We start from the raw sequence: 144,179 nt of genomic DNA on the forward strand, positions 1-144,179 counted from the left end.
AATTATGATAAGATGTATTAATGCTCAAAATACAAAGTTAAACATGTAGCCATGTGCTCAGCAAATAAATAAAACTAACTGTAGTCAGGACAGGTCTTACAGACGAAACAGACAATGTGGTGTAGAAAAGAAAGTGCTGAGATGTAGAAACAAATGCTGAGAGTTGGTCAATGAGTATAATATATTGAAAAGGTCGGACAATAGTATGATAATCACAGAAATATGGAACATTAAAAAATCTTCTAAAATCGGCAATAAAAAAAATATACCAACCATCCCCTTGTTTTTTGTCTTTTTATCTACAAACAAAACAAATGTATCAATGATTTAAGTGCAAGGCAGCATTTTACTCTTCATAGCACTAGACAAAATGGTGACTGGGGCAATATCCCAAAATGCCAACCAGCATGATGACGAACGTCATTTACAATTTCACAGACTTTGCCAGCAGACAGTTGAGTTACGATTATCTGAGTAAAATCTATCTATACCAGTTCTCAGCAGATGGATCGGTTGTGAATACAAATTCAACATCACTTTTTAGAATACTTACAGAGGTACTACAGAATACAAATCTAAAGAACAAAGCATTATTTTCAGATATCAGATTCTGTCAACCAAAAATAAAAGTAACATATAGCCTAACCATTCTCTTTCTGTTAACTGATGCAAGATGAAATAAATTCTAAATGTAAAACACATTGTAACATACAGTTTATAGCCTACCAACAAAATCAGTTTTACAAAAATGTAAGACATTATCGATGCAGTTCCCCCTACATTTGATATCTAAAAAAGGTTAATTGACCTGCTATCCAAAACTGCATGTTGAGGCTGCATCTTATAAATGCATCACAATTACAATCTAATACCATCATAATAGTGTACTAGCACAGAGACTGCAGTAAACAGCTTTCTGTAAAGAAAGTCATTAAAAAATACTAAAGGCTACATACAACTTTTGACAGAGTGAAAAGACCATGTAGTTTAGCTACCAATGTGTAATAAATGTGATTTGTGTAGCCTAATGCTGGGCTGAGCAAATGCAAGGTATACTCAGGCCTGAACATGAAAGATTGCATGGGAGAGTCTGTATTGTGATGACTGTTCACAAGATAACGCAGCATGATAGAACAGCACAGGCTTCCTTATCCATTGCAACACAAATTCTAAGGCTTGTACATCACATTGAAATACAATAGCTTATCAATCAAAACAGCATATTTGCAATGTGTGATAACGGTAACAGACAATCATTCAATTTTCGGTGATGTAAACGTACTAGATGGTGTGTCTTTGGTGGCACATAGTTTGAAAACGTGGGATACAGGCCTATATGCTAACTGTAGAAGAGGTTTCATCCCATTTTTAGGGATTTGCTCCAGATGTGTGTTTGCTACATCCAACAGGGCGCATCATTTCCACTGCTTTTCTTCCTTTACTGGTGAAGTCTGGCTGCTGCTCATAGTCCACTGGGCTTACAGGACTCCCAGACTCAGAGTAAAGATGAGGCATTCCATGGGTGATCCCCACTGGCCTCATCTTACTGTGTTGATTGTAAGGATGAGAGCCAACGGTCGATGTGTAAAAAAGGGCCTCACCCCCACCATCTGATGCCTTATCTGATCTCCCATAGCGGGCATGAGGCCGACCAGGGGCCTGATGCCGACAGGATTCTGACTGCAAAGGAAGATGAGATGGCCTATGCAACGGTCCTGTATTCTCAGGTATAGAATTACAGGATACTCTGTCAGTCATTTTGCTAGCTGAGATCTGTTGAGGTTTACAGTTTGGGATTCGACTGACAGGCTGACTGAATGATACAATGCGTCCGTCTTGGGTTTGATAGAGACTGTGCATCTGCTCTGTTATTTTCCCATCTGCTCCTGGGTGGGTTACAGTCCCCTCAGTCTTTGGTTGCCATGACTGCAACATGTTTCTATTGTCCCGGTTCTCTGAAGTGGAAATGTGTCCGTTCTTTTTGCGGTGAAGTGAGGACGCCCTCTTTGAGTCTCTTTCAGTTCTAGGGCAAGACGCTAGTGCTGCCCCACTCCCTAAATACATGTCAGTCATCTCTAACTCCAAGCTCTCTGTGTCCAGGGATCTACTCCTCCTATTTAAGGCCAGAGGACTTGGCAGAGGAGCCAGTGGACTCGACTGATTGACTCGTGTAAGGCTAAGGTGACGTGGCAGGCTGGCGATTCCCCAAGTATTACTGAGGAGACTCTGTTCATAGAGGTCAAACATTTGTAAGTCACATTCAGCAAACGCATCCTTTTGCAGGTAGCTTTCTTCAAACACTTCGTAAGGCGACGTGATGTCTTCCTCCTCCATTACCATATCCATCTGCTGGTCATATTCCCCCTCATTATCCATGTCCACGACATCAAATGTGACAATGGCAGGGAGGGCTTGCATGTTTTGGGCAAAGGGAGAGCCTGACTCAGAGCCTCCCTTACTTTCAGTTGAATTACTATAAAATTGTGACTGTTTTGTAAAGTCCACTAGGGCTTGGGAGAAGCAAATTGTCTGGTCATCCTCCAAGTCATTATTTTTTTCTTTAGAAATATCATGATTTCCTCTTAAGTGGGGTGACTGTGGCTTGTTTTGCTCAGGGTACATTTCTTGTGATTGACATGTTTTTGAGGCAAGGGAGCTAAAAGCTGCATCTGACATTTTCTCACTATTCCCACCATTACAGGCTTTGAAACATCTCTGCTCTAAGGCATGCGATCCATGTGGCATGATGTTTTCTTTTTTATTCAAAGCCTCTGGGTTGACCTGGTCCTCTTTCATAGAGGCTTGAGTTTTTGCGTTCACTTTAGAAATGCTTTCCTGAAAGCTATTATCTTGGTGGATCCTCCCTTTGGTGAACAGAGCCTGATGTTTGGAAGGTTTACACATGCCTTGCAGCTCCGCACAGAGAAGGTCCTGCTGGATCAAAGTTAGCCTGTCCTCTTCCATTAGACCTGTTTCAGGAGTGAACATAGCATTTACATCACTACACTGAGCTGGTATTTCTAAAAACTCAAGTGGATCAGGAACGGGCAGCTTAGATTTTTCAAGAGGTGGACTGATAAGAATGTCATCAGGCTCAAAAAGCTCATACAGAGCATCGCCACTGTAACTGTCCCTTGGTAGTCTATCCGTCCTGATCTTGTCAACTTTGTCACGTCCGTCTTCATCTTGTCCTGGGGTGGTAGAGTCATAGTAACCCTCATCGCTGTTAGGAACTGACTCTTGATGGTCGCTCTGAGGGGTCATGACATCCGCAGATGTAAGGGTGGTCTCTGTAACTTCAAGATCACCATTGCTGTTGCTGCTGATGTCCATATTATAGGAGCTAGATGGCTCTTCAGGTGTCATCCTAGGACTTTCACTGTGCTCTAGAAAATCTTGTTCCTGGCTGTCTGTATAGCAAACGTCCTCTGCAGCATCATTTTCCCAGAGGTCGTGGAGATAGTCTCCGGCCACCTCATCAGGGGTGGCCATTTCTTCTCCTCCACCCTGGTAGGTAACATAACAGGAACTCCGTTTGCCTGCATTTCGACTCCTTTCACCAGAGACTGTGCTCTCTGCAATACTGTCGTCATCTTGATCAGCTATTATGTCACCACAGCCAGTGAGTGAGTCAAAACTCTTCAGAGACGCAACATCACCAAAAATCAAGCTCATCTGAGATGAGCCAGTTGGCAGCTGGACGTTCACTGTAGACTCTATGTTTGTGTTCAGGAGAGAAGCAGGTTCAGTAGTTTCATGGAGTGTCTCTTCGTGTTTATTTGGGTTATCATTCTTTGCTACCATGTCCTCGCCTTTCATCAGTTCCCCTACCAGAGAATCCACACTCTCTTGTTTCACCATGTCGTTCCCAGACACTATGACATCAACATTAATACATTCAGGAGCAATAGTCAAACAATCGTCGACATTTGCAGAAACAGGCACATTGGATTCAGAAAAACTGCTCAGGCACTCAGTGTCATTTTGGTCAATGTTCGTCTGGGCAATAGGCACCTCTTTGTTGCAGACATGAGACATTGCAACCATTTCATTTTTTTCTAAATCACAATTTCTATTCTTTCTATGACGCCTGATGCTGTTAAAAAGTCCCCTCAAACCCTTTTTCTGCCGGGGGAGGGAGAAGGATTTATGATCACCAGTAGAGTGACCAGATTCACTACAACAAGTGCTAGGAGTCTGGCTGTGGTACTCAAAATCTCCTGCTGGAACATATCCACTACCCGGACTGTCCTCCCAGCCTGCCTTGCTAAGTCCATCATGAGTTTTACTCTTGCTTACTACCTTTTTAGAGGAACACTTGTTCTGATTTTTGTTCCTCCCTCCAAAGAAGTTGGGCAAAACACAAATGCTTTTACGTCCTCCAAAGAATCTTAAGGCAGTCCTCTTAAGTTTCCCTGATGGCGGAGGCTCTGGGGATCCAGCATCAAATGTGTCAGATGGAGGCTTTACCTCAGTCTGTGAATCCTGGCCACCTATGGCCGTCTGCTCACAGCCAGCATACAAATGCTTTGTATAACTTGCTGGCTCATTTCCTCCGCAGGGCTCCATGGCAACGCAATCTATAGGAAGGTGAAATTAACAGAGAGCATGACAGTCATCACCATCAGGTGCAAAGAAGACTGCTGCCAAGCCATCCTCCAAAACCATTTGCTGCCATTTTTTCTGAAATGTAGGACAAATAAAGGATTAAGCATAGAAGGATTAGATTATGTTTTATACACTGGTGGGCCTACATCAAGCATGTTGGCTTTCTTTACATTAGAGGAAATAACACGCTTATAGTTAATTATCTATCTGGCAAACCTTTCACAACAGCAGTGTCATGCTATCTGTATAAAAAGTGTAAAGCAAGTTATCCATTATCTAGGTGCAACAGTAGGCACAGATAAATAAACAACAGGACATGCCAAAACTGTTTTAACTTGGCATCGCTATCATCACAACCTGTTTTGGAAGCAAAATCATTAGCTATGTAGGCCTAAATTAAGCTATGCTACACACTACGCGAGAAAACAGAGAAGCGTGACGTTTGTCACCGAGGCAGTCGTCCGGGTAGGACCACAACAAAGCTTAGCTAGCAAGCTAGCTATGTGTAGCTAATGCCTAACGTTAGCTTGTGTGTGGCCTGCAAAGCTGAAGGACGTAAACTACCTGCAAGTTATCATCTACCAAGCTAATATTCAGAAAGGGAGGTGATTGTATTAATCTAGCTAGCTGCTTCCAATAAATACAATTTTACTTTCTTGCTACAGTAACAACCATTGTTGGAAAATATACACACAGAGGCAGCAGAGTTGATAAGCTACGTTAGCTAACTAGCTAGCCTAGAAGACAATAATTGGATGATGAGTGAAACGTTCGCCATTTTCAAACCACATTTCCAATAAATTTAGGCGATGGGGAGATATATCAATTAACCAACCTTGTTGTTGGGCGGCTACACGCCACGACAATATACACAATAAATCCGATTAACTTTGTTCAATCGCGTAACCAGTGCAACTAGCTAAATATCGAGCCTCTTGTTCATGTGCGCATTGAATTCTGGTAGTTGTAGTGAGGGCGAGGTGTGTCTTTCAATTTAGTTCTCGTCTATATAAAAAAATACAATAATAATACGTTTCAAGTTTTAATGTCACATGCACAAGTACAGTCAAATGCCTTTCTTGCAAACTCAAAACCCAACAATGCAATAATCAAAAAACAATGTAATACTAGAAGAAGAAAAAAACACGAGAAATAGAGAAGCTTGTCAGTTGTAAGAAATAATAGCAGATGCATTTCGTGAAAAAAAAAAAAAAAAAAATGAGTAAATAATCACAAAATAGAAAAGTTGGGTCGGAGCTTGCAAAACAGTGGTCATCCAGTAGGGCGCCATCTTCTTGGCCTCAGGATTCTCAAGCTAGGATCATTTTGCCTACAAGACATTCATTCAATAAGTTGATGGACAATTTATCTTTCATTTCCTAGTTACATAGTATCTACCTCAAATACTCCAGTATCCCTGCATATTGTACATTTGCAGTCGGCGATTTTAGCATGTAAATCTTGGTGGGGCAAAAAAACAAACGTGGGATGCATGCCAGCAAAGCCACTACACAACACAACACTAAACTATACATGAATTGCACTATAACGGTGACTAACGGTGCCCACAAACTGTTAGGGCCTACATAAAGCTGTCCCAACAGCAGTCCCAAAACCTTACTACTGCTACACCTGGCTATCAGCGGAGCCTTGTCTGGCAGCAAAACAGTTAATTCAGCCTCATTTGCTGGCTTTTAAAAAAACATAGCTTATATGGCTGACTTGTTTAAACAAATGAGGTTTCTACTGACAATTGAGATATACAAACTATGGCATAAGGGGACGACAAGCGGATAAGAGGCAATCCGTAATTTCGATTAAGACATTAAGGAGCGAGCTAGGACGGACGTAGTCAATATAACTATTTGTTCAGCACTTTTGAAATGTACAGAGACAGAATTCAGAACATGAGCCGTTCTTACAGTGTTCTCCCTGTACATCAAGTCAGAACCATAAGATAAATAAAGCAGACAATGAAAGCTCTTACAATATTAGATGATTACGTTTCTCAAAAACAGGTTATAGGCTACATGTGCACCACCAAGTCAGAACAGTAGCCGCCGGAGGGGATGGCTGCCGTTTTATGGGCTCTTAACCAACCGTGCTATTTTGTTTGTTTTATCACATTGTTTGTAACTTATTTTGTACATAATGTTGCTGCTACGGTCTCTTATGACCGAAAAGAGCTTCTGGACATCAGAACTGCGATTACACACCTTGAACTGGATGAATAATTTTTCTTTAATGAGTCGGACGATAGGGATTTGCTCCAGACACCCGACAGGGCCCTCATCCCTGTCATTCGCAGTAGAAAGAGACAGAGATATCGTGGAAGGAGATCGGGGTGCCTGGTAAGGAGCCGGCAACGAGTGGCTAATCTGCCTTTGCCATCGGTACTATTGGCTAACGTACAATCGCTTGATAATAAAGTAGACGAACTACAAGGACATATATCCTACCAACGGGACATTAAAAACTGTAATATCTTATGTTTCACCAAGTCGTGGCTGAACGACGACATGAATAACATACAGCTGGCGGATCATACACTGTATCGGCAGGATAGAACAGCAGCCTCTGGTAAGACAAGGGGTGGCGGTCTATGTATATTTGTAAACAACAGCTGGTGTACGATATCTAAGGAAGTCTCGAGGTTTTGTTCGCTTGAGGTAGAGTATCTCATGATAAGCTGTAGACCACACTATCTACCGAGAGAGTTTTCATCTATATTCTTCGTAGCTGTCTATTTACCACCACACACCGATGCTGGCACTAAGACCGCACTCAATGAGCTGTATACGGCCATAAGCAAACAGGAAAACGCTCATCCAAATCTGACCATAATTCTATCCTCCTGATTCCTACTTACAGTGAGGGAAAATAGTATTTGATCCCCTGCTGATTTTGTACGTTTGCCCACTGACAAAGACATGATCAGTCTATAATTTTAATGGTAGGTTTATTTGAACAGTGAGAGACAGAATAACAACAACAAAATCCAGAAAAACGCATGTCAAAAATGTTATAAATTGATTTGCATTTTAATGAGGGAAATAAGTATTTGACCCCTCTGCAAAACATGACTTAGTACTTGGTGGCAAAACCCTTGTTGGCAATCACAGAGGTCAGACGTTTCTTGTAGTTGGCCACCAGGTTTGCACACATCTCAGGAGGGATTTTGTTCCACTCCTCTTTGCAGACCTTCTCCAAGTCATTACGGTTTCGAGGCTGACGTTTGGCAACTCCCCCAAAGCATAATGTTTTCACCTCCATGTTTGACCGTGGGGATGGTGTTCTTGGGTTCATAGGCAGCATTCCTCCTCCTCCAAACACAGCGAGTTGAGTTGATGCCAAAGAGGTCAATTTTGGTCTCATCTGACCACAACACTTTCACCCAGTTCTCCTCTGAATCATTCAGATGTTCATTGGCAAACGTCAGACGGCCCTGTATACAGTGGGGGAAAAAAGTATTTAGTCAGCCACCAATTGTGCAAGTTCTCCCACTTAAAAAGATGAGAGAGGCCTGTAATTTTCACCATAGGTACACGTCAACTATGACAGACAAATTGAGAAAAAAATATCCAGAAAATCACATTGTAGGATTTTTAATGAATTATTTGCAAATTATGGTGGAAAATAAGTATTTGGTCACCTACAAACAAGCAAGATTTCTGGCTCTCACAGACCTGTAACTTCTTCTTTAAGAGGCTCCTCTGTCCTCCACTCATTACCTGTATTAATGGCACCTGTTTGAACTTGTTATCAGTATAAAAGACACCTGTCCACAACCTCAAACAGTCACACTCCAAACTCCACTTTGGCCAAGACCAAAGAGCTGTCAAAGGACACCGGAAACACAATTGTAGACCTGCACCAGGCTGGGAAGACTGCATCTGCAATAGGTAAGCAGCTTGGTTTGAAGAAATCAACTGTGGGAGCAATTATTAGGAAATGGAAGACATACAAGACCACTGATAATATCCCTCGATCTGGGGCTCCACGCAAGATCTCACCCCGTGGGGTCAAAATGATCACAAGAACGGTGAGCAAAAATCCCAGAACCACACGGGGGGACCTAGTGAATGACCTGCAGAGAGCTGGGACCAAAGTAACAAAGCCTACCATCAGTAACACACTACGCCGCCAGGGACTCAAATCCTGCAGTGCCAGACATGTCCCCCTGCTTAAGCCAGTACATGTCCAGGCCCGTCTGAAGTTTGCTAGAGTGCATTTGGATGATCCAGAAGAGGATTGGGAGAATGTCATATGGTCAGATGAAACCAAAATATAACTTTTTGGTAAAAACTCAACTCGTCGTGTTTGGAGGACAAAGAATGCTGAGTTGCATCCAAAGAACACCATACCTACTGTGAAGCATGGGGGTGGAAACATCATTCTTTGGGGCTGTTTTTCTGCAAAGGGACCAGGACGACTGATCCATGTAAAGGAAAGAATGAATGGGGCCATGTATCGTGAGATTTTGAGTGAAAACCTCCTTCCATCAGCAAGGGCATTGAAGATGAAACGTGGCTGGGTCTTTCAGCATGACAATGATCCCAAACACACCGCCCGGGCAACGAAGGAGTGGCTTCGTAAGAAGCATTTCAAGGTCCTGGAGTGGCCTAGCCAGTCTCCAGATCTCAACCCCATAGAAAATCTTTGGAGGGAGTTGAAAGTCCGTGTTGCCCAGCGACAGCCCCAAAACATCACTGCTCTAGAGGAGATCTGCATGGATGAATGGGCCAAAATACTAGCAACAGTGTGTGAAAACCTTGTGAAGACTTACAGAAAATGTTTGACCTGTGTCATTGCCAGCAAAGGGTATATAACAAAGTATTGAGAAACTTTTGTTATTGACCAAATACTTATTTTCCACCATAATTTGCAAATAAATTCATTAAAAATCCTACAATGTGATTTTCTGGATTTTTTTTCTCATTTTGTCTGTCATAGTTGACGTGTACCTATGATGAAAATTACAGGCCTCTCTCATCTTTTTAAGTGGGAGAACTTGCACAATTGGTGGCTGACTAAATACTTTTTATCCCCACTGTATGTGCTTTCTTGAGCAGGGGGACCTTGCGGGCGCTGCAGGATTTCAGTCCTTCACGGCGTAGTGTGTTACCAATTGTTTTCTTGGTGACTATGGACCCAGCTGCCTTGAGATCATTGACAAGATCCTCCCGTGTAGTTCTGGGCTGATTCCTCCACGAGGTAAGATCTTGCATGGAGCCCCAGGCCAAGGGAGATTGACAGTTATTTTGTGTTTCTTCCATTTGCGAATAATCGCACCAACTGTTGTCACCTTCTCACCAAGCTGCTTGGCGATGGTCTTGTAGCCCATTCCAGCCTTGTGTAGGTCTACAATCTTGTCCCTGACATCCTTGGAGAGCTCTTTGGTCTTGGCCATGGTGGAGCGTTTGGAATCTGATTGATTGATTGCTTCTGTGGACAGGTGTCTTTTATACAGGTAACAAGCTGAGATTAGGAGCACTCCCATTAAGAGTGTGCTCCTAATCTCAGCTCGTTATCTGTATAAAAGACACCTGGGAGCCAGAAATCTTTCTGATTGAGAGGGGGTAAAATACTTATTTCCCTCATTAAAATGCTAATCAATTTATAACATTTTTTACATGCGTTTTTCTGGATTTTGTTGTTGGTATTCTGTCTCTCACTGTTCAAATAAACCTACCATTAAAATTATAGACTGATCATTTCTTTGTCAGTGGGCAAACGTACAGAATCAGCAGGGGATCAAATACTTTTTCCCCTCACTGTACAAGCAAAAACTAAAGCAGGAAGCACCAGTGACTCGGTCAATAACAAAGTGGTCAGATGTAGCAGATGCCCAGAACTAATACAGACTACAAAGGGAAGCACAGCCGCAAGCTGCCCAGTGACACGAGCCTACCAGACGAGCTAAATAACTTATATGCTCGCTTCGAGGCAAGTAACACTGAAACATGCATGAGAGCATCAGCTGTTGTGGACGACTGTGTGATCACGCTCTCCGTAGCCGATGTGAGTAAGACCTTAGAATAGGTCTACATTCACAAGAACTCAGGGCCAGACGGATTACCAGGACATGTACTCCGAGCATGCGCTGACCAACTGGCAAGTGTCTTCACTGACATTTTCAACCTCTCCCTGTCTGAGTCTGTAATGCCAACATGTTTCAAGCAGACCACCATAGTCCCTGTGCCCAAGAACACTAAGGTAACCTGCCTAAATGACTACTGACCCATAGTACTCACGTCTGTAGCCATGAAGTTCTTTGAAAGGCTGGTCATGGCTCACATCAACACCATTATCCCAGAAACCCTAGACCCACTCCAATTTGCATACCGCCCCAACAGATACACAGATGATGCAATCTCTATTGTGCTCCACACTGCTCGTTCACACCTGGACAAAACGAACACCTAAGTGAGAATGCTATTCATTGTCTACAGCTCAGCGTTCAACACCATAGTGCCCTCAAAGCTCATCACTAAGCTAAGGACCCTGGGACTAAACACCTCCCTCTGCAACTGGATCCTGGACTACAGGTGGTAAGGGTAGGTAACAACACATCTGCCACGCTGATCCTCAACACGGGGGCCCCTCAGGGGTGCGTGCTCAGTCCCCTCCTGTACTCCCTGTTCACTCATGACTGCATGGCCAGGCACGACTCCAACACCATAATTAAGTTTGCCGATGACACAACAGTGGTAGGCCTGATCACCGACAATGACGAGACAGCCTATAGGGAGGATGTCAGAGACCTGGCCATGTTGTGCCAGGACAACAATCTCTCCCTCAACGTGATCAAGACAAAGGAGATGATTGTGGACTACAGGAAAAAGAAGAGGACCGAGCACGCCCCCATTCTCGTCGACGGGGCTGTAGTGGAGCAGGTTGAGAGCTTCAAGTTCCTTGGTGTCCACATCACCAACAAACTATCATGGTCCAAGCACACCAAGACAGTCGTGAAGAGGGCACGACAAAACCTATTCCCCCTAAGGAGACTGAAAAGATTTGGCATGGGTCCTCAGATCCTCAAAAGGTTCTACAGCTGCACCATCGAGAGCATTCTGACTGGTTGCATCACTGCCTGGTATGGCAACTGCTCGGCCTCCGACCGCAAGGCACTACAGAGGGTAGTGCGTACAGCCCAGTACATCACTGGGGCCAAGCTTCCTGCCATCCAGGACCTCTATACCAGGCAGTGTCAGAGGAAGGCCCTAAAAATAGTCAAAGACTCCATTGCCCCCCCCCCCCCCCCCCCCCCCCCCCGCTGCTACTCTCTGGTTATTATCCATGCATAGTCACTTTAATAACTCTACCTACATGTATCTATTACCTCAATTACCTTGACTAACCGGTGCCCCGCACATTGACTTGGTACATTGATTTGATTTGATTTGAAATTAAGAGCTGAAAATATACCAAATTATTAGGGTGAGGCACATGGGCTACTAACAGCTTACTACACAACATACACTTAGTATTACTTTCTTAGCTACAGTATACATATCTCCCTGGAATATTACATCATTTATGCAGCAGCATACAATACATTTTTGGACTCACCTTGTTGTGCTGTGCTCATTTGAACAGGAAGGTGGCGCGGCGGTCCTTCGTGGGCAAATTTTGTCATCAAACTTTGTCATCAAAGTCTGGCATTCTCTGGATTTATGGTGCTTTCAAGACAACTGGGAACTCTGAAAAAAAAAGGTTGAATCATGATGACGTCAGTGACCTTCAGGTCGTAGCTCTAGAAAGAGACACGAGTTCCGAATTTACAATTCCGAGTTGGATGAAAGTTCAAAACGTATTTTCCTGGTTGTAGCTTGTTTTTCCCGAGTTCCCAGTTGTCTTGAACTCACTAAAGTCCAATTTTGCAGTTACGAGTTAACAATTGTTTTGAGCGCGGCACAAATCATGCTTCATTGACAGCATGGCCAATGTTGAATGTTTATAATTCTAAACTAGGAAAAGAGACCCTTAATCTTAGACTTGGGACCACACAGCCACTCCACTGAATAGCAGGCTAATGATTGCTTTGCAATACTTGCAGTTGGCCACTGATTCCTTCCAAACCACTCATTGTTGAATTTGCAATTTCCAACTTGTTGTGTAATGTTTATGTCCAATGGTCGATGAGCACCGATACGTTTTATCTATAATTTCTCTTCATTATTTCTCTTCATATGACAAGGATTAAAAAGGATTTGCCAGTAGATTGTTGACTTAATTCATGATGATGACTTCTTGCTAAGATTTTGAAAGTATGATGTTGACATGATCAGTCCAATCAAAGCTACTGTCGATATGTGATTTGACGTCATTTTATCTGTGGCCAATGACCTTGAGACTTCTTGGATGGGCACTTCTAATGTAACTCTATGGCAGCACCCAAGGGGCTTGAATTTTCTAGCTCTACCCTTAGACTTGGCAGTGACATGACTGACAGAACACTGAGCCAATCACGGCGCAACGCTCCGTATTTTCTGCTGGCTGGCCCCACCACCACAGAAAGCACTGAGCTAGGTTGAAACACCTGCATTTTGGAGCTGCCTTACTCAAGAAAACAAAAAAGAGACCATGTTTGTATGCGGCTTTATTACCTCAATTATATATATCTATTTTTTTACATTGTTTGCAAACTGATATGTGACACGTATTGATGCCAAAATAACATGCAAAACAGGCAATTAAAAAATATATATAATTCTTTTTGGCTAAAGATTTAGGGCTCAGCCCCACCTGCCATGAATGACGGGTCTTATTTACAATGACGGCCTACACCGGCCAAACCCGGACGACATTGGGCCAATTGTGCACCGCCCTATGGGACTCCCAATCACGGCCGGTTGTGATCCAGCCTGGAATCGAACCAGGGAGTCTGTAGTGGAAATTGCATCGTTAGTAGGCTATTGGAACTTCAGCTACACCATCAGTGTAATGTCAATTATGTATATTTTTACTTGCATGTGTCAGAGACGGGCGTAGGTGTGGTGTGGAATCAAATGCAGGATGCAGATGCAAGTCCAAAATACTTTAATAAAGTCCACAGAATGAACGGCTACAAACAGAGCCGGAGGCACAAGGAAAATAACGCACTCAGCGTAAAAATACAACAAACGCACAACAGTGCGGACTCTCTATAAAAATAGAGCACAAACTGACTGGCAACACCTGCTGACATGGAACAACTACACACAACCACACGACAGAAACAACGAGAACTTAAAGGACACATAATCAAGACAAAATGAGAAACAGGTGTACCAAAACAGACCAAACCAAACGAACACAGAAACAACGAACGGTGGCAGCTAGTACTCCGGGGACGACGACCGCCGAAGCCTGCCCGAACAAGGAGAAGGAGCAGCCTCGGCAGAAACCGTGACAGTACCCCCCCCTTGACGCGCGGCTCCAGCCGTGCGCCGACCCCGGCCTCGGGGACGACCAGGAGAACGCGGAGCAGGGCGCGTGGGATGACCACGATGGAACTCAGTCAGAAGAGACGGGTCTAAGATATCTCTCCTCGGCACCCAGCACCGCTCCTCCGGACCGTACCCCTCCCACTCCACAAGATATTGGAGACCCCCCATCCGGCATCTCGAATCCAGGATGGACCGAACTGTGTACGCCAGTGCCCCCTCGATGTCCAGCGGGGGCGGAGGAGTCTCTGCTATCTCACAGTCCTGGAGTGGACCAGCTACCACCGGCCTGAGGAGAGACACATGGAATGAGGGGTTAATATTCTTATAATCAATAGGAAGTTGTAATCTGTAACACACCTCGTTCAACCTCCTCAGGACTTTAAAAGGCCCCACAAACCGCCGACCCAGCTTCCGGCAGGGCAGGCGGAGGGGCAGGTTTCTGGTCGAGAGCCAGACTCGATCTCCCGGTGCGTACACCGGTCCCTCACTGCGGTGGAGATCGGCGCTCGCCTTGTGTCGACGGATGGCCCGCTGCAGATGTACGTGAGCAGCGTTCCATGTCTCCTCCGAGCGCCGCACCCACTCATCCACCGCAGGAGCCTCGATCTGGCTCTGATGCCAAGGTGCCAGAACCGGCTGGTACCCTAGTACACATTGGAAAGGAGTGAGTCTGGTGGAGGAGTGGCGAAGGGAGTTCTGGGCCATCTCGGCCCAGGGAACATACCTCGCCCACTCCTCCGGCCGGCCCTGGCAATACGACCTCAGAAACCTACCCACATCCTGGTTTACCCGTTCAACCTGCCCATTGCTCTCCGGGTGGTAGCCCGAGGTAAGGCTCACCGAGACCCCCAAGCGCTCCATGAACGCTCTCCAGACTCGAGAGGTAAACTGGGGGCCTCGATCAGACACTATATCCTCGGGTACCCCGTAATGCCGGAAGACGTGAGTGAATAGGGCCTCAGCGGTCTGTAGGGCAGTGGGGTGACCTGGCATGGGAAGGAGACGACAGGCCTTCGAGAACCGATCCACAACGACCAGGATGGTGGTATTTCCCTGGGAGGGGGGAAGGTCAGTAACGAAATCCACCGAGAGGTGAGACCAGGGTCGTTGTGGAACGGGCAGGGGTTGTAACTTACCCCGGGGCAGGTGTCTGGGTGCCTTACACTGGGCACACACCGAGCAGGAGGAAACATAAACCCTCACATCCCTGGCTAACGTTGGCCACCAGTACTTAGTGCTAAGGCAGTGCACCGTCCGGCCAATCCCTGGATGTCCAGAGGAGGGTGACGTGTGAGCCCAATATATAAGTCGATCCCGAACCTCGAGCAGAACGTACGTCCGACCCACAGGACACTGTGGAGGGCTAGGATCGGTACGCAACGCCCGCTCGATTTCGGAATCGACCTCCCACACCACCGGTGCCACCAGGCAAGACGGCGGGAGTATGGGCGTGGGCTCAACGGACCTCTCCTCCGTGTCATACCGCCGGGACAGGGCATCTGCCTTACCGTTCTGGGACCCAGGGATGTACGTGATCTTAAAAACGAACCGGGCCAGAAACATGTTCCACCTAGCCTGGCGAGGGTTCAGTCTCCTAGCTGCCCGGATGTACTCCAGGTTTCGGTGGTCAGTCAAAATGAGGAAAGGGTGTTGAGCCCCCTCAAGCCAATGCCTCCACACCTTTAGGGCCTGGACCACGGCTAGCAGCTCCCTGTCCCCCACGTCATAATTTCGCTCCGCCGGACTGAGCTTTTTAGAGTAAAAGGCACAGGGGCGGAGTTTCAGGGGCGTGCCAGACCGTTGCGAGAGCACGGCCCCTATACCGGCTTCAGACGCGTCTACCTCGACCTGGAATGGTAGCGCGGGATCCGGATGAGCCAGCACCGGCGCCGAGGTAAACAGGTCCTTCAGTCTCCCAAAAGCCCTATCAGCCTCAGCAGACCACTGCAGGCGCACCGGACCTCCCTTTAGAAGAGACGTTATGGGAGCTGCCACCTGTCCAAAACCCCGGATAAACCTCCTGTAGTAATTCGCAAAGCCCAAGAACCGCTGCACCTCTTTAACAGTGGTTGGAGTTTGCCAATTACGCACGGCCGACACACGGTCAACCTCCATCTTTACCCCTGACGCAGACAACTGATAACCCAAAAAGGAGACGGACTCCTGGAAAAACAGACATTTCTCTGCCTTGACATATACAGTGGGGAAAAAAAGTATTTAGTCAGCCACCAATTGTGCAAGTTCTCCCACTTAAAAAGATGAGAGAGGCCTGTAATTTTCATCATATGTACACGTCAACTATGACAGACAAATTGAGGAAAAAAAATCCAGAAAATCACATTGTAGGATTTTTTATGAATTTATTTGCAAATTATGGTGGAAAATAAGTATTTGGTCACTTACAAACAAGCAAGATTTCTGGCTCTCACAGACCTGTAACTTCTTCTTTAAGAGGTTCCTCTGTCCTCCACTCATTACCTGTATAAATGGCACCTGTTTGAACTTGTTATCAGTATAAAAGACACCTGTCCACAACCTCAGTCACACTCCAAACTCCACTATGGCCAAGACCAAAGAGCTGTCAAAGGACACCAGAAACAAAATTGTAGACCTGCACCAGGCTGGGAAGACTGCATCTGCAATAGGTAAGCAGCTTGGTTTGAAGAAATCAACTGTGGGAGCAATTATTAGGAAATGGAAGACATACAAGACCACTGATAATCTCCCTCGATCTGGGGCTCCACGCAAGATCTCACCCTGTGGGGTCAAAATGATCACAAGAACGGTGAGCAAAAATCCCAGAACCACACGGGGGGACCTAGTGAATGACCTGCAGAGAGCTGGGACCAAAGTAACAAAGCCTACCATCAGTAACACACTACGCCGCCAGGGACTCAAATCCTGCAGTGCTAGACGTGTCCCCCTGCTCAAGCCAGTACATGTCCAGACCCATCTGAAGTTTGCTAGAGTGCATTTGGATGATCCAGAAGAGGATTGGGAGAATGTCATATGGTCAGATGAAACCAAAATAGAACTTTTTGGTCAAAACTCAACTCGTCGTGTTTGGAGGACAAAGAATGCTGAGTTGCATCCAAAGAACACCATACCTACTGTGAATCATGGGGGTGGAAACATCATGCTTTGGGGCTGTTTTTCTGCAAAGGGACCAGGACGACTGATCCGTGTAAAGGAAAGAATGAATGGGGCCATGTATCGTGAGATTTTGAGTGAAAACCTACTTCCATCAGCAAGGGCATTGAAGATGAAACGTGGCTGGGTCTTTCAGCATGACAATGATCCCAAACAAACCACCCGGGCAACGAAGGAGTGGCTTCGTAAGAAGCATTTCAAGGTCCTGGAGTGGCCTAGCCAGTCTCCAGATCTCAACCCCATAGAAAATCTTTGGAGGGAGTTGAAAGTCTGTGTTGCCCAGCGACAGCCCCAAAACATCACTGCTCTAGAGGAGATCTGCATGGAGGAATGGGCCAAAATACCAGCAACAGTGTGTGAAAACCTTGTGAAGACTTACAGAAAACGTTTGACCTGTGTCATTGCCCACAAAGGGTATATAACAAATTATTGAGAAACTTTTGTTATTGACCAAATACTTATTTTCCACCATAATTTGCAAATAAATTCATTAAAAATCCTACAATGTGATTTTCTGAAATTTTTTTCCTCATTTTGTCTGTCATAGTTGACGTGTACCTATGATGAAAATTACAGGCCTCTCTCATCTTTTTAAGTGGGAGAACTTGCACAATAGGTGGCTGACTAAATACTTTTTTTCCCCACTGTAGGTCATGCTCCAACAATCTCCTCAACACTCGGCGCACCAGGGCTACATGCTCGGCTCGGGTAGAAGAATACACCAGAATGTCGTCTATGTACACGACCACTCCTTGCCCCTGCATATCCCGGAAGATCTCATCTACGAAGGATTGGAAGACTGAAGGAGCATTCATTAACCCGTATGGCATGACGAGATACTCGTAATGACCCGAGGTGGTACTAAATGCTGTCTTCCATTCGTCTCCCTCCCTAATACGCACCAAGTTGTATGCGCTCCTGAGGTCCAATTTTGTGAAGAACCGCGCCCCGTGTAAAGACTCCGTCATAGTCGCAATCAGAGGGAGTGGATAACTGTATTTCACAGTAATCTGATTGAGACTGCGGTAATCAATACACGGGCGCAAACCTCCATCCTTTTTCTTCACAAAAAAGAAACTCGAGGACGCAGGGGAAGTGGAGGGCCGTATGTATCCCTGTCTCAGAGACTCGGCTATGTAAGTCTCCATAGCTCTCTTCTCCTCTTGAGACAAAGGATACACATGGCTCCGCGGAAGCGCAGCTCCTACCTGGAGGTCTATCGCACAATCCCCCTGTCTATGTGGTGGCAAAAGGTCTATCACCTTACTAAACACAAGTGCTAAATCCTCATACTCGGGGGGAATGTGCAATGCGGGCACTTGGTTTGGACTCTCCACCGAGGTCGCCCCTATGGAAACGCCCAGACATCGCCCTACACACTGGGCAGACCACTCCTTAAGAGCCCTCTGTTGCCACGAAATAGAGGGATTATGGATAATCAACCAGGGAAGCCCCAGCACCACCGGATACGCAGGAGAGTCAATAAGATATAGCTGTATAGTCTCCTCATGACCCTCCTGCGTCCCCATCCTAAGTGGAGCTGTGACCTCCCTAATCAACCCCGATCCCAACGGACGGCTATCTAGAGCATGTACAGGGAAAGGATTGTTGACAGGAAGGAGGGGAATCCCTAACTCTGCACAAAATCTCAGATCTATAAAATTCCCAGCTGCGCCTGAATCTACTAGCGCCTTATGCTGGGAACGAAGTGCAACCTGTGGGAAGCAAACAGGTATGGTTAGGTGCACAACAGAGAGCTCTGGGTAAGTGGGGCGCCTACTCACCTGGAAGGACTCCCCAGTGCGTGGCCTGCCGTCTCGTCCCCTAGGAGACCCCCCCAGCACCTGGCCGCAGTGTGTCCTCCACGGCCACAGTTGGTACAGGGGTTGGTTCCCCTGGGGCTCCTTTTCCTCTCCTCTCTAGCGCCAGCACCCCCGAGCTCCATAGGACTAGGCTCGGAGGTGCTGGAGGGTGGAATGGACGACCCCCACTCAGGACGTCCGCGGGTGGCCAGCAGGGTGTCTAGGCGAATGGCCATATCCACCAACTGGTCAAACGTGAGGGTGGTGTCCCTGCAGGCCAACTCACGACGGACGTCCTCCCGTAGGCTGCAGCGGAAGTGGTCTATGAGGGCCCGCTCATTCCACCCTGCATCTGCCGCTAGAGTCCGGAACTCCAGTGCGAACTCCTGGGCGCTCCTCTTCCCCTGTCGGAGGTAGAATAGACGTTCTCCCGCCGCCTTCCCCTCAGGTGGATGGTCGAATACAGCCCTGAAGCGACGGAAGAACTCCGCATAGGTGATCGTCGCGGGGTCTATTCTCCTCCATTCGGCGTTGGCCCACTCCAACGCCTTGCCGGTGAGACAGGAGATGAGGGCGGAAACGCTCTCGTGTCCCGAGGGCACCGGGTGTACGGTGGCGAGGTAGAGTTCAACTTGTAGGAGGAAACCTTGACACCCGGCAGCTGTACCATCATACGCCCTCGGGAGCGAGAGCCGAATCCCACTGGGTTCCGGAGCGTGGACAAAGGGACTGACCGGTGCTGGTGGTAATGTGGGAGGAGGCGTGGGTGCCCAACTGGTCTCCAGGCGATGCAGGGTATTCATAACTCCCTGCAGAGCGTTGGTGATTTGAGCTATCCTGTCATCCTGTCCGCGGACGCGCTCCTCCCATGACTCGGTCGCTGCTGCTGCTCCTGCTGATTCCATGAGTGGTGTGTAGTTCTGTCAGAGACGGGCGTAGGTGTGGTGTGGAATCAAATGCAGGATGCAGATGCAAGTCCAAAATACTTTAATAAAGTCCACTGAATGAACGGCTACAAACAGAGCCGGAGGCACAAGGAAAATAACGCACTCAGCGTAAAAATACAACAAACGCACAACAGTGCGGACTCTCTATAAAAATAGAGCACAAACTGACTGGCAACACCTGCTGACATGGAACAACTACACACAACCACACGACAGAAACAACGAGAACTTAAAGGACACATAATCAAGACAAAATGAGAAACAGGTGTACCAAAACAGACCAAACCAAACGAACACAGAAACAACGAACGGTGGCAGCTAGTACTCCGGGGACGACGACCGCCGAAGCCTGCCCGAACAAGGAGAAGGAGCAGCCTCGGCAGAAACCGTGACAGCATGGTGCACTCCACCAATGAGATATGTATCTATAAATATGTATCTCATTGGTGGAATGCATTGTGGAGGTAATACTATACAGGGCCTTCAGGAAGTATTCATACCCCTTGACTTATTCTACATTTTGTTGTTACAGCTTGAATTAAAAATTGATTTGTTTCTCAACCATCTACACACAATACCCCATAATGACAAACTAAAAACATGTTTTTAGAAAATTGTTCAAATGTATTGAAAATTAAATACAAAAATATATAATTTATATAAGTGTTCACTCCCCTGAGTCAATACTTCGTAGAAGCATCTTTGGCAGCAATTACAGCTATGAATCTTTCTGGGTAAGTCTCTAATTATGCACTCACTAACTGTAAGTCGCTCTGGATAAGATCGTCTGCTAAATCACTAAAATGTAAAATGTAAGAGCTTTCCACACCTGGATTGTGCAACATTTGCCCATTATTCTTTTCAAAATTCTTCAAGCTCTGTCAAATGGGTTGTTGTTCATTGCTAGACAACCATTTTCGGGTCTTGCCATAGATTTTCAAGTAGATTTAAGTCAAACTGTAACTCGGCCACTCAGTAACATTCACTGTCTTCTTATTAAGCAACTCCAGTGTAGATTTGGCCTTGTGTTTTAGGTTATTGTCCTGCTGACAGGTGAATTAATCTCCCAGTGTCTGGTGGAAAGCAGACTGAACCAGGTTTTCCTCTAGGATTGCCTGTGCATAGTTCCATTCCATTTCTTTTTTATCATGAAAAACTCCCCAGTCCTTAACGATTACAAGCATAACCATAACATGATGTAGCCATCATTATGCTTGAAAGTATGTAGAGTGGTATTCAGTAATGTGTTGTATTGGATTTATCCCGAACATAACAGTTAGTATTCAGATATTGTTTTTGCTGCCGTTTTACTTTAGTGCCTTATTGCAAACAGGATGCATGTTTTGGAATATTTTTATTCTGTACAGGCTTCCTTCTTTTCACTCTGTCAATTAGGTTAGTATTCATGGCTGTGTTCTTAGGCAAAAATGTGAGTGAGTCTACTCCCTTGGCTGAGAAGCAACCCCACACATGAATGGTCTCAGGATGCTTTACTGTTGGCATGACACAGGACTGATGGTAGCGCTCACATTGTCTTCTCCAGACAAGGTGTTTTCCGGATGCCCCAAACAATCGGAAAGGGGATTCATCAGAGAAAATTACTTTACCCCAGTCCTCAGAAGTCCAATCCCTGTACCTTTTACAGAATATCAGTCTGTCCCTGATGTTTTTCCTGGAGAGAAGTGGCTTCCTCGCTGCCCTTCTTGACACCAGGCCATCCTCCAAAAGTCTTCGCCTCACTGTGCGTGCAGATGCACTCACACCTGCCTGAGCTTGCACTGGTGGTGCCCTGATCCCGCAGCTGAATCAAATTTAGGAGACGGTCCTGGCGCTTGCTGGACTTTCTTGGGCGCCCTGACGGCTTCTTCACAACAATTGAACCTCTCTCCTTGACGTTCTTGATGATCCGATAAATGGTTGATTTAGGTGCAATCTTACTAGCAGCAATATCCTTGGCTGTGAAGCCCTTTTTGTGCAAAGCAATGATGACGGCACGTGTTTCCTTGCAGGTAACCATGGTTAACAGAGGAAGAACAATGATTTCAAGCACCACCCTCCTTTTAAAGCTTCCAGTCTGTTATTCTATCTCAATCAGCATGACAGAGTGATCTCCAGCCTTGTCCTCGTCAACACTCTCACCGGTGTTAACGAGAGAATCACTGACATGATGGCAGCTGGTCCTTTTGTGGCAGGGCTGAAATGCAGTGGAAATGTTTTTTGGGGATTAAGTTCATTTTCATGGCAAAGAGGGACTTTGCAATTAATTGCAAATCATCTGATCACTCTTCATGACATTCTGGAGTATATGCAAATTGCCATCATCAAAACTGAGGCAGCAGACTTTGTGAAAATTAGTATTTGTGTCATTCTCAAAACTTTTGATCACGACTGTACAATGTTGTTGATCCATTCTCAGTTTTCTCCTATCACAGCCATTGGCCTCATGGTGAAATCCCTGAGTGGTTTCCTTCCTCTCCGGCAACTGAGTTAGGAAGGACCACCTGTAACTTTGTAGTGACTGGGTGTATTGATACACCTTCCAAAGTGTAATGAATAACTTCACCATGCTCAAAGGGATATTCAATGACTGTTTTTTTATTTATTTGTACCCATCTACCAATAGGTGCCCTTCTTTGCAAGGCATTGGAAAATCTACCTGGTTTTTGTGGTTGAATCTGTGTTGGAAATTCAATGCTCAACTGAGTGACCTTACAGATAATTGTATGTGTGGGCTACAGAGATGAGGGAGTCATTCAAAAATCATGTTAAACACTATTATTGCGCACAGAGTAGGTTTATGCAACTTATGTGACTTGTTAAGCACATTTCTACTCCTGAACGTATTTATGTTTGCCATAACAAAGGGGTTGAATACTTATTGACTCAAGACATTTAAGCTTTTATTTTTAATTAATTTGTAAACATTTCAACAACAAAAAAATCCACTTTGACATTATGGGGTATTTTTTGTGTGTAGGCCAGTTACAAAAAATCTAAATGTAATCAATTTTAAATTCAGGTTGCAACACAACACAATGTGGAAAACATTAAAGGGGTGTGAATACTTTCTGAAGGCACTGTAAGACTACATCATACACATTGTGTATGCACATAAAATGAACTCCTGAGTGGCGCAGTGGTCTAAGGCACTGCATCGCAGTGCTAACTGTGCCACTAGAGATCCTGGTTAGAATCCAGGCTCTGTCGCAGCCGGCCGCGACCGGGAGACTCATGGGCGGCGCACAATTGGCCCAGCGTCGTCTAGGGTAGGGGAGGGAATGGCCGGCAGGGATGTAGCTCAGTTGATAGAGCATGGCGTTTGCAACGCCAGGGTTGTGGGTTCGATTCCCACGGGGGGCCAGCATAAAACAAATATGTAATCACTAACTGTAAGTCGCTCTGGATAAGAGCGTCTGCTAAATGACGTAAATGTAATGTGTAAAAATAAAATGCACATTTGTTCAAGACATTTTAATGGCTGTCATTTCTACTGCGCATTATATTTTATACTTACATTGCAGTCTTTCAAAATACACATAAATTCAAAACAGATGTATTATGGAAGAAAATAAAAAATAATAAACAACGTGATCAAATAATTGATTGAAAAACCATATTCAATGAGAATAAACATATTACACAAACATTCTCTAAAACAGACAAAAAATTGCAACATCACTATGAAATGTTTTGCAAAAAGTAAGCATTATATTTCATGTCGCAAAAGCATAGTGACAATATATGCTTTCAACAGAGATATATAGCAGTTTTTGGGACTGATTTGTATTGCAAGATGTTTATCATGCTTGATGGCATTTCCAAATGGTCAATGGACTGGACTTTGTTGATCTTCCTGAGGTATCCTCGGATGGCAAGTCGGCACTGTGATACGAGGGACTTGGGACAACCTAGCAAAGAGAACAATTGAATTTGAGTTAGTTAATTAAAAATACCTGATTATTACACATTCACAGATTCAAGAGTTTATTCACATAGCCAAATGCTAATCTGTCAGCAAAGCAGTACAGTCCTGTATTGTCAAGTAGCAATTCAATTAAAAAACAATAACCCTAGATGTTTGTCTAATGTCAATAAAAACATTAACAGAAATCACTGGGAGAATACTAAGGTTTATCAACAGCATAACTCCATCACCTCTTTCTTGCAGCAGCAGCTCCACAGCCTCATTCTGCTTTGTGGATTTCTCTATGATGAGAGTGGGGAAGTAGACATTTGCACCAAAGTCAATCAAGAGTTGGATGTACTCCACCCCACAGCCCTGTCTGAGGCACATTTCAAAAAGCACGGTCGTGGGCTGATTGATTTTACTACGAAGCTTTGCATCTGTGCAGTTGTAATTTGGATCAGCCCCATAGAGAAGCAATACTTTAAAGCAGTCTAAGTGTCCATACACAGCAGACATATAGAGGGGGCCACTAGAAACACTGGCAATTGAAGTAAACAGCAAGACTTTGGACCTGGAGTTGACGTCAGTACCATGTTTAAGTAGTTGCTTCAGAATCTCAACATCCCCTTCTCTAGCTGCAGTCAGGACAGGGGAGCAGTTGTTATACAAGCTGCCATTGGGTTAGCACCTGCCCTGAGGAGGGATAAAACACAGTTCAAGTATTTCCCCCAGACAGCTGTGAAGAGTGGCGTCTGAGCCTTCACGTCTAGACAGTCCACCTCCGCTCCGTGGGCCAGTAGAACCTGCAGACACCTGAGATGACCTTTAGATGCTGCCATTCGTAAAGGTGTTCCTGGGATACCCCAGCCGCTCCTACAGTTGATTAACTTCCTGTACTTTTCTTGAGAGACCAGCTCATCAAGGAGTCTGTCATAATTGTTGGACACTACCTGATGGAACAGTTGACTATCACCCGTTGTTCTTTTCTTCTTCAACAATTTTTAACTGAATCTAAATAAGAACGAAAAACACCATAAATAAGGCTCATCAAATTATGAGCATTTAAAGGCCTTTTTTTAAAAGACTGTTGATGGCTAGCTAGTTAACGTTAGCTAGCTATTTCTCTATGAGGGAGGACGAGGTAGACATTTTCACCAATTCAAAGCTAGATATGCTAAGCACACAACAATAAATGGACGAATCTTTGACAATAACTTAATATCTGTTTGCTCGCAAATAGCTTCTTTAGCAATTTCGAGTTATGTTTATAGCTAGCTAGTAGTTGACATCCTGACTAACAATCCATATTGGATTATTTCTGTGTGCATACGCAGCGTTCAAAACAACTGAGAACTCCAACATTTTCGACTTCATGCCGCGGTCACCTGCTAGTCGGAACTAGGAAACTCTGAAATGTCCGACTTGCTAACTGTTTGTTGTTATACACATGCCACGTTCAACAAATCAGCAAGTCGGACATTTTTTGCTTCCTCCTTCCAACTAGCATGTGAAAGCGGCATCAGTGCGTTCAAGACAACTCGGGAAAAAAACTAGCTCCCACTGGGGAAAATCATTTTGAAGGGTCATCCAACTCGGAAACTCGATCATATTTCTAGAGCTCCGACTTACGTCATGATTTGACCTTTTTGAGTTCCCACTTGTCTTGTGCCACTTCAAAACAACTGGGAAATCTCAGACTTCCGTGCTTTCAAGACAACTAGGGCCTCGAAAAAAACGAGCTACGACTGGTAAAATTAGTTTTGAACGGTCATCCAACTCGGAATTCCAAGTCGGGAACTCGGGACTCTTTCTAGAGCTACGACTTTCCGACCTGAAAATCACTGACGTCATGATTCGACCTCGGTTTTTTTCCCCGAGTTCACAGTTGTCTTGAAAGCACCAATAGAGACGTCCACCATCACCAAGCACTTAGCTAACTAGGCTAGCTAATATCTATGCTAATCGATACAAAAGCTGTTATCTAGTTAGCTAGGGACAAGTCAACAACACAGAGGACCTCATATAGACTTCGTCAATACTGACGAGACGAGACGACATTTTCAGACACTGAAATGACTAGCTAACAGGCCAACATTTATGTTACCTTGACGGATCAACAGTCAGTTATTGTGCTGGGCTGGGCGGTGAGTACGTAGAGCGGTGCAGTGACGTCAGTGCAGTGTGCGCGCAAATCCAACGCTATTGTTTGAGTCGTGATGGCTCCTGTCCAAATGATTGGGAAACACTTTTCACGGCACTTCCATACCGAAGTGACTTTTTACATTTACATTTTAGTCATTTAGCAGACGCTCTTATCCAGAGCGACTTACAGTTAGTGAATGCATATGTTATAAAAAATAAAAAAAATCATACTGGGAAACGAACCCACATACCTGCCGGCCAAACCCTCCCCTACCTTGGACGACGCTGGACCAATTGTGCGCCGCCCATGGGTCTCCCGGTTGCGGCCGGCTGCGACAGAGCCTGGACTCGAACCAGGATCTCTAGTGGCAGAGCTAGCACTGCGATGCAGTGCCTTAGACCACTGCGCCACTCGGGAGAATGTACACAGCAGGTTAGGAGACTGAGGTTAAAGTTAGTAAAGGAGTTAGGGAAAATGCTCTCCTAATTTGCTACGAAAATCACTTTGTATCGACGTGCCATGAAAAGAGTGTCTGTCCGTCCCGCCACCAATTAATGCCGAGTTCATAAGAACTAGGAACTCTGGAATCTCCGACTTACGAGCGTTCACGACAACTGGGAACTCGGGAATAAAACGAGTTCCGACTACTAAAAATCGTTTTTAACCGTCATCCAACTCGGGCCTCTTTCTAGAGCTCTGACTTTCCGACCTGAAGATCACTTATGTCATGATTTGACCTCGTATTTTTCAGAGTTCCTAATTGTCTTGAAAGCACCATTATTGGTCCTGTCCACCATTTGTCAATTGTGTCAGCTGAGGGTATATGGGCTACTTATGCCGCGTTCAAAACAACTGGGAACTCGGAAAAATACGAGGTGAAATCATGACGTCAGTGATATTCAGTTCGGAATGTCGGAGCTCTAGAAAGAGGCCAGAGTTCCGAGTTGGATAACCGTTCAAATGAAGTTTCTTTCCGAGTTCCCAGTTGTTTTGAACACACTGAAGTCAGAGATTTCCGAGTTCCCAGTTGTTTTGAATGCGGCATAGGCTTTGTTTACACAGGCAGCCCAATTCTTATATTTTTCTTCACCAATTGCTCTTTTGACCAATTAGATCAGTACTGTGAAAAGATCTGATGTGATTGGTCAAAAGACCAAATTAGTCAAAAAAATTATCAGAATTCCGAAGGGGCGGCAGGTAGCTTAGTGGGTAAGAGCGTTGTGCCAGTAACTGAAAGGTCGCTGGTTCTAATCCCCGAGCCGACTAGGTGAAAAATCTGTCGATGTGCCCTTAAGCAAGGCACTTAACCCTAATTGCTCCTGTAAGTCGCTCTGGATAAGAGCGTCTGCTAAATGACTAAAATGTAATGTAAATGTATTCAGACCCCTAGACTTTTTCCACATTGTTACCTTACAGCCTTATTCTAAAATGGATTCAAATGTTTTTCCCCCGCCTCATCAATCTACACACAATACCATAATGACAAAGCAAAAACTGTTTTTCATAACATTTTGTAAATTGATTAAACAAAACAAAAACTGAAATATCATGTTTACATAAGCGTTCAGAGCCTTTACTCAGTACTTTGTTGAAGCACTTTTGGAAGAGATTACAGCTTCAAGTCTTCTTGAACATGACTCTACAAGTGGCGTAGCGGTCTAAAACACTGCATCTCAGTGTTAGAGGCGTCAGTACATACCCTGGTTCGTTTCCAGGCTGTATCACAATCCGGCCGTGATTGGGAGTTTCATAGGGCGGCGCACAATTGGCCCAGCATCTTCCGGGTTTGGCCGCGGAAGACGTAAATAACAATCTGTTCTTAACTGACTTGCCTGGTAAAAGACAAGCTTGGCACACCTGTATTTGGAGTCCAATCAAGTTGTAGAAACATCTCAAGGATGAGCAATGTAAACAGGATGCAGCTGAGCTCAATTTCGAGTCTCATAGCAAAACGTTTCTGTTTTTTATTTTTCATAAATTTGCACACATTTCTAAAAAACTGTTTGCACTTTGTCATTATGGGTTATTGTGTGTAGATATTTTAAATATTTAATCAATTTTGGAACAAAGGCTGTAATGTAACTAAATGTGGAAAAAGTCAAGGGGTCTGAATACTTTCCGAATGCACTGTACTAGCAACACATCAACATGGCATAAACTCCAAAGCATATTGATGATCCCTGGTAAATATTGCATAGTCTGCAGGAAATGTCTGATTCCATTTGTAACTGCTACCCCAACTACAAAACTGGAACTACAAGGCTAATTATTACTTGTTAGATATTACGGCAGAGCTAGAAGCATAAGCATTTCGCTACACCTGCTATAATATCTGCTAAACATGTGTATGTGACAAATACAATTTTATTTTATTTGAATTAAAACAACCATGGGAATCAAATATTTCTGATTATTTACAAAAGGGTCAAACGGAAGAGAGGACAAAATGCATAATTGAGCTAAGGGATCAATCTAGGAGTTGATTATCTACAGTGAGGGAAAAAAGTATTTGATCTCCTGCTGATTTTGTACGTTTGCCTACTGACAAAGACATGAAAAGTCTATAATTTTAATGGTAGGTTTCTTTGAACAGTGAGAGACAGAATAACAACAACAAAATCCAGAAAAATGCATGTCAAAAATGTTATAAATTGATTTGCATTTTAATGAGGGAAATAAGTATTTGACCCCTCTGCAAAACATGACTTAGTACTTGGTGGCAAAACCCTTGTTGGCAATCACAGAGGTCAGACGTTTCTTGTAGTTGGCCACCAGGTTTGCACACATCTCAGGAGGGATTTTGTCCCACTCCTCTTTGCAGATCTTCTCCAAGTCATTAAGGTTTCGAGGCTGACGTTTGGCAACTCGAACCTTCAGCTCCCTCCACAGATTTTCTATGGGATTACGGTCTGGAGACTGGCTAGGCCACTCCAGGACCTTAATGTGCTTCTTCTTGAGCCACTCCTTTGTTGCCTTGGTCGTGTGTTTTGGGCCATTGTCATGCTGGAATACCCATCCACGACCCATTTTCAATGCTCTGGCTGAGGGAAGGAGGTTCTCACCCAAGATTTGACGGTACATGGCCCCGTGCATCGTCCCTTTGATGCGGTGGAGTTGTCCTGTCCCCTTAGCAGAAAAACACCCCCAAAACATAATGTTTCCACCTCCAAGTGTGACGGTGGGCATGGTGTTTTTGGGGTCACAGGCAGCATTCCTCCTCCTCCAAACACGGCGAGTTGAGTTGATGCCAAAGAGCTCCATTTTGGTCTCATCTGACCACAACACTTTCACCCAGTTCTCCTCTGAATCATTCAGATGTTCATTGGCAAACTTCAGACAGGCCTGTATATGTGCTTTCTAGAGCAGGGGGACCTTACGGGCGCTGCAGGATTTCAGTCCTTCACGGCGTAGTGTGTTACCAATTGTTTTCTTGGTGACTATGGTCCCAGCTGCCTTGAGATCATTGACAAGATCATCCCGTGTAGTTCTGGGCTGATTCCTCACCGTTCTCATGATCATTGCAACTCCACAAGGTGAGATCTTGCATGGAGCCCCAGGCCGAGGGAGATTGACAGTTCTTTTGTGTTTCTTCCATTTGCGAATAATCGCACCAACTGTTGTCACCTCACCAAGCTGCTTGGCGATGGTCTTGTAGCCCATTCCAGCCTTGTGTAGGTACAATCTTGTCCCCGACATCCTTGGAGAGCTCTTTGGTCTTGGCCATGGTGGAGCGTTTGGAATCTGATTGATTGATTGCTTCTGTGGACAGGTGTCTTTTATACAGGTAACAAGCTGAGATTAGGAGCACTCCCTTTAAGAGTGTGCTCCTAATCTCAGCTCGTTACCTGTATAAAATACACCTGGGAGCCAGAAATCTTTCTGATTGAGAGGGGGTCAAATACTTATTTCCCTCATTAAAATGCAAATCAATTTATAACATTTTTGACATGCGTTTTTCTGGATTTTTGTTGTTGGTATTCTGTCTCTCACTGTTCAAATAAACCTACCATTAAAATTATAGACTGATCGTGTCTTTGTCAGTGGGCAAACGTACAAAATCAGCAGGGGATCAAATACTTTTTTCCCTCACTGTACCTCAAAACAAAAATTACCATCACACACATTTTGGGTATACATTTCTTAATATTCTCTGAATGATATTGTCCAAAGATTGTGAAATTGTTCCCCTCAGCATTCAGTGTTTATTGCTTATCCTCGTGAATTAAAACAAGTATTGCTCTTCCTGCACACAGTGACATTAAAGTATATCACATTCCCATTACATTATATCAATTTAACCTGTTACAAATTCCCTTTAACCGTGAACTCCTGAGACTCTCAAAGCCCCCTGAAATAATAGAAACGGTTGTGCTCTGTGGCTGGTGTTTTTTCCTGCTGTATCTCACAGGGCACAACTGAGCAAGAGGACAAATACAACATCCACAGTGAAGTACACAGCGTTGTACGAGATCTTCAGTTTCTTGGCAATTTCTCGCATGGAATAGCCTTCATTTCGCCGAACAAGAATAGACTGACGAGTTTAAGAAGAAAGTTCTTTGTTTCTGGCCATTTTGAGCCTGTAATCGAACCCACAATTGCGGATGCTCCAGATACTCAACTAGTCTCAAGAAGGCCAGTTTTATTGCTTCTTTAAATCAGCACAACAATTTTCAGCTGTGCTAACATAATTGCAAAATGGTTTTCTAATGATCAATTAGCCTTTTAAAACGATAAACTTGGATTAGCAAACACAACGTCCATTGGAACACAGGACTGATGGTTGCTGATAATGGGCCTCTGTACGCCTATGTAGATATTCCATAAAAAAAATAAAAAAAATACTTCTCAGCAGTTTCCAGCCACAATAGCCATTTATAACATTAACAATGTCTACACTGATCAATTTGATGCTATTTTAATGGACAAAAAAAATAAATGCTTTTCTTTCGAAAACAAGGACATTTCTAAGTGACCCCAAACTTTTGAACGGTAGTGTATGTAGAAATTATAATGGACATATATACACTGCTCAAAAAAATAAAAGGGAACACTAAAATAACACATCCTAGATCTGAATGAATGAAATAATCTTATTAAATACTTTTTTCTTTACATAGTTGAATGTGCTGACAAGAAAATCACACAAAAATGATCAATGGAAATCAAATTTATCAACCCATGGAGGTCTGGATTTGGAGTCACCCTCAAAATTAAAGTGGAAAACCACATTACAGGCTGATCCAACTTTGATGTAATGTCCTTAAAACAAGTCAAAATGAGGCTCAGTAGTGTGTGTGGCCTCCACGTGCCTGTATGACCTCCCTACAACGCCTGGGCATGCTCCTGATTAGGTGGCGGATGGTCTCCTGAGGGATCTCCTCCCAGACCTGGACTAAAGCATCCGCCAACTCCTGAACAGTCTGTGGTGCAACGTGGCGTTGGTGGATGGAGCGAGACATGATGTCCCAGATGTGCTCAATCGGATTCAGGTCTGGGGAACGGGCGGGCCAGTCCATAGCATCAATGCCTTCCTCTTGCAGGAACTGCTGACACACTCCAGCCACATGAGGTCTAGCATTGTCTTGCATTAGGAGGAACCCAGGGCCAACCGCACCAACATATGGTCTCACAAGGGGTCTGAGGATCTCATCTCGGTACCTAATGGCAGTCAGGCTACCTCTGGCGAGCACATGGAGGGCTGTGCGGCCCCCCAAAGAAATGCCACCCCACACCATGACTGACCCACCGCCAAACCGGTCATGCTGGAGGATGTTGCAGGCAGCAGAACGTTCTCCACGGCGTCTCCAGACTCTGTCACGTCTGTCACGTGCTCAGTGTGAACCTGCTTTCATCTGTGAAGAGCACAGGGCACCAGTGGCGAATTTGCCAATCTTGGTGTTCTCTGGCAAATGCCAAACGTCCTGCACGGTGTTGGGCTGTAAGCACAACCCCCACCTGTGGACGTCGGGCCCTCATACCACCCTCATGGAGTCTGTTTCTGACCGTTTGAGCAGACACATGCACATTTGTGGCCTGCTGGAGGTCATTTTGCAGGGCTCTGGCAGTGCTCCTCCTGCTCCTCCTTGCACAAAGGCGGAGGTAGCAGTCTTGCTGCTGGGTTGTTGCCCTCCTACGGCCTCCTCCACGTCTCCTGATGTACTGGCCTGTCTCCTGGTAGCGCCTCCATGCTCTGGACACTACGCTGACAGACACAGCAAACCTTCTTGCCACAGCTCGCATTGATGTGCAATCCTGGATGAGCTGCACTACCTGAGCTATTTGTGTGGGTTGTAGACTCCGTCTCATGCTACCACTAGAGTGAAAGCACCGCCAGCATTCAAAAGTGACCAAAACATCAGCCAGGAAGCATAGGAACTGAGAAGTGGTCTGTGGTCACCACCTGCAAAACCAGTCCTTTATTGGGGGTGTCTTGCTAATTGCCTATAATTTCCACCTGTTGTCTATTCCATTTGCACAACAGCATGTGAAATGTATTGTCAATCAGTGTTGCTTCCTAAGAGGACAGTTTGATTTCACAGAAGTGTGATTGACTTGGAGTTACATTGTGTTGTTTAAGTGTTCCCTTTATTTTTTTGAGCAGTGTATTTTAAAATGACTGTGCTTTTTCTGATCTGCAAATTGATTGACAAACAAAAATCAGTCCAAAAACAATATAGAAAAATCTGTGCAGCCCTCCGTTGAATCTTGAAAACCCTTGAGCCAAAAAGTGTGCCTACCCCGATTAAGTTGGTCCCTTTTTACAAAAAATTGCCTTTTGAAGAAAATAAAAAAAAGTGATAGAAAAGGCAGATATCAATTCATTAAAACTGTTGCAATAAAAATGAAAGTACATTGTAAAATGTATAAAAAATGATTTGATTCAATGATTCTCTTGCTCATTAACAATCAGTAAATCGCAAAATAAAATCAAACTTTGGTCTATACTTTTACATCGCATTCCCTTTGTTAGGGGAGTATTTCAATAGCCTTGAGTCATAAAGCCTCAACATTTATGTAATTGAATTGGCTTAATACCGATACTTATTGCCGATTTTGAATAAATCCTAAATATATATTACCCCCAAAAAAGGTTTCATGAGGGCTTCCAAAACTCAAAAAAATGTTCAACTTATATGGCTGCTAAAGAATTGGATCATTGTAACATCAGAAAAAATTTATCCAATACACTCTGGTTTCATCATTAAGGCTGTAATTTGCTCAGTCAAATCTCCTTGGAGATGATATCCCATTTTTAAGGTGTCCATCAGGACTCAATCTTAATTGCTTCAGTGGTTATTTCAGAGGAACCTTGTCACTCCTCTTTGACATTTGGAGTCTCTATGGCAACAACTCCGCCCTTTGTGGCAGTAACTCCATTTGCTGTGGCTGCTGGTTTCACCTGCTCGCTCCCTGCAGTAGGCGCCAACTCTATTCCAGCCTCTACTGCAGCAGCATCATTCATCAGTGGTTTAGCATCTTCGGTTGTGTGGCCAACCGATACAGGAGACAACGAGATTTGTTCAGGTGATGTACCTTTTGGACTGCCCTGATCTGCTAGAACCCGATCCATGACTGCCAACTGCTACAGAGGAATATAAACATTGGGAAAACGTATTCAAGCCACCCAAGAAAGCTTTTACATGAGCCATTAAAAAAAAAATATATATATATATATACACAGTGGGGAGAACAAGTATTTGATACACTGCCGATTTTGCAGGTTTTCCTACTTACAAAGCATGTAGAGGTCTGTAATTTTTATCATAGGTACACTTCAACTGTGAGAGACGGAATCTAAAACAAAAATCCAGAAAATCACATTGTATGATTTTTAAGTAATTAATTTGCATTTTATTGCATGACATAAGTATTTGATACATCAGAAAAGCAGAACTTAATATTTGGTACAGAAACCTTTGTTTGCAATTACAGAGATCATATGTTTCCTGTAGGTCTTGACCAGGTTTGCACACACTGCAGCAGGGATTTTGGCCCACTCCTCCATACAGACCTTCTCCAGATCCTTCAGGTTTCGGGGCTGTCGCTGGGCAATACGGACTTTCAGCTCCCTCCAAAGATTTTCTATTGGGTTCAGGTCTGGAGACTGGCTAGGCCACTCCAGGACCTTGAGATGCTTCTTACGGAGCCACTCCTTAGTTGCCCTGGCTGTGTGTTTCGGGTCGTTGTCATGTTGGAAGACCCAGCCACGACCCATCTTCAATGCTCTTACTGAGGGAAGGAGGTTGTTGGCCAAGATCTCGCGATACATGGCCCCATCCATCCTCCCCCCAATACGGTGCAGTCGTCCTGTCCCCTTTGCAGAAAAGCATCCCCAAAGAATGATGTTTCCACATCCATGCTTCACGGTTGGGATGGTGTTCTTGGGGTTGTACTCATCCTTCTTCTTCCTCCAAACACGGCGAGTGGAGTTTAGACCAAAAAGCTCTATTTTTGTCTCATCAGACCACATGACCTTCTCCCATTCCTCCTCTGGATCATCCAGATGGTCATTGGCAAACTTCAGACGGGCCTGGACATGCGCTGGCTTGAGCAGGGGGACCTTGCGTGCGCTGCAGGATTTTAATCCATGACGGCGTAGTGTGTTACTAATGGTTTTCTTTGAGACTGTGGTCCCAGCTCTCTTCAGGTCATTGACCAGGTCCTGCCGTGTAGTTCTGGGCTGATCCCTCACCTTCCTCATGATCATTGATGCTCCACGAGGTGAGATCTTGCATGGAGCCCCAGACCGAGGGTGATTGACCGTCATCTTGAACTTCTTCCATTTTCTAATAATTGCGCCAACAGTTGTTGCCTTCTCACCAAGCTGCTTGCCTATTGTCCTGTAGCCCATCCCAGCCTTGTGCAGGTCTACAATTTTATCCCTGATGTCCTTACACAGCTCTCTGGTCTTGGCCATTGTGGAGAGGTTGGAGTCTGTTTGATTGAGTGTGTGGACAGGTGTCTTTTATACAGGTAACTAGTTCAAACAGGTGCAGTTAATACAGGTAGTGAGTGGAGAACAGGAGGGCTTCTTAAAGAAAAACTAACAGGTCTGTGAGAGCCGGAATTCTTACTGGTTGGTAGGTGATCAAATACTTATGTCATGCAATAAAATGCAAATTAATTACTTAAAAAATCATACAATGTGATTTTCTGGATTTTTGTTTTAGATTCCGTCTCTCACAGTTGAAGTGTACCTATGATAAAAATTACAGACCTCTACATGCTTTGTAGGTAGGAAAACCTGCAAAATCGGCAGTGTATCAAATACTTGTTCTCCCCACTGTACATACACACACACAGTACAGTCGTGGTCAAAAGTTTTGAGAATGACACAAGTATTGGTATTCACATAGTTTGCTGCTTCAGTGTTTTTAGATATTTTTGTCAGATGTTACTATGGTATACTGAAGTATAATTACAAGAATTCCATAAGTGTCAAAGGCTTTTATTGACAATTATATTAAGTTTATGCAAAGTCAATATTTGCAGTGTTGACCCTTCTTTTTCAAGACCTCTGCAATCCGCCCTGGCATGCTGTCAATTAACTTCTGGGCCACATCCTGACTGATGGCAGGATAATCAATGCTTGGAGTTTGTCAGAATTTGTGGGTTTTTGTTTGTCCATCCGCCTCTTGAGGATTGACCACAAGTTCTCAATGGGATTAAAGTCTGGGGAGTTTCCTGGCCACGGACCCAAAATGTCGATGTTTTGTTCCCCGAGCCACTTAGTTATCACTTTTGCCTTATGGCAAGGTGCTCCATCATGCTGGAAAAGGTATTGTTCGTCACCAAACTGTTCTTGGATGGTTGGGAGAAGTTGCTCTCGGAGGATGTGTTGGTACCATTCTTTATTCATGGCTGTGTTCTTAGGCAAAATTGTGAGTGAGCCCACTCCCTTGGCTGAGAAGCAACCCCACACATTAATAATATAATATGCCATTTAGCAGATACATTTTTACGTATGGGTGGTCCTGGGGATCGAACCCACTACCCTGGCATTACAAGCGCCATGCTCTACCAATTGAGCTACAGAGGACCCCGGTCTCAGGATGCTTTACTGTTGGCATGACACAGGACTGACGGTAGCGCTCACTTTGTCTTCTCCGGACAAGCTTTTTTCCGGATGCCCCAAACAATCGGAAAGGGGATTCATCAGACAAAATGACTTTACCCCAGTCCTCAGAAGTCCAATCCCTGTACCTTTTGCAGAATATCAGTCTGTCCCTGATGTTTTTCCTGGAGAGAAGTGGCTTCCTCACTGCGCTTCTTGACACCAGGCCATCCTCCAAAAGTCTTCGCCTCACAGTGCATGCAGATGCACTCACACCTGCCTGCTGCCATTCCTGAGCAAGCTCTGCACTGGTGGTGCCCCGATCCCGCAGCTGAATCAAATTTAGGAGACGGTCCTGGCGCTTGCTGGACTTTCTTGGGCGCCCTGAAGCCTTCTTCACAACAATTGAACCTCTCTCCTTGAAGTTCTTGATGATCCGATAAATGGTTGATTTAGGTGCAATCTTACTAGCAGCAATATCCTTGCCTGTGAAGCCCTTTTTGTGCAAAGCAATGATGATGGCACGTGTTTCCTTGCAGGTAACCATGGTTAACAGGGGAAGAACAATGATTTCAAGCACCACCCTCCTTTTAAAGCTTCCAGTCTGTTATTCTAACTCAACTCCAGCCTTGTGCTCGTCAACACTCTCACCTGTGTTAACGAGAGAATCACTGACATGATGTCAGCTGGTCCTTTTGTGGCAGGGCTGAAATGCAGTTGAAATGTTTTTTGGGGGGGATTAAGTTCATTTTCATGGCAAAGAGGGACTTTGCAATTAATTGCAATTCATCTGATCACTCTTCATAACATTCTGGAGTATATGCAAATTGCCATCATAAAAACTGAGGCAGCAGACTTTGTGAAAATTAATATGTGTCATTCTCAAAACTTTGACCACGACTGTATATCCACTTACTCTCTGGAGATCTGTCATTTTCTTCTCACCCTCTGCCTTTTTCTGTGTTATTGTCAAGAGTGGAGTGTAGTGGGATGTGGAATCACACGCAGGACACAGAGATATAAATCCAAAGGTCTTTAGTGAAGTCTGTAGAAACATGCCAACAACGGCCACAGGCCACAGGCGAAATAAACGCACACTAAACTGAACAAAGTAAGTGTGCACAAAGTGCATGACTCTCTAAATCAAACGAAATAAAGAGAGAACAAAATACACCAGACCAAAACTACCACACGACAGTCAAACAATTACACACAACAGCTAAACTAACACAAGGAACTAAATAGGGTGCCTAATGAGACTAAACACTAAACAGGTGTGACAAACAGACAAAACCAATCAAACATGAACCATCGAACGGTGGCAGCTAGTACTCCGGAGACGACGACCGCCGAAGCCTGCCCGAACAAGGAGGAGGGGCCGCCTCGGCCGAAACCGTGACAGTACCCCCCCCCTTGACGCGCGGCTCCAGCCGTGCGCCGCCCCCGGCCTCGGGGACGACCAGGAGGACGCGGAGCAGGGCGCGTAGGATGACCACGATGGAATTCGGTCAGAAGGGACGGGTCCAGGATGTCCCTCCTCGGCACCCAGCACCGCTCCTCCGGGCCGTACCCCTCCCACTCCACGAGATATTGGAGACCCCCCATCCGGCGTCTCGAATCTAGGATGGCCCGAACAGTGTACGCCGGAGCCCCCTCGATGTCCAACGGGGGCGGAGGAGTCTCTTCTATCTCAAAGTCCTGGAGTGGACCAGCTACCACCGGCCTGAGGAGAGACACATGGAACAAGGGGTTAATATTTTTGTAATCAATGGGCAGTTGTAACCTGTAACACACCTCGTTCAATCTCCTCAGGACTTTAAAAGTCCCCACAAACCGCCAACCCAGCTTCCGGCAGGGCAGGCGGAGGGGCAGGTTTCTGGTTGAGAGCTAGACTCGATCTCCAGGTGCGTACACTGGCCCCTCACTGCGGTGGAGGTCGGCGCTCGTCTTCTGTCGACGGATGGCTCGCTGCAGATGGACGTGTGCAGCGTTCCACGTCTCCTCTGAGTGCCGCACCCACTCATCCACAGCAGGGGCCTCGATCTGGCTCTCATGCCAAGGTGCCAGAACCGGCTGGTACCCTAACACACACTGGAAAGGGGTTAGTTTAGTGGAGGAGTGGCGGAGAGAGTTCTGTGCCATCTCGGCCCAGGGCACATATCTCGCCCACTCCTCCGGCCGGCCCTGACAATATGACCTCAGAAACCTACCCACATCCTGGTTGACACGTTCGACCTGCCCATTACTCTCCGGGTGGTAACCCGAGGTAAGGCTCACCGAAACCCCCAACCGTTCCATAAACGCTCTCCAGACTCTGGAGGTAAACTGGGGGCCTCGATCAGACACTATATCCTCGGGTACCCCGTAATGCCGGAAGACGTGAGTAAATAGAGCCTCAGCGGTCTGTAGGGCAGTAGGAAGACCCGGCATGGGAAGGAGACGACAGGCCTTCGAGAACCGATCCACAACGACCAGGATGGTGGTATTCCCCTGTGAGGAGGGAAGGTCGGTAACAAAATCCACCGAGAGGTGAGACCAGGGTCGTTGTGGAACGGGCAGGGGTTGTAATTTACCCCTGGGCAAGTGTCTGGGCGCCTTACACTGGGCACACACTGAGCAGGAGGAGACATAAATCCTCACATCCCTGGCTAACGTTGGCCACCAGTACTTTGTACTAAGGCAGTGCACTGTCCGGCCAATACCTGGATGTCCAGAGGAGGGTGACGTGTGAGCCCAATAAATAAGCCGATCCCGGACCTCGAGCGGGACGTACGTCCGACCCACCGGACACTGTGGAGGGCTAGGGTCGGTGCGTAATGCCCGCTCGATCTCCGCATCGACCTCCCATACCACCGGTGCAACCAGACAAGACTCAGGTAGTATGGGAGTGGGTTCCACGCACCTCTCCTCTGTGTCATACCGCCGAGACAGGGCATCTGCCTTCCCGTTCTGGGACCCAGGGATGTAAGTGATCTTAAACACAAACCGGGCGAGAAACATAGTCCATCGAGCCTGGCGAGGATTCAGTCTCCTAGCTGCCCGAATGTATTCCAGGTTACGGTGGTCAGTCAGAATGAGAAAAGGGTGTTGAGCCCCCTCAAGCCAATGCCTCCACACCTTTAGGGCCTGTACTACGGCTAACAGCTCCCTGTCCCCTACGTCATAATTCCGCTCCGCCGGACTGAGCTTCTTAGAATAAAAAGCACAGGGGCGGAGTTTAGGTGGTGTGCCGGACCGTTGTGAAAGAACAGCCCCGATACCGGCTTCAGACGCGTCTACCTCTACTTGGAATGGTAAAGTGGGATCCGGGTGCGCCAGCACTGGAGCCGAGGTAAACAGGTCCTTCAGTCTCCCAAAAGCCCTGTCCGCCTCAGCTGACCATCGCAAGCGCACAGGACCCCCCTTCAGAAGGGACGTTATGGGAGCTGCCACCTGTCCAAAACCCCGGATAAACCTTCGGTAGTAATTCGCAAAACCCAAGAACTGCTGCACCTCTTTAACCGTAGTTGGGGTTTGCCAATTACGCACGGCAGACACACGGTCAACCTCCATTCTCACCCCTGACGCAGACAACTGATAACCCAAAAAGGAGACTGACTCCTGAAAGAACAGACATTTCTCGGCTTTGACATACAGGTCATGCTCCAACAATCTCCTCAATACCCTGCGCACCAGGGCTACATGCTCGGCCCGAGTAGAACTGTACACCAGAATATCGTCTATGTACACCACCACTCCCTGCGCCTGCATGTCCCGGAAAATCTCATCTACAAAAGATTGGAAGACTGATGGAGCATTCATTAACCCGTATGGCATGACGAGATACTCGTAATGACCGGAGGTAGTACTAAATGCTGTCTTCCACTCATCGCCCTCTCTAATGCGCACCAAGTTATATGCGCTCCTGAGGTCCAATTTTGTGAAGAACCGTGCCCCGTGTAAGGACTCCGTCATGGTCGCAATCAGCGGGAGTGGATAACTATATTTCACAGTCACCTGATTGAGACCGCGGTAATCAATACACGGACGCAAACCTCCATCCTTTTTCTTCACAAAATAGAAGCTTGAGGACGCGGGAGAAGTGGAGGGCCGTATGTATCCCTGTCTCAGAGACTCGGCAATGTACGTCTCAATTGCCCTCTTCTCCTCCTGTGACAAAGGATACACACGGCTCCGCGGGAGCGCAGCTCCTGCCTGGAGGTCTATCGCACAATCCCCCTGTCTATGAGGCAGCAACCGTGCCGCTCTTGCCTTGCTAAACACGAGTGCCAAATCCTCATACTCAGGTGGAATGTGCAGTGCTGGCATCTGGTTCGGACTCTCCACCGAGGTCGCCCCTACGGAAACACCCAGACATAGCCCCTCACACTGAGCAGACCACCCTTTAAGAGCCTTCTCTCACCACGAAATCGTAGGATCATGGGTAATCAACCAGGGAAGCCCCAGCACCACCGGATACGCAGGAGAGTCGATCAGATAGAGTTGAATCGTCTCCTCATGACCCCCCTGCGTCTTCATCCTAAGTGGCGCAGTGACCTCCCTAATCAACCCAGATCCTAACGGACGACTATCTAGGGCATGTACAGGGAAAGGATTATCAACCGGAAGGAGGGGAATCCCTAACTCAACACAGAATTTACGATCTACAAAATTCCCAGCTGCACCTGAATCTACTAGCGCCTTATGCTGGGAACGAGGTGCAACCTGTGGAAAACAAACAGGTATAGTTATGTGTACGACAGAAAGCTCTGGGTAAGTGGGGCGCCTACTCACCTGGGAGGACTCCCCAATGTGTGACCTGCCGTCTCCCCCACCAGGGGACCCTCCCCAGCACCTAGCCGCGGTGTGCCCTCCACGGCCACAGTTGGTGCAGGGGACAGCCCCCCTCGGGCTCCTTCTTCTTCCCCCTCTAGCGCCAGCACCTCCGAGCTCCATCGGGCTCGGCTCGGAGGCGCTGGAGGGTGGAATGGGCGACCCCCACCTGGGACGTCCGCGGGTAGCGAGCAGGGTGTCCAGCCGAATGGCCATGTCCACCAACTGGTCAAATGAGAGTGTAGTATCCCTGCACGCCAACTCTCTGCGGACGTCCTCCCGGAGGCTGCAACGAAAGTGGTCTATGAGGGCCCGCTCATTCCACCCTGCATCTGCCGCTAGAGTCCGGAAATCCAGCGCAAACTCTTGAGCGCTCCTCATCCCCTGCCGGAGGTAGAATAGACGCTCCCCCGCCGCCTTCCCCTCCGGTGGATGGTCGAAGACCGCACGGAAGCGGCGGGAGAACTCCGCATAGGTGATAGTGGCGGCGTCTATTCTCCTCCATTCGGCGTTGGCCCACTCCAACGCCTTGCCGGTGAGACAGGAGATGAGGGCGGAAACGCTCTCGTGTCCCGAGGGCGCCGGGTGTACGGTGGCAAGGTAGAGTTCCACTTGTAACAGGAACCCCTGACACCCGGCAGCGGTGCCGTCGTACGCCCTCGGGAGCGAGAGCCGAATCCCACTGGGTTCCGGTTGTTGGACGGGCGGGCTGACCGATGGTGATGGTGCGGTAGGTGGAGGTGTGGGTACATCGCTGATCTCCCATCGATGGAGAATGTTCATCACCCGGTCCAGGGCGTGCCCGATTTGGTTGATCCGATCTTCTTGACCACGAAAGCGCTCCTCCATGATGTCGGTGGGTGTGGGTGCTCCTGCTGATTCCATGAGATGGTGTGTAATTCTGTCAAGAGTGGAGTGTAGTGGGATGTGGAATCACACGCAGGACACAGAGATATAAATCCAAAGGTCTTTAGTGAAGTCCGTAGAAACACGCCAACAACGGCCACAGGCCACAGGCGAAATAAACGCACACTAAACTGAACAAAGTAAGTGTGCACAAAGTGCAGGACTCTCTAAATCAAACGAAATAAAGAGAGAACAAAATACAGCGGACCAAAACTACCACACGACAGTCAAACAATTACACACAACACCTAAACTAACACAAGGAACTAAATAGGGTGCCTAATGAGACTAAACACTAAACAGGTGTGACAAACAGACAAAACCAATCAAACATGAAACATCGAACGGTGGCAGCTAGTACTCCGGAGACGACGACCGCCGAAGCCTGCCCGAACAAGGAGGAGGGGCCGCCTCGGCCGAAACCGTGACAGTTATGGTTAGCAGGTGATCCAGAATGGATTGCTTTGGCTGCATGCCCTTGTCAAAATGATTATACATGCCACACCAAAACCTGCCAAATAAATCCATGCCATTCCATATATTTTAACGCAATTCAAATGTTTGCAAAAATATACTATACACCTATTGAGCCATGTACATTGGCAATAAATTGCTTATAGTTGAAAACTCTGGATAGAAACCAATGAGAACATACTTGAAATTCAATGGTAATGTGCTTGGCCTCAGAACGTCACTCCCTAATGAGCGCTTGTACAGAGGATTTCTGTACTGAGGCCAGTTCTCCCAGAGAAATGGCCAAACGGAGAAGGTCCTCTCCTTAAGTCTGAAAGTGAACAATTCATATTTTCAATTAAAACAGATTAAAATCCCAAAATAGTTTTACTCCAGGAAATTCTGTCATGGAAATGACTATTACAGAAAAGTAAAATCAGATGTCTGCATAGAAACTGCAGTTTATTTCAGGGACTCCTCACCGCATCTCCTCTCGCTCTCTTTGGCAGTTGCCAATGAAGTTTCCAAACTGGCAGGAGTAAACATGGTTGTGGATTTCCAAAAGGTACTTCTCGTTGTACTCAAAGCCACAGGGGTACTGCTCCATGAGATTCCAAAGACATTCAATGAACTGGGTGAATACAGGGGACACCTCCTTGGGATCCCCATCCACATGCCCACACCTACAAATCAATATTACATCCGTTATCTTATTATCTCCTAGGTGCACCATGAAGATCTTAAGTTATGACATCCTGGTTTTATCTTGTCCGATAGTTCAACTGTTTTAGTCTCAAAGTTAACTAATTTAGCAGACACTAACGATTGGACACTAAAATATTGTTCAAAATATATTCTAAGTTATTACCTTTGCGTGAATTTATGACCCATACATATCCATTATTTTTCTATCAAAATCTAAAAGAAACAGATTGAGGTTAAAATGTATAGATAAAAGAAAATCATTATACTAAATCTAATTCCTAGATTTAATAGACAATAACTGTCTCATATTATCAAGATACTGTTAGTAAACCAGACTGTTCTCACTATGAGTCCCTTGATGGTCCGATAGAAGGGGTCCAAGAGGATGCTGGCCAGAGAGCACACCTGGGCTGTGCGATCCCAGCCATCTGAGCAGTGCACAAGCACACTAGCCTTCTCCTCAGCCACAGCCTTAGCAGAGACAAGGGATAGCTCAGAACCACATCATACATGCTAGATTAAAAAGTAGATGCAAACAAAGCAAAAGTGATGATTTGGGGGTTTTAATAAATGTCTTACACAGGCTATAGGTACCTAATAAGAATGTTTTGCTGCGTTTTAATTAAACAAAGGAGATGGCTACATGGAAGGATGTCTATTACCTTAGTCAGAAACACTCCAGCATCCATCACAGCCTTGATGTGACGCAGCCAACCAGAATTATCCAGTCCCGTCAAGTAGTCACTCATTGTTGGAGACTTCATAGCACACACTGAAAACAGACGACAACTAGGCACCTTATAAACTGGAGGCTTTGTTGAGCATGAACTTTGCCTTGTCTATATTCATTTCATGCTGCAAAATGACTTGAGTTTTACACATAGGTAAAATATTAATAAATATAAACCACTACACCCAAAGATTATGTTTCATCCCTTTTTATGTGAGAGCAATGATAGTAACCTTCTAGAAGCTTTTGCAGACTGTTTCTCATGACATGGATATTCTCGATGCCCACAAACTGAAAGCGGATGTTTGAGTAGTTGTCCTCATTCTCGTATCCCTTCCCTGCTGCTCTATTGGCCATGGCATTCAACTGGAAATAAAACAATGGCAGGACAGTTTGGGTTAGGGTTGAGCAAAATGCAACGTAGAGGAGAAATGAGCAATATAATTATCTGAAAGCGTGGTTCTTACCTTAGGTCTGGTATCCCCCACATACATGAAGGTGCTTTTGGGATTAGCCCGGCTGATTGCCTGTAGCATCTCCTCATCTTCTACACATCGAGCACTTAACCCGGACAGGGGCTGGCTACAACGGCAAATGGCTGCCTGGTATGTGAGGGGAAAACCAGAACAGCTTCACCATGAAGTGCATTTGGAATGCCATTGTAATCATTAACACATACAGTAAGTATAGCATGAGCAGAGATGAGTCACTGACCCTTGCATTAAATAAAGGAGAGTCTGAACTTACATTACTTTGCTTGTGGAAGTAGGAGAGAGTAGGAATGCGCCCCCTGCTCCTGAATTTGGCACTCCCCAAGACTGTGCCCTTGCTTGCAGTTTTAGGAATGCCCAGTTCTGAGTGATATGTGTTGCAAAGCTAAGCAATCCATCAGAGGGAACAAAAAATGTATGACTATAACAATAGCCATGAAAACATGTGCATGCATTAGTGCAGTAGTTGCAGGCATTGGTGCAGTGGTTGCAAATGGCTTTGTCTGATCAAAAAGCTGATGCAAAACTAAAGTAAAGAATTGCCTGGGAAGGCAAGACAGCATTTGTTTGACAAGAAAGAATGTTTGACAAAAACAAAATCAGATAAAGAGAGTGAAAAGCATAGGATTGGTTAACTTACCTTATAGTTCTTGTTGAGGTCTGTCATTTCCCAAAACTCGTTGGGCAATCCCATTCTTTTGAAATCCATGGCTGAGTCAATAAAGCCCCAACCATGTCTTCTCTCATCTTCATCTTGTTTTGGGTTGTAAAGAAAAGCATACAAATCTTCCACTTTCCCTATAAAAAAGACCAATGTTACTGTAGGTAAGAATTTTATGAATATTCACAATGATCACAATCTTGTTTTCTTTAAAGTGTAATGTTAAAGGAGTGGACGTCTACTGTAAGTACCTGGTTGGGAGAGTCTGAGCAGGGACTGATACACATTTTGGCAGTCCCTCTCGCTGGGAATGACAAAATGAGCCACATGGAAATTCTTGCAGGAAATGTGAAGCGGGCATCCTGTGGCTGTAAGAGGGAGTTTCTCTACTGTAGCTATGAGGTGGTGTAAAATCTGGTGATGAGTGAAACAAAAACTATTAATCTTGAGTCCTGGCTTTTAAGTCTCTTACCCCTACCACTTCAAAGTTGTCAGAAACCTGGATAGGTGTAGGCGTAATCAGTGTGGCACCACTCCTCCTACCAAGGGCCATATAGTTGCTTACACCAACTAAGCCTACATCTATCCAGTGCCTTCATAGCTGTGAACATCAAAGGGGTACATGGTTTGGGAAAGGGCCAGGGGTTGTTTTCATAGCAGGTACTTACACCCCTTTGGCACTCAACCCTCACCATGATCTCTGAACAAATGTCATACCCAGGTTTCCTTGCAAGTGTTACAGGATGTCTCCACAAAGATGATATGGGTTGCTGTGAGATAGAGAGTGCCAGTGACTGGCTTCTTTGCAGTGTATCGCTCTAACAATTTCACTTCTTCCACCTATCATTTCAAATAAAAATACATATTAGGTCAGATTGAGGTCCACAGTCAGTTCTCTGAAAAACAAATATCAGCAGGTGAATGAATGGCTGAGAAATCCTGGAGACCTAGAGGTTCCAACACAGGGATCACAGATAGAACAATGAACCAGATATTTCACCGGATGTATAAGTGTGAAGCGTCCATGTTACCACTCACTACCAAATATGGTGATGAGAGGAAGCCCAGTGGCTGGCAGTAGGAGAAGATGGCGCAAGATTAATTTTGGCCGACATTATGCTTAATTTTCTCATTGATGAAACATTTGATCTCAACACTGTACTTTTCTGTTCCCAAAACTAGAATCTGTTATGAACATAGTGGACAAAGTTTTGTAGATTTTACCCCTTGGCAAAAAAATTTTTTAAATAGTGTTGTTTAGAAGGAAGGAATTGAGTTATTGCTCACGTCACACAGTAGGCGTTCCCTAACTGAAATATGCAAACTCATGCTAGAACGCCCCCAATAGGATCTCGCCAGCTCATGTTTGGCTCTGTCCCCTTGCTGGTTCTTCCCACTAGGACTAATTTGTTCTCATTGGAAACGACAGGCTGTGGTCTATCTCGAGTTCGTTATAAAATCTTTGCAGGGATGCTGACATGCAGGAATGTAATTTGGTTAACTAACTTGTTGTTGCTTGTAGTGACTGTGTTAGTCTCATGAAACCCAGACCCATGTATTTATAATACATTTCTCTGATGACACATACCTAGCAAGCTATTAACTTAAACCAATGCCCAAATGGCTATTACAGACTTCTATAGCTAGCTAAGTTAGAGAACAAGTAGACAAGTCAGTTTTAAAACTATCCTAGGAAACTTAACAAGTTAAGCTAACTAGCTATTTAAGGTAATGTTCGCGTAGTTGCTAGCTAGTGGTCACTTACCTTTGGCGTTGAAATGGATGCTGGTCTAAACCGACTTTTTTCTTATGTCTTTTGCCATTTCCCGAGGAAACGATTTAGCACATTATGCAATTCTGTGTCGCTGCCTAGCAATAAACAGTGGGTGCGTTCCAGGTCGCCTTATTTGTGGGGAACTGTAGACGAGCAATTAAGGCTGCGTTTACACAGGCAGCCCAATTCTGATATTTTTTCCACTAATTGGTATTTTGACCAAACACATCAGATCTTTTCACATCAGCGCTGATCTGATTGGTCAAAAGACAAATTAGTGGAAAAATATCAGAATTGGGCTGGCTGTGTAAACGCAGCCAAAGTTAGTAAAATTTTACAAGGTTGCCGTTTTCAAATCCATGTAGACATATTTATTTTGCTGCGGTAGGAAAATGTGTACAGGAAAATATAGCCAACCACACACACCGGCATTATTTGGTGTGCCTTTATACAGCATGTGTACAGCATGTCTGGACATCAATTGCACGCACTTGCTCAGACTGCTTGTTCAAACACCCTCAACACATTATTCAGTTTTTGTGTCTGTTTGCTCTGATTTTAGCAAGGTTAAAATACCAACACTGTGCTGATTTGAGATATTATTGTACGGGTGCAAGATTGGTCATTTCAATTATATGAAATACAACACTTGATTAAACCATAAGAACCTTTTACTCTTGTTTATGCTTTTGTTGTCATCTAGATTTTGTTCACAAAGAACATAGCCTAAAGCTTTAATTAACAATGTTTAGAAAAGGTTACGAATGCTTTCATGGAATATCACTTACTGTATTAGAACTTCAAGATGGACATTCTTATTATAATAATAATATTCCATTTAGCAGATGCTTTTATCCAAAGCAATTTACAGTCATGTGTGCATACATTTTTACATATGGGTGGTCCCGGGGATCGAACCCACAACCCTGGCGTTACAAGCACCATGCTCTACCAATTGAGCTACAGAGGACCACATTATCATGGGGAGGGCCTTTTTCCTAACCATAACCTAATTCTCCTAACCTGCTATGTTAATTATCCTAACCTGTTGCGTAAATTCTCCTAACCTTCTACAAAAATGTTCTCCAAACCTGCTACGAAAAGGCAATTTTGACATAAGCTGTACTCTTATCTAGTCAAAACCGTTAGGGTGAGGTGTTGCAGGGTGGGCCATGATTTGCCTAATTACTTGGGAGGACCCCCATTGATAGCCCTATTATCATCTGAACAACTCTTTACTTACCTCCAGATTTCTAACCTGATAACTGAGAAAATGTAATTGCTGAATGTAGAACCATTTTAATAAAATGTAGGGCATTGATTGTCCTTTTGTCAAGATAATCACAAATAAAACAACCTGTTGAATGAGTGAATATGAGTAAATTCACCTTTGGGAGCTCTGTTGACAATTTATTCCACCAGATTTTTTATATTCTCATAATATATTTGAGTGAAAGAGTTACGCGAATGCTAGTACATGCTTTAAAGTCTAAATGATTCTCCATAGTCCTCAATTGCTTTTATTTCAATTGAATTTACTATTTATAATACTGACCTAACTCAAACTCTAAACCTGAGCGGCTGGAGAATTCTGGTCATGTCAACATGTTATTAGCAGAGATTAGGTATAGCACAAAGAGAGTAAATTGCCATTGTCTAAAGTGCCTTCCAATTAGCATTCAACAAACAATGCCAGCCAGCTTAGGGTTTGTGATGCTAATTCAGCAAGTTTGTTTCACGGAGGCTGACTTGCTAGTAATGGCCCTTAACATTGCAATGGATAAAGGCATATAGGAGATGTCTTTTTTTCCCTTGCTCTTGTCTGATAAATGTACATTTACATTTACATTTTAGTCATTTAGCAGACGCTCTTATCCAGAGTGACTTACAGTTAGTGTAGAGGTTAGTGCTTATATAAGGGCATATAAAATATATTGTATCTTGACTGCTATCAATAAGAAACATCTCACTTTATTATTGCAATAAAGCAACAACATTTGATTAGGTTTGCTAGGTGTTTGATGTCAAAGTTTGGTATTATTCAATTGATCTTACTCCTGTTTATTATTTAGAAAGCATATACAAAACAACATCACTTGACTACAGCTCATTAGGTAAATGGTAATGCAGCACTTCTCCAGGTGTGGTACAGATAGTGTTTGACCTCCTAAACCTAGACTGAAAAATGTGTGGTAAGATAAACAGACTCATTATCACCACCCCAGTCGGCTCCAAGCTCTGACAAGCGTGCTGTTTGCACAGTTTGTTTACTCTACCCTGTTGGTTGGGGGTTGGAGGGTTAAATGACTAAATGTAATCAGTATTTCTCCTGCCTAGTGATTAAACTCCTGTATCTTATGCTATCCAGTTAGTCTAATAATCAGACAGACCAGGCCTAGGCCTACATTGACATAGCCTGTACATGAAACCCTAAACGGTAAAAGCAACCACAACGGTAAATTAGAACAATATTAAAGAATAACAATGCATCACCCCGCCAATACATATATATGGATGCAAGAACTAAAGTTTTAACCATGTTTTAAGGCTTTATTGTGTTTGTTTACAATTACATTGTTAACAAACAATTGAGTAAAACAAGGTCACTCTGCTACCATCTAGCAGAAAGAGACAGTACAGGTGCATCAAAGCCGGTACCGAAAGACTGAAAAACAGCTTCTATCTCCAGGCCATCAGATTATTGAACAGCCACCACGCCATCTCCTATAGTGAGTGAGAGTAGTAAGTAGTACTTCTGTAGTAAGTAAGAGACAAAGATAGACTCACTCACACGTAACATAAACACAAACACACACAGTCAACGCTGCTGACCCATGTATATATAGACATTAAACACTGGACCGTTTATTTTATATTGTTGTTCACACTGCATATTCATATACACTACCAGTGTTTTAGAACACCTACTCATTCAAGGGTTTTTCTTTATTTTTACTATTTTCTACATTGGAATCATGTAGTAACCAAAAACGTGTTAAACCAAAAACGTGTTAAACAAATCAAAATATATCTTATATTTGAGATTCTTCAAATAGCCACCATTTGCCTTGATGACAGATTTGCACAGTCTTGGCATTCTCTCAGCCAGCTTCATGAGGTAGTCACCTGGAATGCATATTTTTTTTTATTTCACCTTTATTTAACCAGGTAAGCCAGTTGAGAACAAGTTCTCATTTACAACTGCGACCTGGCCAAGATAAAGCAAAGCAGTGCGATAAAAACAACACAGAGTTACATATGGGGTAAAAAACATAAAGTCAAAAATACAACAGAAAATATATATACAGTGTGTGCAAATGTAGCAAGTTATGGAGGTAAGGCAATAAATAGGCTATAGTGCAAAATAATTACAATAGTATTAACACTGGAATGCTAGATGTGCAAGAGATTATGTGCAAATAGAGATACTGGGGTGCAAAAGAGCAAAATAAATAACAATATAGGGATGAGGTAGTTGGGTGGGCTAATTTCAGATGGGCTGTGTACAGGTGCAGTGATCGGTAAGGTGCTCTGACAACTGATGCTTAAAGTTAGTGAGGGAGATAAGAGTCTCCAGCTTCAGAGATTTTTGCAATTCGTTCCAGTCATTGGCAGCAGAGAACTGGAAGGAATGGCGGCCAAAGGAGGTGTTGGCTTTGGGAATGACCAGTGAGATATACCTGCTGGAGCGCAGACTACGGGTGGGTGCTGCTATGGTGACCAATGAGCTAAGATAAGGCGGGGATTTGCCTAGCAGTGATTTATAGATGGCCTGGAGCCAGTGGGTTTGACGACGAACATGTAGTGAGGACCAGCCAACAAGAGCGTACAGGTCACAGTGGTGGGTAGCGTATGGGGCTTTGGAGACAAAACGGATGGCACTGTGATAGACTACATCCAATTTGCTGAGTAGAGTGTTGGAGGCTATTTTGTAAATGACATCGCCGAAGTCAAGGATCGGTAGGATAGTCAGTTTTACGAGGGCATGTTTGGCAGCATGAGTGAAGGAGGCTTTGTTGCGAAATAGGAAGCCGATTCTAGATTTAACTTTGGATTGGAGATTCTTTATGTGAGTCTGGAAGGAGAGTTTACAGTCTAACCAGACACCTAGGTATTTGTAGTTGTCCACATACTCTAGGTCAGACCCGTCAAGAGTGGTGATTCTAGTCGGGTGGGCGGGTGCCAGCAGCGTTCGATTGAAAAGCATGCATTTAGTTTTACTAGTGTTTAAGAGCAGTTGGAGGCTACTGAAGGAGTGTTGTATGGCATTGAAGCTCGTTTGGAGGTTTGTTAACACAGTGTCCAATGAAGGGCCAGATGTATACAAAATGGTGTCGTCTGCGTAGAGGTGGATCTGAGAGTCACCAGCAGCAAGAGCGACATCATTGATATACACGGAGAAAAGTGTCGGCCCAAGAATTGAACCCTGTGGCACCCCCATAGAGACTGCCATAGGTCCAGACAACAGGCCCTCCGATTTGACACACTGAACTCTATCTGAGAAGTAGTTGGTGAACCAGGCGAGGCAGTCATTTGAGAAACCAAGGCTATTTAGTCTGCCAATAAGAATGCGGTGGTTGACAGAGTCGAAAGCCTTGGCCAGGTCGATGAAGACGGCTGCACAGTACTGTCTATTATCAATCGCGGTTATAATATCGTTTAGGACCTTGAGCGTGGCTGAAGTGCACCCATGACCAGCTCGGAAACCAGATTGCATAGCGGAGAAGGTACGGTGGTATTCGAAATGGTCGGTGATCTGTTTGTTAACTTGGCTTTCAAATACTTTCGAAAGGCAGGGCAGGATGGATATAGGTCTGTAGCAGTTTGGATCTAGAGTGTCACCCCCTTTGAAGAGGGGGATGACCGCGGCAGCTTTCCAATCTCTGGGGATCTCAGACGTTATGAAAGAGAGGTTGAACAGACTAGTAATAGGGGTTGCGACAATTTCGGCAGCTAGTTTTAGAAAGAAAGGGTCCAGATTGTCTAGCCCAGCTGATTTGTAGGGGTCCAGATTTTGCAGCTCTTTCAAAATGTCAGCTGTCTGAATTTGTGTGAAGGAGAAGCGGGGGGGGGGCATGGGCAAGTTTCAGCGGAGGGTGCAGAGTTGGTGGCCGGGGTAGTGGTAGCCAGATGGAAAGCATGGCCAGCTGTAGCAAAATGCTTGTTGAAATTCTCGATTATTGTAGATTTATCGGTGGTGATAGTGTTTCCTAGCCTCAGTGCAGTGGGCAACTGGGAGGAAGTGCTCTTATTCTCCATGGACTTTACAGTGTCCCAAAACTTTTTGGAGTTAGTGCTACAGGATGCAAATTTCTGTTTGAAAAAGTTTGCCTTTGCTTTCCTGACTGCTTGTGTATATTGGTTCCTAACTTCCCTGAAAAGTTGCATATCGCGGGGGCTATTTGATGCTAATGCAGTACGCCACAGGATGTTTTTGTGCTGGTCAAGGGCAGTCAAGTCTGAGGAGAACCAGGGGCTATATCGGTTCTTAGTTCTGTATTTTTTGAATGGGGCATGTTTATTTAAGATTGAGAGGAAATTACTTTTAAGGAACAACCAGGCATCCTCTACTGACGGAATGAGATCTATATCCATCCAGGATACCTGGGCCAGGTCAATTAGGAAGGCCTGCTCGCTATAGTGTTTTAGGGAGCGTTTGACAGTGATGAGGGGTGGTCGTTTGACCGCGGACCCGTTACGGACGCAGGCAATAAGGCAGTGATCGCTGAGATCCTGGTTGAAGACAGCTGAGGTGTATTTAGAGGGTATGTTAGTCAGGATGATATCTATGAGGGTACCCATGTTTACGGATTTAGGGTTGTACCTGGTAGGTTCGTTGATAATTTGCGTGAGGTTGAGGGCATCTAGTTTGGATTGTAGGATGGCCGGGGTATTAAGCATATCCCAATTTAGGTCACCAAGCAGTACGAACTCTGAGGATAAATGGGGGGCAATCAATTCACATATGGTGTCCAGGGCACATCTGGGGGCTGAGGGGGGTCTGTAGCAAGCGGCAACAGTGAGAGACTTATTTCTGGAAAGGTGGATTTTTAGAAGTAGAAGCTCAAACTGTTTGGGCACAGACCTGGATAGTATGATAGAGCTCTGCAGGCTATCTCTACAGTAGATTGCAACTCCACCCCCTTTGGCAGTTCTATCTAGACGGAAAATGTTATAGTTGGGGATGGACATTTCAGAATTTTTGGTGGCCTTCCTGAGCCAGGATTCAGACACTGCTAGAACATCAGGGTTGGCGGAGTGTGCTAACGCAGTGAATAACTCAAACTTAGGAAGTAGACTTCTGATGTTTACGTGCAAGAAACCAAGACTTTTGCGATTACAGAAGTCAGCAAATGATAGCGCCTGGGGAGTAGGAGTGATACTGAGGGCTGCAGGGCCTGGGTTAGCCTCTACATCACCAGAGGAACAGAGGAGGACTAGAATAAGGATACGGCTAAAGGCTTTAAGAACTGGTCTTCTAGTGCGTTGGGTACATAGAATAAAGGGGGCAGATTTCCGGGTGTTGTAGAAAAGATTCAGGGCATTATGTACAGACAAGGATATGGAAGGATATGAGTAAAGTGGGGGTAAACCTAAGCGTTGGGTAACAATGAAAGAGATAGTATCACTAGAGGCATCAATTGAGTCGGTCTCTGCGTGTATGGGGGGAGGGACAAAGGAGCTATCTAAGGCAGGTTTAGCTGGGCTGGGGGATCTACAGTGAAATAGTACAATTAGAAATAACCGAAACAACAATAAGCTAACCATGTTTGGGCTGAGGCTAAACATAAACAGGATGTAGTACCGTAAAAAGGAACAGTCCAGCAGACATCAGCTGTATAGCTGAGTTATCATAAGGTCCGGTGAACAGCAATAGGATAGTTCGGAGGCTGCTAAAGCACTAGCAGGTAAAAGGCCACGGCTAGCGTGTGCTAGCGGGCCGGGGCTAGCAGATGGAATCTTCGTGGTCGACGTCGTCGTAACCACATCAGACGATTTCGTCGGCAGACCAGTCGTGTAGGATCGGCGGGGCTCCGTGTCAACACTAGGTGGTCCCGTCCGGTTGACAGAGAGGTAGATAGCCGGGAGATGGGCCTAGCTCAGGATGATTAGCCAGACCACAGCGTCCATTTAGTTGAAGCTAGCTGGTAGCGATGAATCCGGAGTTAAAGGTCCAGTGATTCAGTGATTCCGGCAGAAAAACTGATATGTTCTGGGTCGATAACGCGCTGTGCAGACTGGCCGAATATCCGGTGATTAATATCCAGTGATTAAATTAATCCCGCAGAAAAAAAAATCAAATGTTCTGGGTGAAATACTGCTAACTGTGGCTAATAGCAAGTAGCTAGTTAGCTGGCTAGCTAGTTTCAACTGGAGATTCTATATAAAAGGTAAGTCAATAATAGAATCCGTTCCACATTGAGTGAGGCGGGTTGCAGGAAAGTATATTTTGTAGATGGATGAAAAGTCTGATAGGGAAATATGTACGAAAAATACAAAAAAACAGGGTATTTACAGGCTATTTACAGACACACGACAAAAACAGAACTGCACTGTCAGCTTCCTGCCTCCTGTTTGTCTCCGGGCCTCTAGAGGTCATCTGTGTTCCCCTCTGCCTTAGTTCTTCCTCGTGTGTCCTTATTAGCTTTATCCAGGTCACCTGTGCCTTGTTTCCCCTAGAGTATTTTAGCTGTGTTTTTTCCCCTTGTTCCTCACTTGGTTTTTGAGTCCTGGCTATGTGTCTCCTGCTGTGTCCCACAGAGTCTTTCCGAGTAAGCTTTTCTAAGTTATCTTTATTTTGTTTTTCTCCCCTCGTGGAGTTATTTTGTTTTGTCCTCCTGTTTTGTTTACTGTACCTCTGTTAGTATACCTCTTTCTGAGAATAACTTTTGTTGGATTATTTTTGAAGTGCAAAGAAATACCTTTTTTTTATATTAAATCTACTTTGCCTGGAGTATTGCCTTGGGTGTTTCGTTTGGGTCCTACTATACCTCCTCTGTGGCTAAGGGGTAGAACACCCAACTCTCCACATCTGAGACCTGAGTTAAAGCCCAGCTTGTGACAGAAAAACCAAGTCAATCATGGACTCAGAAACACTCAGTTCCAAGGACCTGTTGGCGGTGATCGCTCGACATGAGGCATCTTTCCAGCGCCATGAAGCCGTTCTCAGCCGACAGGAAGAGCTGATGGCTAGTCATTCTCAACTCCTGGCCGATATGATGAGTTCCCTCCGCCAGCTCTTTGAACGCCTCCCTGGTCCTTCCCCTTACTCCAGGTCACCCCCCAGTGACGACAGGCCTTCTCCATTGGCGGAGCCCCGACTACCACCTCCCAAGCCCTTTTCTGGGGATCCAAGCTCTTGCCAGGGTTTCCTCACCCAATGCTCCCTCACCTTCGAGCTCCAACCCTCAAGTTTTCCCACAGACCGTTCCAAGATTGCCTACATCATTACCCTTCTTTCAGACAAGGCGCTCTCCTGGGCCTCTGCGGTGTGGCAGTCCCAGGAGGCCTGTTGTGACTCCTACGCTGCATTTGTAGAAGAGTTCAAGCGGGTGTTCGATCATCCTGTCAGTGGGCGGGAAGCTTCCAAGCGCCTACTGTCTCTCCGTCAGGGTCCCCAAAGCACGGCAGATTTTGCCATTGAATTCCGGACCATAGCAGCAAGGAGCGGATGGAATGATGAAGCGCTGAGGGTCTGTTTTCAGGGAGGGTTATCTGAGCCCCTTCAAGATGAGTTAGCCACCCGAGAACCAGCTGGGGATCTCGAGTCCCTCATAGCCTTGGCCATCCGCCTGGACAATCGTCTAAGAGAGCGGAGAACGGCTCGCCGCCAGGTGTCTCAGTCCCAAGTTCCTCTGAGCAGCTCTGTTTCTCCTGTTTGGGCTCCGTCATTCAGAGCTTCCCCGGCTCCTGAACTGCTCCAGGATTCCCCGGAGAACATGCAGTTAGGCCGTTCCAGGCTTTCTCCCAACGAAAGGGAACGTCGCATGAGGGAGCGTCGGTGCCTCTACTGCGGGGTTGCCGGCCACTTCCGCTCCACTTGCCCCGAGCTTTCGGGAAACGCCTGTCCCCGCCTAGCTACAGGAGGGCTGTGATGGGGAAAATTAGAGCTCCTCCTACTAACGCTGTCTTAGCTATTCCAGCCACTCTGTCCTGGAAGGGCCACCAGCATCGGGTCCAGGCTATGATCGATTCCGGTGCCGCAGGTGATTTCCTGGATTTAACCTTGGCTAAGGAACTTAAGATCCCTACCCAACTACTTCCTCAACCCCAGGCAGTTACAGCCTTAGATGGCAGACCTCTGGAACCAGGGAAGGTTACAGAGGCGACTCAGTCCCTGCGACTTACCATCTTTCAACACCAGCAGGAGGAGACCTTCTATCTCATTGACTCCCCCGAGTATCCTATTATCCTGGGTCACCCTTGGCTATGCAGACATAATCCCCAGATCGACTGGCCTACTGGCACCATTCTAAGCTGGGGTCCCACTTGCCAACTCACCTGCATGCTTCAGAGTCCCTCAGCCCCTAGTACCCAGTTTCAAGAGTCTGTTGACGTCTCCCGAGTCCCCAGTGTTTACCATCGGTTCAAGGCAGTGTTCAGCAAGTCCCGGGCTACTTCCTTACCGCCTCACCGCACGTATGACTGTGCCATTGATCTACTCCCTGGTTGCTGCCCTCCTAGAGGTCGGATCTTTTCCTTATCCTCCCTCGAGCGCTCAGCTATGGACACCTACATTAAGGAGTCCTTGGCAGCCGGCATCATCTGTGCCTCTACTTCCCCGGCTGGGGCGGGCTTCTTTTTTGTTGAAAAGAAAGACGGGGGTCTTAGGCCTTGTATTGATTACCGGGGACTCAACAAGATCACGGTTCGGAATCGATACCCCCTTCCTCTCATGGCCACTGCTTTTGAGCTGCTTCAAGGGGCTTCCAGTTTTACTAAACTGGATCTCCGCAATGCTTACCATCTCGTGCGGATCCGGCCAGGAGACGAATGGAAGACGGCATTCAACACGCCCACGGGGCACTATGAATATCGGGTGATGCCGTTCGGGCTCACCAATGCCCCCGCAGTATTCCAAGCCCTGATTAATGATGTTCTCCGGGATATGCTTAATCTGTTCGTCTTCGTGTACCTGGACGATATCCTCATCTTCTCGAGGTCACTGAAGGAGCATGAGGGGCATGTTAGCAGGGTTCTCCAGAGGCTCCTTGACAATCACCTCTACGTTAAACCTGAGAAGTGTGAATTTCATGTTTCCCAGACTCAGTTTCTCAGGTTTATTGTCACTCCCGGCCACCTAGAGATGGATCCCAAGAAGGTCAAAGCGGTCCACAGCTGGCCCACACCTGCCACGGTCAAGGAGGTTCAACGGTTCATTGGCTTTTCTAACTTCTATCGGAAGTTCATTAAGAATTTCAGCTCTGTGGTAGCCCCCTTGACGACGCTTACCAAGGGAGGAGGGACCAAGATTCACTGGGGTCCGGAAGCAGCAGGGGCCTTCGAGGATCTCAAGCGCCGCTTCACTTCTGCTCCGATTCTGGTGATCCCTGACCCAGAAAGACCTTTCGTGGTGGAGGTGGACGCCTCAGAGGTGGGGGTGGGAGCCGTCCTGTCACAGAGGGGTGAGGATGGGAGATTACACCCTTGTGCCTTCATGTCTCGCCGCCTGTCTGAGGCCGAGCGCAACTACCACGTGGGGGATCGAGAGTTGCTTGCGGTAAAACTGGCCTTGGAAGAGTGGCGCCATTGGCTTGAGGGGGCTCAGCATCCTTTCCAGGTTCTCACAGACCACAAGAACCTGGAATATCTCCAACAGGCAAAGCGGATGAACCCTCGGCAAGCACGATGGTCCCTTTTTTTTAATCGATTCCAGTTTCTCCTGTCTTACAGACCTGGCACCAAGAACGTCAAGCCGGATGCCCTGTCTCGAGCCTATTCTCCCGAGATACAAGAGAAGCCCTTGGCATCGATTATTCCGAGGTCTAGGATCGTCGCACCTCTTCAGTGGGAACTAGAAAGAGGGGTACGAGAGGCTCTTGTCCATGAGCCCGATCCAGGCGGTGGTCCTGCCGGACGCCTGTACGTTCCTCTCTCTGTTCGGGCCCGCGTCTTGCAGTGGGGTCATGAGTCGCCCTTGACATGCCATCCGGGTAGTGCTCGCACACTGGAATTCCTCCAGCGGCGGTTTTGGTGGCCGTCCATCAAGAAGGACGTGCAGGTCTATGTTGAGGCCTGCCCTGTGTGCAACCAGGGAAAGTCGACACGTCAGCGACCCCAGGGACTGCTCCATCCCTTACCTGTTCCTCGCAGGCCATGGTCACACCTTTCTCTGGACTTTGTTACGGGACTTCCTCCATCCCAGGGCAACACAGTCATCCTAGTGGTTGTAGACCGGTTCTCTAAGGCTGCCCGGTTTATTCCCCTGCCCAAGCTGCCCTCGGCCAAGGAGACTGCTGAGCTCCTCATGAACCATGTCTTCCGGATATTTGGAATTCCCCTGGACGTTGTCTCCGACCGAGGTCCCCAATTCTCGTCCCGGTTTTGGGGGGCCTTCTGCAGGCTTATTGGGGCCACAGCCAGCCTATCGTCTGGGTTCCATCCAGAGTCTAATGGCCAAACGGAACGGATTAATCAGGATCTGGAGACCACCCTGCGGTGTATGGCGGCCAGTAATCCCACGTCTTGGGCCACCTATATCATTTGGGCGGAATATGCCCACAACACCCTCCAGTCCTCAGCCACCGGATTGTCCCCCTTCGAATGCCAGTTCGGATACACCCCTCCATTATTTCCAGAGGAAGAGGCGCAAGTTGGTGTTCCCTCTGCCCAGCGCTTTGTCCAACGCTGTAGGCGGACCTGGAGGAAGGCCAGGCGTACCCTCCTTCGGACCTCCCAGAGATACCAAAGTCAGGCTAATCGCCGCCGCCGGACGGCCCCTAGTTTCCGAGCTGGTCAGAGAGTTTGGTTGGCCACCAAGAACCTGCCCCTCCGGGTCGAATCCAAGAAGCTTTCCCAGAAATACATCGGCCCTTTCCGCATAGCAAGGAAAGTTAACCCTGTTTCTTATCGTTTGGTTCTCCCTCGCTCCCTTAGAATTAACCCCACTTTCCATGTTTCACTACTAAAACCTGTCTTGTCTTCTCCCTTTGCCCCCCCACGCAGACCCCCGCCACCTCCCAGGATCATTGACGGCCAGCCAGCCTACACAGTGCGCCGGATACTGGACTCCCGGAGGGTCCAGAACTCTCTGCAGTATCTGGTGGACTGGGAGGGCTACGGGCCAGAGGAGCGCTCCTGGGTTCCAGCCAAGGACATCCTGGACCCAGGTTTGATCCGAGAGTTTCGCACCCTGAGGCCAGGGTGTTCTGGAAGGAACGTCAGGAGTCGTTCCTAGAGGAGGGGGTCCTGTCAGCTTCCTGCCTCCTGTTTGTCTCCGGGCCTCTAGAGGTCATCTGTGTTCCCCTCTGCCTTAGTTCTTCCTCGTGTGTCCTTATTAGCTTTATCCAGGTCACCTGTGCCTTGTTTCCCCTAGAGTATTTTAGCTGTGTTTTTTCCCCTTGTTCCTCACTTGGTTTTTGAGTCCTGGCTATGTGTCTCCTGCTGTGTCCCACAGAGTCTTTCCGAGTAAGCTTTTCTAAGTTATCTTTATTTTGTTTTTCTCCCCTCGTGGAGTTATTTTGTTTTGTCCTCCTGTTTTGTTTACTGTACCTCTGTTAGTATACCTCTTTCTGAGAATAACTTTTGTTGGATTATTTTTGAAGTGCAAAGAAATACCTTTTTTTTATATTAAATCTACTTTGCCTGGAGTATTGCCTTGGGTGTTTCGTTTGGGTCCTACTATACCTCCTCTGTGGCTAAGGGGTAGAACACCCAACTCTCCACATCTGAGACCTGAGTTCAAGCCCAGCTTGTGACATGCACTACTTCGCCATCTTGGCTAACAATTAACAGGTGTGCCTTCTTAAAAGTTAATTTGTGGAATTTCTTTCCTTCTTAATGTGTTTGAGCCAATCAGTTGTGTTGTGACAAGGTAGGGAGGGTATACAGAAGATAGCCCTATTTGGTAAAAGACCAAGTCCATATTATGGCAAGAACAGCTCAAATAAGCAAAGAGAAATGACAGTCCATCATTACTTTAAGGCATGAAGGTCAGTCAATACGGAAAATGTTAAGAACTTTGAAAGTTTCTTCAAGTGCAGTCGCAAAAACCATCAAGCGCTATGATGAAACTGGCTCTCATGAGGACCGCCACAGGAATGGAAGACCCAGAGTTACCTCTGCTGCAGAGGATAAGTTCATTAGAGTTACCAGCCTCAGAAATTGCAGCCCAAATAAATGCTTCACAGAGTTCAAGAATCAGGCCTTCATGGTCGAATTGCTGCAAAGAAATCACTACTAAAGTACACCAATAAGAAGAAGAGACTTGCTTGGGCCAAGAAACACAATCAATGGACATTAGACCGGTGGAAATTCCAACCGCCGTGTCTTTGTGAGACGCGGTGTGGGTGAACGGATGATCTCTGCATGTGTATTTCCCACCGTAAAGCATGGAGGAGGAGGTGTAATGGTGTGGGGGTGCTTTGCTGGTGACACTGTCTGTGATTTATTTAGAATTCAAGGCACACTTAACCAGCATGGCTACCACAGCATTCTGCAGCGATACGCCATCCCATCTGGTTTGGGCTTAGTGGGACTATCATTTGTTTTTCAACAGGACAATGACCCAACACACCTCCAGGCTGTGTAAGGACTATTTTACCAAGAAGGAGAGTGATGGGGTGCTGCATCAGATGATCTGGCCTCCACAATCCCCCGATCTCAACCAAATTGAGATGGTTTGGGATGAGTCGGACCACAGAGTGAAGGAAAAGCAGCCAACAAGTGCCCAGCATATGTGGGAATTCCTTCAAGAGTGTTGGAAAAGCATTCCAGGTGCAGCTGGTTGAGAGAATGCCAAGAGTGTGCAAAGCTGTCATCAAGTCAAAGGGTGGCTATTTGAAGAATCTCAAATATAAAATATATTTTGATTTGTTTAACACTTTTTTGGTTACTACATGATTCCATATGTGTTATTTCATAGTTTTGAAGTCTTCACTATTATTCTAGTGAAAATAAAGAAAAACCCTTGAATGAGTAGGTGTTCTAAAAATTTTGACCGGTAGTGTAGCTCATTCTAATATATCTACTACTGTACATTGCATTTTTGTTACACTGTTTATACACACCGGGTATTTATACATCGGATTCTTATTTATATACTGGATTATATACCGGATTCTCATTCATTTACTGTATTCTTCACATAGCTCATATTTACTTCACACGCCTATATTTATATACTAGATTCTTAACATAGCTCACTGTAATATACTGTATCTACTGCTGTACATATCATTCTTAGTATATCTTTCTGGTGTATATACTAGATAGTACTATGCAGCCGTCTTCATCGACCTGGCCAAGGCTTTCGACTCTGTCAACCACCGCATTCTTATTGGCAGACTAAATAGCCTTGGTTTCTCAAATGACTGCCTCGCCTGGTTCACCAACTACTTCTCAGATAGAGTTCAATGTGTCAAATCGGAGGGCCTGTTGTCTGGACCTATGGTAGTCTCTATGGAGGTGCCACAGGGTTCAATTCTCGGGCCGACTCTTTTCTCTGTGTATATCAATGATGTCGCTCTTGCTGCTGGTGACTCTCAGATCCACCTCTACGCAGACGACACCATTTTGTATACATCTGGCCCTTCATTGGACACTGTGTTAACAAACCTCCAAACGAGCTTCAATGCCATACAACACTCCTTCTGTAGCCTCCAACTGCTCTTAAACACTAGTAAAACTAAATGCATGCTCTTCAATCGAACGCTGCTGGCACCCGCCCACCTGACTAGAATCACTACTCTCCGCTGGTCTGACCTAGAGTATGTGGACAACTACAAATACCTAGGTGTCTGGTTAGACTGTAAACTATCCTTCCAGACTCACATTAAGCATCTTCAATCCAAAGTTAAATCTAGAATCAGCTTCCTATTTCGCAACAAAGCCTCCTTCACTCATGCTGCCAAACATGCCCTCGTTAAACTGACTATCCTACCGATCCTTGACTTCGGCGATGTCATTTACAAAATAGCCTCCAACACTCTACTCAGCAAATTGGATGTAGTTTATCACAGTGTCATCCGTTTAGTCACCAAAGCACCATATACTACCCACCACTGTGACCTGTACGCTCTTGTTGGCTGGTCCTCACTACATATTCGTCGCCAAACCCATTGGCTCCAGGTCATCTATAAATCACTGCTAGGCAAATCCCCGCCTTATCTTAGCTCATTGGTCACCATAGCAACACCCACCCGTAGTATGCGCTCCAGCAGGTATATCTCACTGGTCATCCCCAAAGCCAACACCTCCTTTGGCCGCCATTCCTTCCAGGTCTCTGCTGCCAATGACTGGAACGAACTGCAAAAATCTCTGAAGCTGGAGACTCTTATCTCCCTCACTAACTTTAAGCATCAGTTGTCAGAGCACCTTACCGATCACTGCACCTGTACACAGCCCATCTGAAATTAGCCCACCCAACTACCTCATCCCTATATTGTTATTTATTTTGCTCATTTGCACCCCAGTATCTCTATTTGCACATTCTTCTCTTGCACATCTATCATTCCAGTGTTAATACTAAATTGTAATTATTTTGCACTATGGCCTATTTATTGCCTTACCTCCATAACTTGCTACATTTGCACACACTGTATATATATTTTCTGTTGTATTTTTGACTTTATGTTTTGTTTTACCCCATATGTAACTCTGTGTTGTTGTTTTTTATCGCACTGCTTTGCTTTATCTTGGCTAGGTCGCAGTTGTAAATGAGAACTTGTTCTCAACTGCTTTACCTGGTTAAATAAAGGTTAAATAAAAAATAAATAAAATAAATAGAATGCATTTGGATTACCGATACAGTGTTATTTGGGTTGTTAACTGGATTTGTCCTGACATTCCTGATTTCTTTTATTTTATTTTTTACTAGCTCCTAACAACGTAGTGAAAAATGTACACAAATAATAATAATAATCTATTATTATTTGTGTACATTTTCACTACGTTGTTAGGAGCTAGTAACACAAGCATTTAGCTGCACCCGCTATAACATCTGCTAAACTGTGTACGCTACCAATAACCTTTGATTTGAGGTTATATTTTGGGTTCTAATGGTGTTGACGCCTTGATAAGTTCCTTTCCTGAGGATGGCTCACCCCTCACAGTTCTGGGGGACTTCAACCTCCCTACGTCTACCTTTGACTCATTTCTCTCTGCCTCCTTCTTTCCACTCCTCTCCTCTTTTGACCTCACCCTCTCACCGTCCCCCCCAACTCACAAGGCAGGCAATACGCTTGACCTCATCTTTACTAGATGCTGTTCTTCTAGTAATCTCACTGCAACTCCCCTCCATGTCTCTGACCACTACTTTGTATCCTTTTCTCTCTCGCTCTCCTCCAACACTACTCACTCTGCCCCTACTCAGATGGTAATGTGCCGTCGCAACCTTCACTCTCTCTCTCCCGCTACTCTCTCCTCTTCCATCCTATAATCTCTTCCCTCTGCTCAAGCCTTCTCCCTCCAATCTCCTGATTATGCCTCCTCAACCCTCCTCTCCTCCCTTTCTGCATCCTTTGACTCTCTATGTCCCCTATCCTCCCGGCCGGCTCGGTCCTCCCCTCCAGCTCCGTGGCTTGATGACTCATTGCGAGCTCACAGAACAGGGCTCCGGGCAGCCGAGCGGAAATTGAGGAAAACTAGACTCCCTGCGGACCTGGCATCTTTTCACTCCCTCCTCTCTACATTTTCTTCATCTGTTTCTGCTGCTAAGGCCACTTTCTACCACTCTAAATTCCAAGCATCTGCCTCTAACCCTAGGAAGCTCTTTGCCACCTTCTCCTCCCTGCTGAATCCTCCTCCCCCTCCCCCCCCTCCTCCCTCTCTGTGGATGACTTCGTCAACCATTTTGAAAAGAAGGTTGACGACATCCGATCCTCGTTTGTTAAGTCAAATGACACTGCTGGTCCTGCTCACACTGCCCTACCCTATGCTTTGACTTCTTTCTCCCCTCTCTCTCCAGATAAAATATTGCGACTTGTGACGGCCGGCCGCCCAACAACCTGCCCGCTTGACCCTATCCCCTCCTCTCTTCTCCAGACCATCTCCGGTGACCTTCTCCCTTACCTCACCTCGCTGATCAACTCATCCTTGACCGCTGGCTATGTCCCTTCCGTCTTCAAGAGAGCGAGAGTTGCACCCCTTCTCAAAAAACCAACACTCGATCCCTCTGATGTCAACAACTACAGACCAGTATCCCTTCTTTCTTTTCTCTCCAAAACTATTGAGCGTGCCGTCTTTAGCCAACTCTCTTGCTATCTCTCTCAGAATGACCTTCTTGATCCAAACCAGTCAGGTTTCAAGACTGGTCATTCAACTGAGACTGCTCTTCTCTGTGTCACGGAGGCTCTCCACACTGCTAAAGCTAACTCTCTCTCCTCTGCTCTTGTCCTTCTAGACCTGTCTGCTGCCTTTGATACTGTGAACCATCAGATCCTCCTCTCCACCCTCTCCGAGCTGGCCATCTCCGGCGCGGCTCACTCTTGGATTGCGTCCTACCTGACCGGTCGCTCCTACCAAGTGGCGTGGCGAGAAGCTGTTTCCGCACCACGTGCTCTCACCACTGGTGTCCTCCAGGGCTCAGTTCTAGGCCCTCTCCTATTCTCGCTATACACCAAGTCACTTGGCTCTGTCATATCCTCACATGGCCTCTCCTATCATTGCTACGCAGACAACACACAACTAAGCTTCTCCTTTCCCCCTTCTGATAACCAGGTGGCGAATCGCATCTCTGCATGTCTGGCAGACATATCAGTATGGATGACGGATCACCACCTCAAGCTGAACCTTGGCAAGACGGAGCTGCTCTTCCTCCCGGGGAAGGACTGCCCGTTCCATGATCTCGCCATCACGGTTGACAACTCCGTTGTGTCCTCCTCCCAGAGTGCGAAGAGCCTTGGCGTGACCCTGGACAACACCCTGTCGTTCTCCGCTAACATCAAGGCGGTGACCCGATCCTGTAGGTTCATGCTCTACAACATTCGGAGAGTACGACCCTGCCTTACACAGGAAGGGGCACAGGTCCTAATCCAGGCACTTGTCATCTCCCGTCTGGATTACTGCAACTCGCTGTTGGCTGGGCTCCCTGCCTGTGCCATTAAACCCCTAAAACTCATCCAGAATGCCGCAGCCCGTCTGGTGTTCAATCTTCCCAAGTTCTCTCACGTCACCGCGCTCCTCCGCACACTCCACTGGCTTCCAGTTGAAGCTCACATCTGCTACAAGACCATGGTGCTTGCCTGCGGAGCTGTGAGGGGAACGGCACCTCCGTACCTTCAGGCTCTGATCAGTCCCTACACCCAAACGAGGGCATTGCGTTCATCCACCTCTGGCCTGTTGGGTCCCCTACCTCTGCGGAAGCACAGTTCCCGCTCAGCCCAGTCAAAACTGTTCGCTGCTCTGGCACCCCAATGGTGGAACAAGCTCCCTCACGACGCCAGGACAGCGGAGTCACTCACCACCTTCCGGAGACATTTGAAACCCCACCTCTTTAAGGAATACCTGGGATAGGATAAAGTAATCCTTCTACCCCCCCTTAACCCCCCCCCCCCCCCCCCCCCCCCCCCAATTTGTATGTCGCTCTGGAAAAGAGCGTCTGCTAAATGACGTAAATGTGTATGACAGTTGATCTAAGGTCATGAGGCATTTATAAGTTATATTCTTCAAGAATCAAAGGGTATATATCATTAATTAAACAAATTGATGTAGCAATCGCAGATTGAAAGAAAGAAAGTCTACATTGTAGTATCAAACACAGCCTCCCTCAACTCCTCACTTTATTTTTGTTTGCACTGATTGCAGACTTCACATTGCTATTTTGAATATCTAATTGAGTAAGGCTGGTTGAATTTTTATTAACATTGCACAAAAAAGATCTCCAGAAGCCTATTAGCTCATATAGTATTGTCTTCTTATCCAAAGGTGCAGACAGGTCTTGGCCTGGGGCAGGCCTACATGAAATTAGCAGTAATGGATCAAGCCCCTCCCATATTAGGCACACAATAGGAGTAAGGGAGGGGAGCAGAGGATAAAACAGAGGTGAAATAGCCACATACTCACATTAAGCTCACAGATTTGCCTTGCTTCACCACTTGACCATCGACTGGATAACATCACTTTTTCATTCATTGAATCGTTGTTGATATTTCATTGACCATTTTCTTCCCAATTGTGAGCATGTCATTGGGCTTTTGATTTGAACTTTTTGAAGCTCCAAACAACTGTTTCACTAATTGGGTGTGAGGTTTTTCCTGTGATCCAAGATGCGTTTTTTAGTTGCTTTATATTTATTTTTCTCTTTGATGCACGGACATATTGTGGCCAGCTCAGGAGAGTATTGCCATGGCTGGTCCGACTCTTACAAGATCTGGCACAAGGGCTTCCAGTGTCCAGAGCAGTATGATGGCCAGGACGCAAAATACTGCTGTGGGACCTGTGCGCTCCGCTACTGTTGCACGGCTGCGGAGGCGAGGCTGGATCAGAGCTCCTGTGACCTGGAAGAATTTTTAGAATTCGAAAACGATAACACAATCAACATGACACCAACAGGTAAGATTTTGTGTCGACATTTTCTGTTTTTGGTTTATTCAACATTTAAACTGTAATGGCTAAATGCTCTCTCCCTTGGAAAGTCCCGTGTGGCTCAGTTGGTAGAGCATGGCGTTTGCAACGCCAGGGTTGTGGGTTCGATTCCCATGGGGGGCCAGTATGAAGAAAGAAAAAAAAAGAGCGTCTGCTAAAGGTTAAAGCATTTCTGTTAGAAGTAAATAGCAGGCATAGTAATTTTGGTTCAATGTATACAATTCATTGATCCTGGTTTGTGGTCCAGCACTTACATTTTGTTCTGTCTTTTTCCCCCTCCAGTACCCACCTACTTGCCATTTGTGATAGTTGTGAGCACATTTCTGTCCTTTGTGCTACTTGGCACCGTTGTGTCCATATGTTGCTGCCAGTGCCTAAAGTCAAAGGCACAGGATCGTCAAAATGCATCAGCCCCCTTCCAGACCAGCCTGTTGGAATCTGGAGGGCCATCCCCAGAGAGCATGACTCCATCTCGCCAGTCTAGTTCCAGCTCAACCGGAAGATCAACCTTGGCACCCCCAAGACAACCAACCACCTCCACTCTTGGCACTGAGGTCAATGTAAACATGTATGTTGCACCTTTGAATAATGGATACCCTGTTTCAAGCACACAGTCTAACCAGTATGTGCCTCACCCGCAGCCCCCTGGTCCATTCTATCAGCCATATCTAAACTATGGGATGCCCCCAGAGCACACTATGCTAATTGCTCCATTCTTAGATAACCGCTCAATGTACGGACACCAACTGGTCCATTCCATTCCTCAGGCTCCGATGCACACAGAACAGTTGTACACAGGTGTCACAATATGAGGCGATTACACTATGGACAACTTTTTGCCACATGACAGTCATTTGTGAGTGCCCACTTGCTGTGTCTAAGAGTTATTTATGGAATGTTTATTATCCACTGATTTCAGTGTATATTTATGAGTGTAAATACAAATTATTTTTAACTTTTTTTGTCTTAAGTCCTAACTCTGATCCTGTAATAAGGATTCCAAACAGTCTGAAATCCCACTGTAATATAGTGACTAATACATAGCATGACATTTACATTTACATTTTAGTCATTTAGCAGACGCTCTTATCCAGAGCGACTTACAGTTAGTGAATACATATATATATATTTTTATGATGACAATCATCCCATAGGCCTATATTGTCAAAAGTAGGCCTACTCATGACATTGTAAAGTTAATAATAATATGCCATTTCGCAGATGCTTTTTACGTAAGGGCACCATGATAGAATGATAGAACAATAGCGTTCCAATCTATTGGGCTTCAAACAAGCTTTGTCTTCAGGATGGCCAGAAGATTTGGAGTTGAAGTCTTTTGTGATGTATCCCAGATATTTTAAAAAGAGTGTACTTACTGGTGGGAGGGAAGGACAATGGAGGGAGGCTGCAATCGCTGAATAAACCCAGGTAAAGAGGGGATTGTGGTAATCTCTTGAAAATGCGTTGGGGGAAGTGAGGGATAAGTACATAGGGGGACACAGCTTGGGGTTCAAAAGATGCGCACAGATAATCAACTACCTTATGACAGTCATTAGTGTTGAGGCTAAAAATACTTTTACATATGACATTGTGATACAGTAGCCTAGATAATAAGGGCGGGGGGTAGTATTTAGTAAGACATGCACATTTCAGTTCAACATGCACATCTCAACTGATAACAGCCTGTAGATGCAATGCCCACCAAACTCAGAGTTATTATGGTATTTGAGGCCACATATGAGTCAGCCAATACCCTTTTCAGTTTGCTTAAAATAAATAACCAAATTGAATATGCAGTTAAAACAGTCTGTGTTGATTAAAGTAGCATGGCTTTATGAGGCGGTAATTCCTTCTGCATGCATTGTAAAATATGATCATCTACGCAGCGCGATTGCAAAAAGACGACCTGGAACGGCCCCAGAATGTTTCTTTTTAGTTTAGCAGGCCTTGCACGGAGTCCGCGACAGAGGGCGTCCTACTTGTTGCTAAGAGACAGTCGTGTGGGAGGCTGTCAGAAATGATGAAGTGAGGGGATGATTCATGATATTTAGCTAGCTGTGTTTATTTGCTGTAATGTTCGTGAATAGACTAATAGCTAGCTAGCTATTTAACTTAAATATATCTTATACTTTACTAAATTCTGAACAGAACATCACAGCTAAGCAATTCGTTAGACAGCTGAGTGCGTTGTATTCGTGGGTCGTTGATTTATCATAATAAATGGTTTTGGAGCTGGCAGTGCCCGCAAATGCAGGCCCATTGCTTCACCGCTCCATCCAGCACATTGAGCGTATTTTCCGGGTGAGGGTCAGCTACGGATCCGCTGAGTCAAACTGCGACAGCACACATGTCAGCACCAGCAATATAATCATAGTTCGTGTCGCAGAGGGCGAGGAAGATGACTGCACCAAGGCAAAAGTAAGTAACTTTTCTGCGACGTTAACATTTGCTTCGTGTTTAACAGCCTAGCTAGCTAGCTATCTGTACTGGAGAGTAACGTTCGCTAGCTAGCTAGCCTATTAGGCTAATCTCTCTTGTTGTGGTGGAGTTGAGAACGTCTGACTAGAGCTACATGTTTACATGTACTTTTTGTTTTCATAGTCTTATGTTGCTAACGTTAGCTAGCTAGTGTACGTTAACTAACGTTACCGCTACATTGTTAGCTAACTAACTTAGTAGCTAACGTTAGCTACTTCATGAGGGGCACAAGCTAACTGTTTAGCTAACGTACCTAGCTAGTGCTATACAACTTGTTTGAGTATTTTTTTTGCTTTTAATAAATGCAATTTTTACAGTGCTGAAATTAAGCTAAATTGTGTGGTTCGTTTCTGTTGGACGCTTTTTAGCTAATGTGTTAGCTAGCTAGTGTCCGTCTCATCTAGCCAACGACGTTAACGTTACCAGTAATGTTTGGGAAAATATGATCACAGATAAAAATATGTGATCATATGCCAAATGTGCTAAATAAACTCTTAGCTATCTATCTAATCAATATTAGTTCACCTTAGAACGGATTCATTGGTGTCTAATTCTGTAAGCAGCACCAGCTACGAACATCTCGCACAAATGTTGCAAACCTCATCATAGTTACTTAAATGACCCCTTATTTGACATTGTTTGAGTTTTCACTTCCAGGACTTACTCATGGTGTTGTGTGCTTCAGAACACAGTGTTCTGGTGTGTAACTACCTCCATTACTGCAGCATATCTGTACTTTGCAGCTTTCGCTGTGGGGTCTCAGCCATCATTTACATTTCAGCTTGGGCAACCATCTAGTGCTTCTCAAGGCACATGTTCCACTTGTTGCTATGAGACTGTGCTGCACAACACTGGCTATCATAAATGTAATGCACCAATTTGTAAGTTGCTCTGGATAAGAGCGTCTGCTAAATGATGTAAATGTAACACATCAGTATTGTTGTGTGAGGTAGCTACTGGGTTTTCTACATATACACAAATGTCTTTGTGTTGATGTTGTGAGGTCATCTGAAAATAATCTGCCACTTTGGTTATTGAATGTGCTTGCCTCTTCCCAATAGGTTATTGTTCATATCTTGTATAGCCTAGCTATATTTGTTCTAAGGATGAAGTACAGTAGTATCATTCCACTTTCTCAGGCCAGATCTACTCCATTATCTTATGTTTTCTATAGTGTCCTGACTCTCACTTTCTTTGATAAGAGGTGGGGAAATAAGTAGGCTATCTAAATAAGTAAGTAAATAAAACCTTTAGGCTCATCATCAGCATAAGGCTCATCATATTACTAAATCCAGCATTTTCATAGAAGAGCACTAAATAAAATAACATGTTTTAAGTCATGTTAGCCTATTTCCTTCCCATAGAAAGACTACTAGAGATGGACATTTTCTGTTTTTATGTGATTATCAAATGTCTATTTTTCGCTTTGGCTCTTCACAATGTGGCAGTTAGGATGCAATCTGTATAAAACTGGGGAAAAGATGTAGCAATGTACTGAATTAATGCTTTTGTTGTGTTTGTTTCTTACATGGATTTATACTCAGCCTCTTATATTATCTGTGTTTTACATTGTAAATCTCATATTTTGAGGCACGCTATGTTAACCGTGTTTGCCAGGCTGCCTAGAGAAAGATGGGCTGTGTTCTGTTAGTCGTGACTGCTGAAAAGCAGTTAGCTGATGACAGGGCTGTGTTGCTAGGCAACCCATGTCATGGGCTGAGCCTCTTGAAGCACTAATGGAAGTAGCTAGCTATCTACTATCTGCAAGACCTGGGGAAGTACCGGTTTCAGGAGCATATGCATTGGGTTTCCATTTGTTTTAAAGCATTTGGGTCTGTATGCATATTTATTTTTTAAAATGCTCATGTAATCTCCAATGCATCTCAGCCTTTACATTATGACAATGGATAAGATTGATCTTTCATTTTAATAGGGACGGATACAATTAAAACATTGACACATCAATTTATTGAAGAGTGTGGTGCATTGCACCATTTCAGTTTGTACTTTTCATGGGGAGTTCAGGGGCCTTAGATTTCCTCTGAGGCCATACTTAACATTGACACATGAATTAGACATGCATTGAATCTTGTACTTGTAGACAGGGATGACATTTGGCCAGTTTGGTGTTTTATTGACAATTACCCTTTGTTTTCCTCCAGGATTACATAGTGTCCTTAATTTCACCAGCTCACAGAAAGAGAGAGCGTCTAACGTTGGCTTTACACAAACAGCTGGCTGCGCTGAAGTCAGCCATCGAGTATGATTCTCAGGCTGTGGTGGAGGTGAGGGAGCATGTGGTGGACATCTCAGGTGGTGAGAGGAACGTGATGACGGCATGGTCGACGGTGGAGAAGATCAAAATGGAGAAACACCCATGCAGGGAAGAGGCCCCTGAGCTGACTGAGGCCCAGCAGCCCAGTGGGGAGTCAGAGGAGGGAAGCAGCTCAGAGAGCGAGTCAGAGCAGCAGCATCAGCTGCAGGTGAACAGCGGCAGCTGTAAGAGGAAAGAGCCCTTCAGTGCCACCAAGCCTCACCGGCAGCTCTGTCGCTCTCCATGCCTGGACCGGCCCAGCTTCTCCCAGAGCAGCACTCTACCAGAGCTCCGCCCTGACGACACCAAGGCCGCCGCAGTGCTCAAACATGCCAGCGACAAGGAGTACCAAACCAAGATGGAGTTTGCCTTGAAGCTGGGATACTCAGGTGAACAGGTGGAGACAGTGCTGAACAAGTTAGGGGCTGCTGCCCTTATCAATGACATTCTGGCTGAGCTTGTAAGGCTTGGCAATAAAGGAGAACCGGAAGTTCAAGCCAGCATTAACACCGGCACGTTCATCTCCCGTGGAGGCCCCTGTGTCAAAGAGGCTGTCAGTCCGGAGGTGTCACTGGAAGATGATTCCGTGGATCCTTATGATAATCTCAGGCCCATCGTCATTGATGGATCGAATGTGGCGATGAGGTAAGTCTCTATTAGACTCACACAATCAAAACAAATCTATTTGTACCTCACCTCATGCAGAATGTTCTGAACCATCAGTTTTTTTTTATGGCTGTACTTGAATTAGTGTTACAAGCAGACCTTTTACTAGATGTGGTTGTTTTGTTTTGTAGCCATGGAAACAAAGAGGTTTTCTCTTGCCTTGGTATCCAATTGGCTGTTGATTGGTTTGTGGAGAAAGGACACAAAGACATCACAGTGTTTGTTCCTGCCTGGAGGAAAGAGCAGTCGAGGCCTGATGCCCCCATTTCAGGTACTAAAGCTCTACTTCAATTAGCCACATTTAGACGAGATGTTTTCAAAAAATGTTGTCTGTGTTGGGTGGGATCTGTGTGTGTGTGTTCTTTTTTAATCAGCGTGTGTGGACATTACGCTCAATTTTCCCCATGCAAAAAAGCATGTCCCACAGTGAGAAAAATAACTAACATTTTAAATAGATCATTTTAAATAAAAAATTACATTAGTTTGGATGGATGTCCCACAATTCATTTGAGTTTGTTTTCAAATGTAATGCATATGAAAATGTCAATGTGAAACCACAGGTACATAGGCCTACTTAGTTCTATGTAACAATTTGTACACTGCTGTTCTTGACTGATTTTAATGGTTGAACTTTTCTTTTCACAGACCAAGACATTTTGCGGAAGCTAGAGAAAGAAAAGATCCTAGTGTTCACCCCATCTAGAAGAGTCCAGGGAAGGAGAGTGGTATGCTACGATGATCGCTTCATAGTGAAGCTGGCCTGTGACTCTGATGGCATTATTGTGTCAAATGACAACTACAGGGACTTACAGAACGAGAAGCCGGAGTGGAAGAAGTTCATAGAGGAGCGGCTGCTGATGTACTCGTTTGTCAATGATAAGTAAGTCATCAGAGCCCTCACAGCGACTTGGGTAATGAGTGTAATTAACTACAGAATGACTAAGCATATTCTCTTTTTATGTTTCAGATTCATGCCACCTGATGATCCTTTAGGAAGACATGGTCCAAGTTTAGAGAATTTCCTCCGCAAGCGTCCTGTTGTTCCAGAGCATAAAAAGCAACCCTGTCCATATGGTAGGTTGTCTCAACAAATGATGATTGTATTTTTGTGGTTGTACTGCTGATGACCATATTGTTTAACTTGTGCTCTCTTTTATATCACCTTAAACAGGGAAAAAATGCACTTATGGACATAAGTGCAAGTACTATCACCCAGAGCGTGCAAACCAGCCTCAGCGGTCAGTGGCTGATGAACTGAGGGCGTTTGCCAAGTTGTCTGCTGTGAAGACAATGAGCGAGGGGGCCCTGGCCAAGTGTGGCACTGGACCCACCACAGCTAAGGGGGACAGTGGCTCTGAGGCTAAACGTGTGGCCCCCAAGCGCCAGTCTGATCCCAGCATCCGCTCAGCGGCCTGCGAGCCAGAGGAGAGACTGTCTGCTGTCCGTAAGCCTGAGGCAAATTCTGTGCCTTCCCTCGTGTCTGCCCTCAGCGTGCCCACCATGCAGCCTGCCAAGAGCCACGCGGCTGGTGCCTTGAACACGCGATCAGCCAGCAGCCCAGTGCCCGGCTCCCTCCAGTTCACCCACAGCTCCCTGGAGCACATGTCTAGTGTACAGTACCCACACCCACCCATCCTAGTCACCAACAGCCATGGTGCTTCTGTCACTTACAGTGAACAGTTTCCTAAGTACGATTCTGTGAGCACAGACCACGGATACTACTCTATGCTTAGTGATTTTTCTAACATGAGCATGAGCAGCATGCACAATGTGGACAGCTTCTGTAGCATGGAGCATGAGCACGGGATTTATCAGAGAAATCCCAGCCAGCATTGCCCTGAGCCCTGCCTCAGCCACTCTAACAGTGACTCCTTCTCCTCTTATGGGGAATTATACATGAGCTCAGTGGACAGTAGCCTGGATGAGAGCATGAAGGGGCAGCAGTCTCCTGCACAGAACAGACTCCAGGCCTTCTCCCATGGGGGGTTCCACCACGAAGCACTGACCCGGGTGCAGAGCTATGGCCCTGAGGAGCCTAAGCAGGGTCCAAGTGGGAAGCAGTCCATATCCCACCTGGCACCGCATGTCCAGCACCCTGTTGTTGGGGCCAGGTCCAGCTGCCCAGGGGACTACCCCTTACCTCAGAATGTCCTCCCGTCACAGTCCTCGCAGCCGGGACGCTCCCTGGGCATGACACGCATGGACAGCATCTCAGACTCCAGGCTGTACGAGAGTAACCCTATGAGGCAGCGGAGACCCCCACTGTGCCGCGAACAGCACGCCAGCTGGGACCCGCTGCCCTGCGGCAGTGAATCCTATGGATACCACTCGTACCCCCTGAGTAACAGCCTGATGCAGCCATGTTGTGAGCGGGTGATGGTCCGCAGCATGCCTGACAAGATGGAGCAGATCTGGAGGTCTCCGTGGGAGAACCCGCCTCAAGCTGAGCACCAGGAGCGCCATGTCATCCCAGAGCACCAGTACCAAACATACCGCAACCTCTGCAACATCTTCCCCGCTTTCGTGGTGCACTCTGTCATGGAGAAAAACCCTCATCTAATGGACCCACAACAACTCGCTGCCGTCATTGTCACGAAGCTGAGGTCTTGCCATTAAGTGTTTTCATTTTATTTTTGAAGCGACAATTGTCTGAATAGTATTATTTGATTGTCATCCAATTTCTCCTCATGAAATTCAGAATCCCAAAATCATTGTTATCAAATGTAAGGGAAAACTTTGATGGTAAGATTTCGTATTTGAATTTAAACGTAGTCATCCATCATTTGATACATTGAGGAATTAGTTCACTATACCTACATAATATTGTGCATATCTGACACTGATGTAAATACTATGTGACTTTGTTGTTTATTGTGCAATGATTTGTGGTAAAAGACAGAGGGAAGTGAGTGCAACCATACCTCAGAGCATGAACTTTGACATTTAATGGCCTTATATCTGAATGACCTCACTGCTCCAGTCATTGTTTAATGGATTTCAATGAATATCCTAATGTAGTTGAGGTCAGTCTCTTTTGCTTTTTAAATGTTAAGCACTGTAAGTATTTAGAATGATATATATTTTCTCAATCTCACTTTACAAAGCTACTATTTTGGTAGAACTTGTGGGTGCACGTATATAAGCAAGCCAAACTAGAACTGGGAAAGATCAGACTTAAAACACCTGTGCACATATGACACATGAAAGCCATTTTAAAGCTGCTGAAATAATGCCAAAAAGATAGATAATTGACCATGTCATTATAAAGCGATTAAAGTTTTGATGTAGACAATTGATTGGGTAGTAGTGTAACATCACACCAGTGTTGTAAGCCTTTCCTATGGTATACTGTATGGCTTGTTGTGTTGATTAGTTACATTAATGTAACTGTTACATGGACATTATTGGAACCATTTTGAGCGTGTATATATCATTGGGACCTGGCATGTGACTTAATGGCACAGGATGGCACTTCCAGTGTGTCTAACGTGACTTATATTTGTAATTACTAAGGAACTGGTGTAGTCTCCTTGGCAAAATGCTTTAAAGAAAAGCATCCGTTTCCTTATTAATGCTGAGAGAACCCATCTAAATGAACACATGTAAAGAAAACAAAAAACATTTCTGAATGTTATTTGCCCAAAATAATTTTGGGGCTTTGTTGACTTTGTTTTTTCATGAACTAAAAGCAGGCCATGTTGGGCCTGTTGTCTCTTCATGAGAAGGTGTGACACACTGCCTAAATGTTTCTTCCTGTGAAACACTCAGAATGCGAGGCTGCCGTCAGGGTTGTTTCTGGCATTTGGCTCACAGTTTGCGTGCCTACCTTTTCCCTCAGTACTTTCCCTCACATTTGAAAGGCTTCATAATTATGTGAAATGTGTTGGTTATAATATAATTTCTAAAGACTGTCATGGAATTGTTTCTTTTCTCAGTGAGTAAAATATAATGATCTGTAATCAAGGTCTTGGGCCATATCAAATGCACATTAGTATTTCGTTTATTTTGACATAGCATGTGCATGTTTCATACTTTTGATGAGAGCAGAGAGCCCCCTCCCCCCTCCCATTTTGAAGTGCCGCAAACGACAAAGCCTAAAATGTCTAGAAATGACCTTTGTTTGTTGATACAAATTGTATCTATTTCTTGATTGTAAAATATATTTATGAAATGTACAGTATCATGAAGTTTTATTTAAGAAAAAAAAAATACAATGCCATAATGTGTGTGACACTGTGTGTCACTGGGAGTAGCCCATTGGTATGTACCTTTTCTTACTGGGCACAGTAGTTTATTTACAGGGACACTTACGTGCTACATGGAAGTGCATAGATACCCTGTGTGCAGCTGTAAGCATCGTGTCCTCTCTCTATGTGTATTAATACTGAAATGACCACTCATTGTACAATTTCAATGCTCTATTTAACTTGTTGCATCAACGTTTTTTGATGTGTTGTAACCCAAGCAGCTTAGTAAGAAATGTGACCCCTCTCTAACTTTTTTTATCCATATCTGCTCTATTCCTGTGTTGATACCATCTATATTTAAATGTGTAAGTCTCTCTGGATAAGAGCGTCTGCTAAATAACTTAAATGTGAATGTATTGACATGCGTTGACATATTGAAAAACATGCCAAAACTGGTTAACTTTTAATTGCTACACAGAGAACTGAATAGGAATAGGTTGCAATGCCAGTCATATACTTGGGTTACGACATTTATGGGGTTATTTATTAAATAAATACAAAAAAAAACACAATTTGACCCACATAATACTATATTAAACTCTTAGGCTACTGCCACAGTAAAGTTGAATGACAGTGTGTTAGTATGATTCAGTATTTATGAGACAGGCATTTGTATTACCTCTGATTGGACATGTGATTTGATGAATAACCCCCTTTTTTGGTGACAAGATTATAACTATTGATTTGTGGTGTACTTTGGAAATCTGGCACTCACCAGTGGCACTTGATTTAGCCTTAAGTATTTTAAAGCATGTGAGTATATTGGTTTCAATTCTATTATGTTTCAAATTAGAAATTGTATTTTTGCTGTGAGCCTCTGTAATTACATTGCATTTACAAGATAGGCCTGTTTGTGATGACTGATTTCAGTCTTATATTGATATTGGTGGTCTGAGCAACTTGCAGTTGATTTTATTGTTGGAATTGAACACAGCAGGTAGAGAGGGTTGAAAAATGACAGATATTTCCTATGTGTAGATTAACCTTGAATTGTTGTAAATATCAGCTCACCTGAAATGGTAAATTCTTATACACCCACAATAGCAATTCTCAGGTACTATGAGATTTACTACAAAATACTTCAAAAACAATATTGTGTGCTATTATTATGAATGATAAATGCTCTTACAAAGTCAGATTAGTGAATTAGTGCAGCTCACGTCCTAAAGTTAAGTTAAACTGTCTTGTATTGTGGTTTTGCAATGTAAAAGGGTTAAGCGTAAGTTGACAACTAGGCCATGTGTTATGAGCTGCAGTAGTTCTATTCTATGTTGAATTAAACGCATTGCTTTTAAAATTGTTTTAAGTGACAAAACAATTAGCAAAAGACAAAAAAACATGAACTCTTTGGGTCTGTTGGCTCAAACAAAATGTAAGTCTCAATGACAAAGTGTTTGTTTCCTCAAATAAAGCCAGACTATGTTTATACGGTGTTCTTTTGTTGGCCGTGTCAAGTGTTTCATCTTTCAGATTTCCAACTGCATTTTTATATTTTATAGCAGTCCCCCGTCCAACGGCCAGCAGAGAGGTTCAGGATAACTGCTGAAACTAGTCACTGAGAAGAACTTGCAAGTAAGCATTTAAAGCATTGTACCGTGTACACTACTGTGTCTTGTGCATGTGACAAACTTTGATTTATTTGTGCAACACTAGTTTTCCAGAACAGTGTTCTGACTATAATTCATAAGAATTAGCCAATTGTAATTGACACAGTGGCATAAAAGGGATTCAGGAACCTTATGTTTGCAAGTCAGAATTCAATATTTAAATCGAAAGAACGTGATACAATGTCTCGGGTACTCCAAGTACTTTTATTTGACACGTGCCTTTGCTGAAAACAAAAAACTGCTTTTGGCATGTCGGAGTAGAAACAATACAATGTGTTTGCAGATGAAGATCAATGACAGTGAAGGCCTTTATTTTACAGTATTGGCATATTTGTTTAAAACAGTTGCAGGCCAGCTTTCAATTTGCTGATATCATTGTGTGTCCAGAGAAGCCCATCCGTGGTGACTCTGTGTGGCATTGAGACACTGGAGAGATTAAGAGAAACATTACTGATCAGATTAAGTACAATTGCTTAGTGATGGTTGATCTATTACTTACTCATACTTCTATTTCTATGGATGCCTTTGATTTATAGTATAACTTTATTTTCTTGTTTCTTACCCTGCATGCACATTGTGCTGAGTGGCATTCTCCATTTCCACCTGCTGGTCAAACACCATAATAGTAGAGAAGTTATCTACCATTAGGCAGGAAGGGTCCTCTGACTGGCCTGGAACTTTCCCAAGAGGATAGTTCTTCCACTGGACTTTGTCTAAACCGGTGAGAAAACAAACCTATTTAGATCAAATGTCATATTCTAATGAAATATTGTGGAATCAGAATCAGATTCATGTTCTTCAAATTTGCATGACAACTGAACTGACCTGTGCAAACTTGCCAGGGAGAACCCCTGAGTTCCGCGGCCCTCTCGGCCAGGACATCTGGGCTCAGGTGCTCTTGGAAGTCGTCGGTCCTCTCTGGCAGGGCCTTGCGTGGGTCAGATACGGTTCCTGGGTGCATCATGTGGACCTGGCGTCTGGACTGCAGCCGCAGCCTCTCATGCAGGCTCTCTAGGGTGTAGATACCGCTAGGCTGGCCTGAGTGCTCCATGGAAGGATCACACCCCGAGTCTGCCCCCTGGGTGTAGATACTGCTCAGTCTGAGTAGCTTCCGTCGGGTGTCCAAAGGCATCGGGTGCTCCATGTCCTCCAGGATCCTGAAAGTTCATTTTAGTCATTATGTTTGAAAATGACTTAAAGTTTGATATTTCATAAGCTGGTACAGCGCAGTAGAGAATACAGTAAGTGAGGTGTGTACATAATGAAGTCGCTTACTGCTGGAGCAGGTGAGGCGTGGCCACGCAAGGAGCATTCAGACATGCTGCAAGGAGTTGCTGCCACCTCAGCTGGATGCGTTTCATAAAGATCTTGTCCTTCAGTCTGGCTTTCCTCTGGATTTTTGATTCATAATGGTATTCATTCTCTGTAGAAACAAAATTCATCCGCATCAGTAAATCAGGTAAATCCGGCACAGTTTTGTATTTAAATTGAGTTCTTTTATTATTGGGGTAGAAAATGATCGTACTGTTGGCGTTGCAGAGGATGACCTCAGAAATCCACCCAGCGATGTAGAAGGATCTGTGTTTCTGGTCGTCTTCAGAGAGCTGCTGCAGCTCAACAAACAGTTTCTCCAGGAGGAGATGAATGAAGAGCTGAGAGTTGAGATCCTTCAGGAGGGGCAGCCAGAAACGCAGGACAACTCGAGGAAGGTGGGGAGCAGTGGGGTCTGCATCATCTTCAAAAACAAAGACATTCTAGTCAGTCAGGTAAGTGTGTATGGCTTACAGCATTTTTGACATGTCCCCAGTCTTACAACATCCGTTAATCAATAAAATCAACATGGGATTTACACACAGATTTATTTTAAGAAAAGTATTGGGAGGAAATCTACCTAATCTCAGTTTTACCTGAGGTGTCGACACTAAGTGACACCAGTTGTTCAATGGTTGGAACCATGAATCCATCCTCCACCAATGCATCTATTAGTATTTCACTATGTGGGAAAAAAGAACAATGAGGTCCCAGAGCTTTGCCATTTCAATAACGTTATTCTTGTAAAATACAATCTGATGCAGTTTATGGATTTGACAATCACTGCAATACCAATAAATGTGTTAACTGACCTAGACTCTAGTGCAAAGTGCTTGATCTGGGCAAGGATCCAGCTCATGTCTGCAGAGGGTTCTGGCCACAAGCTCTTCTGTTTGTCCTCCTCTAGAAATCCTTCAAACGTCTAAACAAAAGAAAAGAGCAATGACGACCAAGCTCACAATTCATGTTTTGGGACCGAAAGTACAGCCCATACAATTTGGAAAAGTGAAGTATCGTCTTTCATTGCTGTTTCACACACATGCCACCTGATTGCATCCACCCTACCCCTCAACACAACTTACTGGCATTATAGTGAAAGGCTGGGATAAGTATACCACCATATGCATTGCTGGCAGTAGAGAAGAAAACCCAATTACTCTAGATGCCCATCTTGAGAGGCCCTCATTTATAGCTGTAGAAGAGAAGATGCTGTGCAGACTAGAGAACAGATGTCTTCACCCTCTAATATGGTGGGTTGAGTTGAGTGTGCCAGTCTCACAATAATAGGAAAATTATTACGTGGTTATAAATTGTGATTAAATGTTCTTTCTTGAGGACTTCCCACAATAACCATATCGTCCTTGATGTTGATTATGCATGATTCACATACGTTTCTGACGTACATGGCATACATACCGTGCAAATAAACCTAACAATCCTGCTGTTAATTTCACAAATCAATACATAAATGTAACAAACAAAAGGCAAAGGTTAAGGGGGGGGGGGGGGGCGCGTGTAAATACCTGAAACTGCTCCTTTTCGAAAGATATCAATAACTCTCGTGCCTTCTCTGAAAAGAGAGAAAAAAAAGCATCTCAGTAAACAAACTGACAGTCATGTTTTAAATACCTTTTGAAAATCTAACTGGGGAATAAGCGGAGTCTAAAGCGTTCAAATGTTTCCAACTTACTGTAGGATTCAATTTCTTTTTGTCTGGTGATGAGCTCATCCTCCTGCCTCTGAAGCGCCTCTTCCCCATCCTCCCCCTCTGACTGGGAGTCCCAGTTCTCAGCCAGCCCACTGCCCAGCTGCCTGGACCAGTACTCCTGCTGAAGCCACTCCAGCACAAACTTACAACCTGCAACATAGAAAAGACATCAAGTCAACTAAAGAGTAAGATCACTGCAGAAAGTCCAAAGTCACAATGGCAAGTAAGAATGATATATCATATTGTTTTTGAGGATGAGGATAAAAACCCATGGTCTCTGAGATGATCATTCTTAAAAGATAAATAAATCAGTGTTTGTTCATGATCATGCTCACCCTTGCGACACCATTTCAAGGTAGGGAGCTTGCGGTGGGTAATGTCATGTCTGAGGTTTACAATCCACTCAGGGATTTTCAACTGTTAAAAAATCCATTAGAATAAAAACATGTATTTATTATTCCATCACCTGCATAGCGGGGTCCCCCAGATGAGATGATCATTTGATGAGTAGGGAGCATTTAGAGGAAAATGTAATATTATATTTAATAATCATAATGACGCAAGATGATATATATATATTTTTCAATTACTCACGTTGCTGGCTAGCCTTCTGAGGGGACGAGCAACTTTCCCCTGCTGACGCTCTGTGATTAAGTTGACAAACCTATTATTGAGAAAAACATCAAACAAGCCAATAAAGAGGAGACAGTAAACGTTTATTTTATATAAATATATAACAAAAGTGTCAATCTGACACATGGAGCTATATCCCATTGAGTCTGCACAGAACTGCCAGGACCTAGGATCAAATGGAGACCCTGAAGTTGTTTAAATCCTGTATCTCTTGACACATTCACGAAAATAGTAATGGCCTCTAAACCTTCGAGCTGCATACTGGACCCTATTTCAACTAAACTACTGAAAGAGCTACTTCCTGTGCTTTGCCCTCCTATGTTGAACATAATAAATGGCTCCCTATCCTCCGGATGTGTACCAAACTCACTAAAAGTGGCAGTAATAAAGCCTCTCTTGAAAAAGCCAAACCCTGACCCAGAATTATTATATATATATATATTTTTTTTTTTACTTTCAGCCTATTTCGAATCTCCCATTCCTCAAAAAAAAAAAAAAAAAATCTGTTGCGCAGCAACTCACTGCCTTCCTGAAGACAAATAATGTATACACAACACTTCAGTCTGGTTTTAGATCCCATCATAGTACTGAGACTGAAGGTGATAAATTACCTTTTAAATGGCATCAGACCAAGGCTCTGCATCTGTCCTCGTGCTCCTAGACCTTAGTGCTGCTTTTGACACCATCGATCACCACATTATTTTGGAGAGATTGGAAACCCTAATTGGTCTACACGGACAGGTTCTTCCCTGGTTTAGATCTTATCTGTCGTAAAGATATCAGTTTGTCTCTGTGGATGGTTTGTCCTCTGACAAATCAAATTGTAAGTTTCGGTGTTCCTCAAGGTTCCGTTTTAGGACCACTATTTTCACTATATATTTTACCTCTTGGTGATGTCATTCGGAAACACAACGTCAACTTTCACTGCTATGCGGACGACACAGCTGTACATTTCGATGAAACATGGTGAAGGCCCAAAATTGCCTACTCTGGAAGCCTGTGTTTCAGACATAAGGAAGTGGATGGCGGCAAATGTTTCACTTTTATACTCTGACAAAACAGAAATGCTAGTTCTAGGTCCCAAGAAACAAAGATCTGCTGTTGGATCTGACAATTAATCTTGATGGTTATACAATCGTCTCAAATAAAATACTTTGGCATTACTCTGGACCCTGATCTCTCCTTTGACGAACACATCAAGAATATTTCAAGGACAGATTTTTTCCCATCTTCGTAACATTGCAGAAATCCAACTTTTTTGTCCAAAAATGACGCAGTAATCTAGAAGTGACAAAAGCATGGATTAGCTTTTCTGCAACGCTCTACTCTCCGGCTACCCGGATAAAGCACAAAATAAACTTAAGTTAGTGCTAAACATGGCTGCTAGAATCTTGTGTAGAACCCAAAAATTGGATCATATTACTCCAGTGCTAGCGTCTCTACACTGGTGTCCTGTTAAGGGCTGATTTCAAGGTTTTACTGCTAACCTACAAAACATTACATGGGCTGCTCCTCCCAATCTCTCCGATTTGGTCCTGCCGTACATACCTACACGTACGCTACGGTCACAAGACGCAGGCCTCCTTATTGATTCAGAGGGGTTGGGTTAAATGCGGAAGACACATTTCAGTTGAATGCATTCAGTTGTACAACTGACTAGTATCCCCCTTTCCCTTCCCCTTTATTGTCCCTAGAATTTCTAAGCAAACAGCTGGAGGCAGGGCTTTCTCTTATAGAGCTCCATTTTTATGGAATGGTCTGCCTATCCATCTTTACTGAAGACTCATCTCTTCAGTAGGTCCTATGATTGAGTGTGGTCTGGGCCAGGGGTGCAAAGGTGAACGGCAAGGCACTGGAGCGACGAACCGCCCTTGCTGTCTTGCCTGGCCAGCTCCCCTCTCTCCACTGGGACTCTCTGCCTCTGACCCTATTACGGTGGCTGAGTCACTGGCTTACTAGTGCTCTTCCATGCCGTCCCTAGGAGGGGTGCGTCACTTGAGTGGGTTGAGTCACTGACGTGATCTTCCTGTCCGGTTTTGCGCTCGTGCGGTGGAGGAGATCTTTGTGGGCTATACTCAGCCTAGTCTCTGGGTAGTAAGTTGGTGGTCTGTTGATATCCCTCTAGTGGTGTGGGGGCTGTGCTTTGGCAAAGTGGGTGGGGTTATATCCTGCCTGGTTGGCCCTGTCCGGGGGTATCGTCGGACGGGGCCACAGTGTCCCCCGACCCAGCCTCCAGTATCTATGCTGCAATCGTCTATGTGTCCCGGGGGGCTAGGGTCAGTCTGGTATATCTGGTGTAATTCTCCTGTCTTATCTGGTGTCTTGTGGAAATGTAGATATGCTCCCTCTAATTCTCTCTCCCTCCCCTCCCGGAGGACCTGAGCCAAGGACCATGCCTCAGGACAACCTGGCCTGATGACTCCTGGCTATCCCCAGTCCACCTGGTCGTGGTGCTAATCCAGTTTCAACTGTTCTGCCTGCGGCTATGGAACCCTGACCTGTTCACCGGATGTGCTACCTTGTCCCGGACCTGCTGTTTTCGACGCTCTCTACCGCACCTTCTGTCTCGACCTCTGAATGCTCGGCTATGAAAAGCCAACTGCCCATCTTAATCTTTTATTTTTATTGGCCAGTCTGAGATATGGCTTTTTCTTTGCAACTCTGCCTAGAAGGTCAGCATCCCGGAGTCGCCTCTTCACTGTTGACGTTGAGACTGGTGTTTTGCGGGTACTATTTAATAACCTGCCAGTTGAGGACCTGTGAGGCGTCTGTTTCTCAAACTGTAATCGAACCCACAATTGCTGATGCTCCAGATACTCAACTAGTCTCAAGTAGGCCAGTTTTATTGCTTCTTTAAAAATCAGCACAACAGTTTTCAGCTGTGCTAACATAATTGCAAAAGGGTTTTCTAATGATCAATTAGCCTTTTAAAATGATAAACTTGTATTAGCAAACAATGTGCCATTGGAACACAGGATTGATGGTTGCTGATAATGGGCCTCTGTATGCCTATGTAGATATTCCATTAAAAAATCAGCCGTTTCCAGCTACAATAGCCTTTACAACATTAACAATGTCTACACTGTATTTCTGATCAGTTTGTGGTCATTTTAAATGGACAATTTTTTTTGCTTTTCTTTAGAAAACAAGGACATTTCTAAGTGACCCAAAACGAGAGATATATATATATATATATACATACATATATATACACACACACACACACACACACACACACATACAGTGAGGGAAAAAAGTATTTGATCCCCTGCTGATTTTGTACGTTTGCCCACTGACAAAGAAATGATCAGTCTATAATTTTAATGGTAGGTTTATTTGAACAGTGAGAGACAGAATAACAACAACAAAAATCCAGAAAAACGCATGTCAAAAATGTTATAAATTGATTTGCATTTTAATGAGGGAAATAAGTATTTGACCCCCTCTCAATCAGAAAGATTTCTGGCTCCCAGGTGTCTTTTATGCAGGTAACAAACTGAGATTAGGAGCACACTCTTAAAGGGAGTGCTCCTAATCTCAGCTTGTTACCTGTATAAAAGACACCTGTCCACAGAAGCAATCAATCAGATTCCAAACTCTCCACCATGGCCAAGACCAAAGAGCTCTCCAAGGATGTCAGGGACAAGATTGTAGACCTACACAAGGCTGGAATGGGCTACAAGACCATCGCCAAGCAGCTTGGTGAGAAGGTGACAACAGTTGGTGCGATCATTCGCAAATGGAAGAAACACAAAATAACTGTCAATCTCCCTCAGCCTGGGGCTCCATGCAAGATCTCACCTCGTGGAGTTGCAATGATCATGAGAACGGTGAGGAATCAACCCAGAACTACACGGGAGGATCTTGTCAATGATCTCAAGACAGCTGGGACCATAGTCACCAAAAAACAATTGGTAACACACTACGCCGTGAAGGAATGAAATCCTGCAGCGCCCACAAGGTCCCCCTGCTCAAGAACGCACATATACAGGGCCGTCTGAAGTTTGCCAATGAATATCTGAATGATTCAGAGGAGAACTGGGTGAAAGTGTTGTGGTCAGATGAGACCAAAATCGAGCTCTTTGGCATCAACTCAACTCGCCGTGTTTGGAGGAGGAGGAATGCTGCCTATGACCCCAAGAACACCATCCCCACCGTCAAACATGGAGGTGGAAACATTATGCTTTGGGGGTGTTTTTCTGCTAAGGGAACAGGACAACTTCACTGCATCAAAGGGTCGATGGACGGCCATGTACTGTCAAATCTTGGGTGAGAACCTCCCTTCCTCAGCCAGGGCATTGAAAATGGGTTGTGGATGGGTATTCCAGCATGACAATGACCCAAAACAAACAGCCAAGGCAACAAAGGAGTGGCTCAAGAAGAGGCACATTAAGGTCCTGGAGTGGCCTAGCCAGTCTCCAGACCTTAATCCCATAGAAAATCTGTGGAGGGAGCTGAAGGTTCGAGTTGCCAAACGTCAGCCTCGAAACCTTAATGACTTGGAGAAGATCTGCAAAGAGGAGTGGAACAAAATCCCTCCTGAGATGTGTGCAAACCTGGTGGCCAACTGCAAGAAACGTCTGACCTCTGATTGCCAACAAGGGTTTTGCCACCAAGTACTAAGTCATGTTTTGCAGAGGGGTCAAATACTTATTTCCCTCATTAAAATGCAAATCAATTTATAGCATTTTTTACATGCGTTTTTCTGGATTCTTTTGTTGTTATTCTGTCTCTCACTGTTCAATTAAACCTACCATTAAAATTATAGACTGATCATGTCTTTGTCAGTGGGCAAACGTACAAAATCAGCAGGGGATCAAATACTTTTTTCCCCTCACTGTATGTATGTGTGTGTATATATATATATATATATACACACACACACACAACTGTGGAAAAAATTAAGAGACCACTGCACATTTTTCTTAAATCACCATCTCTACTTGTATGACAGCCATTCCATTCCCGTGTCTGTTAAATTCCAACACAGGCACACCTCATTCTACTGAATTAGGTACTGATTAGGTGATCACCTGAACCAAATCTTATTTAACGAGAAAAAGTATAAAAACCACTGCTGTGGTCAACACTATGATCTTGCAATAGGACCAGCTGGATGGAAAAAACTGTGCTAATAGTACCTCAAAAGTAATATTAATCAAAAAATAACAATTGACCATGCCAAAAGAGTTGAAAAGGAAAGTTTTGAGTGAGGAAAAGAAGGGTTCAATTCTGGCTTTACTGGTAGAGGGTAAATGTAATACAGTGAGCGTCAGGTTGCTTCCATCCTTAAAATTTCAAAGACGGAGGTTCATAAGAACAAGGTCAAGCAGCAGACATTGGGGACAACAAAGCTACAGACTGGCAGAGGGCGAAAACAACTCTACTGACCGGGATGACCGCCAACTCATTCGAATGTCACTCAACAACCGTAGGATGACATCAAGTGACCTACAAAAAGAATGGCAAACGGCAGCTTGGGTGAAGTGCACGGCGAGGACGGTTCGAAACAGGCTCCTAGGGGCAGGGCTGAAGTCGTTCAAAGCTAGAAAAAAGCCCTTCATCAATGAGAAGCAAAGAAGAGCCAGGCTGAGGTTTGCAAAAGACCATAAGGATTGGACCGTAGAGGACTGGAGTAAGGTCATCTTCTCTGATGAGTCCAATTTTCAGCTTTGCCCAACACCTGGTCGTCTAATGGTTAGACGGAGACCTGGAGAGGTCTACAAGCCACAGTGTCTCGCATCCACTGTGAAATTTGGTGGAGGATCAGTGATGATCTTGGGGTGCTTCATCAAGGCTGGAATCGGGCAGATTTGTCTTTGTGAAGGACGCATGAATCAAGCCACGTACAAGGTTGTCCTGGAAGAAAACGTGCTTCTTTTTGCTCTGACATTGTTACCCAACTGAGGATTTGTTTTTCCAGCAGGACAATGCGCCATGCCACACAGCCAGGTCAATCAAGGTGTGGATGGAGGACCACCAGATCAAGACCCTGTCATGGCCAGCCCAATCTCCAGACCTGAACCCCATTGAAAACTTCTGGAATGTGATCAAGAGGAAGATGGATGGTCACAAGCCATGAAACAAAGCCGAGCTGCTTGAATCTTTGCGCCAAGAGTGGCATAAAGTCACCCAACATCAATGTGAAAGACTGGTGGAGAGCATGCCAAGACGCATGAAAGCTGTGATTGAAAATCAGGGTTATTCCACCAAATATTGATTTCTGAACTCTGCCTAAGTTAAAACATTAGTATTGTGTTGTTTAAAAATGAACATTAACTTATTTTCTTTGCATTATTCGAGGTCTGACAACAGTGCATCATTTTTGTTATTTTGACCAGTTGTCATTTCTGCAAATAAATGCTCTAAATGACAATGTTTTTATTTGGAATTTGGGAGAAATGTTGTCAGTAGTTTATAGAATAAAACAAAAATGTTATTTTTACCCAAACACATACCTATAAATAGTAAAACCAGAGAAACTGATAATTTTGCAGTGGTCTCTTAATTTTTTCCACAGCATATATATATACACACACACATCATTGATTGCAACAGTATGCTGCCACATGAGAAAATGTAACAATGAACCAGACTCGTATGAGAACATTTAAACATTAACAAAGCGATTCCAACCTCACGAGTGCTGTTCCATAAAGCAAGACCAGGTCGTCAGCGTCAAGTTTTCCTGATCTGTCAAGTATTTGACATCTGACCAGGTCTGCTGTGCTTTCTACGGCGATGGGAGTATTGTGGGCAAACCTGAAAAAAATAAATCAAATGATGTGATAATATTTTTCGTCCAGGAACCGCTGTTTGTTCACCGGAAAACAGCAGTGGTGTGCAACCTCACTTAAACACGAACTAACGTTAGCTACAAGCTAAGCTAACACCAACTATTCCGCGAATATCTAGCTAACAAAATAGTAATTATGCAACAGGATAACATTATCTGAAGATCAAATACGTGTATCCCTTACCTGCCCTTCCACGCCGATATTCTGTGTAATGCATACTTTTGTAAAGCACAATCCTTTGAGTACAGATACTCAAGCACCTGGTCCCATTCTGCTTTGCTGATCCATGCAACTACATGGCCCTTTTTCTCGGTTGTTTTTTTCTTCATATTTACCAGCTAAAGAAACGACAGGAAGACAAAACAGATTACGCTTTTTACCTAGTTAATTGAGCTATAATGCAAAACATGTAGTTACCTAACCAAAATGGGACGCTCCAATGCTAACCTGCCAACACCCTCCACAGACCAGAGTGGGGTCGGTTAAATGCAACACCAAGAAACAGATACCGCGCAGAAAGGTTCCGCCATTGCCGTTGCACCCGCCAAATTATAATGATATAAATAGAAAAAACTCAAAAATAATAAGCAAATATAACAGGTAAAATCATACAATTATGGTGTCTAATGTATTGTCATAGGCTCCTGTTGGGTGTTGCGCATGAATGTAGGCTATAGCCTTACTCAAAGATGGGCAACTGGCGGCCTGCTGCCCCCCTTTTGTAGGCCCGCAGATAAAATTAAAATAACATTTTGTTCGTAACTCAGTCGGGGTCTCTACTTACTGTTGAGCGTTAGAATAGTAGAATACACAAGGTGAAATTTCGAAATTTGTTTGTTGCATCAGCAGTTTTTCTCTTATGTCAGTCAATGACAGTCACTCAATTAGCCCATGTCAGCAAAACATTTTAGATTGGTAAATTCGTCTAGCCAGCTATCTAAACTTGTACTAATCATGGTCAAATTACCGACCAGGGAGCCCCCAATGATTTTGTTTGTCACTCTCACTCAGATACCATATTAAAAACGGCAAACATTTCTCTCCGACCTATGGCAAAATTACTGGAATTGCATGGAATTAGTTATAAGTGTAGAATTGCAGCACATTTTCTTTAAAACTGCAACATGTTCTCTACACCCTATGGCAAAATGTGTAGAATTACAGGAAATTAACTCTAAAACTATCTATTTTATTCTCTGCTGTCAAGTGGGGGGCTGCTAACATTTTGCGTAGGGCCCCCAAAGGGCTAGAGCGGCTCTGACTGGATGCGTTGGTATGGATGTGGGTATGCAGACCCTCGAGTCACTGCAGCCCCTTGAGTTCAGATTTGTTGTGGCCCACACCCCCATCAAAGTTGCCCATCCCTGGCCAAACTTATTGTGAATTATAGTTTGTCTTATGGACAGGCTACTTTTTTGTACAGTTTAGCTTACTGGTATCAAAATGTGGCTTATATTTGTATGCATAGTGACAGGCCTTTATAGTAGGGCTTGGCCTATCCTATTTCTGTAATTATTTCAGTAGCTGTCCATATACAGTAGGTTGTCCATGGGTCAGGGGAAGTGGAATGAGGCTATTTCTGTCTGGATTCCTTTTGAATGGATATCAATGAAGCATTTGCATACACAAAATGCACTTCATATGAAATGGTGATTATTGTATTGATTGGAAATTGTGTCATATGGGGGGTGTCAGACTATGTGTCACAAGAAAAAACTCGTCTGAGGTTCAATAATTGTTTGTAAAAATAAATGTTATTTAGCTCAGTTGGTAGAGCATGGCGCTTGCAACACCAGGGTTGTGGGTTCGATTCCCACGGGGGGCCAGTATGAAAATGTATGCACTCACTAACTATAAGTCGCTCTGGATACGAGCGTCTGCTAAATGACTAAAATGTAAAATGTATATTTATTCGATCCATTAGCCTATAAAAATATAGTTCTGACTAGGTGTTTGTTGAAAGAATAGGCAATGGCAATTTTAATCAAATATGCCTAACCACCCTATCCGGTTCACCTGTCCCAAACAGTGTGTTACCTTCAAAATGGTATTATAGCTTAGATTGAAAAACTGGAGTGAAATCAAATGTCGCTACTGACAGTAGCCTAGCTGTATGCTTATGGTATGCTGGAAAATACGTATATCGGAATTCAGTGGGGTATCCCGGCTTTAATTTATTTACGTATATCGGAATTCAGTGGGGTATCCCTGCTTTAATTTAAAGTCCAGGAATTTAGTTCAGCTGCTCACGTTCAACTTGAGTTTGACAAAGGAATAACGGGTCATTGCGAATACAGGCGGAGTCTGCTGAAAAACTCATTTTTGTATGTCTTCTTTGGGCTGGGTGTGGTTTTTCAGTCACATTGCCGTTAGCAGGAAATCAAGCTCTGTACCACCACTTTGAGGCGATACAAAGAAAATAGGAAAATACGAGCAGCCTTCTTTAGGTTGTGGGAAAAGTTTGAAATCAAAGTTTAACTGAACTTGACGGAGGATTTTGAGATTGTGCGCTTTATCTAATGGACACAATTTTTTGTTGACTCCATTGTTGCTATCATCCAATTCCTGACATCAGTGACTAAGGACAGATAACTGCGAAAATGCCGAAGACGGTGAGTAGCCTTTTTTAATGTGTGGGACCAGTTAAAAAAAATTAAATAAAATGTTTTACATAGAAATAAGACATTATATAAAACGCTATCTCTGGTCAAAATGTAGCTATCCAACTTGCGGTCTTGTTTGATCGAGAAAGATAATTTAGCCCATGACAGGCTATAAAGTAAAATGTTTGGATTGAAATTCTATAATTCTTCGAAAGCATATATTTGGCACATTTAACTCAATTAGCCTACTGAATGTGTCTGACTTTGTATAGCCTATGTAGGGCCATATAGGTTCAGAAAAGGTTTAGCGCGCCTCAAATGAATGAAAAGTGTATTTTAAAACATATATTTCATGTAGGGCAGGACGCTGTAGCCTATATTTTTTCTCTAGCATATCCTAAACTTGATTTATTACCGATTTCAAGGAATTGATACAATGTTGCTCAACGTTCTTTTTTGTTAGGCTACCCTAGGTTTGTGTCTATCCTATGAACCGTTATTTTGTGTCAACCTATGCGCCATCGGCAATCCCCCCTTCCTGGAACGTGATTGGCTTTTGAATGAACTTTCAAGAAGTTGAATAGGCCCTTGTTGGCTTCATATCAACTCGATCCCTATTGGGTCCGGTGAGGCGTTTCTGTAGTCTCGAGACTACAGAAACGCCTCACCGGATCCAATTCATATCAATGTGACCTATTAGTGTTGATTTTGTTTGCTGTAGGCCTACCGGATGTTCCCATTGCCCATTCGATGACGTTGTGTTTGTCTTTGTGGTACCCCGTAGTACAACAGCAAGTTTATGCACTCTTCAACAGTGGACTCCCATGTTAGCCTGTCCTACAGGCCTGCTATTGAGTGATGGAGGTCAGATCGCTTGCATTGTGCTCTATGAAAATATAGGCTATTCTAGGAGATACAGTATCTAGAAATGCAGGTTCTTAAAGTTTGATCTATGGCAAACCTTGGCCTAGATTACCAGGCCTGTGTGATTAGATATTTGCTATATAGTCCAGCCCAGGGAAATTTAGTTGAATGTAGAATCTACTGGATCAGTTCTATTGATGTTAAATAGCATTGCATTTGTAATTGATTTTATTTCTACGCTATCTTTATCAAGTATTTACACCAAATTAGGAACAATGAATAAGCCACTCGGTATTGCATCAGATTTTAGGCCAGAAAGACAGAACGTAAGACATCAGGATTTGAAAAATATGTTTTGCTTAATAAGAATCAGTTACTGCGATCAAATGCACCTCAGGTAATGACAGTAAAATAATGTGCAGTATTGTGACATTTAGCATGTAAGAATCAATTGTGAACTGATGAGAAGATTATAGTTGTATTTATTTTAATCTGTAGTTATGTATTGACATGTCTTTTCACAGAAGTCATCCATGTGTCCCCCTACCATTAGTGTAGGCTTTGGCTGTGCTTCTTTTGGCAATGTTATAGCTTCCCAAGGAACTGTAATCTAGTGACTCAAGGTTTCTAAGATTGCGTCAGTAACTTTTTAGCTATTTCCTGGCCTGCAGTCACTTGACGCTGCCACTGAAAGCCTTATTTGGTGTTTCACAGCACAGACTCCCCCTTCTCCGTCCTGTGCAACTGCATGGTCCTCAGGCAGTGTTTCAGCACTTGAGGTTTTTAAGCACTTCTACAGGTCACCCCATGTCAGAAATGATATGCTATGTTACATCAAGCAATTTTATTACATTCATAAAACCCTCTCATCACTAAAAAGTTACTTGCAGTCTGGTTAATTTTCTTTCAGATGTACCTTTAGACTCTAGAACTCTACACATCACTAATAAATGTGTTATTCTGTGAGGTTGCTTTCCTTCAGAACTATGATATTCTAATCAACAGCAATTTCTACTTACTACGGTCCAGTGAAGTGAAATACTATTATGGCATAAGTATAATTTTGTTAGTTGGTAAAGCCTTAGTTCTTCACAAACAACAAATAATAGAACCAAGTGAAGTGGAAAGTCCAGTGGTATGTAAGAAGGGGATTAAGCAGCTCTGTAAACGCACATAGCAGAGCTGAGATTAACAATTTGTAATAAACTAAACTACAGGCGGTAGAGTGTGTGAAAGGCAGAAATTATGCAAACCTTTGGGGGCTTCAGCCCGTAAATGGAGGGTATCTGTGCGGCAGGTCTGAAACATCTCTCTGGCTGCAGAAAACCAACCAGTGAGTTGTCTTTTGTTGTTTTTTGTGTGTTTTTGAGTTGATTTAGATGAGGTTTGTTAGAAACAGAACTTTATTTATTTTTTACATAGGATCTCACCCTAGGTTAGCATAAAGCACTGGACTATTACTAAGTTGGTAAGTGAACAGTAATGATTCTGATAACGACCTCATCAATTTGTACTGATAAGTGGTTGCTTTAAGGTGTTTGAATACAAAGGAGCTGGCATTATCTGGGATTCATGAACCTGATTTGAAAAAGGGCAAGTCATAGTACAGTGACTTTAACTAACTTGAATCTAATATAAGACTCACAAACACATTCAATCTGAAAAAATATAAACATATAATTGAAATTCTTGTATTGATTCTGTAAAACTGTCTTTTGTGGGAGTTTATACAATTTGAGCGTTAATAGTTTGAGGCTAACCTAGTTCTCAGAATTAAAGTCAGAGAGAGCTTTTAGTTTCTACATCAGTGCATGTGGCTCAAATCTTCCTGTTTATGTTGTTGACCTTAAAACATACTATGAATACTTTTCTAATTGATTGTATTCCATTTGTGTATGGGAATATGTTTGTGAATGGTTAAAATTCACCTCCAAAAGTACGTGACCAAGAATCTAACATAGTATAAGGATTATCCATCAGTTCCTAATTTCCATTTATTTATGATTTTTGAATCCCCTTCAAAGTTTATTTGTTTGTATTTCAATCAGATGTCTTGAAGGGATGCAGTTGAAGGATGAGGCATTCCAAACATGTTGGAAAGAGAATTTGGAAAGTGGAAAATGTAACTTCCTTTTTTCCTAGTGATTGGTGTCCCAGTTTATAATCATTTGCGTACTTTACTGAAATACAGTCTATTGCTAAGATTTGTTATAGCTTTGTTTGCTCCTCAGTATGACCAAACGCCCTTTACAAGACAGAAAAGGCATTGAACGTTCCCAAGGCAGAATGGAAACATTAACATGGGTGATTTTGTAGCACCTACAGATTAAACATTATAGAGTCTTAAAGGAGACCTGGGTAAAGGCCTTTGCAGACTGTACAATTTTAGCCGTCTTATGCCACGATTTTGCTGTCCCAGACAAAATGTCCACGTCGTGGGCAAATTCTTAGGTTGTAAACAATTGTCGGATGTCTTGACTCGTTCAGTGTGACAGGGTCTAGGTCTGCCGATTAAGTACCACTACGTGCGGTCGTAGGCTCTGACAGTTCTGGCTGTGTCAGATTTTTTTTGCCTTTATCGTGTATTGTGTGTGACTGGAGTTATGAGGCGATCCCGATGACTGACCAATAGTAACACGGCCGGCACTGAGTATGTACACAATAATACGATTATTGTAAATAGTCAGATTAATATAATAGTTCGATTTAAACGTTTACATGCTGTGCAAGAATAACGATTTCCCTAATAATCTTGTTTACATGACACATCTGAAATCAGGCTACTTGAAATCCTCTGTAGCTCAGCTGGTAGAGCACGGCGCTTGTAACGCAAGGGTAGCGGGTTCGATCCCCGGTATCACCCATACGTAAAAATGTATGCACACATGACTGTAAGTCGCTTTGGATAAAAGCGTCTGCTAAATGGCATATTATATTAATTAATTGATGGGATTTTGATAAATCCGTAAAAAATATTTAAAAAAATAAAACGTTCTACCACCATGTTATTTTGGGGAAGCCTATTTGATTCTGAGTTTGGACATATAAAGCTTGTATGTGTAAATGATTTCGAAGATGCATACTTAAGAGTTTTTCCGAACTCACTTCACTCGCATAGAGAGAGGCTTGCGCTGCTGGTGCTGGCACATGCGCAGATCAAATACACCGCTGCAGTTGACGTAGCCTACGTCAGCTGACGTAGCCTCGAAAGTCAATCGCAGAATGTGACGACAGAATTGAAGGATATCGTACAATCTGGCCAGGTTGATATCAATATTTTAATTTGGTAACATCGCACAGTGTGACGTGATAATCGTAAAAGACTGAATCCGATGTACAGTCTGCAAAGACCAAAGGCCAAAATGTCACAACTATTCCAACTTAAATTAATTGTTTCAAAATGTTATGCTTTAAGATACACATTTCTAAAATATGTAATCAAACCTTCCTCCAAAGGACTCTTCTATGGATTACATTTTGTGAAAATCCCCAAATCATGGTCGGTTTTGTTCTAGTTTTGTGAGGAATCACCCACAAAACTATACTTGGTCCTGTTACTGAGAGTGATGTTTTGCTGCTGTTCTAATAATAGTGTGTGAGAAGTGTTCTGAGCACTGGCCATGTGAGACCCACCCTTACCAGGCAGAACTGCACATTCTTGGTTCCTTTTTTCCTGTGTGAGATGAACTATTTTTACCCAGGAAAGTCACTTCTTAACAACCCTTGACTGGCAGCCAAGGACCTGTTGGCCTGAACTACACAACAAAATAATGTCTAATCAGTAGGCTATGTCATGTTAAGCAGTTTGTCTGGTTGGCTGGGAAAATAGAGTATAGTGTATAGAGAAAATATAAAAGTGGTATGGTTTAGGGCAGTGGTTCCCAACCTTTTTCGCTTACTGTCCCACCAACAAAATGTTGGTCTGTCTGAACTACCCCTGAAGTAACCCCTCATGTGCATTTTACCAGTAAGCCTATGGTCACATGAGTCTTCTCAAGTACCCCCTGTGGATAGGCCAAGTACCCCCAGGGGTCCTAGTACCCCTGGCTGGGAACCACTGATTTAGGGGATTCAACAAAACAATGATGCAAATAAATGTTTAACATGGTGACAGAGGCACAATGTGGGTCTTACATGCAAATCTACTCTCAATGTCTTACTGGATCTTGTAAATTAGTGTCATTTAACAAATCTTAGTCACTGAAGTTATATTCAACTCACATTTGTTGGTGTGGCTCAGTTCATAGTTAGGGTAAACCATAAAAGGAATAGCTATTTTTTATTTATTTAACTAGGCAAGTCTGTTAAGAACAAATTCTTATTTACAATGACGGCCTACACCGGCCAAACCCGGACGACGCTGGGCCAATTGTGCGCCGCCCTATGGGACTCCCAATCACGGCCGGTTGTGATACAGCCTGGAATCGAACCAGGGGGTTTGTAGTGACGCTTCAAGCACTGAGATGCAGTGCCTTAGACCGCTGCGCCACTCGGCTATGGTGTTATAGGCTTTGGGGTTTTGGTCGATTTCGTTTTTGATTTCGAGGTTGGTTCTGTTTGGGTGTGGCTTGCCCTGATTGGATGTGTTGCAACTGTCGCCTTGTTAAACATTCTTTAGTTTCACCTGTGCTGGCACAGGTGACATTTTAGCACTGCAGAGCCTATGCGCCAGTTGGCATGAGAGATGTTGGAAGAGCTAGACTGCTGTTTAACTCTCCCGCTATGTTTGTGAATACAAAGCCTTTTATTTTGTGTCTCCCTGTTCGGTTTGCTCCACGTTTATTTTCACTCCCTAACCTAAGTTGGTGTGGGTTTTCTTTTCTTTTAGTTTAGTTTATCAGGCAAATCTAGTGGGTGTCCATGGTGGGTGTGTGTTGAGACTCGAGTTTGCTTGGCCAGCATTCAGTAGGCATGGATGCCTTTCAGAACCCATTTTAAAACCCCACCTGGTTTGTTTTGTTGTCAGTGACTCATTTGTTAGTTATCTTTTTATGTTGAGCAACGATTTTTGGTTGGTTATTGGGGAACGTAACAATGGCAATAGACAGTTATAGGCCCTAACTTGTTTACAAATATAAGTTATCGCTCATGAAATAGCCTGCAAATGCACTTAAAGCTTCATTTCACTGGTAGATATTGCCAGAAAATGGACAGAGGAAATGAAACATTCAGCTAACCACTCCCTAGAAAACTGGGCCTTCATTTTGTATGAAATACAAAGTTGATTTATTAATCTCTCCCCCACAACGTTAGGTAACACCTTTGAGATGTGTCCAGATCGTGTTAAGTCATACGTTTTAATAAAACAAGGAACTCAAATATGCACTGTTGAGTGGCGTAGAATTTGTTTCAGAACCAACCATGTTAAAGGTTTGTACTAATTACTTGTAGATGGCTGAATGTGTCTGGGTCGTTGGTGAAGCCTAAATGAGATTAATGTTCACGGTAGTTAGTTCCTGCTCCTACAGGCCTCGGTCCAGTCACAGCTCTACTCTACAGCCCTCTACTCTGTGTGCCGCCTCAGTCCAGCCACTCCAGTCCTCTGCTCTGTGGCGCCAGTGATGACAGGAAGTGGCAGGATGACAAGTGGCCTGACCAGCGAATGGGGCCTGCTGACACAAAGGGGAAAGAACGCAGCCCTAATCAGCCACACAGCTGGGAAATAAAGCATGCCATTGTGGCTCAGCTCAGGCGTGGGCCTCAGGCCTGCTCAGTTATTTCCCCGCCACATACACACACACACTCAAACACAGGCTGGCTGATTGTGCATGTTATCTCTGAGAGGACAGAGAACATGGAGCCATGTCAATATAGCTGTATTAATCACTCACAGCGTGGGATGAAAATATGTTTAGGGTGCACAGCAGGAGGAAGCTTGTATACCATAAGACAGGCAGCATATACTCATTTGTTGCATTCCTTTTATGGGCAAATTCCATTTGTTTCTAATTCATACTAGCTATAAGACTGCTGTGAGTGTTGGGCCATGATGTAGTGGTCTAAAGACTGAGATATCCATGATGGCTAGCTCATCAGGTTTTGTATGCCTGCTGTTATATAAATCATTCTAAAAATAAGGCTACTTTTCTTTATTCCACTTGTGTAGTTACAAAAATGGCAGAACTTGCAACTTTTTATCATAATTACGTATAGGCCTACAGTAAATGTCATATGAGGGCAAAACAGTGCGATAGAGAGCTACGTGTCCTTTTTGCATGCATGTGTGTGTGTGTGTTAAGAAATCAAAAAGAGAAATTGTGCTGGTGCAATCACTGAGCACACGTTATCTCTGAGAGGAAGGCAGGCAAGCAGCAATGTGATGCATTACAGGATGTAGTGTTAGTGAGCTCCATGTTGGGCGGCCCACCCTTGCTTTGCGAGGCCCAGCTACCAGAGGATGTGGTTACTTCCTGTAGTGAAGCAGCTTGGTAGAGAGAGAGAGCTGGGGGACAACATGTCCGCTTAGCATGCGAAAACCCCAAAAGTATTTCTGCCACTCATTTAGAGAGGTATACTGGCCAGATGCAAAATTATTTAATTTGACACAGTTTTAGTATACCTCATAGTAGCTGTAGGTAGTTTTTACTTCTATGTGAAATCTACTCCCACTAAATTCTGTTTAACATTCTGTTAGTGTAGTGGACAAATTTTATCGCATCATTAAGATAAAATATTTATTTCCCTTTTGGTTTCTGTGAAGTCAGTGTGCCTCTTTTTCCAATATAAGCTAATAATACCTCATTGCGCTGTCTCCCTCAATGGGTTTCCTGCAATTGTTTTTTCCAGGGTTTGAGGCTGATCAATCATTTTAGTCTAGCACCTCCCCTAATTGTCTGTACCAGGCACGGAAAATGGCGTCTCTCCCACATTGTACATATTTGAAACATTGTAATTGTCTGCCCCACCCTCCCCTCTCTAGTGAGTAAGGGAGTTGAAATTAACATGCATATTAATTATGTCTCAAAGGAGTATACCCAAAGAGTATTTAATGGAGTAGGATGGACATGCAACAGCTCTCAAATAAAGACAAAAATGTTTCACACTGCTTTGATAAAAGTCATGGTTGAGTGTTAGTCTCAGATATCCCAGACCTGGGAGCAACGTAAGCTAGGCAATGGCACTGGAGCATTGGAACATTGCTGGAAGCAACCCAACTGTCTAGAATGACTAGTTGAGTGTCAGCCTAAATTGTTGTATTATGGCTTTTGCTTACTGCCTGTTGAAAGCAGTATTTGGAACCTAACGTACTATGATGCCTTGGCTGCCCGCTCTGTTCAGTAGTTATCAGTTTATAAACCACTGACATTTTGGATGAAACATATCTGACAACCCACATACACACCATTTATTCTGAAAGTGTGTGGGTCCACCTTGTTATAACCATAAATCTTTCATGAGATGAAGGCAATTATAAGTAACACTGCCAAAATGTTTAATCAAAAAATGACTTTGCCAAGTTAGTGTGCTCATATGCCTGGCCCTATGTTGTCATGTAGGTGCACTCCTGCCCTGCTGTGAAACTCTACTGCCTCCGGTCATAGAATGAGGGTTCATAGAACGAGGGTTCATTCTAATGCCTATAAGGCCTATTCCCTTTTGATCAATCCAAAAAATTAATTGTGTATATAAATGTATATATTTATTAGCATAAATCATAAGTAAGTAACTCTAACAGTCTCTATAATCAATGTAGACTGATCCAACATGCTATTGATTCTCAATCTCAAATTCTCAGAGGCATCTAATATGATAATCACTTTGTTGTAAATTAGGTACACCGACACAACTAACTTTTATTTTGATGGGATTCACTGGTTGTCAGTCACAGCGTACTAACTCATGTTGGTTTCTTTAACAGATTAGTGTGCGAGTTACCACGATGGATGCAGAGTTGGAGTTTGCCATCCAGCCCAACACAACGGGAAAGCAACTCTTCGACCAGGTAAAAACAATGCTTGCTCTGCTGAAACATGCTAATGGTTTTGCCTCCTCAGTGGCAAATTACACGTTCTTGTGGTGCTTTTCTTCTAATGCCAATCAATGTAAATTGCAAGCTGGGGAATGGAAGCCCAGGTGTGGGACTGGAGTGGAGGGTTTATTTTTATAGGAACTCTCACTCTCTCACTGTTCTTCTCATTGAATAAATCTGTTTGCTATTGCGTAGGCCTGCGAGCAAAACATTTTTGGGGGCTCCAGAAGTTTTTTGTTATATATATAGAGTGCCTTCAGAAAGTATTCAAACCCCTTGATTTTTTCCAGATTTTGTTAGGTTAAAGCCTTATTCTAAAATTGATCAAATCGTTTTTGTCCACTCATCAATCTACACACAATACCCCATAATGGCAAAGCAAAAACAGTTTTAGACATTTTTGCTAATTTATAAAATAAAAAAAATGGAGATATCACATTTACATAAGTATTCAGACCCTTTAATCAGTACTTTGTTGAAGCACCTTTGGCAGCGATTACAGCCTCAATTCTTCTTAGGTATGACGCTAGAAGCGTTGCACACCTGTATTTGGGGAGTTTCTCCCATTCTTCTCTGCAGATCCTCTCAAGCTTTGTCAGGTTGGATGGGGAGCGTTTCTTCACAGCTATTTTCAGGTCTCTCCAGAGATGTTTGATCGGGTTCAAGTCCGGGCTCTGGCTGGGCCCATCAAGGACATTCAGAGACTTGTCCCGAAGCCACTCCTGCGTTGTCTTGGCTGTGTGCTTAGGGTCGTTCTCCTGTTGGAAGGTGAACCTTCGCCCCAGTCTGAGGTCCTGAGTGCTCTGTAGCAGGTTTTCATCAAGGATCTCTCTGTACTTTGCTCCGTTCATCTTTGCCTCAATCCTGACTAGTCTCCCAGTCCCTGCCGCTGAAAAACACCCCCACAGCATGATGCCACCACCATGCTTCATCATAGGGATGGTGCCAGGTTTTATCCAGACGTGACACTTGGCATTCAGGCCAAATAGTTCAATCTTGGTTTCATCAGACCAGAGAATCTTGTTTCTCATGGTCTGAGAGTCTTTAGGTGCCTTTTGGCAAACTCCAAGCGGGCTGTCATGAGGAGGGCCTTCCGTCTGGTCACTCTACCGTAAAGACCTGATTTGTGGAGTGTTACAGAGAATGTTGTCCTTCTGGAAGGTTCTCCCATCTCCACAGAGGAACTCTGGAGCTCTGTCAGAGTGACCATCGGGTTCTTGGTCACCTCCCTGACCAAGGCCCTTCTCCCCCGATTGCTCAGTTTGGCCGGGCGGCCAGCTTTAAGAAGAGTCTTGGTGGTTCCAAACTTCTTCCATTTAAGAATGATGGAGGCCACTGTGTCCTTGGGGACCTTCAATGCTGCAGACATTTTTGGTACCCTTCCCCAGATCTCTGCCTCGACACAATCCTGTCTCGGAGCTCTACGGACAATTACTTCGACCTCATGGCTTGGTTTTTGCTCTGACATGCACTGTCAACTGTGGGACCTTATATAGACAGTCGTGTTTCATGTCCAATCAATTGAATTTACCACAGGTGGACTCCAATCAAGTTGTAGAAACATCTCAAGGATGCTCAATGGAAACAGGATGCACCTGAGCTCAATTTAGAGTCTCATAGCAAAGGGTCTGAATACTTTCCGAGAGGGTTAGAACTCCATCCCACCAAAACAGGCTGAAATATCAGGCGGTCTTTTCAAACAGCTCTTACACTAAAAGGGCATTATCATCATTTTCACAATTTCACAGTATTATTCCAACCTCATAGTGTGGAAATATATATAAAAAGAAAATCACATTTTTGATTGCACTGGGCCTGCAGATACAGTGCATTCGTAAAGTTTTAAGACCCCTTCACTTTTTCCACATTTTGTTACGTTACAGGCTTCTTCTAAAATTGATTAAATAAAAAATGTTCCTCATCAATCTACACACAATACCCCATAATGACAAAGCAAAAACAGGTTTTCAGAAATGTTAGCAAATTTATGGGGTATTGTGTGTATATTGATGAGGGAAAAAAACATTTTAATCAATTTTAGAATAAGGCTGTAACGTAATAAAATGTGGAAAAAGTCAAGGGGTCTGAATACTTTCCAAAGTATATACAGTACCAGTCAAAAGTTTGGACACACCTACTCATTCAAGGGTTTTTCTTTATTTTTACTATTTTCTACATTGTAGAATAATATTGAAGACATCAAAACTATGAAATAACACATATGGAATCATGTAGTAACCAAAAAACTAATCAAAATATATTTTATATTTAAGATTCTTCAAACAGCCACCCTTTGCCTTGATGACAGCTTTGCACACTCTTGGCATTCTCTTAACCAGCTTCATGAGGTAGTCACTTGGAATGCATTTCAATTAACAGGTGTGCCTTCTTAAAAGTTAATTTGTGGAATTTCTTTCCTTCTTAATGTGTTTGAGCCAATCAGTTGTGTTGTGACAAGGTGTGTGTGTGTGGGGGGGGGGTACAGAAGATAGCCCTATTTGGTAAAAGACCAAGTTCATATTATGGCAAGAACAGCTCAAATAAGCAAAGAGAAACGACAGTCCATCATTACTTTAAGACATGAAGGTCAGTCAATACGGAACATTTCAAGAACTTTGTCATTTTATTCAAGTGCAGTCGCAAAAACCATCAAGTGCTATGATGAAACTGGGTCTCATGAGGACCACCACAGGAATGGAAGACCAGAGTTACCTCTGCTGCAGAGGATAAGTTCATTAGAGTTACCAGCCTCAGAAATTGCAGCCCAAATAAATGCTTCATAGAGTTCAAGTCACAGACACATCTCAACATCAACTGTTCAGAGGGGACTGTGTGAATCAGGCCTTCATGGTCGAATTGCTGCAAAGAAACCACTACTAAAGCACACCAATAAGAAGAAGAGACCTGCTTGGGCCAAGAAACACGAGCAATGGACAGTAGACCGGTGGAAATGTGTCCTTTGGTCTGGAGTTCAAATTGGAGATTTTTGGTTCTAACTGCTGTGTCTTTGTGAGATGCAGTGTGGGTGAACGGATGATCTCCGCATGTGTATTCCCACCGTAAAGTATGGATGAGGAGGTGTTATGATGTGGGGGTGCTTTGCTGGTGACACTGTCTGTGATTTATTTAGAATTCAAGGCACACTTAACCAGCATGGCTACCACAGCATTCTGCAGCGATACGCTATCTCATCTGGTTTGGGCTTAGTGGGACTATTGTTTGTTTTTCAACAGGACAATGACCCAACACACCTACAGGCTGTTAAGGCTATTTTACCAAGAAGGAGAGTGATGGAGTGCTGCATCAGATGACCTGGCCTCCACAATCCCCCACTTCAACCCAATTGAGATGGTTTGGGATGAGTCGGACCGCAGAGTGAAGGAAAAGCAGCCAACAAGTGCTCAGCATATGTGGAAACTCCTTCAAGACTGTTGGAAAAGCATTGCAGGTGAAGCTGGTTGAGAGAATGCTAAGAGTGTGCAAAGCTGTCATCAAGGTAAAGGGTGGCTATTTGAAGAATGTCAAATATAAAATATGTTTGGATTTGTTTAACACTTTTTTGGTTACTACATGATTCCATTTGTGTTATTTCATAGTTTTGATGTCTTCAGTATTATTCTACAATGTAGAAAATAGTAAAAAATAAAGAAAAACCCTTGAATGAGTAGGTGTGTCCAAACTTTTGACTGGTACTGTATATCTGGTAAAAGGCTGACATTTGGATGTTTCAATTAAAAAAGCCTGTCACATAACTATAGAAATTGAAACATTGTGATTTCATTGTGATTTCAGAGACACAAAGTAACAATAACCTATGATTAAAGGGTTAGGCTATACTGGGCTCTCACCATCATCATCATTATTCACATCATTCCAATTTAATCAATTCACAATTATCAGCTTTGGTGTTGACATCAATGAACATTCTTTCCGAGTGAGGAGTGACACATGGGTAGGCCTACAAAAGGAAAACGTCTGAAAACGAAAATGATTATGAAATTAGAGCCACAGAAACCCAACGTCTGCCTTTCCCCCTACATTTGAACAGTCTACTAAGTCAATTTAATGTAGGAAAATATCACCAAATCCATTTAGGCTATGTCCTTTCATTTAGTCTCAATATGATACGGAAAATGTAGGGTATTTCAAAAGAACAGAATACCATATTTTGAGTTGACTCTATAGGCCCGGGATGGGCAACTCCAGTCCTCTGGGGCCTGATTGGTGTCACACTTTTGCCCCAGCCCCAGCTAACACATCTGGACTGGAGTTGCCCATCCCTGGTATAGGCTATACTAAAGATCTATCCAAGGTTCAACTTTAAGGCAAGGGCATCTTTTTAAAACTATTTTGATACTCACGTTAAGTCTTGATAATATGAATGAGAATGTAGTCAATTTTGTTTTGAAATCAGTATTTGTCCATCTCTCCCATTCTTCCCATTTTAAATAAAAAAATATGCCTGAGAGATTCACAAGACTTTAACATTGGAATGTTGTAAAGTGCTGCCCTACCCTGGCTGGTGAGGACACTGGGGGGAATAATAGACACACAAACTGAAGAAGACTATTTAGTATTTTATTAATTTAAGATTCTCACCAAGACATGCAGACAGACAAACAGTACAGTAGGCTATACATTGCACAAGAAGAGTATAGGCTATTTTAAGAGATTTAAGAGAATGAATGCAATTATATGCTGCTAATGAACAATAACTAGGCCCAATCAATTACCTTTGAAACTATCCTATTTGAACTGCCAGATCTGAATAAATCGGTTGGATGGATGGCTTCGATTGTCAGCAATCAAATTGCAAGTCGTTCATTTGCCAATAATCCAAATAGTCTGCTTAAAAAGACCTTGCACTGCTACCCTCAGTATTCATTCTTCTTAGAGGTCAGAACAAGCAACCGGGACGTCACCAGAGTTTCATAACCAGGGGCATGAAGGCTACACCTTCAGACGGTAACGACAGACCGCAAAGTCCTTCTGGAAGTGCACCGAATATGATGCTTTCGAATGCCAAAGTTGCATAACGCTCACTGACGGGGTTATCTCCAAGTTATGCTGGATACGCGGTTCTTTCAGCGCCCCGAACAACTTGAGGAGCTCCTGACATACTTTCAGGCAACATGGGTTGGAGAGAAGGTCGGACGCATTGGAGAAAACCAATGTTTCCCATAGGTAGGAAATGTCCTGTTTAACATAATAATGTTTTTATTATTATTTTTCTCATTATTGATGGCAGTATGCCCAAGGCCAATAACATGGATGCTAATCTGCTTATATCTCTCTTATTTCTTTATTTTTAAATTATGGAGCTGATACGATGCTGTCCTGCAAGACTTGGCGAAGACCAACAACGGAGTGGAGGGCTGGCATCGAACATTTTTGGCGAATTTTGCGCTTACCACCCCACCATTTGGAAGTTCATCGAGGCATTTCAATGACAGCAGCAAAGACGTGAAATGAGAATGGAGCAGCAACTTGCTGGCGTTTCTCTACCATGGCAAAGACCCCTCTACCGCAAGCAACAGAAGGATCAGAAGTCACTAGTTCAGAAGTACACCACGATTGAACGGCTGGAGTCTTACCTGAAGAGCGTTGCCTACACTTTCAAGTTGCAGTTGTGAATACTCCAAAATCCATCTGAGAAAAATGAGCACCTAGCCCACTTGGACACGTCTTCATGACACATCAATTTCAACCCTTTCAATGACTCCAAAATCCCAATGAGGGAAAATGTGTTAATGAACTTGTTTTTATGGCGCTGCATTGTCATGTAGAATACTCTTATTTTTTGTATTGTTTGGTTATTTGAAATAAATGTTTTAGAACTACTTAGTTTTGCCATATTCTTTTTAAGTATTTTGCTACGCTTTTTTGTTGATAAAGAAAGGTTTTATAGTGAATTGTTCGTGTTAATGGATAGTGTAAGAACTACATAATACGAAAATACATGATTTAAAACGAAAATACATTGTAGAAACTAGATATTGGCTGTTTTTGGCCTTCAGCCTTTATATAACCATATGAACGAATTTATATAGGCCTAGATTACAATATTCTGCCCATATGAAGGAATGTATATACAATATTTGTAGCCATACATTATTTAATGAAAAGCAGTAAACATACACATTTAATAATAGACTCATAAACACAATCAGGCAATAGTTAACATACACAACATTGTTTCACATTTTTTAATAACTGACTCATAAACAGAATCATGCAATAGGCTACAGCTGGCTTCACAGCTTCCCCGGCGCTTCACAGCTTCCCGGGGAAAGTCGATTTATTGTAGCCTCACGTGGAGGAAAGGGTAGCGTAGGCAGGCGTTCGCTTCTGCTGCAGTGTTCACGGTAAAATATTACGAGTTGTAGCGGTGCTTCGGATTTGTCATTAAACTATCTACCCACCCTAAGCTTACCCATCTCAACTCAAGGCCGGCTCAATCAAATCAGATGACTGTGTAGAACTGGGTGATTTGGTGATGGTGTGGTGTGCAGGCAGTGGTAGTGTGTTTAAACTGTCTTCTTAATGGGAAACACCCCCACCAGCTCCTCTCCAAGGCTGTTTACACAGCATATGTGCCTCCTCCAAGGTATTTAGTGCATGAGTGGTCATCAGTCCCTAGCCGTCTCAAGCTGTACCATGCCTGCCTGTCTGTGTGAGGAGAGGAGAGGAATGTATGTAGAGATTGGTGCTTGGTGCTTGGCGCTTGGCGAGCCGTTTTGGTCCCACCAGTGTTAAAGTGGCACTCTCAGACACAAACACATCATGGCTGTATGGCAGGCCAGCCTGGCCTCAGATTACATCTCTATTGTTTTAGCAGAGGGGCCAGACACTCTCTGAATCACCCCAAGGCATCCATCACCAATTTTATAATGGACCTATCTCACTTAATGCTTATAATCACATAGATTATTAATTTGTTTCTATTACTTTTATTATTATTAATTTTTAAACTTAATGTGGACTTTGTTGTCCAGACATATCTGTGTCAGGACAGCCACAGACCCCTCTAAGTGACGTTTGATGTAGTGGGCAATCTGGGCAGGGGACTGGATGACTCCCTCCACAGCCATTAGATAAGATTACAGAGTTTCCACTCTATTTTTACTCAGGCAATCAGAAATAGAGCTGTATGGTGCAACAATGCTGAAGCACTAAATGTAATATGTGACTTAATTCTTATTTAAATCTGGTTAAGATTTTCGTAATACATAAAATGGATGCCTTTCACCAGTTAGCCTAATGGATCCAACGCCTCTGTTTGTTTGTGTGTGTGAGAGAGAGATTATGTACTGATATAACAAATATCAATGTCTAGGGTAGAAAATTAGGAGTTAAGTTATGTTGAGCAAGTTTAAACTGCTGTTCACCACCTAGGTCCAAGCAATTACTCTTAGGAAATGGCTGGCAACTGCATTATCCCTCAGGCCAGCATTTACGTATTTATATCCAATTTTGTGATGAGTTCAGTGTGTTTAAAAATTCAAGCAGTTACAATTTTGGCATTAGGTTTAGCTTTGAAATGGTTATTTGATACAGTGTTATATTGAAACTGATAATGAAATCAAGAAGGTTATTCATTGAAAAGATAACATTTACATTTACATTTTAGTCATTTAGATAAGTAGATTATCTATGCACTAAACTAAGATGATTCTGTATTCATACTTCAGTAAAAGTGCTTTAATATAACTCTATAGAACGTCTAAACCTGAGAGGATTAGATCCTTATATTGTTTTCAATGAATGACTCAACCATCATGCACCATTACCAACAGTAAATTAAAACCTGACATGAAACAAGAATGTCACGTAACACTGTTTTCACAGACAATTTAACACAATTAACCCCTGTTGAGAGCTGGGTTACATTTCAAAAATTGTGTGCCCTAAGGTTGTGAAGACAATCGGACTGCGGGAAGTGTGGTTCTTCGGACTGCAGTACCAGGATACAAAAGGTTTCTCAACATGGCTCAAGCTTAATAAGAAGGTGAGTGCCTCCATTTAAACAAGGACATAGTGAACAAGGCTTCCATGCCACCTTACACTCTTAGAAGTAAAGGTGCCTGGAAAAACAGTTTTTGGTTGCCACACCGGCGGAACCTTTCCAGTTGAAAAGGAACCCCTCTGAAAAGGGTCTTCGAGGAACCCCTGTGTAAAGGTCGAACCGGATACTTTTTGTGTTGGAAAGGGTTCAATTTTGAACCTTTTTAATAATATATTGTAGAGGTGGCAGCCTATCAGATTGGAGGCATGGCTTGTTGGAGGCGATGCTTTCAGATAGTTATTTATGGTCACCCGTTAGCGTAAATGTCATTCCTGTTCAACATGTTAAGTTCGTACTCTGTAAATTAATATGTTCCTTGAATATTTATGCAAATATATATTCTTATATAATATTAATAATATTAATATTGCTGACTACATACAGTAATAAAGTGGTAGCTATTCAAATTTTGGGATTTGCATATGCTCTTGAGGAACTCATACATCTCTGTCAGTGTTCAACCTTAATGTGATGACAATACAACAGAACAGATGAACAGGAATGACATTTACTCTAATGGATGACCAAACAAATATCTATCTTAAAGCCACACCCCTACCAAGCCACGCCTCCACTCCAGGGTTCCTCCAGGAACCCCTTGCTACATTGAACCATAAAGGTTCCTCCAAGAACCCCTCAACTAACCGAAGGTGCAAATATTAACCTTTGACTAGCAATGGTTCGTTGAAGAACTCCAGGGGTTCCTTGAGGATGTCCAGGGTTCATTGAGTCACCACAAATTCTAAGAGTGTAGGTAAAAGAGAAACTGCTCCTGGCGCCTCCACTCAGCTGTATGACCCCTGACCCTAGGTGACTGCCCAGGATGTGAGGAAGGAAAGCCCACTGCTGTTCAAGTTCCGGGGAAAGTTCTTCCCTGAGGACGTGTCAGAGGAGCTGATCCAGGAGGCCACCCAGAGGCTGTTCTTCCTGCAGGTGAAGGAGGGGATCCTCAATGATGACATTTACTGCCCCCCGGAGACGGCTGTGCTGTTGGCCTCCTACGCCGTGCAGGCCAAGTACGCTGACTACAACAAGGACATCCACTCGCCAGGATACCTGTCCAGCGACAAACTGCTGCCTCAGAGGTGAGGCCTCCACCATCTCTAGAGTTTACATAACACCTTTTGATTGGACCTCCATACTCTCTCTGCCATAAACAGTCTATTGTGGCATACTTTGTTTTTAAAGTGTCATTTAATGTTGTCTTCGTGTTTTTAGAGTCCTGGACCAGCACAAGCTCAACAAGGAGCAGTGGGAGGAGAGGATCCAGGTGTGGCATGAGGAACACAAGGGCATGCTCAGGTACTGAAACACACACACACAGACACACACATTACTTACCCCTCCTAGCTCTGTTGTCCCTGGCCTGAAAAACATCTGCCTCTATTGGTTTCAATTGAAAGTTCTATATCTCTCTGCACAGTACGACATACCACGTCATGTGGAAAATTGCTTTAGCTTCTTTCATAGAGTGAATAGATTTGCACTCTGAGAGCTTGAGTATGTGAAAGCATGTGCTGTGATTTTGAAGCATCTTGACAATCAACTCTTATTGAGAATTATTTTGGCAGCTACCCAGCTGGTAGTCTTTTAATAACTTAACAGCTTGTGTTCCTTCTGTGCTTAATGACTTGATTTATTTTACCCACACAGAGAGGACTCAATGATGGAGTACCTAAAGATCGCTCAGGACCTGGAGATGTACGGTGTCAACTACTTCAGCATCAAGAACAAGAAAGGATCAGAGCTATGGTTAGGAGTGGACGCCCTCGGACTCAACATTTACGAACAGAATGATAAGTGAGTGACTCATGTAGAAATGTACACCACATGGGTACTCACACATATGGGACTGAAAGCTGTTATACATATGCTGTACAAACTCAGGTCTAATGGTTGTTTTCTGATTGTGACGAAGTGTAAATGAGAACGCAAATATCACTGTGTTGATATCACATTTTTGCCTCAACAGGATGACACCTAAAATTGGATTCCCATGGAGTGAAATCAGGAATATTTCCTTCAACGACAAGAAGTTTGTCATCAAACCCATTGACAAGAAAGCACCAGTATGTAACCACCAATGCCCTCTCTGTACTTATGGTTAAAGGAATACTGCGAGATTATGGCAGAGTCAGATGAGCCCAGAGTCAGATGAACTCATGGATACCCATTTTATGTCTCTGCGTGCAGTATGAAGGAAGTTAGAGGTAGTTTCGCGAGCCAATGCTAACTAGCGTTAACGCAACAACTGGAAGTCTACAGGTATGCTAGAGTATGCAAAACTACCTCTAACTTCCTTCCTACTGCATGCAGAGACATAAAAATGGTATCCACGAGTTCATCTGACTCTGTGTAATTAGAAAAACGAATCTCGCATCTGCTAAAGGGTGTATGCGACCAATAAACCTTGATTTGATAAAGTTATAAAGTATTTACTAGGGAGAGAAATTATTATTGTTGCCATAATACTTTTTTTTATAAAGATTACTGGTACTCACACGTGTTCTTTCCTAGGACTTTGTATTCTATGCTCCACGACTGCGTATCAACAAGCGCATCCTGGCACTCTGCATGGGCAACCATGAGCTGTATATGCGTCGCCGCAAACCAGACACCATCGAGGTACAGCAGATGAAGGCCCAGGCCAGAGAGGAGAAGAACCACAAGAAGATGGATAGGTCAGTGTCACTACCACCGCACTGTAGTTACTGCTTACAAGTCTATTTCAAGACTTCAGAGACCTGTGGTTACTCCAGCCTCTGTCTTTGTATCGTCCTTGTATCAGCCCAACAGCAATGCTCAAAAAGAAAGCTGAACATGAAGAGCATCAATGGATCATTTCTAACATTAAAATCACAGCAGACTGTTGTGGGTGGCAACTGGTGGCCACTGGCCAGACATTATTGTCTGACGGTCTTTGTTATGAGTGGATGCTTCTTACTAAAGTCCCTCTAACTTCAGTAGCCATCAGAACATTGACAGATCTCTTTAGCTAATGTTTAGGTTGGCCTATTGTCTGATAAAGAAGGCTTGAAAATGTTAGGAAGTTGTCCATGTTCCCTCCCTTCTATTTCCCTGTTTACTCTACGGCATCTGTCAACCAGGGCACTGCTGGAGAACGAAAAGAAGAAGAGAGAACTTGCTGAAAAAGAAAAGGAAAAGATTGAAAAGGAGAAGGAGGATCTTATGGAGAGACTGAAACAGATTGAGGAACAGACAAAAAAAGCTCAGCAAGGTTGGAAACCCCCTATGACTGTAGAACGAATAAATAAGAGAAAACCTATTATCTTTACTTAAAGCTTGGAGTCTTATAAGAGAGTGGTTGTTCATCACTTATTATTGCTTATTGTCTAAATACACATATGTTGTGTGTGTTCACCCAACACACTATAAAGCACTGTAAGACCTAATGTAACCTTTATTTAAGCAAGTTAGTCTTGTTGAGAGAAAATCTATTTTGCAAGAGAGACTTAATGAAGCTACAGGACATGTAGTCCGTTCTGTCTATTATCATCATTACTGTTTGTGTGCAGAGTTGGAGGAACAGACGCGGAAGGCCCTGGAGTTGGAGCATGAGAGGAAGCGTGCTCAGGAGGAGGCGGAGCGTCTGGAGAAGGAGCGCAGGATGGCTGAGGAGGCCAAGACTGCCCTGCTCCAGCAGTCTGAGAACCAGATGAAGAACCAGGAACACTTGGCGAGTTACCCACACATTACACACATTCACCAACAGCACACGCAGTGTCAGCACGTAGCATTGTGCTACAGAGTGATGAGCTACTGAGTAATGTGATGATTGTTAATTACTGTAGTTAATTTATTGGAATAAAACAAATCATTTATTATTTGTATTGTACAGAAACATGTATTATCATGATCGTTAATAAGCTAATTCTAGAAATTGTGAAATGTATGAACATTGTTTAACTTCTAGTTTTCTGACTGTGGTAGTATTCACATGGTTTGGAAATGAAAATAAGCAAACATCTGAACCTTTCCAATCCAAACGCATGGAAAGAAAGTGAAAATACTGTTTTTCCCCACAGGCCACGGAACTGGCTGAGCTGACCTCAAAGATCTCCCTACTGGAGGACGCCAAGCAGAGGAAGGAGGATGAGGCAACGCAGTGGCAACAGAAGGTGTGGTCTCAGCTACTGCTCTCCTCATTCACTCTGACCTCCCCCACCTTCTCAAATTGTTTAGTCCCATGTGTCATTAACTACATCCAATGTTGCAGTAATTCATCCATTAGAACAAAGTGAAGATTAGGATTAACCATAGCCTAGCATTCAAGTATAGCTCTGATATGTTATTCTGAAGTTATAACAGTTGGACACTGTTTGTTTTAAGATACCATACTTAAGGCACAGACACACCGGTAGCGTATGTCGGCTGAGAGTACTGAGCACCTCTGAACAGAGTGCCAGCCGTAATTTGCAAACTGTGTGCAAAATGACGGCAGTCAGAGGCGCCCACAGGCAGGTGGTCCCTAAAACACACCTTGCTGAACGAACTGCAAACGAACGGCAGATGAACGGCAGATCGACATTCGGTGCGGTGTGTGCGCTCCCTTAAGGTAAATGTGGATCTAGCGTTCGTCTCCGATCGTTCAGCGCGCTGTGTTTTAGGGACCACCCGCTGTAATCGTCTGACTGCCCCAAAAAATCACACGATTCTACATCACGGATGACACTCTGTTCAGATGGCACTCTGTTCAGATGACACTCTGTTCAGATGGCACTCTGTTCAGATGACACTCTGTTCAGATGGCACTCTGTTCAGATGACAATCTGTTGAGATGGCACTCTGTTCAGATGGCACTCTGTTCAGATGGCACTCTGTTCAGATGGCACTCTGTTCAGATGGCACCCTGTTCAGATGACACTCTGTTCAGATGGCACTCTGTTCAGATGACACTCTGTTCAGATGGCACTCTGTTCAGATGACACTCTGTTCAGATGGCACTCTGTTCAGATGACACTCTGTTCAGATGGCACTCTGTTCAGATGACAATCTGTTGAGATGGCACTCTGTTCAGATGGCACTCTGTTCAGATGGCACTCTGTTCAGATGGCACTCTGTTCAGATGGCACCCTGTTCAGATGACACTCTGTTCAGATGGCACTCTGTTCAGATGACACTCTGTTCAGATGGCACTCTGTTCAGATGACACTCTGTTCAGATGGCACTCTGTTCAGATGGCACTCTATTCAGATGGCACTCTGTTCAGATGACACTCTGTTCAGATGGCACTCTGTTCAGATGGCACTCTGTTCAGATGGCACTCTATTCAGATGGCACTCTGTTCAGATGACACTCTGTTCAGATGGCACTCTGTTCAGATGACACTCTGTTCAGATGGCACTCTATTCAGATGGCACTCTGTTCAGATGGCACTCTGTTCAGATGGCACTCTGTTCAGATGACACTCTGTTCAGATGGCACTCTGTTCAGATGACACTCTGTTCAGATGACACTCTGTTCAGATGACACTCTGTTCAGATGACACTCTGTTCAGATGGCACTCTGTTCAGATGACACTCTGTTCAGATGACACTCTGTTCAGATGGCACTCTGTTCAGATGACACTGTTCAGAGGTGCTAAGTGCTATCGGCCAGCAATCGCTATTGGTGTGTCTGAGCCCTTAGACTCCCTCTGGTGGAGGGCGTTACTCCATTGGAGGGGCCCCTCCTCTCCTCTCCCCCTGTGTGCATGGTGACTCATGCTGTGGGCCTGGCTGAAAGGGGTGGTTTCTCTCTGTGTTTACGCTAGGGAAATCCTGTTTGCCTCTGAGGATATCTCTCACCCCATTGTGACATTTTCCCTATTTTCGCATTTAAAAGAATGCAAATCTAAATGGCAGGTCCCAAATGTTGTGTGATTGTGCTGTATAGAACAAACCCCCCATTTTAATGTGACAGATTTATGAGCTGATTGGTGCACCGTACTGTCACACAGGACATGAATGTACAATTTGGGTCCATTAGGACTGTAGAATCTTATAGAGGTCATTATAGAGGTACTTGCTTCCATTCAGCCACAAGAGCATTAGTGAGGTCTGGCACTGATGTTGGGCGATTAGGCCTGGCAGTCGGCGTTCCAATACATCCCAAAGGTGTTTGATGTGGTTGAGGTCAGGGCTCTGTGCAACCAGTCAAGTTCTTCCACACCGATCTCGACAAACCATTTCTGTATGGACCTCGCTTTGTGCATGGGGGCATTGTCATGCTGAAACAGGAAAGGGCCTTCCCCACACTGTTGCCACAAAGTTGGAAGCACAGAATCGTCTAGAATGTCATTGTATGCTGTAGCGTTAAGATTTTCCTTCAATGGAACTAAGGGGCCTAGCCCGAACCATGAAAAACAGCCCCAGACCATTATTCCTCCTCCACCAAACTTTACAATTGGCACTATGCATTGGGGCAGGTAGCGTTCTCCTGGCATCCGCCAAACCCAGATTTGTCCGTCGGACTGCGAGATGGTGAAGCATGATTCATCACTCCAGGAAACTCGTTTCCACTGCTCCAGAGTCCAATGGCGGCGAGTGTTACACCACTCCAGCCAACGCTTGGCATTGCGCATGGTGATCTTAGGCCTGTGTGTGGCTGCTCGGCCATGGAAACCCATTTCATGAAGCTCCCGACAAACAGTTCTTGTGCTGACGTTGCTTCCAGAGGCAGTTTGGAACTCGGTAGTGAGTGTTGCAATCAAGGACAGACGATTTTTACACGCTATGCGCTTCAGCACACGGCGGTCCCGTTCTGTGAGCTTGTGTGGCCTACCACTTAGCGGCTGAGACATTGTTGCTCCTAGACTTTTCCACTTCACAATAACAGCCCTTACAGTTGACCGGGGCAGCTCTAGCAGCGCAGAAATTTGACGAACTGACTTGTTGGAAAGGTGGCTACTATGACGGTGCTACGTTGAAAGCCACTAAGCTCTTCAGTAAGGCCATTCTACTGCCAATGTTTGTCTATGGGGATTGCATGGCTGTGTTCTCAATTTTATACACCTGTCAGCAACGGGTGTGGCTGAAATAGCCGAATCCACTAATTTGAAGCGGTGTCCACATACTTTTGTATATATAGTGTATTTCTTCTGCCAGGGGGAAACAGAACCAGACAGGTGAAAGACTGGCTAATACTGTGCTATGGTGAAACAAAATACTTTATGGATATTATACTGAACTTGGCTAACCCGATAGCTGGCACTGTAGTTAACCTGAAGTTCACCCGTTTGTTTGTATCACATAACCTATTGATATTCCTTCTCCTGAATCAGTTCATACCATGAGTCATTAACATGAGTGGCTGCCCCCCTTAGGCCTGCATGGTGCAGGAGGACCTGGAGAAGACCAAAGAGGAGCTGAAGAGCAAAATCATGGCGTCCCACATACAGGAGCCTATGCAGGCCGAGAACGAGCATGACGAGAATGACGAGAGCAGTGACCAGGCCAGCGCCGAGTTCACGGGCGGCATCTCCTACAAAGACCGCAGTGAGGAGGAGCGCATGACCGAAACCGAGAAGAACGAGCGTGTGCAGCAACACCTGCTGGTGAGTGACCGACTGTGGCTGCTGCCCACATCAAACCCCCCCCAGCACTGTTTATAGGGGTTGTATCACTGTTTATGATAGTGTAGAGATCAAAAGAATGGCGCATATAAACGTATCCTGTTATGCCTGTGTTGTTGTGTGAGCTATAGTGAAACTTGACAGTAATGTTATGTTTCCTTTACCAGGCTTTGAGCTCGGAGTTGGCCATCGCTCGGGATGAGACCAAGAAAACCGCAAATGACATCATCCACGCAGATAATGTGAAAGCGGGACGGGACAAGTACAAGACCCTCCGGCAGATTCGGTCGGGCAACACCAAGCAGCGTATAGACGAGTTTGAGTGCATGTGATGCATCTTGTTTGCAACTGCTATAGGCCCCACAGTGGTGCCATACTTGGTCCATTCATTCTAGACTGCAGACACTGCCTTACACAAGCTACAGTGCCTTCTACCCAAACAAGACCAGTATACATATCAAAGAGCAAAAATAAAATACTGCACAATGTATTTGAATAATGGTGCACAAATTACAATACAAGTACAATACAATGAAATAAGTGCATCAGTTAATAAGGGAGATATTTAATAGAAGAACAGTTTAAAGTGGATAAGATTTGATCATTTGGATTATAGATGGAGGAGGATGTTGTATTGATGATCATTTACAAGTTATTTTTAATTGATTCATTCCTCACACTGTTTTAAACTGAAAACGAACAAAACAACAACTCGATGCAGGACAGCTGCAATTTGAATTACATTATGGTTGGTCACTATTTAGGTGTCATTGTTTCAGAGCAGGTTTGTTTGTTTTGAGGTGGACCGTTAAACATTTTCAACAAATGAAGAGAACATCAAACTGTATTTAAATGTGCATTTTTTTATTCTAATTTTAAGCATTTAAATAGATGGTTGTCTTTCTAAGAGAAGGACATCTTTGTTTGGAAACTCTCAGCAGTATTACTTTTACATAAGATTTGATTAAGTCCATATGAAATAAGCGCTGGAATACCACATTTTCCTTTTTCAGAGAGAGACATACAGGACCTCTGAATGACTCTTTACAGACCAAGTGTATCTGCTATGACATATAGCCATGCACACTAGTATTTGCCATGATTAGGAGTTTCTTTTTGTATATCAATCTTTTGCAAAATCTTGTATTATATGGCATTTGAAGCAATATGATTCTAAGGCCTGCCGTGAAAGATTTATTTTGTCATTTGGATTTTTCAATAAAACAAGTTATGTGTAAAAAGATGGATGTCTTACGAATTGTATGTGTCCCTCTAGCCTTTTGTCAATAAATTATATGAATGACTGGAAGCCACCAGCCAGAATTAAAACAAGGATGACTATTGTAATTATTACAGTACTGGGCAGTGCCTTGTCTTCTGCAGAATATTTCAGCAGACCTTTGCTGCTTAAGTCTCCATTTCAACTGTCATTAAAAGTGGAAACTACACTGTTTTATGTGTTCTGTTTTCCCTTTTCCCTTATCTTTGTTTGATCTCAGAAACGGACTGGCCATATGGAAGTCTGGGCAAATGCCGGATGGGCAGGTCCATCTTTAGCACAGTGGGCATGTCTAAATTTGTGTTTTTGCGCAGATTGATCATTATTTAGCTAATAATGGGTGCCTCGAGGAAAAAATGGGCACTGTGTGTTAGAAATGACTGGGACGATTTCTGGTCCTAGTCCTTCTCCTGTCTGATCTCATATATGAAATCCCTTGGAATAGGTGCAGGATCCTGCAAGGACACTAGAGGTCCTTGGTTGACCAATAAATATATTTCAAACGCTTCAGAAAGTGGTTTATTCTCAGCACAATTCGAAGGTGGGATTTCAGAAATATCTTCTCTTGTTTGCATGTAGACTTCTTGAATATGTAAACCCCTAAATCAAATCCAGTTTTATTTAACAATTGGACGGATCTCCTGCACCTGAACTATCAAACCAAAGAGGGCAGCGCAAAGAGATCCCTCTAGGCAAAAACGTAACGCAATATCAAATCGGTAACACTTGATATGAAGGGGGTATACACAACACCTTTATGAAACCAGTCATACCACTTTTATGAGTGTTGCAGTATCATTCATAACTTTCATAACACATTCATCATTCATAAAAAGCTTTCAAAATAAAAGTTCACTCAAATTACATTGTATTAATCCTTTGAATAACAAACATTTTCATTTGTACCTTTACAGTACCCAACCTCCTGACACACTATTAACGCAACAGGTTGGGAGAAGCACAGAGTAGCCCTTACAGCATAACCCTTGTAGCAGTGTAGGTGTGAAATGCCTTGCTTAAGGCCCCTATGGCGGTAGGGAATGGCACAGCCCTGGGTGTAGTATCTTTTAAATACATAAATTGCTGGGCTTGATTGAGCTTGCTGGGCTTGATATTCCCAAAAGTGCAAACCCCACCCGCCCATCTGTCACTCCAAGCAGGCTCAAGCAAACACTCAAAGTATTTGAAAGATTTCAAATACCATTTGAACCCAGGTCTGGGTGGCAACTGAGCAATTGTTTGCCATTGTAATGTGGTAGTATGAAACCTTAGCTGAGACCTGAAGACTTGCATTAGTTCCACAAACTAATGCCTAGTCCTTAGCTCAGCAGGCTAACACAGTCGTGTGGTGCGCAGAAGACCCGGGCTTGAATCCACCCACCCAGTCAGTAACATTTACTTTTATTTTGAAGACTGCTTATGAATCATGTTTGATAAATGTCTTATGAATGTTGTATGAATGATACTGCAACATTGATGAAGGTGTCATCGTGACTGGTTTATAAAGATGTAATGAATACCTTATGGATACCCTGTTACCATCAAATCAACATCACATTTTGGTTGATATTTAATTGAGCTGTCAACAAATGTGAATTCTACTTTAAAGGTCCAATGCAGCTGTTTTTATCTCAATATCAAATCATTTCTGGGTAACAATTAAGTACCTTACTGTGATTGTTTTTAATTAAAATGACAAAAAAAGAAACAAAAATAGTTTCTTAGCAAAGAGCAATTTCTCAAGCAAGAATTTAGCTAGGACTGTCTGGGAGTGGTCTGAGGGTGTAAGGTTCTGTATTTATTTTTCTTAGTCATAGTCAACGTAGCCCTGTTTCTTTGTGTTCTTGAACGTAGCCCTGTCTTTCATTTTTGTTCATTGATTTCACCTGTGTTAGTTACTCACCTGGTCTCATCAGCTCCTTATTTAGTTCAGTTCATTCTGTTTGTGCCTGGTGAGGTATTGTTCGTTTTGACTCTACTAAGCCTTTTCCTAAATCTGACATATTTTCCACCAGCCTATCCCTACTCCTCCAATGCCAGGTATCGTATCCCATAGCCCTCCTTCATTCATATCCATGCCTGGAAAATATGACGGTTCATCTGGGAAATGTCAGGGATTTCTGATGCAATGCAGCAAATACATTGAGCACAACCCCACTAACTTCGCCACCGACAAGAGCAGGGTGGATTATGTTGTGTCTCTACTCACAGGCAAAGCCCTGGATTGGGCCACCGCCATATGGACTGCCAACAGCACAGAGCTCGGATCAGAGACCCATTTCCACACCCTCTTCAAAGAGATATTCGATCACTCTCTTTCCGGTCGTCCTATAGGAGACCTCCTCATAGAATTTCAACAAGGATGCAATTCAGCTGCCAAGTATGCCCTCGAGTTCCGCACCATGGCTGCAGGGAGAAGATGGAGTGAGGCTGCTTTACTTACCGTCTACCGAAGAGGGCTCAACAGGGAACTTCAGGCGGAGCTGGCCTGTAGAGGTGACCTTCAGGATTTAAATCAATACATTCGTATCTCCTTCGACCACCTCATCGCCGACCGGTAAAGAACTCTGCCACCCAGGGACCTGAAACCTTCTCTTTCCATGATTCCGTCATCCCGTCCGAGTCTTCCAGAGCCCATGCAGTTGGGCCATGCTCCTCACCCGTGTATCGAAAGTCAAAGGCGGATCCAAGAAGGGCTCTGCCTATACTGTGGAGGGAAAGATAATCTACTCAGCCATTGCCCTGTTCTCCCCCCACGGAGAGATGAGAAGGGTCCCTCCACTGCCATGCAGGTAGGTGTGTCCTTATTTCTAAATATCTCCCAGAAGCAATTCTCCATCCCTTTATTGATAACCGTGAAGGGGGGGTTACTAAGTACGTAGAGGGCTTGATTGATTCGGGAGCAGCAGGTAATTTTATCGATCACCAGCTAGTACAAGAGCTTGACATTGATCTAACACCTGTCACCCCTCCCTTAAAGAGTAACGCCCTGGATGGGCAGCCATTGGGCACGGGCTTCATTACGCACTTGACACAGAGCATCACCCTCCAGGTTGGAGTCTTCACACTGAAATCATTCAACTCATGGAACTCTCATCCCCCAAACAGCCACTCCTCAGACACCCCTGGCTTTGTCGTCACGACCCTGCCATCTCGTGGTGACACGGTGAACTACTGTCCTGGTCTTCTACCTGCTTCACCAGTTGTCTCCGCCTACCCTGCAGAGCCACCACCATTGAGGACTCTGCCTCTGCAGTGCCACCTACCATACCATCTGAATACGCCCAGTACAGCAATGTCTTCAGCAAAATCAAGGCCTCCACTCTGCCACCACATCGCCCAGGGGACTGTGCTATTGACTTACTCCCTGGATTGTCCTCACCTAAGGGCTGTGTTTACCCCCTATCTATCCTGGAAAATGAGGCAATGGAGAACTATATTGATGAAGCACTCAAACGGTTTCATTCATACTTCTTCTTCCTTGGTAAAAAGGACGGTGGTCTCCGTTGATGACATCCTGATTTACTCCCACTCCCTGAAGGAACACAAACAGCATGTACAAAAGGTTCTTCAACGGCTCCTTGACCATAACCTTTAAGTGAAGACTGAAAAGAGAACCTTCCATGTAACCTTGGTAAACTTCCTCGGTTTTGTACTGACACCTGGAGGGGTCAGCATGGATGAGAACAAAGTCACCACCGTCAGTAGCTGGCCCAAACCCACCACCGTTAAGGAACTCCAACGTTTCATTGGGTTCTCCAACTTCTATCGCCGGTTCATTCGGAACTTCAGTTCTACTGCCGCTCCCCTCACTGTCCTTACCAACCAAAAGACCCGGACCCTTCAATGGACTGATACCGCCCTGACTTCTTTCAACAACTTGAAACGCCTCTTCACCTCCGCTACTGTCCTTCGCCAAGCTGATCCGACCCTTCCTTTCACCCTGGAGGTGGATGCCTCCGAAGTAGGAGTAGGAGCCATACTCTCTGAGCAGGGTGGGAACACCTCCAAAATCACATCCCTGTGCCTTCTTCTCCAGGAAGTTATCCGACGCTGAGAGGAATTACGATGTGGGGAACAGAGAACTCCTCGCCATCAAGCTGGCCCTCGAGGAGTGGTGCCACTGGTTGGAGGGCGCACAACATCCCTTTCTCATCCTAACAGATCATCGTAATCTGGAATATATCAGAGGGGCCAAGAGGTTAAACTCCAGACAAACCCGTTGGGCTCTCTTCTTCACACGCTTCCATTTTCATGTTACCTACATCCTTGGAAAGAAAAACGTAAAAGCTGATGCTCTCTCCCGCTGATCTACCCCCTAAAATTTTTAAAAATAAATAAAGTGTCAAATCAATGTTTTGTCAGGATGTTGTTATCACTGAGCAAGTTTGTCATGGATACTGAGAACTCCAGAGACCTTGGTCATGAAGGACAGGGTTGCATGGCAACAAGGACACCAGTTGCCATGCAACGCAGTCCTAAAATAATTTAGACAATCCATTGACATGAAGTTACTGCTCTCACATTGAGCACAACGTTTTCCTCCACTCACAAAACAGTTGGATTAGTGGAATAACTTTCTTTTTGTCTGCATTTTCTAAAATATGTGGGCAGTTTTGCTGTGAGCTCTTGTAAAGGTCAGTGACCTCCATCGGTGTTGAGCGCCAAATAATTGACTTGACCTCATACAATCAAAGAACAATACGGTCATTTGTTTAGTTGGTTTAGTTGTTTGAGATTCTGGATGCCTTTTCCTGCTGTTGTGCCCTTGCTCAATGCACTTAACCCCTAAACTCCCCCAGGGGCGCTGCACTGTGGTTGACTCTTTGGCTGAACCTGTGCTCACACTTTTGTGTGGGTGTGTGTACAATGTCTAGCTTTAACAAACATTACATTGAGTACAACCTAATGTGCACATAATGTACTTGTAGGCTAAATACATTCCTAGAGGATGATATGTGGGTTGTTTTCTTTGTAAGCTACCCAGGAAAAATGGGACATTCCCAGAACATTAGCTAACATTCCCATTAAGTTATAGTTGAGCCAACATTAGGATGATAACATCCCACAAACATTCAAATTGTAATGAATACTCGGACAGAGTGGTAAGATCCAATCGCAGAATTGCGATGCTTTATTAGAGTACAGACAAGGGAATAGCTTAATCGTGGTCGTGCGAGCTGTGGTCAAAACCGGGCCAGGCAGAGGTACCAAGGGAGTGGGCGTAGTCGTAGTCGGGGGCACAGGCACAGGATCAGAGTACGGTACTCACTGGGATAGACAAGCAGAGGATTAAGCAATTCGGGGAGTCAAACAACAAGGCACAGGTCGGATACACGGGTAATCAAAAACAACAAACTCTCTCTCTCTCTCGGAACAAAACGCTTAGCAAGTCACAATGGAACAATACCTCGCACCGACTGAACTTCTGAGCACACCTTATATCCTACACTAATTACTGACAGGTGTGCTCAGAACTCAGGTGAACCAGATCGAGTCTGATAATAATAATAATAATAATAATATGCCATTTAGCAGACGCTTTTATCCAAAGCGACTTACAGTCATGTGTGCATACATTTTTGTGTATGGGTGGTCCCGGGGATCGATGACTCCCCCTCTCTGTAGATCGGGGAAGTGTCAGACTCTGTCTAGACCCAGCCAACCCCCGATCCCTTACACAAATAATATTTTTCATCACCAAATATATTTTTCTAAGAAAATGTTTGAAATGAAATATCCTTGGAATGTTCTCCTAACATTCACTAAAATGTTGTTAACAACATCTGTAAAAACTACCACAGAACATTCCCCTAAGGTTCTTATTCAATGTTCCGGTAATGTTCTTAGAACATACTGCTGCAACAAAATGTGGGAGCAATAGAAGTGGTTCTGAGGAAACTTTACAGTAACATTCTGCTAATGCTGATGGCTATGTTATTCAGAACACCCATAACAACAAGCAGGGAATATTCAATGGTCTCATAAAGTTATAATGTGACATTATGACATGATGATTCTAATAACGTTCCCTGAACATACTTCAGCAATAACATTTTGGAGCAATAGAAGTTGTTCTAAAAAAAGACATTCCTGGTATATTCAGTTAATGTTTATGGATATATTACTACTAACACCTATAACAACAAACAAGAAAGATTCCTGCAAGACTCATAGTTATTCTGTAAGGTTATGACATGATGATCCAGAATTGTTCTAAAAACATACATCAACGATAATGGAAGTAGTTCTGAAAACAAACATTGCTGCAATGTTCTGCTAATATTGATGTGTAATGTAATATTATTCAACCTGGTCTCAGAACATTTCGTATTATTCTGTACATAAATCCGACCACATTCCATTTAGTATGATATGTTACATTTCGTTTGGTATGTATTAAGTTGTGGATGTCCATCACCCATTAATTTGTGGATGTCCATCACCCATTACATACAATATTACTAATTTGCAAAATGTATGATATGTTACGAATTCTAGCTAGCTGGCTAACGTTAGCTAGACTAGGGGTTAGGGTTAGGGTTAAGTTTAAGTTTAGGAGTTAGGTTAAAGGGTTAAGGTTAGGGTTAGGGGAAGTCTTAGCTAATATGGTTAAGGTTAGGGTTAGGGGGAGGGTTAGCTAAAAGGGTTAGGGTTAGGGGAAGGGTTAGCTAACATGCTGAGTAGTTGCAAAGTAGCTAAAAAGTAGTAAGTAGTTGAAAAGTTGCTAATTGACCGTGCGCACAGAAGCTTACAGTCCGCATCGAAGAATGGGGAGCCGCCCAGACCCATCGTAGTCAACAGTGAAGAGGCGACTCCGGGATGCTGACCTTCTAGGCAGAGTTGCAAAGAAAAAGCCATATCTCAGACTGGCCAATAAAAAGAAAAGATTAAGATGGGCAGTCTGAGATATGGCTTTTTCTTTGCAACTCTGCCTAGAAGGTCAGCAACCCAGAGTCGCCTCTTCACTGTTGACGTTGAGACTGGTGTTTTGCGGGTACCACTTAATGAAGCTGCCAGTTGAGGACCTGTGAGGAGTCTGTTTCTCAAACTAGACACCCTTAAGTTATTTATCTTCTTGCTCAATTGTGCACCGGGGCCTCCCACTCCTCTTTCTATTCTGGTTAGAACCAGTTTGTGCTGTTCTGTGAAGGGAGTAGTACACAGTGTTGTACGAGATCTTCAGTTTCTTGGCAATTTCTCGCATGGAATAGCCTTCATTTCTCAGAACAAGAATAGACTGACGAGTTTCAGAAGAAAGTTCTTTGTTTCTGGCCATTTTGAGCCTGTAATCGAACCCACAATTGCTTATGTTCCAGATACTCAACTAGTCTCAAGAAGGCCAGTTTATTGCTTCTTTAATCAACACAACAGTTTTCAGCTGTGCTAACATAATTGCAAAAGGGTTTTCTAATGATCAATTGGCCTTTTAAAATGATAAACTTGGATTAGCAAACACAACGTGCCATTGGAACACAGGACTGATGGTTGCTGATAATGGGCCTCTGTACGCCTAGAGTGGGGAAAAAAAGTATTTAGTCAGCCACCAATTGTGCAAGTTCTCCCACTTAAAAAGATGAGAGAGGCCTGTAATTTTCATCATAGGTACATGTCAACTATGACAGACAAAATAAGAAAAAAAAATCCAGAAAATCACATTGTAGGATTTTTAATGAATTTATTTGCAAATTATGGTGGAAAATAAGTATTTGGTCAATAACAAAAGTTTCTCAATACTTTGTTATATACCCTTTGTTGGCAATGACACAGGTCAAACGTTTTCTGTAAGTCTTCACAAGGTTTTCACACACTGTTGCTGGTATTTTGGCCCATTCCTCCATGCAGATCTCCTCTAGAGCAGTGATGTTTTGGGGCTGTCGCTGGGCAACACGGACTTTCAACTCCTCCAAAGATGTTCTATGGGGTTGAGATCTGGAGACTGGCTACGCCACTCCAGGACCTTGAAATGCTTCTTACGAAGCCACTCCTTCGTTGCCCGGGCGGTGTGTTTGGGATCATTGTCATGCTGAAAGACCCAGCCACATTTCATCTTCAATGCCCTTGCTGATGGAAGGAGGTTTTCACTCAAAATCTCTTGATACATGGCTCCATTCATTATTTCCTTTACACGGATCAGTCGTCCTGGTCCCTTTGCAGAAAAACAGCCCCAAAGCATGATGTTTCCACCCCCATGCTTCACAGTAGGTATGGTGTTCTTTGGATGCAACTCAGCATTCTTTGTCCTCCAAACACGACGAGTTGAGTTTTTACCAAAAAGTTATATTTTGGTTTCATCTGACCATATGACATTCTCCCAATCCTCTTCTGGATCATTCAAATGCACTCTAGCAAACTTCAGACGGGCCTGGACATGTACTGGCTTAAGCAGGGGGACACATCTCGCACTGCAGGATTTGAGTCCCTGGCGGCGTAGTGTGTTACTGATGGTAGGCTTTGTTACTTTGGTCCCAGCTCTCTGCAGGTCATTCACTAGGTCCCCCTGTGTGGTTCTGGGATTTTTGCTCACCGTTCTTGTGATCATTTTGACCCCACGGGGTGAGATCTTGCGTGGAGCCCCAGATCGAGGGAGATTATCAGTGGTCTTGTATGTCTTCCATTTCCTAATAATTGCTCCCACAGTTGATTTCTTCAAACCAAGCTGCTTACCTATTGCAGATTCAGTCTTCCCAGCCTGGTGCAGGTCTACAATTTTGTTTCTGGTGTCCTTTGACAGCTCTTTGGTCTTGGCCAAAGTGGAGTTTGGAGGGTGACTGTTTGAGGTTGTGGACAGGTGTCTTTTATACTGATAACAAGTTCAAACAGGTGCCATTAATACAGGTAACGAGTGGAGGACAGAGGAGCCTCTTAAAGAAGAAGTTACAGGTCTGTGAGAGCCAGAAATCGTGCTTGTTTGTAGGTGACCAAATACTTATTTTCCATCATAATTTGCAAATAAATTCATTGAAAATCCTACAATGTGATTTTCTGGATTTTTTTCCCTCATTTTGTCTGTCATAGTTGACGTGTACCTATGATGAAAATTACAGGCCTCTCTCATCTTTTTAAGTGGGAGAACTTGCACATTTGGTGGCTGACTAAATACTTTTTTTCCCCACTGTATGTAGATATTCCATAAAAAATCAGCCGTTTCCAGCTACAATAGCCATTTACAACATTAACAATGTCTATACTGATCAATTTGATGTTATTTTAATGGACAAAAAATTGCTTTTCTTTAGAAAACAAGGACATTTCTAAGTGACCGCAAACTTTTGAATGGTAGTGTACATCCACAGGAGGACATGCGGCATACGACTAACTAGCCGTTGTAGGCCTGTACTCTGCCCCTGACCCTACACTAGCCATGCTACAACGACCAACTAGTGAACTCATCTCTTGATTAGAAACGTGCCTCCACCCTGCAACCAAAAAGGACAATTATTATTTCAGCAAGGAGCGGAACATATACCTCCTTTTTTTTATATGTATATATACAGTATATATATTTTTATTATCCTTCAAATATGCATATTGCAGAAGATACATTAGAGAACTGAGGTGGTTCCCTCTAGTCTAAGAGAGGTAGATGCAGCCTTCCAACAGTATAGGGGTCCAAGGTTTTCTTCTGGGTATATATGTTTTTGGTTGTTGCTGTTTTTTCTTTTCTTTATATTTTATTATTCTGACCTCTCAGCACACTGGCCATGTGATTGTACTAACATTCATTTCTAATTACTATGACTATGCCTAATTCACCTACTCTAGGCTCCACTTGCTTTATCAGCTTGAACTTAAAAGGAATTAACCATGTGGTTAAGCGTAGCTGAGTGTATGCTCATCTTAAGTCTTTAAGTCCGGACATTGTTTTTCTCCAAGAGACCCATCTCCGGTCCAGCGACCATGATAAACTAAAGAGAGGATGGGTCAACCAAATATTTCACTCCAACTTTGGTGCTAAGGCCAGAGGGACAGCCATCCTTATCAGAAAAGGCACCCCATTTGTCTCCTCCAAAGTAATTTCACATACTAATGGCAGAAATGTTATAGTGATGGGGAAATTGTTTAGCACACCTCTATGGTCCTAATTGGGATGACGCTCAGTTTTTCTCTGACCTCATTGCAACACTTCCCGACCTCAACTCTCATCATTTGATATTGGGCGGAGATTTCAATTGTGTATTACATCCAAGTCTAGACAGATCCAGACCAAAGCCCGGATCTGGACTAGACCCCGGTGGAGCGGACAGCTCTGGCTCCGGAGTGGCGCAACTGACCGGAGCTGGCTCAGGCACCGGTGGAGCGGACTGCTCTGGCTCCGGAGTGGAGCAGCTGACCGGTGCCGGACCAGGCACCGGTGGAACGGGCACGGGCCGTGCCGGACTGGACAAACTCACCACTGGTCTGGTGCGAGGAGCAAGCACGGGCCGGACCTGACTAGGAACACGCACCACTGGCATGGTGCGAGGGGCAGGAACGGGCCGGACTGGCGACGCGCACCACTGGCTTGGTGCGAGGAGCAGGAACAGGCCGGGCCGGCGACGCGCACCACTGGCTTGGTGCGAGGAGCAGGAACAGGCCGGGCGGGCTGGCGACGCGCACCACTGGCTTGGTGCGAGGAGCAGGAACAGGCCGGGCCGGGCTGGCGACGCGCACCACTGGCTTGGTGCGAGGAGCAGGAACAGGCCGGGCCGGGCTGGCGACGCGCACCACTGGCTTGGTGCGAGGAGCAGGAACAGGCCGGGCCGGGCTGGCGACGCGCACCACTGGCTTGGTGCGAGGTGCAGGAACAGGTCGGGCCGGACTGGAGACGCGCACCACTGGCTTGGTGCGAGGAGCAGGAACAGGCCGGGCCGGGCTGGTGACGCGCACCACTGGCTTGGTGCGAGGAGCAGGAAAAGGCCGGGCCGGCGTGGCGACGCGCACCACTGGCTTGGTGCGAGGAGCAGGAACAGGCCGGGCCGGACTGTGGAGGCGGACTGGAGGTCTGGAGCGGAGAGCTGGCACAACCCATCCTGGCTGAATGCCTACTTCTGCACAGTATGTGTGAGGCATCAGCACAGCACGCACTGGGCTGTGCACGCGCACTGGCGATACAGTTCGTAGAACTTGCGCAGGATATGCGGGACCGAGGAGGCGTACTGGAGACCAGGAGCGTTGAGCCGGCACACCCCGTCCTGGCTGGATGCCCATCTTCGCACGGCACGTGCGTGGTGCAAGCACAGGACGTACAGGACTGTGCCGGCGCACTGGCGACACAGTACGTAGCTCCGCATAACACGGAGCCTGCCCAGTCATACGCTTCCTCGCATGAGTACGGGGAGTTGGCTCTGCTCTGACACTAGGCTCCGCCAACCACCCCGTGTGCCCCCCCAAAATGTTTTTCTTGGGGCTGCTTCTCGGGCTTCCTCCTCGACCGGCCTCCTCCGTGTTGCCGTTGCTCCTCTCCTGCCTGGGCATCTACCTTAGCCCATGGTCCTTTCCCCGCAAATATCTCTTCCCATGACCACAAATTGCCCACCTGTGACATGGCCATTCGCTCCGCCTGGGCACGCTGCTTGGTCCTCGTTTCGGTGGGATCTTCTGTCACGTTCGTTGAAGGACAGGTCAGACCAAGGCGCAGCGTGATATACGTACATGTTTATTTAACTTAATAAACACTCAACAAAACAATAAACGAAACGAAACGAAACGTGAAGTCCAAGGTAGCACACACAACATACCTTAACCGGAACAAGATCCCACCACTCAATAGTGCCAATAGGCTGCCTAAGTATGGTCCCCAATCAGAGACAACGAGCGACAGCTGCCTCTGATTGGGAACCACACCGGCCAACATAGAACTAAACATACTAGATCCCACATAGAAAATACTACATAACAAAGAATATACACACCCTGACTCAACATAAACGAGTCCCCTGAGTCAGGAGCAATCCCACTGCTAAACAGTACCCATTTCTTTCTCCAATCCACCGCTCATACTGTAGGATTGACTTTTTCCTGCTGGACAATATAATTATTTCCAGACGGTACTGCGTCACAACGAGCGTTGTGACTTGACCCACTACTACTATCCTGTAGTGCCTTTAAAAAATACATATCAACTCACATTGATGTCTTTTTACAGATCAACTGCACCCCTGACATGTCTCATTCTACTGTGTGGGAGTCGTTAAAAGCATATCTAAGGGGCCAAATTATTTCATACACAGCGTATGACAACAAACAGCGCACTAAAAGCTTATTGGAGCTATCTCAACTCCTTCTAGATGTGGACAACAGATATGCCTCTTCTCCGACTCCTGAACTCTACAAAGAGAGACTGCTACACCAATTGGAATTTGACAATCTTTCCACTAAACAAACGGAGCAGCTTCTATTTAAGTCGAGGCAGACATTTTATGAACACAGAGAGAAAGCTGGCAAGGTGTTATCTCACCAGCTTCGACAATTGGCTGCTGGCAGCACCATACCTGAAATCTGTGTTGCAGCTGATTTAACCTACCAATCCCAAAGAAATCAACTATCAATTTAAGCAATTCTACTCTGCTCTTTACTCGTCAGAGGCTCTTCCTGACACATCTCGTATCAATGCATTTCTAGACAATCTGGACATCCCCTGTCTCAATTCAGATGAACAAACTAACATGGATGCCTCAGTAAGTGATGAGGAAGCTACTCTGACAATCCAGTCCATGCAGAGCGGTAAAGCTCCTGGGCCTGATGGCTTCCCTATTGAATTTTATAAAGCATTCTCCTCCAAACTATCCCCTATCCTCAGCTTAATGTACAATGAAATCCTTTCTAATCAGAAACTGCCCCAAACACTTACCCAGGCGACTACTTCGGTTTTGCTTATAAAATTCTCACTATGGTCCTCTCGTGCCGTGTAGAGACAGTGATGCCTAATATAATTAAATCTGACCAAACCGGATTTATCTCAGGTAGGCAATCTTTCTATGATATGCGCCGGCTATTTAATGTTCTTTATTCTGCCCACTCAACTCAACAGCCAGAGGTCGTCATCTCTCTTGATGCTGAGAAGACTTTCGACCGGGCTGAGTGGTAATATCTATTTACAGTACTAGAGTGATTTGGGTTTGGCCCGTCATTCCTTTCCTGGATTAAGATTTTGTACTCGTCCCCAGTGGCTTCTGTTCTCACGAACAATGTTACCTCCAGCTACTTCCCTCTCCACAGGGGGGCCAGGCAGGGTGGTTGTTTATCCCCTTTCCTATTTGATATGGCTATTGAGCCTCTTGCTATCCCCCTGCGGGCTGAGGAGAGGATTTAGGGAATACTATGGGACGACATAACTCACAAGATGTCCTTATATGCAGACAATCTTCTTTTATACATCTCTAACCCTGTGGAGTCTATACCCTTGGACATGCTACAAGGTTTTGGGAAATTCTCTGGTTATAAGTTAAACCTAACAAAATGTGTACTCCTCCCCATTAATCAGTTAGCAGAAGGTATTGGGTATGCCAATTTCCTGTTTAAGGTGGAGCATCAGGTCTTTACTTATTTGGGGATAAAGGTCACACGCTAATTTAAGGCTCTGTTTAAATATAACTTCAAAACACTCCTGGAGCGCAGTAAGCAGGATTTTATAAGGTGGTCGTCTCTTCCCATTTCATTAGCAGGTCACATTAATTATGTTAAGATTACTGTACTGCCTAGGATCAGGATAAGACTCATATGCAGACAGTTCGAAATAGCAAAAAGTCTAATTACAAAAACAGAGGGCAGGCAAACGACAGGTCAAGGGCAGGCAGAGGTCAGTAATCCAGAGCAGAGTCCGAAAGGTACAGAAACGGCAGGCAGACTCAGGGTTGGGGCAGGCAGAGGTCGGTAATCCAGAACAGTGTCACAAGGTACAGAAAAGCAGGCATGGTCAGGGCAGGCAGAATGGTCAAAACCGGGAAAACAGGGACTAGAGCAAAACAGGAGTACAGGAAAACCGCAGGTAAGCTTGACAAGACGAACTGGCAACAGACAAACAGAAAACACTGGTAAAAATACATAAGGGATAATGGGTACAAATGGGAGAAATCTGGTGGGGGGTGGAGACAAGCACAAGACAGGTGAAACCGATCAGGGTGTGACATGGACAGCTGCATTTCCAACTTCATTTGGAATAAGTCAAATCCATGAATTAGAAAGGTATCTCTAGAGAGATCTAAGCCCCCAGGCGGGTTGAGCCTTCCCAATGTTTTACACTACTACTGGTCAGCAAATATATATGCTCCCCACTGCCCATGAACCTTGGCACCCATGTTTTGAATCCTATTGTCAAGAACTCCCTTAAAATCTGGTCCCAATTCCGAAGTCACTTTAGCCTTAAACAAGCAAGCTGCTTCTCTCCATTAAACATCTAATCATCTCTTCCCAGCTTTGCAGATTGACACAGCATTCCAGTTCTGGCATAGGAATTGGTCTGGTGTTTTTCTGTGACCTATTTGTTGATAACACATTAGTCTCATTCGATACTGTAGTGTATTAAGATTATGACTATTCTAGTGGGATAAAGAAGGGATGTTTATGTTAGTTCAAAAGTAGCCATTTGTAGGGTGACGCCCCAGGGGAGACAGGTGATTGGACAGCAGAGGGAGCAACCCATATTTTGCATTCTTTATAAGTATGGGCTAGACAAAGAGGGGGTTAGAAGCAGACAGATTATTTTGGGACACTGTTTTCTCCAGACACTGCAGGTCTGTAAACTTATGCTGAAAACTTATGATATGAATAAAACTTGTGATCAAAGTTCAGTATAAGCGGACTCCTTTGTTTGACAGCATCACTAGCAACATTTACTCGACACAACAGATACTCTGAGGGTTGACCATAATATTCCCAATACCCACTTTCTTAGGTACCTGCAAACTCGCAGCTTTGCTAAAAAACATTTCCCTTCATTTCCACTCCAGCCCATTAAGTGTCCAGTCGAGAGGTGCTTAGATCTGAACCCGTTTCTGAAGGGCGCAATCTCCAGATTATAGAACATAATACAGAACATTAATCCGTCTTCCTTGGCAAATACAGAATCTGCATGGGAGCAAGACATGGGTGGCAAGCTACCCGATGACGTATGGCCACATAGTATTGGACATATCCACACATCATTTTGCATAAGGCATGGGCTCATTCAGTTCAAAGTTTTGCACCGTCTCTATTACTCAAATGACAAATTGGCAAAAATATATCCAAATGTTGACCCCTAGTGTTTGAGATGCCATCAGGGTCTAGCAACTGTGGGACACATGTTTTGGTCATGGAAATCTTTGAGTGGCTTCTGAGACCCCATTTTTTTAGGCATTCTCACATATGTGTAATACAACTATTTATTTATAGGTAAATCTATAAATAAAGTAAATAAATATATAAAGTTGCATCTTTACAGTATATAAAGAAGATTAGTAGAGTTAGAATTAATAGAGGATACTTATTTTTCTAGATTTAGTTATCCTCTCTTTTGCAAAGACAAAGACCACAACTTGGAAATCAGAGTAAAGGTGTAAACAGCTTTATATTTGTATTAGTCCCATCCCAGTGGAACAGTGGATTTATTCCAGGGATAACACTCCAAAGCTCCCAGGTTTGATCCCAGCTTTCTACTTTCAACAAAATACGGTAAAACTGGGTTTGTACCAAAAAATGTCTAATAAATTGTCATGTGATTCCAAATAATTGCCATATGTGTTTCTACATGGATTGTTGTACGACTAACTTCCTCAACAGTAAGATAAAACTAACATATGAAAGAAACTGCCATGGACTGTTCAAAACATAACTTTGTCATTTTGGGAACATAGGAATAACATTTAAAAAACATTGAGGGAATGTTTTGGGCACCCTGATACAAACTGGACAGATTTTGTGTGTTGGGGGACCTAACTTTTGTCATGTCCCCACAACCTAAAGAAATGTGTTAGAAACTTTTAAAGAACATAAAAAATGTGGTTCTTGTAACATCAGGTGAATGTTTTTTGCACCCTAAAAGAAACATTGCATAATCTGCCGCAAAACTGGATAGTTTTTGTGTTTTGAGAACATATATTTTGTGATGTCCCCACATAACATATATTTTGTGATGTCCCCACAGTGTTCCCACCAGACTGTTCTCACAACATAATAAAACATTCTGCAAACCTTTAAAATAACTAAATGTGTTCTGGGAACATTCTTGCAACGTCAGGCGAATGTTTTATACAAACATTGTATAATCATCAGCCCAACTGGACAGTTTTTGTGTTATGAGAACATTTGCTGCAACCTAACAAATGTTTTGGGGAACTTTCACAGAACCAATTTTGGTATGCTGGGTCCTGTAAAAATTAGGGACCACCATAAACAAGAGTAGTACTAAAATAAGTTCTAAAACGTTAATTTTTTTATGAGATTAAAAATCTAAAAGCGGGTTTACAACACCCACACATAATCATACAGTAGATGAGACATATGGTCAAAGTCTTGTAGGTTATAAAGTCTTGTAGGTTATATCCATATAGTCATATAACAGATGGCTGCTTCAAATGCAATCAAATATGTTTACACCAAAGTTTTCCAGACAAAGATCGCTTTCATGAAAACAACAGCATATTCTAATGATGAAGTTCTCATCAGAAGTCCAAAAGCGCTAATTGTGTGTACACAGTGTAGGAAGCAATTGAGGATGCATACTTGAAGATCCATGATGACTTACTGTTTGACCTTAGGGTTTATTATCTATGCATAGTCACTTTACCTCTACCTACATGTTACTGTTATTTTATTGTTGCTCTTTAATTATTATTATATATATATATATATATATATTTTTCATTTATTTGTTTACATCAGTTTATTTAGTAAATACTTTCTTAACACTTATTTTTTTTCTCAAAACTGCATTGTTGGTTAAGGGCTTGTAAGTAAGCATTTCACTGTAAGGTCTACACCTGTTGTATTCAGCGCATGTGACAAATAACATTTGATTTGATTTGTTAAACCATTCACAGCCATCTGCAGAGCTGAGGCTAGGTTATCTATGCTAGGCCTTGTCCCTTGGCCCTTCTTGTGGGCTGAGTTCTACTCAAGGCTGATGTTGTTCACCAGAGTCCCCCTTACTAAACACAGTCATCAATCGACACACTACAGGCCAACATGGCAAGGTGTTTGTATCTCAGCTCCTTCCTTCTCACTAGGATGGTCAATATCTCCATGGGAGTCAAAACTTGCCTTATTAAAACCTGGACCCCACACAGCCAAGGCAGAGCAATCAGCGTCCACTTGGCCCTACACCCCGACTCTCAAAAGAACAGGTAGGTGATTTGCAATTACTAATAAGTTTAGTTTATAGGTTGCTTGTAACCATATATTTTATCTACTGTACATTTTAATTATGTGTTTATACTGCTCTTTCTCTGTTCTCACCCGGAGCCATATAATAGCAAGTATCTCTACAATGGGTGTCACATTGGGTGACTGCTGATAAATGTTAATTCAGCTGGCTGAGGATGAAAATCTTTTAATATGCTTTGATAAATAAAAAATAAAAGATGTTTGACCTTTTCAAAGATATTGATTAAGATAAATTAATGTACTCTATATCTGGAAAGTAATGGTTTATAACAAGGTTGAGCTCTTCCTTTCAAGATAGTTCTGATTTTTACAGCTCGTCAGAGGACAAAGTCACAATACACTTTGTTAACCAAGATGGCATCAAAACCATTGAAGGAGAGACCCTGTTGGACATTGTCGTAAACAAAAACTTGGACATAAGTGGTTTTGGTATATAAACAGCAAAAATAGACGAGAAGAATATGTATCACTGTATGTTGCCTTTAATGTATAAAAACAATCTACTATCCATGTGTCTTTAAGGCTTTTATTGTGTCTTCTGATGTTCTTCAGGTGCATGTGAGGGGACATCCACCTGTCATCTCATTTTTGACAAGACATTTTATGAGAAAATGGAACAAACGGTGGATGAGGAGATGGATATGCTAGATCTAGTTTACAGGCTTACCAAGACGTGAGTAAAACATTTTTAGTGCTCTGACAGTGTACATGTGTTATGTAGAGCTTTCATTAGCTTGTGGAAATGTTATGATTTACATACACGATCAAGGCTCAAACAAAACAGGCACACACACATTTTCTTGATTTACTCCAGCCAGGGCCTGACTGCTGAACTGACGCAGAAGCAACAGGGTGCAGTAAATTCAGTAATTCAGTAAAACAAATCTGAAGTTGTTTATGTAAATGTTCTGAAACTATCTGCTTCTGATTGACAGGTCCCGTCTTGGTTGCCAGGTAACAGTGCAGAAGTGGATGGATGGTATGACTGTCCAAGTGCCCCAAGGGGTGAGGGACCCTGTGGGATCTAAAGGCAGCCAGTGATCCTTCATGCAACCTGCTACCCCTCAAACCTACTGTACCAAGTCTAATCATCATCAACATCAAACATCCCCAGGAACATATCACTCAGGACCACTCTGACATCTACCCTTTGCCCTACCAATCAACTAGCTTGAAGTAGCTTCTGTTGTAGAATCAGTTGTAGCAATTACATGTTAGCGGTACATAGCATTAAAAAATATATACTGTTTTTATGTTAACCTGCCCGGGGACTGCAGACGGAAATTAGCTGCTAGCTAAATCTGATACAACACATATTTTCTCAAGTGTACTGAGACTAATATATTTGATGTACATTGTCCCTGCTCAAATAAACTCAATAAATACACTCAATTAATAAATAAAAGGAAACCTTTAGAAATATGGACCAGCTGTATTCAGTAGAGCTCTGCAAATTGCTGTTAGCTAGACATTCATTATACAGAAGGAGGTACCATAAACCACATAAAATTCCCTACAATTAATTTTGTTGAAAAGTTTGACCCACTTATTAAAACCACTTAATCTTTGTGCAAAACAATAAGTTGCTAATTAACCATGTCTTTTTTTAATATTATGCCTAGAATGCTGGGACTGAGAAGGCATGGGAAAACATATTCAGAGATGTTCAGGGCCAACATCATTTATTATAAGTGGTGCCATCAACATAAACTCGTACACACATTGATATGAAGGTTAACGCCACATTTGATTCTTGTTAAAAGTTATTGTTCTAGGATAAAATATGCCTAAACACAAACAATGATGTGGTAAAAGTGGTACAGTATGTGTTATTATATATTTAAGACCATTATATCAATGCATCTAAATGAGATCTATACATGAGGCTCCATTTTGGCAAATGCGAAATAGCACTGAACTGTGCAAAAACATTTTTTTATTTTTTTACTCACTATATGCAATGTGATTTACATTGGTAATTTTTCTTTAGCGTAAAAATGAGAAGTAGGCGATTACTTATTAACCAGATGTGAACTATACAGCAGGAATATGTGTTGCACACCATGCAATCACTTTACAGTATTTGGAACTCAGTTTGGATACTATTCCATCTCAGGTATTTATATTGTTACAATTATTCTGTATGTTTTTTTTGTGTGCAAAACAGAATCCAGGTAAGCCCATGAAAACTTAAATAAATGTGTATGTGTTTGCCCATATACAAATTGTGCATCTTATACCTAATTTGCCTCACATTTTGGCGTTTTTACTTTTTCACCGACAGATTATCACTGCCCCTCCAGTAAACACACACATCACATTGATGTCAAGATGTCTGGTCCTTATTCATAGCCTCAATCATTTTCTATACAGAAGCATTAAGCATCCCCACTCAGTTGGAAGAAGTGCTCTGTCTGAGTGGTTTGAGTAAATAACACTCATTTCCACTGAGTAACTACACACAGGACATTGCAGAGACTGTTGAAATTGCTCATCAAGTTGACTAGTTTGACAAGATGAACTGCAAGTACCAACCCCTTCAGTCTTGACCATGTGACAGTCTTACTGCCTTGCTTACCTTTCATTAAACATCCTTCATACATTCATCTGCATTCATCAATAATCCCAATGCCTGCATTCAATCTGCACCATCCAACTAGGCAAAAACCGGTTGAATCAATGTTGTTTCCGCGTCATTTCAACCAAAAAATTAAATGTGACGATGTTGAATCCATGTGGAAAACTGATTTGATTTGCAAAAAGTCATCAATTTAAGGGAATCTTGTAATTTTTTCACCCAATTTTTTACCTAAATCCAATGACATGTTGAAATGGTTTGTTGTTTTCATGTTGAATTCATCTTAGATGACAACTCAACCTAATGTAAATCAAAATTAGACGTTGAACTGACGTCTGTGCCAAGTGGGATCCTTCATTGACTTAATTCATAATTTAGCAATAAATACATACAAAGAGGAGGATGAAATAATCCAGGATTATCTACATTCTGATAACCCATTATAAAACACCAAATGATGAGCATTAACAATCAGACAACTGAGTCCTCACCATGTAATAGCTTTGTGGCATTTTCTGTTGGTTCCGACATTTTACTTTGCCACTGGAGTTTACTTATGAGGAGCTCTTTTTCGATCGCTTTTGCATCTGAGTGGCCATTCTTGCTGTCACTTGAGTTGAAGTATTCTCTCACAGTATTTCTGACAGTTGCTGGCAGTTTTATTCTAATAGTGTGGCTGATTGCACTTGCAGTTTTGTGGCTGATTGTTCTTGCAGTCTTGTGGCTGACTGTGCTTGCAGTTTTGCCATGAGTTTTAGATGATGTGTGGGAGAGAGGGGTGCACCCAACGCCCAACTGTTCAGGGACCACTTCACCACGGTGAATATCTATTTTGGCCTTTGCTCCTTTCTCGTTATTGGCAGATTGTCTGGTTGACACAGAATGCAGGACCAGTGGAGTGTTTTGACCATAGAACACTGTCTGCGGTATGTGGAGCTGCATACTTTGGGCCAGCAGTTCTGCATTTTCCTGATGTTCTCTCCCTGTGTCAGACACCAGATAGACTCCACACTCTTCCACAGATTGATCAGACTGTTTTTTAACCAGCATTCCGTTAGAGGAGGTTTAAAATGTACTTCTTTCTTGACAGCCTGTTTTTTTTCTTTTTCTCAGCTGTATGTGTGCAATGGATGTTTCTTTGGTCTGCCCCTTTGACTCTGACGTCTCGAACACTTTATCCTTCTGGTGCACCTGCTCCCCTCTCCAATCAGAGAGAATCTTCTCACTGTCATCTGGTTGAGGGACAGGGCTTTGACTATTCTCACCTTTTAAACTACAGAGGCTTTGAGTGAGCATCTGGTGGTCTTCTCTATTCTGAATCCTAATAGAACGGTAATGCTCCTTGTCTTCCTCTCTCTCATCATACTCATTATACCAGTCCAAAACCTCGGGTGCCTGAGCCACTGCCGCTGGGAATGTCATGCTCCAGTCTTTTGGGAATTTCTTCGGGGTGTCTGGAGTGAGAGGGCGTAAACGTGCCGACATGCCGAAAAGGAAGGGGAGGGAGTTGGACTCGTTGGGAGAGGACACACAGTCGGAGCAGAAGGAGAAGGCGCTGTCTATAGAGCTCAGAGAGGAGCTAGATGGGGATGTGGCTGTGGAGGACAGGCTGGAGAAACTGGACCTGTTGGACACGGCCAGCCTCTGGGCAGGGTGCCAGAACCTAGAGGCTACCTGAGGGGACCTCCAGAAGGCATACCTAGACTTGCTGCCACCTACCCTGGGGCTGCTGTCCCCCTTTAGTAGCCCCTTAGTGTGGGATTTGTGTGTGTGTTGGGAGTGGTCTGCACGGCCACACATCACTGCTGCATCGCAGCTGGACTGGCGGGCGACAGGAGTGTAGAGCTGGCTGTGGGGCCCCAACCGGGGGGAGCCTAGACACACAATGGGCTCCGAGGAGCAGCGGGCTGAGCGAAGACTCTGGGTCCCCATCAAGGAGCAGATAGACCCACTGGAGAGGGAAGACATTAAGTCTAGATTCCCACAGCTATAAGCGCTGTCCTCGTTCACATGTTGCTTTTTCAAGGAGTCAACCTCATTCAGAAGCCCCAAAATCTCTTTCTCTTCTTTCAAGACCAGTTTCCCCAGTGGCAGGAAAAAGGGTTCCCTGTTAGGAGAGTGAAGTCCTTCTTGCTTCTCACAGTCCCAATGATCAGACGAGTAGACCTGCTGGTAAGACTCCACTAAAATAAAAAACACAAAAATATCAAATTGAGAGCACATGGTTACCATGAAAATGCTAAAATAGTGTAGAAACACTTATCTAACATAGATCTCACCCATGACATCCTCTACAGTTCCTTGTTCATTCTTTGGCTCAGTGAAAATGCACTCAACATCTTCACCAAAAATGGCTGGGGTGTTTTCAATGAGGAGTTGAACAAGAGCTGCAACCTGCATGGGAGACATGAAAAACTAATTGAGGCAGAAACCTTTAACAAATAGGTAGCACACGTACATTATCTACTCATGGATGATAATGATATTTTCTTGCTAGCTAAAACACTAGTCATTACTGGGGTTCAATGAAAAGTACTTTCAATTCAATGTATTATTCCAATTTACACAGAAACAGACAACTTATATCTTATAAGTTAACTTTGATGTGTTTAGAACTCTTGAGAACTGTTTTTATCTTGGTGATGTTTCACAGCAACACAAAGGTCAAACACTAGATCAATGTGCTGACGTTTAATTGGCATAATAATTGTGTAGGCCAAATTGTGTCGCAGACAACAATGTACCAGCTAGACTGTTTTTGATCCTCTGCAAATTAAACGTAATTCATTTCTTAGCCTTGACATTATGTTGCTCTTTAAAATGATTATTTTAGCAGTAAGCTGCTGAAGAGATAGAAAATGCCTATTCCAAAAGCAGTACCAAATATGAACTGACAATTTCAGCATATACAGTGGGGTCCGAAATTATTGACACCCTTGATAAAAATGAGCAAAACTGACTGTGTAAAATAAATAATTTAAATACTGAGCTACTGTATGCAATAAAAGGGGAAATTATATTATTTTACACTAATACAATTGTTCAGAGAAAGATTTTGTTTAAGAAGTAATAATAGTTTTTCTCAAAAAGGTAGAGGTCAACTTTATTGACACCGGTAAAGATTCTTATGAATAAAGTATTCAAAAGTGTAGTATTTGGTCCCATATTCCTAGCACGCAATGAGTACATCAAGCTTGTGACTCTACAAACTTGTTGGATGCATTTGGTTGTGTTTCAGATTATTTTGTGCCCAATAGAAATTAATGGTAAAAAATGCATTGTGTAATTTTGGAATCACTTTTATTGTAAATAAGAACAGAATATGTTTCTAAACACTTCTACATTAATTTGGATGCTACCATGATTACAGATAATCCTGAATTAATCATGAATAATGAAGAATGAGAAAGTTACAGAGTGTCAAAGATCATACCACCAAGACATGCTTACCTCCCCTGTTATTGGTAATGATGAGAGGTTAGCATGTCTTGGGGGTATGATCTTTGACCATATATTGTATAGTAGTCGGGTGCTGGATCCTTATAGTCCATAGTGAAAGACATGGTCAGCACACAATAGTACTCTATGGATATTTTATAAGTACCATAAATCATCTTCAATAATTAATTTATTTCTCTGTGTACAAAATACAGAGAAATTTTTTTTATCCATGAATTATTGAAGATGTTTTATGGTACTTCTAAAATATGCATAGGGTACTATTGTTGTTGGGCAGGGGATCCCTCAGTAAATTTACCTTTTTAGTGGACTGACTCTCCTCCTCCGGCCCAGTGGGAACAGGCAGCCACAGCATGTTGGGAGCGATACAGAGGGCCAGGTTAAAAGCGTTCATCTGGTTCTCCTGCGAGCGCTTCTGGATGTGGTAGAGAAGGGCGAACAGGTAGTGGAGCAAGGTAACATTATCCTCTGGAAGCTGGCTCAATAGTCTGAGGGTACAGAAAATGAAATACCATTAATACCCCAACGGCTAATTGAGGCTAGTAATGTAGAGTGGCTGATGCACACAATGATTCAAACCTTGAAACCTGTGGCTGGCAGAAAAGCTAAATAAAAGGACATATCAAACAATAGTCTTTAATAGAGGTTAAATGCCCTCAATAAAATGAATTCAATAGTTTTGTGCATCTAGAATAACGCACCGAACTGCCATGCTTGTCTTTCAGTTCCAATAGCATTCTCAGCACTTCATGTCCTGTTTTCAAAGTCATTCAATATCTCTCTTTTTTATCTCAATATCCTTGAAAAACCACACAGAGCACATTTAACAAATGAAGAGGGAGTGCAGTAGCAGAGAGAACAGTCTATGACTAGGGTGGTTGGAGTTTTTGAAAATTTTTAGGGCCTTCCTCTGACCCTGCCTGGTATAGAGGTCCTGGATGGCAGGAAGCTTGGCCCCAGTGATGTACTGGGCCGTACGCGCTACCCTCTGTAGTGCCTTGCGGTTGGAGGCCGAGCAGTTGCCATACCAGGCAGTGATGCAACCAGTCAGGATGCTCTCAATGGTGCAGCTGTATAACTTTTTGAGGATCTGAGGACCCATGCCAAATCTTTTCAGTCTCCTGAGGGGGAATAGGCTTTGTCGTGCCCTCTTCACGACTGTCTTGGTGTGTTTGGACCATGATAGTTTGTTTGTGATGTGGACACCAAGGAACTTGAAGCTCTCAACCTGTTCCACTACAGCCCCGTCGATGAGAATGGGGGCTTGCTAAGTCCTCTTTTTTTCCTGTTGTCCACAATCATCTCATTTACATTTACGTCATTTAGCAGACGCGCTTATCCAGAGCGACTTACAGTTAGTGCACACATTATTATTTTTTATTTTTTTCATACTGGCCCCCCGTGGGAATCGAACCCACAACACTGGCGTTGCAAACGCCATGCTCTACCAACTGAGCTACCTCCCTGCCGGCCATTCCCTCCCCTACCCTGGACGACGCTGGGCCAATTGTACGCCGCCCCAATGGTCTTCCGGTTGCGGCCGGCTACAGCAGAGCCTGGATTCGAACCAGGATCTCTAGTGGCACAGCCATGCAGTGCCTTAGACCACTGCGCCACTCGGGAGGTCTTGATCACTGCGCCCTCTCCTTTGTCTTGATCACGTTGAGGGAGAGTTTGTTATCCTGGCACCACACGGCCAGGTCTCTGACCTCCTCCCTATAGGCTGTCTCATCGTTGTTGGTGATCAGGCCTACCACTGTTGTGTCGTCGGCAAACTTAATGATGGTGTTGGAGTCATTATATAAGAGGTGGCCAACCCTTCTGGAGAGCTAGAGGGTGCAGGCTTTTGTTTAATCCCTGCTCTAACACACTTGTCTTATGCTTATCAAGGAACTGATGAGACCTAATTTATTTTAGCCACTCATCAAATAAACATAATGTATTTGTGTCTCACCTTTTTATCAACTCAATCTTGTCCTCAATATCATCAGCCGCCATGACATCCATCCACTTCTCATACAAAACAGTACTGAGCACACTGCCAGGGAGGTTGCGCAGAAAGTCCTGTTCATTCAAATATAGTAGTCTTAGCAATCAAAATCTATACAGTACAGAATGAAAATAGTGACTTTTAACTTTTCGTCCTCCATTTTAACATGCTACTGTTACTGCTGGCCATAATATCTATGTTTTAAATCCTATGCAGGCTAGTAAGTAATCTAAAACACAAGTGTGACTTCAGAAAGCACTTACAGTGATGACTGATGCAGCAACAAACACAGATTCCCCCTCCAGCTGAACGCTGTTGCCGGAGTTCAGTCTCTCCTTCAGCTCCCGGCAAGTCTTAGCATTGGCCGAGCGCCGGAAGATCCCTGTAGTGGTGGGGCCCTCGTGATACAACAGATTCAGCAAGTCCTGTATGGACAATAGATAATGGACCAGACATAATATGTAGTTTGTAGCCGCAACTACAAGCTGTGAATAATTTGCCCACCATGACTGATATTATCCTAATTTGCCCATCATGATTGTTATTATCTTCGCAGCTTTCCCAACAGTAGAGAGTTCTGTAATACTTTATATTTTTTCATAAATGAGCGGATGACAACTCACCATGATGGGTCTGGGTAGGTTTCCATGACGACAGATGGAGGACAATGAAAGACCAAAGAGCTTGTGAGGAGTGGTGGGGGATTCAGGATATCCACCTGCTTGGCTGCCATGTCTTCTTAGGGCCCAGTCTATCAGAGACCTCTTTCTCTTGATATGTTTCTGAGTTGAATCTGATGGAAATTATGAACAGCACATTCTTTAGAAACTCTTTGAGTGACAGATATGTGGTTGTCTAAATAATGAACAGACATAAAGCCTGTTTGATCCATATTAATACAAACCTGCTTTCAGCTAAACCCACATTGCAGAAAAAAGGATTAAAACAGTATCTTGAGTAACAAATAAATGCTATTCCCAGAAAATAACCTACACTTAAGAAAATGGTTTGGGTGCTCTATAGAACCCTTTTTAAAAATGTTCAATAAAGAACTGCAAAGGACCACTGTCATTACAACCCTTTTCTGGTACTACATATAACCTTTATTTAATGGTTTTTATAGAACTTTTATGGTGCTGTAATAACCCTTTCTCATTAAGGTTCTATAAAGAACTATTCTCAATCTCAAAGGTTCTACAACAAAAACTTTTGAAGAACCGCAAAGGGTTCTTTATTCTTTATTTAGCCATATTATATTGTTTTGTGTTGAATTAAGTTCCATAGATGTTATTATTGTGTTATTTGACAAGTTGAATCAGGTATACTAGCTCTGGAATATATCAAATACAAGGAATGACTGGGGGTCGCCGAGGAGAGGTTTGAGAACCACTAATTTAGACAACAGTTCTTAATTGACACAAGGCCTTACCACATTTTTCTCTTTACCCCATGGCAAAATGTGTAGAATTGTAGGAAGACACTGTTGCTGGCCATATTCAACGTTTTTGTTAATCCCTTTGGCACATTCTTCAGATGTAAGTGGTATATTTTCAAAACTCTAAGTACAAAACTCTAAACTGATAACCCTTGTAATGCTCCCTATCTTATGTTTAGAACCTTTGATTGTGCAATTATTGGGGTTTCACACATCTTTCACCCCTGCAAAATAAACGTTTTCTGTGAAATACCATGAGAATATAATTTTTTTGCCATTTAGCAGACACTCTTATCCACACCGACTTACAATTAGTGCATTCATCTTAAGATAGCTACAGTTGAAGTCGGAAGTTTACATACACCTTAGCCAAATACATTTAAACTCAGTTTTTCACAATTCCTGACATTTAATCCTAGTAAAAATTCCCTGTCTTAGGTCAGTTAGGATCACCACTTTATTTTAAGAATGTGAAATGTCAGAATAATAGTAGAGAGAATGATTTATTTCAGCTTTTATTTCTTTCATCACATTCCCAGTGGGTCAGAAGTTTACATACACTCAATTAGTATTTGGAAGCATTGCCTTTAAATTATTTAACCTGGGTCAAACGTTTCGGGTAGCCTTCCACAAAGTTGGGTGAATTTTGGCCCATTCCTCCTGACAGAGCTGGTGTAACTGAGTCAGGTTTGTAGGCCTCCTTGCTCGCACACACTTTTTCAGTTCTGCCCACAAATGTTCTATAGGATTGAGGTCAGGGCTTTGTGATGGCCACTCCAATACCTTGACTTTGTTGTCCTTAAGCCATTTTGCCACAACTTTGGAAGTATGCTTGGGGTCATTGTCCATTTGGAAGACCCATTTGCGACCAAGCTTTAACTTCCTGACTGATGTCTTGAGATGTTGCTTCAATATATCCACATCATTTTCCTTCCTCATGATG

The 144,179-nt window shown here is 43.8% G+C and overlaps 7 protein-coding genes and 2 pseudogenes across 11 annotated transcripts in view; 4 read left to right on the forward strand and 5 right to left on the reverse strand.

Annotated features, from left to right (window-relative positions):
• Positions 1 to 280: 280 nt before the first annotated feature.
• LOC311136469 (APC membrane recruitment protein 1-like) lies at positions 281 to 5,560 on the reverse strand. The gene is made up of 2 exons (XM_084170606.1): positions 5,444 to 5,560; positions 281 to 4,683 (listed from the first exon to the last, which is right to left on the reverse strand). The coding sequence occupies exon 2, from the start codon at positions 4,567 to 4,569 to the stop codon at positions 1,369 to 1,371; it is 3,201 nt and encodes a 1,066-aa protein (XP_084026732.1). The 5' UTR covers positions 4,570 to 4,683; positions 5,444 to 5,560; the 3' UTR covers positions 281 to 1,368.
• Positions 5,561 to 23,685: 18,125 nt separating this feature from the next.
• LOC311136333 (ankyrin repeat and SOCS box protein 12-like) lies at positions 23,686 to 24,684 on the reverse strand (annotated as a pseudogene). The gene is made up of 2 exons: positions 24,094 to 24,684; positions 23,686 to 23,846 (listed from the first exon to the last, which is right to left on the reverse strand). The product of its transcript is annotated as an ankyrin repeat and SOCS box protein 12-like (transcript).
• A 5,706-nt stretch (positions 24,685 to 30,390) lies between these two features.
• On the reverse strand, positions 30,391 to 47,006 carry LOC311136334 (phosphatidylinositol-3,5-bisphosphate 3-phosphatase MTMR8-like; the record flags this gene model as incomplete). Its single annotated transcript, XM_084170448.1, is given in 14 exon segments — positions 30,391 to 30,403; positions 42,416 to 42,544; positions 42,696 to 42,896; positions 43,082 to 43,113; positions 43,117 to 43,131; positions 43,264 to 43,389; positions 43,581 to 43,690; positions 43,882 to 44,014; positions 44,116 to 44,250; positions 44,396 to 44,524; positions 44,780 to 44,937; positions 45,052 to 45,214; positions 45,518 to 45,640; positions 47,001 to 47,006. Coding segments are annotated over 14 exon segments (1,473 nt in total).
• An 18,992-nt stretch (positions 47,007 to 65,998) lies between these two features.
• On the forward strand, positions 65,999 to 67,129 carry LOC311135693 (protein shisa-1-like; the record flags this gene model as incomplete). The annotated part of the gene is made up of 2 exons (XM_084169713.1): positions 65,999 to 66,284; positions 66,600 to 67,129. The coding sequence occupies 2 exons, from the start codon at positions 65,999 to 66,001 to the stop codon at positions 67,127 to 67,129; spliced, it is 816 nt and encodes a 271-aa protein (XP_084025839.1).
• Positions 67,130 to 68,364: 1,235 nt separating this feature from the next.
• LOC311135872 (putative ribonuclease ZC3H12B) lies at positions 68,365 to 77,441 on the forward strand. The gene is made up of 6 exons (XM_084169895.1): positions 68,365 to 68,735; positions 70,958 to 71,754; positions 71,907 to 72,046; positions 72,421 to 72,655; positions 72,743 to 72,849; positions 72,947 to 77,441. The coding sequence occupies exons 1-6, from the start codon at positions 68,538 to 68,540 to the stop codon at positions 74,389 to 74,391; spliced, it is 2,922 nt and encodes a 973-aa protein (XP_084026021.1). The 5' UTR covers positions 68,365 to 68,537; the 3' UTR covers positions 74,392 to 77,441.
• A 371-nt stretch (positions 77,442 to 77,812) lies between these two features.
• On the reverse strand, positions 77,813 to 88,558 carry las1l (LAS1 like ribosome biogenesis factor). Of its 3 annotated transcripts, none has more exons than XM_084170211.1 (14): positions 88,496 to 88,558; positions 88,262 to 88,416; positions 87,918 to 88,043; positions 81,243 to 81,312; positions 80,984 to 81,065; positions 80,631 to 80,798; positions 80,464 to 80,510; positions 79,753 to 79,862; positions 79,537 to 79,622; positions 79,155 to 79,364; positions 78,905 to 79,052; positions 78,455 to 78,786; positions 78,192 to 78,342; positions 77,813 to 78,055 (listed from the first exon to the last, which is right to left on the reverse strand). In XM_084170211.1, exons 2-14 carry the CDS (start codon positions 88,405 to 88,407, stop codon positions 77,965 to 77,967), a joined length of 1,767 nt encoding a protein of 588 aa, XP_084026337.1. In that variant the 5' UTR covers positions 88,408 to 88,416; positions 88,496 to 88,558; the 3' UTR covers positions 77,813 to 77,964. The 3 variants fall into 3 exon arrangements, with proteins under 3 accessions (XP_084026337.1, XP_084026338.1, XP_084026339.1); XM_084170212.1 differs by having other exon boundaries at positions 88,526 to 88,550; XM_084170213.1 differs by having other exon boundaries at positions 88,501 to 88,541.
• A 1,569-nt stretch (positions 88,559 to 90,127) lies between these two features.
• LOC311135947 (moesin-like) lies at positions 90,128 to 116,485 on the forward strand. The gene is made up of 13 exons (XM_084169988.1): positions 90,128 to 90,690; positions 99,404 to 99,487; positions 107,427 to 107,522; positions 108,390 to 108,664; positions 108,798 to 108,881; positions 109,233 to 109,379; positions 109,552 to 109,648; positions 110,097 to 110,260; positions 110,687 to 110,817; positions 111,116 to 111,276; positions 111,626 to 111,718; positions 114,904 to 115,134; positions 115,320 to 116,485. Exons 1-13 carry the CDS (start codon positions 90,679 to 90,681, stop codon positions 115,482 to 115,484), a joined length of 1,740 nt encoding a protein of 579 aa, XP_084026114.1. The 5' UTR covers positions 90,128 to 90,678; the 3' UTR covers positions 115,485 to 116,485.
• Positions 116,486 to 133,576: 17,091 nt separating this feature from the next.
• On the forward strand, positions 133,577 to 134,815 carry LOC311136056 (adrenodoxin-like; the record flags this gene model as incomplete). The annotated part of the gene is made up of 4 exons (XM_084170120.1): positions 133,577 to 133,734; positions 134,088 to 134,203; positions 134,327 to 134,447; positions 134,710 to 134,815. The coding sequence occupies 4 exons, from the start codon at positions 133,577 to 133,579 to the stop codon at positions 134,813 to 134,815; spliced, it is 501 nt and encodes a 166-aa protein (XP_084026246.1).
• Positions 134,816 to 135,333: 518 nt separating this feature from the next.
• LOC311136611 overlaps positions 135,334 to 144,179 on the reverse strand; it is a 23,699-nt pseudogene continuing 14,853 nt past the window's right edge. Inside the window, exons 10-15 of the transcript XR_014615433.1 lie at positions 142,425 to 142,594; positions 142,065 to 142,226; positions 141,766 to 141,875; positions 140,110 to 140,299; positions 138,632 to 138,746; positions 135,334 to 138,535 (exon numbers count right to left, since the gene is read on the reverse strand). The product of XR_014615433.1 is annotated as an uncharacterized misc_RNA (transcript). The remainder of the gene's footprint in view (positions 138,536 to 138,631; positions 138,747 to 140,109; positions 140,300 to 141,765; positions 141,876 to 142,064; positions 142,227 to 142,424; positions 142,595 to 144,179) is intronic.

Source organism: Coregonus lavaretus, assembly GCF_964263955.1.
Source record: "Coregonus lavaretus genome assembly, chromosome: 10".
Taxonomy (NCBI): domain Eukaryota; kingdom Metazoa; phylum Chordata; class Actinopteri; order Salmoniformes; family Salmonidae; genus Coregonus; species Coregonus lavaretus.

What these genes read in the sequence shown, in the direction of transcription:
- LOC311135947 (XM_084169988.1), top strand. An exon ending in ATTTACGAACAGAATGATAA is followed by an intron (nt 109,380 to 109,551) that starts GTGAGTGACTCA and finishes TTGCCTCAACAG; the next exon opens with GATGACACCTAAAATTGGAT. An exon ending in AACCACAAGAAGATGGATAG is followed by an intron (nt 110,261 to 110,686) that starts GTCAGTGTCACT and finishes TCTGTCAACCAG; the next exon opens with GGCACTGCTGGAGAACGAAA.
- LOC311136469 (XM_084170606.1), bottom strand. Translation starts at nt 4,569, where the DNA reads ATGGAGCCCTGCGGAGGAAATGAGCCAGCAAGTTATACAAAGCATTTG.
- LOC311135872 (XM_084169895.1), top strand. Translation starts at nt 68,538, where the DNA reads ATGGTTTTGGAGCTGGCAGTGCCCGCAAATGCAGGCCCATTGCTTCAC. An exon ending in ATGACTGCACCAAGGCAAAA is followed by an intron (nt 68,736 to 70,957) that starts GTAAGTAACTTT and finishes GTTTTCCTCCAG; the next exon opens with GATTACATAGTGTCCTTAAT. An exon ending in GGATCGAATGTGGCGATGAG is followed by an intron (nt 71,755 to 71,906) that starts GTAAGTCTCTAT and finishes TTTGTTTTGTAG; the next exon opens with CCATGGAAACAAAGAGGTTT.
- las1l (XM_084170211.1), bottom strand. Translation starts at nt 88,407, where the DNA reads ATGAAGAAAAAAACAACCGAGAAAAAGGGCCATGTAGTTGCATGGATC. An exon ending in TATGGAACAGCACTCGTGAG is followed by an intron (nt 81,313 to 87,917) that starts GTTGGAATCGCT and finishes TCTCAATAATAG; the next exon opens with GTTTGTCAACTTAATCACAG. An exon ending in ACTTAGTGTCGACACCTCAG is followed by an intron (nt 79,365 to 79,536) that starts GTAAAACTGAGA and finishes TTGTTTTTGAAG; the next exon opens with ATGATGCAGACCCCACTGCT.